This window comes from Cryptomeria japonica, chromosome 5, assembly GCF_030272615.1.
Source record: "Cryptomeria japonica chromosome 5, Sugi_1.0, whole genome shotgun sequence".
Lineage (NCBI taxonomy): Eukaryota > Viridiplantae > Streptophyta > Pinopsida > Cupressales > Cupressaceae > Cryptomeria > Cryptomeria japonica.
The window spans coordinates 867243719-867387897 of NC_081409.1; the positions used below are offsets into that span (position 1 = coordinate 867243719).

The 144179-nt window shown below is 36.1% G+C and overlaps 1 protein-coding gene and 1 long non-coding RNA gene across 3 annotated transcripts; one reads left to right on the forward strand and one right to left on the reverse strand.

The window, feature by feature from the left end:
* The first annotated feature begins 23594 nt into the window (after positions 1-23594).
* LOC131043395 (uncharacterized) lies at positions 23595-90292 on the forward strand. 2 transcript variants are annotated; one of them, XR_009372783.1, is made up of 5 exons: positions 23595-23835; positions 23960-24051; positions 24550-24725; positions 24943-25062; positions 89958-90292. It is a non-coding gene; the product is annotated as an uncharacterized LOC131043395 (long non-coding RNA). The 2 variants fall into 2 exon arrangements; XR_009372784.1 differs by lacking the exon at positions 89958-90292 and adding an exon at positions 89815-89950 and having other exon boundaries at positions 24550-24888; positions 24982-25062.
* A 1613-nt stretch (positions 90293-91905) lies between these two features.
* LOC131052681 (probable LRR receptor-like serine/threonine-protein kinase At3g47570) lies at positions 91906-95386 on the reverse strand. Its single transcript, XM_059221169.1, has 3 exons — positions 93750-95386; positions 92599-93663; positions 91906-92513 (listed from the first exon to the last, which is right to left on the reverse strand). The coding sequence occupies exons 1-3, from the start codon at positions 95308-95310 to the stop codon at positions 92083-92085; spliced, it is 3057 nt and encodes a 1018-aa protein (XP_059077152.1). The 5' UTR covers positions 95311-95386; the 3' UTR covers positions 91906-92082.
* Positions 95387-144179: the final 48793 nt, after the last annotated feature.

Sequence of the window (144179 nt, forward strand, 5' to 3'; positions counted from 1 at the left end):
GATCAACTCTCCATCAATGGGGATATGCAGTATCCTGTAGACATCCTCTAGTGTCACTGTCATCTCACCCATCGGCAGGTGAAACGTGCATGTCTCTGAGTGCCATCTCTCGGCCAATGCAGTCAGCAACCCCATGTTTGCCCGAAACTCAGGCACATAGAGCATATATGTGAGACCCATCTCCTCAATGGAAATCATGTCCTGGATGGACAACTCTGGACGCAGTCTCTGAGTCGATGGGAATCTCTCCCGTGACTCCAGCATCGGCAAATACTCCTGCAGTCAAGCAAATCAATCTTGTCAGTTATCGTGGCATTCACTGTTTATCACAAAATGCTACTCGCTACCCAAATGCATATGGCTATCTACCCTAGTGACACTCACTGTTCATCACAAAGTGTTGCTATTTATCCTAGTAGTGCTCACTGTTCATCACAAAGTACTACGTGTGTGACATTCCCTGTTCATCACAAAGTGTCACTCACATTCGCACTCCCTGTTCATCACAAAGTGCTGCTTATCCTGGTGCTCCCTGTTCATCACAAAGTGCCTTGATCTATCCTAGTCTTCCTAGAGGACCTGCTTGAGTGTATCCTCTCAGCAGCTTATCCAATCGACAGCGTATGTTCATCACAGAACTGCCGATTTGACCTAAAGGACTAAAACCATGCATTTAAACACATAAACGCACTTTTTCAACACACACGCGCTTTTAACTCATAAACGCGCTTATAGACTGCACAAACGCGCCTCTGCAACACAGACGCGCTTTCTAAACACAAACGTGCCTATGCCAGACATAAACGCGACCAGGGATCACAGACGTCCCTGCATGACATAAACGCTGTTCAAAAGCACAGACGCTACTACATTTCACAAACGCGTCCGCATTCAACACAAACGCGGTTCCAGGCACAGACGCGCCTGGACCCGACACAGACGCGCCTGTTGGACACAGACGCGCCTGGCGCTGACACAGACGCGGTTGCGCGTTTTTGCACTTTTAAACTACCCTATTTCTAGCGCATTTATTGCTCCTAAACATGCATTAATGACAAAACTTGAAATGCGTGAAAGTACGAGGAGGTTTTCGGGTACTTACCGGCTCTCCTGCATCGGCTGGTCGCTGGAATCGGCGGACACGATCGAATCTATGAACGAATGCCATCGCTGCTGACTGCTGCTGCTCTTTTCTCGCTCTGCACTGTGATCTTCTATGGGTGGGGATGACAATGAGGATGTCTTTTGCCCGTGGTTTATCTTATAGCCTACCCTAGCCCTCGCCCTCATTTTTTCCCGAGTCAGTCTTCCTCATCCCGTGACCTTGTCACTTTATCCAATCAGTCCATTCTTTCCCATCTTTCTTATCGCGAGATTGTCTGCAATCTTTCCAGACTTTTTCATCCAATCTCTCGAGGGGGCATATCATTCCCATCCTGGGGCAACTCTGTATCAGTTCATCTTATCTTCTTTGAAACAACGCGACAAGCCGCATTGTCTCAAAGAGGGGCAAAATGTAGACACCTAAAATTGTCATGTCTAATTAAATAAATATTTTATTTATTTAATTACTTTAGCTTAATTCTTCTATTAATTAAATAAATCTTTATTTATTTAATTAATTCATTTATCCTCTTCTAGCCTTATTTCTCATTTAAATAAATACATTTATTTATTTAAATTATCCCTTTCCTAAATTAAATAAATATTTTATTTATTTAATTGCCCTACTTCTTCTATTAATTAAATGAATCTTTATTTATTTAATTAATTCATTAACCTTTTCTACGCATGACACATGTCATTCATCTCTTATTTCCTACACTACCTACCCCTTTCATTATTTTGGTATTTCTTATACCTACCCTCTAATCCTAGCCGACCTCTCTTTTTACACCTCTCAATCTTAACCCTCCATTTTCTATTGTGTCTTCTATTTAAGGAGATGCTTTCTTCATTACCAAACCCCTAATGACTAATTTTGGAGGACTTGGCTACACTACGATCCTACTTGCAACCACATTCCGTTCTTTGTTGAGCTCTTGTGCATACAAAAATCTGAGAGCAAGCATATCAAACAAGATCAATGGAGATAGGAAGAATGGAGATCAAAAACCCTAGTGGACATGTGATGGTATAATCTTTGTGATTTATTGAGTTATTTTGCATTGTCTTAGGTTGTCTTCATATGTTATGGTGGATCTTTGTTCATTGTTAGGCTAGGGTTTGGTGGTTGAATCCATTTTAGTCTTTCAATATTGTTGTTTATTGCTATCCATTTTCACCATACACAGTAAGATTTTTTATTTTCACAGTTCATGTTATATTTTAATTAAATATTTATAAATTAGATAATATTAAGTACTAATTTTTATTTACATGGTCTATTTAATAGTTGATGATCAAGGATGAGTTGAGACAGATTCAGGAGGGCACCTTGTCGGCCATTTCATTTGGCCTTGATAGCTTGACGGTACATATATTATTGCACCTAGTCGTTTGTATTTTATTGTACATACATGCTCATCATTTATATTGGTATTAATTAGATTATGTAGTAACTTGCATGTATATCTTATTTTACTCTTGTAGGGCACAAGCAGCACAAGTGCGGGGCAGTGTGATTTAGAATCTAGTAGTGCAGTTGGAGACAAGGGAAAGGTAATTGAATGCAAATATGATTGAATGAATAGTTTAAATAACTTATAGTGATTATACATGTCTAGACATAGATTGATAGTTTCATATACCTGTTGTGTATATATACAGAGAATTCTGGGCTTCACATCCTTGATGACTACACCCAGTATACCTGAAGAAGAAGAAGAGATGCCTCGAGTAGATGTGTGTTTATTTTATTTTTTGATTAGTAGATATAATTTGTTATTATCAGTGACAATTATATGCTAACTTGTATCAATGTCATGTTTCTGAACATATGTAGGTTGTGTATGAAAATATTCAAAACATACCTCCTCTATCGAAGACATGCATCAAGAGTCCTACAAAGCTGAAGAGAAAACGTGGAGATGAGGTAAACATGAATAGTTCAATTATAGTTCATTTTTATGTTAACTTTTCGAATGTGAATTATATAATATAACTAATATTAATCATGGTTTGTTTTTCTTGTGCAAGATCCTTCAGAGTCGAGCAGTGCAACGAAGAGGATCGATTTTGATGATCCATCAGTAGCTTAGGATGTTATAGATAGTTTTGGGATGCTTACATGTCTAGTTGGCATGTATATTTTGTATATAGACATACATTCACGTATTTAGACATACATTTTGTTTCAGTTGGCGTTTATGCCATATTTGTGTATGGACATACATTTGTAATCATTTGACATTTTTATATATACAGAAGTTGACATTCGATCATATAAATTGTTGCTCATCTGTGTGTGGTGTTATCATGGAAATCTTTAATCTTCATTCCAATAATTAACAATGATTAATAATGGCTATTTAATGAACAATACAATTCATTTCATTTCATCGTAAGTGTTGTTTTTATAATGAACAATATAATTCATTTCATGAACAATACAATACAATTCATTTAATGAGCAATACAATTCATTTAATCAACAATACAATACAATTCATTCAATGAACAATACAATTCATTTAATGAACAATACAATACAATTCATTTAATGAACAATACTTGATACAATTCATTATTACCCTATGCATGGTCCTATTTTGCCCCCCACCTCGGTCGAACGCTCGGGGTTTTATTAGGGCAGCAATTTTTCGGTTGGCGAAAAAATCGTCAGTCTCACTCAATCTAATGTTGTCGCATGGTCGATTTCTTGTTCTTCTCGTCGCGATGATGAACCATTGGCTCCGACATGTCTAGTTAGGCATTATTACCCTACAAATGCTCCTATTTTGCCCCCCCCACTCGATCCAATGCTTGGGGTCATACCCTACCGACGTCGTCCCTTGAGTGCCCTAAGTGCTCAAAATTGTCAAACGTTGATGGGCCCTAACTTGGAATCCGTGGCACCTACGAATGATCCATTTAAACCTAAGGGGCCATGAGAGGGGTCCCTACAAAAGCCTATCTCAGTTTTTCAAGTTGCCCTACGGTTTTATTACGACAGCAATTTTTCAGCTGGCAAAAAAATCATCAGTCTCACTCAATCGAATGTTGTCGCATGGCTGATTTATCGTTCTGCTCATCGCGATGATGAATCATCAGCTCTGACATGTCTAGTTAGGCATTATTACCCTACGCATGCTCCTAATTTTTCCCCCCACTCATTCCAACGCTTGAGGTCATACCCTACCGGCGTTGTCCCTTGAGCGCCCTAAGTGCTCAAAATTGTCAAACTTTGACAGGCCCTAACTCAGAATCTGTGGCACCTGTGAATGATCCATTTGAACCTACGAGGCCACGAGAGGTGTCCCTACAAAATCCTATCTCAGTTTTTCAATTTGCCCTAGGGTTTTATTAGGGCAGCAATTTTTCGGTTGGCTTAAAAATCGCCAGTCTCACTCAATCGAATGTTGTCGCGTGGCCGATTTCTCGTTCTGCTCGTCGCAATGACGAACCATCAGCTCCAACATGTCTAGTTAGGAATTATTACCCTACACATGCTCCTATTTTTCCCCCCAACTCGATCCAACACTCGGGGTCATACCCTACCGGCGTCGTCCCTTAAGTGCCCTAAGTGCTCAAAATTGTCAAACTTTGACGGGACCTAACTCGAAATTCGTGGCACCTGTGAATGATCCGTTTGAACCTATGGGGCCATGAGAGGGGTCCCTATAAAAGCCTATCTCAGTTTTTCAATTTGCCCTACAGTTTTATTAGGGCAGCAATTTTTCGGTTGGCGAAAAAATCGTCAGTCTCACTCAATGGAATGTTGTCGCGTGGCCGATTTCTCATTCTGCTCGTCCTGATGATGAACCATCGGCTCTGACATGTCTAGTTAGGCATTATTACCCTACGCATGCTCCTATTCCCCCCCCCCCCCACTCGATCCAACGCTCGGGGTCATACCCTACCGACGTCATCCCTTGAGCGCTCTAAGTGCTCAAAATTGTCAAACTTTGACGGGCCCTAACTCATAATCCGTGACACCTGCGAACAATCCGTTTGAACCTACAGGGCCATGAGAGGGGTCCCTACAAAAGCCTACCTTGGTTTTTCAAGTTTCCCTACGGTTTTATTAGGGTAATAATTTTTCGGTTGGCGAAAAAATCGTCAGTCTCACTCAATCGATATGACATAATTACCATTACAGTTGCATGTGACATCCATGAAGGGATATGAAAACATGATTTTTTTTTTCATTATCAATACAACTACACCAATGTACTCATGTACAGATACATGGACATTATCATCAATATAACTAAACCAATTTGTTCATGGACATTGTATATCATCATAACAATGTTACATCAATTCACATCCATATACAAATACAACATCCCGCTTCATCTGCATCAGACATCCTCATGTCCTAAGAGAAAAGCTTACGTACAACAAGGTCTGCATATAAACGAAGACCAAAATAAGTAACCTTTTTATGCAGAATGAATGTGCTACAAGAAACAAATTAGTTTGGAAAATTATAAATAGATCATTTCAAACATTTTTAAGATGCACAAGATTGTATAATTACAAAACTTACAAATTTCTCTGCAAAGTATACAAGTATAACTTTGAAGAAAGACACATGTTGATTAAAGCCCTTCTCACTGCATTTCTCTGCATGGTTGAAGACAATGGTAGATATGGTCATTTCTAAATAGCAATACATTCACTTGACTTAATGTTTATGCACAAAATTTTATCTCAATAATGCACAAAAGAATATGTACCATCACCAAGAGAGGTCTTGTCAACGGCGAATGATCTAGCATGAACCTGTATGTCATCAAAAATCATAATGTGATGTACTATTGTATATCATCAATAAAGACCTGCATGAGCATAAAGGTTTTGCGATAATTATATCATAAAAAATTGTAAAGCTCATCAAATGCATGATAATAAGTCGTGTTGCAAAAATACATCCCTTTTGATTATATCGTGTACCCGCTATGTGCATGCAAAAACCGTGTTGCCAAAAAAAAACGTTCATCAATAAACCTGCATTTTCAAGACATCCTTAATATACACGGAACAAACTTGATCATTAAGGTTTAATGAGCATTGTTCGAAATGAAATGCATGATAAAAAAAATAAGGCACCATTAAAGACCTACTACTCAAGTGTGCCTGAAGGGTCATCTCTTTGTTTAAGAGTATCCAGTATTGCTTCATGATCAGCAGTAGTCACTATCCATAGCTCTTTGGTCTTCGGTTTTGCTTGATGCTTCAACAAGTTGACATTTGTAGCTATAATAAGGTGTGAATACATTATAATGGTTTTGTGTCTCTCATAGTCTTCAAATGCAGGTATGCCATTCTTTCTAATCATGTATGTTTGCAACCAAGTTCCCACAACAACAACTGAACCTGTAGGATATGTGAACCCATCATCATCTGTCACTGGTTGTGTTAGCTTTTGTTTTCCCTGTACACGTCGTGCCAACCAATATTCTGATCTCTCTTCATTCCCTTGTGGTGCAACAACTACAAAAACATGTCCTGGTTGTACAAGATTTGATAGACGATCATACTCAAGTGAACTTTCCATGTCATAATTTGACAAGGATATTGTTTGAGATAAAGGAGTTAGATAGTGGGGAACCCACGTATCAACCCACTCACTTGACTCGCATCGATCCCAATCACACTGAACACAACTCTAACAAAAACAAGCCAACGCTCGTGTCCAAATGGTCCATGTACTTGCATCTGAGCTAAGAAATGAATGCATCTTTGAAGAATCTTTAATTGTTTGACAATGAATCTATCTCCCATTGTTCCCTCCTCAACCAACCAAAAGAATCTTCTCACTGCTGAATCAAGAGTACCTCCATGTGACAATGTTGAACTACACCAATCAACAATCGAACATGCATCAGAGAAATTTGCACCTGAAATCCTCAATTGCTCCTTAACTAGAGCTCTCTTCAAACATGCACCTACTCCATCATGCTCTCCCTTCCCATGCCCTGCCTCAAAAAAACACCAAATATGAGGTATATGCCTCTCCATATGCATTCTACTCAACCAATAAAACATGCAGGCATTCTTGAATTGACCCGTACAGTTATCTGACCAAATTATATGTCGGTCAATTGCAATATCTTTCTCATGCAAGAACTCAAAAAAATTCTCGAAAGAATGTTGCACATACTCGGAGGAGTGTGATCTATCATCACTCATATAAAAATGATACTCCCTGATTATCTTCCTATCCTCTTCTGTACTATCAGGAGCATGTCTATATGTAATGTGAACAAAAATAGCAATCTAGACTTAATTGTAGTACTAAGACTGTACCTCATTCTGTGGTTGCAATGTATAGTTCTCTGCAAAATCAACCACCGATACAATAGTGCCAATCGGGAAAGAGTTCTTACACATCCTGAACTTTTGATCCAACCACTGAGACCTATGGATGCGCCTTACATACTTGTAGAAAAGATTTTCCTTAAAATCCAAAATAAAACCAGCAATACTCACTTCTCTTGAGACTAATTCGCATCTAGAACCTTAACCTCCACTCTTCAAAGTATATTTCACTGTCTCGTATCTTTTTTTCTCAACATAATTATTTCCAAACTCGTGTTCGCTGCCCTCATGAAAACATGAAACAAACTTTGACAACCCACCGCATTCTGATCACTTCTCATTCAAACAATCATTTCTATAGAAATAGCAGCCATCATCTCTAGGGCATAAAAATAGATCTTGCAAGTCTCTTGATGATCTTAGAAATAGCATTGCACCACACTCCTGCAACATCTCATTAGTATGCATCATAGAACGAATATGACATAAAAGTTCATGGTACATTGAAAAATCCACATGGTACTTGCAACAACAGGTATTGCGAATCTTAAGAGGAACACAATAAAATGGTTTCAAAGATTCAAAGGCCCTTTGTGATATTTGCAAATTTGGATGTAATTCACAAAAAAAATTGTACAACATTGTTTGGCTTGATTCCAAGAAATGTTTGGGATGCAGTGTGCGGTCTCGGTTGCCGATTCTTAATTTCAAAACATCCTTTACATTGGGTGACACTCTAGAATTAGAGTGCCAAAATTGTTGAATCTCTTCCTTCACATTGTCAATCAACTTTCTATCAACATGTGGAAGCCTCCCACCAAATGCCCATGTATCTTGTTGAAGTGGATCGTCAAGTCTTTGTCTTCGTGCAAGTGCTCTATCCAAAGTTTTACGGTTTATGTTAAAATCAACACAAGTTTGTCTCATTTGATAAGCCTTCCTCAATTGATGGCTTACTAAGGAGGTTGTAATCACTCTTCGAGCGGCTCTCTTATCTCTTTCTTTGGTATTCTTTCCAATAGAATTGAGAGCATCAAATAGATTTTTTGCAATAATAGAATTTCTCTCCATCTTCTTGTTCATACGAATCTTCAATTTATTTAGCAATGGTCTCATCTTTATCATCTTTAGCAATTTAACAAAGAGTTGGCATTGCTCGGTCAATGTCTTATTGCTAAAATTTTGGTTGAAAAGTTGTGTAGCCCACAACCGAACGGTTCTTGTTGACCTCTTGCCTTCAAGATTCGCAATAATGTTCTCATCGATTTCAAATAACCATTTTGGGGTTCTTGAAGGTCTTGGATTTGGAATTTGTCTTTCATCCATCAGAGGGTCTTCATTTCTAAAGTAATTAGGTGTTACATATGGTTCACTTGGTTGAGCAATTCCACCTTCAATGTTAAAGTTTTCCATATTTTCACCTCCTATGTCAAAATTTTCCACATGTTGAGCATTTTCATTATCACTTTCAACATTTTCAAAATTTTCAATATTTTCACTTTCAAAATCTACATTTTCATTTTCAATAACTTGTGTCACATTTTCAAATTCAATTTCCTCTTCAGTTGAAGTAACATTAGCAATATTTAACATACCTTGTCTTCTCCTCCTATGGCATTCTCTATCTCTTTCTCTATACACTTCAATTTGGTCATTTGAAAGTTTTATTTTGCGTTTAGACTTCTGACGACTACTACTCCCCATTTCCCTCCACACATATGCTGCTTCGTGATTGACAATGTAAGTTTTCACTTTAAGAATCTCCCAAAAGCACAAATTTGTCTCTAGCTGTCTGAAACCCCGTGATCCTTGACAAAAAACAGAATATGCAGACTGTGGGCCGTTGGAATCTACAAAATGGCCCACAAACCCTTTTTTTCCTAGTTTTTTGTACTAAAATCGGATATCCGATTTTAGTACAAAACTTTGTGGTCCCCAAAAATTTTCCCGTTGCCGCCATTTATTTAGTAAACTGCCACATGGCAAAAATCCGATATCCAATTAAATCGAATATCGGATTTTATTAGTCATATTTTAGAGAGAGAGAGAGAGAGAGAGAGAGAGAGAGCATATGACCCCTAACAACATGATTTGGTGTCTTAAGGGGTCCTATGGTGTCATTAGGGGTCATATGGTGTCCATAGGGGTCATATGGTGTCCATAGGGGTCATATGGTGTCTTGGGACACCATAGGACCCCTTAAGACACCAAATCATGTCGTTAGGGGTCATATGGTGTCATAGGAGAGATTAGGGGAGAGAGAGAGAGAGAGAGAGAGAGAGAGAGAGAGAGAGAGAGAGAGAGAGAGAGATTAAGACATCATAGGACATCATGAACCCTTATGACATTAAGACATCATGAACCCTTATGAGATTAGGGGAGAGAGAGAGAGATTAAGACATCATGAACCTTTATGACCTCTTAGGACACCATATGACCCCTAATGACACCATATTGGGTCGCTTTGGGTCATATTGTGTCCTAAGGGGTCATATTGTGTCCTAAGGGGTCCTATGGTGTCCCAAGACACCATATGACCCCTAACGACACCATAGGACCCCTTAAGACACCAAATCATGTCGTTAGGGGTCATATTGTGTCCTACGACCCCTTAGGACACCATATGACCCCTAACGACATGATTTGGTGTCTTAAGGGGTCCTATGGTGTCCATAGGGGTCATATGGTGTCTTAGGACACCTAGGACCCGTGAAGACACCAAATTGTGTTGTTAGGGGTCATATTGTGTCCTAAGGGGTCGTAAGACACAATATGACCCCTAACGACATGATTTGGTGTCTTAAGGGGTCTTATGGTGTCATTAGGGGTCATATGGTGTCCATAGTGGTCATATGGTGTCTTGGGACACCATAGGACCCCTTATGACACAATATGACCCCTTAGGACACAATATGACCCAAAGAAACCCAATATGGTGTCATTAGGGGTCATATGGTGTCCTAAGAGGTCATAAGGGTTCATGATGTCTTAATCTCTCTCTCTCTCTCCCCTAATCTCATAAGGGTTCATGATGTCTTAATGTCATAAGGGTTCATGATGTCTTAATCTCTCTCTCTCTCTCTCTCTCTCTCTCTCTCTCTCTCTCTCTCCCCTAATCGCTCTCTCTCTCTCTCTCTCTCTCTCTCCCTTCCCCCTCCCCATCTCTCTCCCTCTGTCTCTGTCTCTATCTCTCCCCTAATCTCTCCACTAATCTCTCTCTCTCTGTTAATCTCTTTATCTCTCTCTACCTTCCCTTCCCTCCCTCCCTCTCTCTCTCTCTCTCTCTCTCTCTCTCTCTCCTCTATTCTCTCCATCTCTCTCTCTATCTCTCTCTCTCTCTCTCCCTCCCCCTACCCATCTCTCCCTTCCCCCTCCCCATCTCTCTCTCTCTCTCCCCCCACTCCCCCCTCTCCCTCTCCCTCTCCCTAATATCATATACTAATTTATTTATAAATTAATATATTAATAAACAAATCTAGTTAGAGAATTTACTGATTAAAATCGGATATTGTGTCCTAAGGGGTCATATTGTGTCTTACGACCTCTTAGGACAACATATGACCCATAACGACACAATTTGTGTGTGTGTGTGTGTGTGTGTGTGTGTGTGTGTGTGTCTCTCTCTCTCTCTCTCTCTCTCTCTCTCTCTCTCTCTCTCCCTCCCTCTCTCTCTCTCTCTCTCTCCTCTCTCTCTCTCTCTCTCTCTCTCTCTCTAAAATATGACTAATAAAATCTGATATCGGATTTTATCGGATATTGGATTTCTGCCATCGCCATTAATGTGGCAGTTCAGTAAATAAAGGCGGCAACGGGAAATTTTTTGGGGACCACAAATTTATATATTAAAATCAGATATCCGATATAATCTGATATTCGATTGTATCGAATATTCGACTTTTGTAGTCAAATTTCGACTTGGGAATGCTTTGGTATTTGGCTTGGAAGTGATAAGCCTGGAAAGTCAACTGAAAAAACGTGTTTTCAATATTCCTTGATTTTCCAGACTTTACACTGGTGGCTGACGATTTTTTTTGTAGCCAAAATTGATTAAAAAAAAGGGTTTTTTAAGGACGTTCCTAGCTTTCCAACAATATAAGGCTTGTCTTATTTTGACTTTAATAAATAATTATTATTTATTTTCTAATTGAATTCTAACAATAGTCCTGATTGATATATTGATTGAAAAACACTCATAACTTTCAAACGGTATAACAGTTTTTGAATCCAAAACATGCGTCACATCCTATGCTTCATCTACTATAGGGAAAAAATTTTAAAAAATAAATTTCATTAGGTTTTGACCAAGTTAAGGTTGTCAGACGTAGGAGTTTCTGAATTTCTGAAAAGCTGTAGTAAAAAATTCATAAATAATTATTTACTTTATAAATTTTTTTTTTAAAAATGTGTCATATCCGAACATGAGTCTAATACTTATATTATAAATATTATAAAAAAATATTATGATTTGATTGTGATTAGGGTGGTCAGACATACGTCTACTTCTTATTTTTTTCCTGAAATTTTAGTACCACTGCATTGAAATTTGAAATTTTCATCAAATAGGAACTTTTTTTTCCCAAAAAACAACTAGTAGCTTAGAAGCTAAATTCAATTTTCTATATATTCTCTTCTTACATATTTTAAAAATAATGTTCACAACTTATTCAAATTTTCATGTCAAGTTGCATAACTCTGATTTTCTGAAATTTCATTGCCACTTAAGGGCCTATTTTGGCACACCATGATCCTACACATACCCAGGATCTATGTTGTGGCTATGGTTTTCATCTTTCATTTATACTCAGCCTATTCTATAAAGGTGAATAACTCTTCTATTAAGGGGAAGAGTGGTTGGCTGGAATTTTTGAGGGTCTCTATTACCCTACTTGTTGAGGTTGTTCATTTGAATGATATCGTCTCCACATTGTTGGGCCCCTATCACTTGTCTCCTATGGAGGAGGAGACTTTGGTGGAGTCTGCTTGTTTGGAGCTTGAATGGTTTTTACCTCTTCTCATATTTAAGGTTTTGGGAGCCTTTCTAAAACCCATTAGTCCTTCTTATCGGTGTGGTCTTGTTCCTTTGCCAATAGATTTTGTGTGGTTGAACAGAGCCTGGATTTTTTAGATGGTGGTATATGTCTTTTCAGTTCCTATTGAGGTGGTTCCTTGTCCTATCGAGGTGGAGAGGAGCGATGTTGCAAGGGTGTTGAATTTTAGATGGATTATCTATGTCGATTTCAACCTAATTGTTTTGGGAGCCATTTCAAAACCCAACTTGAAGGTTTGGGGAGCCTTTCAAAACCCTCTAGTTTCGGATTATTTTGTAATGCTTCTCTTCTTTGATCTAGCTATTATGGGATTGGGATCCTTGTTTGCTAAAGTTTAGGTTATGGGTGCCTTGAAAAACCCTTGATATTTTTTAAAGGTTAAGGGAGTCTTGATAAAACCCTTGGACTATCTTGTTTAGTCTTCTTTTGGTATTACCTGGGTAGAGATTTGACCTACTTTTCTTTTTAGCCGACTATTCTATGTTTTATCTATGGTGATTAGGCTGAGGTTGGGCTACTGATTTTCTTTGTTGTATCCTTTGGCAGCGTTGTTTTGTGGGTTTCAGATCCTTGTAAAATCTGAGGGTTTCGGGTCCCTTCAAAACCCGTTGTAAGGGGTTTTGGGTCCCCTCAAAACCTATTTTTTCCTTAATAAAAAACACAAAGGTTATTCAACTCAATAACCATTTTAGGTCGCTTCTTAGTACATTTGCAATTTTTGATGAGTGGCAATGGATCAAATGAAGGGTCAAAATGTATTGAATGTGTTTATGCTATAAAATGAAGATGTTATTGGGCACTCCACGTCTTGTGAGGCTATCTGATTTTGATAAATGACTAGTACTAGGAATAATAACTTTTGTAGGTCCATTCCTATTCTTAGAAAGATCTATATTTTTTGCAATCTATGCTAGACAATAGTAATAAAATATTAAGAATATATAAATCCTAAAAATATTTGTAGGGTGTGCAAGGACTGTTCTACATACGAAAGGAATAGAGGGTTGTGTAGTATTTAGATCTTGATCTTGTTTCACAAGGGAGGAAAAAGAAGCAGAAAAAGAAATCTAGTTGACAATGTGCAATTTTTTTTTGTCTTCTAGTAAACATACTTTTCAAAAATTAGAAATTAAGATGGCAAAATGTAATGTAGTGGAAAGTTCCCGAAAGTGTAAAGTCGTTATGGTTTAAGCCTCCTATTTATATGATCGTTTTTCTTAACAAATTTTATTTACACTAAGAATTATTTTCTATATCTTATTTAGGTTTACATTCATACAAATAGTACTAAATTCAACCTCATGGAAGGTTTTTTGTCAAAACAAACTTTGTGAATTATAGTACAAATAAACATTCTTTTTAAGAAAATGGTAAATCTACACATTCAATTACAATTGTTTAAGTTAAATGTAGCATATACAATAAAGATATGCTTCACAAAAAATGTTTTGTAATTACAAAATGAATATTTTAAATAAATTAAATCTTATATTTTTTGTATTTAAATAGGTAGTATACATAATGAAAAATCTTTCACAAACTTTGACTAACATTTATATTAATAATTCTTATAATAAAAAAAAACTCAAATGTATTTTTTTCCTATATTTAAACAGTCATTCAACAAAATCACAGACAATCCCAAGATAAATTACAAATAAATATTCTTTTTAAGAAAATAATAAAATAACACATTCAACAATATTTATTTGAATTAAATGCAACATATTTTAACTTTAGAAATACTTTAATTTTATTAAATTTATTTTGATTAGTAGCAACATTCATGATTACTTTCACCAAGAAAACCTTTGTTCATGTTATAATTTATTGAACCTATCTTTTATATTATATATAGATGATTTTGTAGAAGTATTTTGACAATTTTTCTCATGTATTTAAAATTTAAGTTTAATTGTAATAAATGCTAAATTAATTTAAAAAGAAATATGAGGTAAATATGAGAAGAAGAATACTTTGAAATCCTTATCGCCAAAATTGAACAATGTCTATGTGGGCAACAAAATTTAGTCATTAGACAATTTTCCCTGTATTAATTAACTGATAGACTTCCTTTTAAGTGGACTTGACAGTCCAAGTCTTCCCATAATAGTTGTCTCACGCCGGTAAATAGGCTTATCGATCGTCTAACTGAATCCCTGAAAATAGGTTAATTGTAGAATATGTGTGGCAAGAAGATAGTGATTTGTGCTTTACACCTTTTATTTCAAAGTCCGAAGTTATGTAACTATTTCAAATAAACAGACAAGTTACACTGGTAAAGTTACACTAGTAAAAAATGATTAAATTAAATGTTAGATTTACATTTAGATTTAGGTTAATTTTTTTGGCTAGCATAAAGTTAGAATTAATACTATTGTAATTTTATAACTATGTTATAATTATGGGCACTCTCTATTATATTAATTTTCATGGAGGTGTAGGAAATTTAAATCTTTGTTTATTTATTTATTTTTGATTGGTAATAGGCCGAAGCCAATAAGATGTACATACCCTACCCCCTATAGGATTTGAACTTGTGACCTCTCTTTCAAGAGCACAAATTCTCCACCACTAGGCCAACTCAAGCTGTACGGAAATTTAATTCTTTATTATTAGTACTTATATTTATGTGTATATCTGACAAGTTAATTTAGTGAACCCTAACAATAATTTTATTTTTTATTTTTAACTTGAGTTAATTGATTTTATAAGATTTCTATAATTCAGGCATGTTGTTTTTAATTAATTTTCAATTAATTAATAATTAGATTACGTATTAGTATAAATAATTTAAATATATTTATTTAAAAATGTTAAGAGATATATCTTGGAGTTTAATATTTTTAGAATTATATATATTTAATATATCTTTTTAATTTTAAATTTAACTATTTGTTGATGTAAAGGCACACACAATCAATAATCTCAATAAATTATTTATTTTATTTTATTTTTATTAAGTGTACAGACATATTAATTTACCAAAATTTTATTAAAATGGGATTTTTAACAATTTTATATTATTTTAATTCTTGAAATACACCAACTTTTAAAAAATTATATTTTGTAATTATTTTAGTTAAAATTATATTTAATTGAAAAACTTTAGCAAAATTTTGTATTCAAACAAATAGATTGAATCACTTGGAATCTTATACAACTAAAAGAATATATACCATGTAAAAAAACAAACCTAAATAATAATTAAAAAATAACATAAGAATAAAACAAAACATAAAACATAATTAAATGACTAAAAAATAATTAATTTTATCCTATAATTAATTATATCTATATTTCATTAAATTTATTGGATACAATATACAATAATAATATTGTTTGCAATCAACATCTTTAAATTTATATTTAAAAAATTTAAAATCTCAAAACTTTTTAAAATAATTTTACTTTTCCTTAACATCTTAAAACAATTATTTTTCTTTAATTTATATCATTTTTTCTACTAAAATTTTAATTATTATGAAATAATTATGTTTAATCTTTTTATCTTAATTATTATAATTTTTAAAATATAATCATTATTAAAATTAAATCATAATTATTATTAAAACTATACTAAAAACAAGGCAAGTACTAGCCACTATGTGGCACTTGTTTGGTTTGCAAATGTTGAATTTCTTGAGTGCCATTTTTGGTAGAGCATATTTTCGAGTAAGTTGAGGAAAGTCATTGTTTCAAATCCATAAAAGACCTTCACATTGCTATTCCAAAAAGAAATAACTTTCTCAAAGTTATAAACTTTTACTATTTCCTTTTCTAATAGAGAATTAAATACTAAAACTAATCAATTAGAAAACAATTAAATAATTTTAAAAGGAAACTTATTGAAGCGATAATGAAAAAATTAGCTCTAAGCGAAAAAGAGCAAAGTTTTTACCTAAAATAGTTTCTCCGAAAAGAAAATTTATCAAATGGTCTGCGTTTGAAACTCCACGCCGATCTTCGATTTTGAGTTGGGATAAAACTCGTTTCATGCATATCTCGCTAGCAGATTTGATTTTCCAACAGTAGAGTCGCCTATTAACACGATTTTGAAAAGATAATCTTCGATTTGCTCTTCATCCGCATATGTCATCAACTTAGGGTTTCAAGGAGAAAAAAAGAACTAGATTTTTTCAAAAAATCCAACGATTTTTCAAAATTCTGTGAAGAGCCAAAAATGCGCCATTAAAATAACGTCATTCCCGACCGTGGAAAATAACTAGATACGGCAATAAGAATTTGGATAGGAAAAGCTTACAAAACTTGAATTAATTGAGTACCAATCAAAGACTTAAACAGACATCTTTTGGCGGTTGGCGGGAGCATTGCGCTGAGTTAGTTTTGCCTGTGGGAGGTGCAGAGGAGACGGAGATTCATCTGCCTAGGGGTTTGGCTCATATCTGATGCATGCGGATTTGCATGTTTTTCTCTGGTCTGCATACTCGGCGATTGCGAATATGACATCTACAAACCTCGGGGTCTGCGATCACTAAGTCTGGATGTTTGCGAGTTGTTCGAGGCAACCATGGATGTGGACACCTCGGCATCTCTATGGAGGGGTTAATTCTCCTCCACCTAGTTTGAAACTCCTATCCACTGCTCTGTTTTTCCATTTTTTCTTTCCTTCTGTTTGCAAATTTAATACTGCACTTCATTTAATTCGCAACTCCCTCCACCTACCTGGTCACTCGTGCGGCTTAACCTTTGGCTTCCTATGGAGCCAGAGTTGGATGGTGGTGCCATTAATGGCCCTAAGTCCGCAGATCAAGCTAAATCTCCGCCAAAAAAATCTTTTGTTGAAACCATCTCCCCACCTGCAAATGGAGTCAACCCTAACGTGCGATTTTCTAAGGCTCCTAGCAAAGAACGATCCGGTGAGGAAGGTAAGTGCCCTAGCACTATCTCGGGTTCCTTCTGCATTTCACCCAATTTGAAAATGTTGAATGAAATTGCCTCGGAAAAGACTAGGTTAAGTAATACGGCCATTTTCTTTGCATGTGTTGATGTAGAGAAATGTCCACCTAGGAAATTTTTAGACGATTGGTTTCATAACCTCTGGAATTTAAAATTAGGGCTTAAAATATCATTTTGCAGACAAATTCAAAAGGGTCTCTACCTTATTTTTTTTAATTCTCATGAGGCTCAAAGGGAGGCACTAAAATGTCAATACTAGACAGTGGGGAATACTTCGTTCTGTGCCCTAGCTTGGTCTCCAGAGGCGGTCGATGATGAGGTTCTCGCACTGTCCTCCCCTAGGTGAGTCATCCTCAAGGATGTCCCCCCTTTCCTCCGGCGTTTTCTTCCACAGTTAATGGAACCTTTTGGAAAAATGATCCATATTGATGAAACGACCCGCCTCGTTCCTAACGTGGATGCCAGAATGCTTGTGTCGATTAAGCCAAGGATTGATATCCCACCATCTTTAACCCTAAATGTCAATGAAGAAACCTTTGTCTGCCCTATTGAAATGCTTGGAGGATTAAATGCATGCTTTCTCTGCAAAAAAGAAGGGTATCTTCAGAAAAATTGCCCAATCATTAATTGCAGAAATCATAAACCCAACATTAACTCAACTGATGCTTCCACAAACCCTAGAACCAAGATTTTTCAACACTCATCCACTCTGCTCCCTGTTAACGAAGAAGCTGCTATTCCCATCACCAATTCTTCAGAATTAAAACCCATGCACACTTATCACATGCGCCCTTGTCTCTGATCAACTTGGTCCGGCCTCTGACCCAACAATTGGTCCTTCAGAATCGCCCTCTGACTGTTTTCAGTTGGTCACTTCTAGGAAGCGTAGGAGGAAAATTAGCAACCTGAATGCCCCAAATCAAAACCATCCTACTATCCCAACTATCAGCCAAGAAACGGGCATCTGCAATTACCCCCTCCCTACAAATAATAGCTCACTCGCTCCCACTTGAACCCTAGCGAACTCTGTTGTAAAAAAGATGGTTAAAAAACTTGAGAACCCTAGTTGAAGTGCTAATGTTGCTAGCACCAGTGATAACCCTGCATGTGTGATGATCAGATCTAAAACCCCCAAGAATTCGGACTCCTCATCACCTGCAGGGCTTACCCCTAAAGTTAACATCACCAACCCTTCGACAACCTCTATGCTCAAAGAGTTAGAAGATAATCATGTTATTGAAGTAATCTACGCCAATAAGGGTCTTGAAGAAATTAGGTCTAGCACAGTGCTCCTTGTCTTTCCAGACTCCCAGATGTCTGGGTTTGACATAGGAGGAATTGCAGTTACTAGGAATGAACCATCTGAAGTTAGTGAAGATGAGGATGACCTTATGAAAGGATCCTCCTTGACTAAAAAGAAAGGTAGGCCTATGGGCTCCAAGAATAAAAAGAAATCTGGAGATCCTTACAGTCTCCCTAGTTGAACCTCTTAACCCTCTCCTCTAATGAAATACATCTCTTGGAATATTAGAGGCCTTGAGTCGCCTGATAGGAAGTTTGTCATCAAAAGCTCTCTGAGCCACCACAAGAACATAGATTTCTTGATGCTGCAAGAACTTAAATCCATGGGTTTCCATCTTGATAGCTCACTTGACTTTATCTGGAGAGATGCAATCAAAATTTGCACCAACCACTCGAAAGGAAAGGGAGGAGTTGGCCTTCTTATCTCCCCTAAGTGGGCAAGCAACATTAGGGATAAAGGGATCTCCCCATGCAACAGAGTAGCCTGGGCTACCCTAGATATTAGGGGTTCCAGCTTTGGCGTTTGCTCTATATATGCACCTAATGACTACAAGGAAAGAGTGTCCCTTTGGATCTGGCTGACTTCCCTCCCAAGTATCCCCTGGATAGTGGCTGGAGATTTCAATATGACTGAGCATCAAGATGACAAGGCTGGGGGACTTCCTTTTGAATGGAAAAATGCAGAAAAACCTCACTAGGACAAACTTAAACAAAAACTCCAGTTATTTGACCCCCTCAAGGGCACTAAAACTCCTGCTTCTAACCTATGGTACACTTGGTGCAACTTTCAACAAGGTCTCAATCGTATTTATTCCAAACTGGACATATTTTATGTTAACAACAACTTCTTCTCCTTCTCCCCTAACCACTTGGGGAGTGTGGTTGTTGTCCTGCCAGTTACCCTTTCTGACCATTTCCCTATCCTTGCGGTCATTAACACTAGAAACGCTATCCCTATCAGCAGCCCCTGCAGCAAGAAATTTATTCTCAATACCTCCCTCCTCAAAGACCAAGATGTTCTAGGTGCCCTTAAGGTGGTCAGGCTCTTCAACCTTCAACCTCAGCCTCCCCAATCCTGCACTCTTAGGTGGACAAGGAATGTCTCCTCCTGGCAGAAAGTACTCCAAACCATTGGCCAAAAGAAAGCCAAGGACTCTAGAGCCATGGAAAAAACTCTCACCCATCGCCTCCATTCGCTAGAGCAGGATATTCAGACTAACCCCTCCTCCCCTACCTTGGCCAAGCATGTTTCTAAAGCCAGAGATATCCTCAGAAAGCACCAACGGGTCAAAATCAGGGGAGCCTTCATTAGAGCTCGCAACCATTGGCTCCAATTTGGAGATAAAGGCTCCAAAATCTTCTTTAACCTCCTTAAGCAAAAACAAAATAGAGAAAAAATTGATAGAATAACTGTAGACAACAAGGAACTCCTGGATCTCAATGATATCAAAGAGGCCTTCGAAATGTTCTATAGAACTCTCTTTACCTCAGAAGATAATGAGGCCTCGAAAGAGGCTCGACACAAATGTAGTACCATCATCCCTAAAAGAATCTTTGAAGATGATGCTCTCCTCCTCAAAGCCAGGATCTCTATACAAGAAATTGCCAATGCCATTAAAGCCCTCAAGGATAATAAGGCCCTAGGCCCCAATGGTCTCCCTGCAGAGTTCTACAAAGCCAATCTTGAATGGGTCACACATGACCTCTATGACATGTACAATGAAGCTCTTGACAATGGCACCCTGGGGGAATTCATAAATAAAGGTATTGTTAAACTCATCCCTAAAGAAGGAGACAAAGCGCTCATTAAGAACTGGAGGCCAATCACCCTCCTCAACGTCTCCTATAAAATCCTTGCCAAAGCCTTAGCTACCCACCTTGAAAAGATTCTTCCAAAATTCATTTGCTCTACCCAAACTAGATTCATTAAAGGCAGATACATATTGGAAAACCTTGTCACTAGTTGGGAATCCATGGAATGGGCCAGAACCTCTAACCAAGATGCTGCCATGTTCCTTGTGGACTTTGAAAAAGCCTATGACAGAGTCGAGTGGGATTTCATCCTCATGATGCTCTGAGCTTTTGGCTTCCCTAACGAGTTCTGTGACTACGTCCAAATTCTCCTCAAAGATGCTTCCGCCATGATTGAAGTTAATGAAACCCTATCCCAACCTATTCATCTCTCTAGATCCATAAGGCAGGGCTACCCTCTTGCCCTTGCTTTGTTTGTTATTGCCTCAGATGCCCTCTTTTATCTCCTAGAGTCCATGGCATCGTGCTGCCGGATGACTTTGAACTGCTGAATATCCAATTTGTTGATGATACCTCTCTTTTCCTGGAGCTCTCTAGGCAAAACATTGATTGCCTCAACCTAAAAATTGACACCTTTGGTAAAGCCTCTGGAGCCAGGATCTCCAGCTCCAAATCTATTTTACTTGGTTGGAAGGATGAACCTCCAGACTGGCTACAGCAAGACGGGTACTCATGGGGAGGACCCAACATGATTGTCAAGTATCTCGGTATCCCCTTCTCTATTTCTCCCTCTCTTTGAGACATGTGGACCTGGGTTAAGGGGAAAATTGATAATAAGTTCAACAAGTGGGATAATAGGATCCTCTCCCTAGCAGGTAGGGTTCAAGTATGTCAAAAAATCCTCTCCTTGTACAGTATCTACTACTCTCTGGTTTGGATGTTCAACAATTATCAAATTTATGAAATTCAAAAGGCTATCAGACACTTCCTCTGGTCTGATGGTAAGGGCAAAAGAAAGGCCCATGCGGTGAAATGGCCCTGGTGCCACTTAGACCAAAAACTTGGAGGTTTGGGCCTTAAGGATCTTAAGTTGCAAGGAATCTCCCTTGCCGCCAAATGGATATTTCATGCACTAGATGGGCAAGAACCTTGGAAGATTCTTATCAGAAACAACATTCAAAATGGATTCCCCAAGGCTGCCAAATCATGGAAAGCCCTCCCACTCAGTGATCTACTTGCTGGAAGTTTCTTAGTGTCTGTCCAAGGCACCTGGGTCCTTAAGTCCATTTGGAAAGCCTGGGAGCATGTGCATAGACTTATTTGCAACTCTAACATTGACTGTGATAACACTATAAATAGTGAAAGGTCGATATGGTGGAACCTCCACCATAATTCTAAGCCACTGGCCTTAACCCAAGGCTGTTTTGCTAGATTTTGGCATAACAAGGGGATCAAGTTTCTTATAGATATCCTGGAAAATGACAACCTCATCACTTGGGAAGAACTTAGTAGTAAATTTTAATCTCCCTGCTTCGCATAAGCGGACCTACAATATGATTAAGAATGCCTGTAACACCCTCAATCTTCCTAAGAATACTCATGTTGACACCCACAGGTACCTCTCATTCCTTTGGAAGGATGGCTCCCCCCTCCCAAAAATTAAATCCAAAGTTATCTACAACTTGCTTAACCAGGACACCTCTGTGATCAACCATGTCAACACCCTATGGAATGTCCACCATAGCCCCACTGCTTGGTATAAAACCTTTGAGAACCTTTGGAAATCCCCCATCCCCCCTAAGATCAAGTGTTTTTGATGGCAACTCTTACTGGATAGATGCCTATTAGGAATAATGTAGCTGCATATGATCTCTGTTATGTCTGCAATAAACCCGAGTCCACTCGGCACATCTTCCTTGATTCCCCTTTTGCTAGGGAGATTTGGTTAATGTTTGGAATATCCATTACTGAGCATGTCTTCACTTATGATATAGTTACTGGTTTCGTCCATAATCTTAAAAAGGATGCTAACTTAATTTGGCAAATTTTGTCTTCTTTTATCCTTTGGTTTATTTGGAAACTCAGAAATGAGGAGAAGTTCCAAGGTAATGCTAGGGAACTTACTGGTTTTTTTAAAAAACTCACACACTATAAAATTGTTGTGCAGGTTTGCTTCCTGATGAATGTTGAACGAAATAAACTACTGCGGTTCCTCAAAGAAGGCCGAGCCACCATGTTTATATACGAGATGCAAGATGGGTATGAATGGGCAAGGATCGCAGAAAATCAAACCACCTTTGGGAGTGCAGTTAAGAAACTGATTAAAGAACTTCAAGATACCAGAGCTCCCCCCTTCAATAGGGTTGACATGTGCATACAAATCATGGAAAGGAAGAAGGTGGTCTGGATGGAAGGACCACAGGGGTGGACCACATGGTTGGAAGACCAGGATGAAATCCTCCTCTAGTTCCTTATGGCAGCAAGCACAACTTTATTTTGGAGTTTTCATTTAGTGCATTGTATATGACACTCGTCTAGTTCTTTTTGGTTTCACTGTTGAGACCCTGCCTCCCCTGAACTCATCTGTATAACCATCTTTTTGGTCTCTCGATTTATAATATAAACAAAAAAAAACTAATCAATTAGAATAATGAATCTTGGACAATAGATGATCAAGAAAAATAAAAATTGAAGTTTTAATCCCTTTCTCAAAAATTTAATTTTTTAATGGTTATATAAAAAATAGTTACAAATTTTGATTTTCTCCTTGGACAACATTGTAGTTCAATGCATACAAATGCCAAGCTACAAATAGGAGCTAAAAAAATGAAAAGATTCAACAATATTATGTATTTATATTTTAATATAATTAATTTTATAATATTAAGATTTATTTATATTAAAATTTATTTATATTAAAATATAAATTGAAAATTAAAAAATAATTGTATTGTAATTTTTAATTTAATTAATAAATAAATAAAAATGTTAATTGAAAGGGTTATTTTTTTAGGGGCGATCCTCAAATTATTTGGCGGCGGCGCAACTCGTTCGTTGGGAGATCTTCATTAACCAATTTTCCCCTCAACACGTTATAAAAGGGGAAAAACTTCAATTTCTACCGCTTAAATAAAAAGCCTTACACGCACCGGCATTGCAATGTGTTACTTTTCATTTTTAAACGGATTTGTAAAATCACAATTCCTGCAAGGGTGGCCAATAACTAGGTGACCTATGTACTGTATGCCGTACCGGTATTCATACTGTTTTAACATTATTGCATTCTGCAAGGATCATTGAAATCAAAGGGTTTATAGAACTGCGGCTGGTTGGATTTTGATTTGGGGCATTGATTCGTCAGAACAAGAGCGGCATTTACTGCACAGTTACTGGCATTTTCTATGTTGTTCATGATTTCACATGTATTATATGTTTGTTGTTTTCTGAATTAGTTTTGTTGCTATGAGTGGAAGTAGGTTGTACTTCTTAACATTTAGCTAGGCGAACAGTTGCAGGCATACTCCACCGTTGAGCAGAAGATATATTCTGCAAAGGAGGTAGCAGAGGATGCTGCTATCAAGGGATTACAAACTGCAATCAGGTTGGGTTTTCTTCATTTTCTGTAATTAATCAATACCTTATGAAACCCATGAAACTGTTTTATGGTCTTCAACATGCTTTATTAAATTGTGATGTCTTACTTTTTTAAAGACACCAAAGGGGGCTTCCTATGCCAAGGCACTGGGACTAAAATTATATTGGGGTAATGGTAACATTATGACCCAAGTTGAAAATCCGGGAATTACAGTAAGGTAAAACTAGGTAGGGCATAACCCAATTCGACAAATCTTAAGATTGGTGTCCAAACTTATACCATGGTCCACACTATAATAAAAGCCCTGACTTTCCAAGGAAGAGAAAAATAATCAACCATCGTAGAAAAATAGTCAAGAAACTCGTCATTCCTGAGGGATTCTGCAAAATTTCATCTCAGTTATCCTTATATTGGATATACCATAAATCAGAACTCTTTAAGTCCGAAGTCAAACAAATAAGTTTACTAACATCAAGCTTGAATTTAAAATTTGTTGGTAAACAGATTTGTCACTGTGATATTATCTCCGAAAATGGCTCTGTTTGCTTGAAGAGCAATAACAATCGCACCAACAATTGGAGAGATCATTACAGAATAGCGGCTTTCCTCTGTTTGAGAGGGTAGCTCCATCATTTGAACAAATTTGGGGTTTCCTTGTATTTAAACCAGAAATATCAAAGGTATAAAGGGATAAACTTATTGCATTCTGCAAGGATCATTGAAATCAAATGGTTCATAAAACTGCGGCTGGTTGGATTTTGATTTGGGGCATTGATTCTTCAGAACAAGATGACATTCACTGCACAGTTACTGGCATTTTCTATGTTGATCATGATTTCACAGGTGTTATGTACTTGTTGTTTTCTGAATTATATTTGTTGATATGAGTTGAATTAGGTCATACTTTATAACAGTGAGCTGAGCAAACAATTGCAGTTACACTCCACTGTTGAGCAGAAGATAGACTCTGCAAAGGAGATAGAAGACGACTATCAAGGCATTACAAACGGCAATCAGGTTGGGTTTTCTTCATTTTCTGTAATTAATCAATATCCAATGAAACCCATGATCTTCAACATGTTTTATTAAACTGTGACGTCTTGCTTTTCTAAAGATACAAGTCATAAGACGGGGCTTCCTATGCCAAGGCACTGAAAGTAAAATTATATTGGAGGTAATGGTGACAGCATGACCCAAGTTGAAAAACCGGGGATTACAGTAAGATCAAACTATGGTAGATTCTAGCATAACCCAATTCGACAAATCTTAAGATTGTTGTCTAAACTAATACCAAGGTCAACATTATAATAAAGGCCCTGAATTTCCAAGGAAGAGAAAAATAATCAACCATCAATAGCAAAATAGTGAACAAACTGTGTCTCATTTACCTTAATGAAAAAAATTCCTGAGGGATTCAGCAAAATTTCATCTCAGTTATCCTTATATTGGATAGACCATTAATCAGAACTCATTAAGCCCAAAGCCAAACAGATAAGTTTACTAACATAAAGCTTGAATTTGAAATTTGTTGGTAAATAGATTTGTCACTGCCATTTATCTCCAAAATGGTCCTGTTTGCTCGAAGAGCAAAGACAATTGCATCAACTGGAGAGATAACTATAGAATAACGGTTTTCCTCTGTTTGAGAGAGCAGCTCCCTTGTATTATCAAATTTGTGGATTTTGTGGAAGATAACCAGAAACACCAAAGGTATAAAGGGAAAAACTGAATGAAAATAATTTACAGAAATCTTAGTTGTAGACACATGAATATCAATTAGGATTTTACAAACATGTACAAACATAAAGAGGGTTCATCACAAAATCATAATATACATTCCTAGATTCATATGATGAACAAAAATAATAATATGTATGCAACTGTAACAACACTTGAAAATGACATGCAAACTCACACACTATGAAATAAGCTATGCCAATGCGCTCAGACCAAGATATTGAGATTATGACTGCATCTATTTGCACATGCTGCACAACTTGTAAATGCTCCAGCAAATGATCAATGGTTTCCACGTTGACAGAGATTACTGATTTAACACATGAGAAATCAGTAATGATAACTCAGAAATACATTTAAAATATACAAACCAAATGCATTCTTTATTATCTTTGTGAAACTGTAAAACTTAATCTTCCTGTACAAAGTTGAATCCTAATTTTTTTTTGTTTTTCTCCCAGTTCTACTCCAAACAGAAAAAAAAACTAAAAAAATGGAATCTTATAGAAAAAGAAACCCTTTGACATCCAATAACGTGACCTTTATAGCCCTGCCAGCCCATAACCGACTCATAACCAAGTTATAACTACTTTTTCGGCTTTTACAAGATATTTAAAATGTTTTAAAGCCTTTTTACTTAGCGTACAGCTCCAACTTATTAAAGGAAATGTTTTAGAAAAGTTAATACAATTTGTTTCATAATAAAAAGTTGGGTCTTCATTATGAATTTGACTAGCATATGCCTGTCAAGGCATTCCATTGAATACTTGGCTTGCACTAACTGTAGTCATTTGTTTGCAAGTGTATTTTGTTAAACATATTTGTTTGTTTCCCTCTCTTCACTTAGCAAAATTGCAAATTTAGAAGTTTGTTCAAAACTTGCACACATTGCTTTCAAAACAGCTCGCTTGTCTCATATGCAATTGCCAGCTTCTCACTGTGGTGGCAGACATATAATTATGCTTCTTTCTCTTCCACATCATTGGGTAAATGTCTTCACCCTGGAAAATATTCAGCTGCCTTCATCTCTAAAGCCAATTTCTCCAAGTTTACATAGATAGCTTGTGCCTATGGATGTGATCTGTCTTCTGTACAAAAAGAAGGCACCATTTTATAGCACTCAATCCAACTACATCTGGGGATCGTTTTTTATTCCTCTATCTTTTATCAATCTCCCTACTTTTGAAAATCACTTCACCTGCCAACTTTAAATATTCTTATGTGTTCTATAGACAAAAGGCAAATACGGCCATATAGCCATTGCTAGTCTGAGTGTAGTTTTGGTGATAATGTTTAGAGGTTCCTCAAAGATAGCCATTCATGGCCAAAAAGGTCCATCATGCACAAATTATGCTCCATGGGAGGTTTGATATGATAATCTCGACTCATGTTGACAAAGTGTTTTCCCCTCTTCATTTTCAAATCGGAAATATGAATTGTTTGACACTGGCCTAAATATGTGGCTTGTAAAAATGGAGAATGCCAAGGTAGCCAGTTCTGTTATCAAGTCACAGACTAACATGAATCATGTTATTTAGATTATTTGAGACACGAAGTGCCTCTCCACAAATTGGACAGTTGTTAATGAGTATTTCCTTGCTGCCTCCATGATTGGTAAGAAGGTTAACAAGCTCCTCCGAATGAACTTCACCATTACCATCACTATTTGCTTTTTAAAAAATTTCTTTTCTTGTCATTTTATTTCCAAAAGCTCTAATCAAATCAAAGAATTCTTCTAATGGAAGCTTCCCATCATCATTGTGATATGCAATAGTGAGAAGGCAACGTGCAAAACTATTCTCTGTGATGTCTGGATCCTCAGCACTATAGGAAAATATGATATTGCCTACAACTTTAGTTGTTGTATTTGGATCATATAACTTGAGAGCTTCATCAGTATGATCTACGTCAATTTTATGATCATCGTAAATTTTGAAAATATCACTTAAATCAAATGCACAATAGCTGCACGGTTATTCTTGCGAAGCCTATTGGTCTCAAAGATTGAAATCCGTACAATGCTTGGGCCATTTGGTTGCATTACGTCATGCTTCCAAACAGGCTTCTCTGTGCTTGCAGCAAAGCATTCAATGAGAAGAAGACAGCTGTGATAGCAGGGCCATAAAGAATCTGCCCAAGAACCATTTTCTTAACCGTGCTTATAATATCTGTCTTGGTGAGAACTCTTGGCATTAACTTAAACCGTAAATGCAACGTGGGGCCTGACAGGAGGAGTCCATATATAGCCATCTTAGACCAGAAGACAGTCATAGCTTTTGGATGACTAACAGCACCATATATGACAGGTGGCTTCATACACCAGGATCCATAAGACTGAACCTGATCATTAGCTATAAATGCAAAGCCCTGTAGCTATTATTTTAATTGCTTAACCATGCCATTTCTCCTCAGGTTCTCTGATCATGAAGACATCAATGTCAACCTCTTCCTGTAACTTGACAACTTTGGCATTTTCATTCTTAATAAAATTAATATATTCTTCCCCAGTAATCTTATTTATCTTGTATTCAAAATGAATCCTTCAACAAATCCACCTCATGCATGCCTTGTGATCACTGCATTCTATGAGATGACATCTTGGAGGTGTTTTGCCTCGTCAATGTTTCCACATTCTGCATGTATGTCTGTTAGGGCACTTGCAACTACTACATCTGACAAAAATTCTCTTCCATTAGGTGCTAATGGATTTCCAAACCCTCTTCCAGCACTCCATTTTTGTACAGAAGGATGCTGGGAAAACTCCCATTTCAGCTCAGGCATGAGGTTTTGGCATTCATCTTTACGCCTGCTTAATGCATTTGCTTGAGGGTTTCTAAAGCCTTTTCATCAAATCCATTTTGTGCAGAGCTTGCAATCATAGCACTCCATGAGACCACAAAACTTCAAAGTTCTGTAAAACAGTTTACATTCCTTGTCGATGCCTCCACATTTTGCATATAAATCTGCCCAGGAATTCACAATTACAGCAACTAACAAAATTCCTCTATCCGTTATGCTTTGATGGATGTCCTGTTGACGGGTGTTTTGTGACCACACCAACACAAAATAAAGATTTCCAACAGTCACTTTATCCTCTCTTGATCAAAATCAGATGTATGTTAATATTGCAGGAAGATCATACATTGACTCCAAGGTTCCAACTGCGTACTAGCGACTTTATGTGGATATAAACTTGTTTGGTGATGTTGCTGGTAATCCAAGGGGACTTACGCACACTTGAAGAAGATGTTAACACATTTCTTAAACTTTCAAGGAGATTTGACAAATGGTTTGACAATAAATGGCTCTTTTTTAGGACTTTTCGATAAGATAATGTGGAAAATAAAATAGGAAAGGGTTTAAGAAAGCTATTCTAATCGAAGACCTCAGTAGATAGCAATGATTCAGATGAGATCTACCACACTTCACTTCACTTCACTTCATCCAATAATTCAGATTAAGCCCCCACATAAAATAACTCGGTCCAACCTTACATTGTTGATAAAAATCATTTATCAACAAAAAGTATGAGCAAGCGATCTTCACCTTAAAACACTGCAGTCAACTTTGTTCATCTAATGTTTGAAATAAATCTAGACTAATTGAGGAAAGTGAAGCCATGCAAGCTACAAAATAACACAATTGTATACCATCAGACAACAATATATCACTATTATTACTTCAATAGCTTATTGCAACAATTTCTTACATTATCTTCTTATTCTATTTGTTAATGGTCATCTTAGTGTAATTAGTTAGTTTCTATTTATGTCTTCTGTTATCATTTGTTTCTTTATGGAAACAGTGATCTCTTGTAATTCTATTTAATGATCTTTCGATCATTCTTTAATTAATTCAGTTTTTACCAACTTTGTAATATGGTATCAGAGCGGGTCTGAGCCTGTCTCCCTCACGGGAGGGCTCAAGATTTTGGGAAAACCATTTTTCTAGCGTTTCAGTGCAGATCTATTTTCGTGGGTCGTGGTTGCATTTTTCTGTGTTTGCGACTTTTGTTTTGCGCCCATATTTTTTATCTTCCTCTGAGCCTGCGCAACCACATCTTCGTGTTTGCAAACCCTCGTTTTTCCACGACGGCTGTCTCTTTTCTGTGCAATTTCTGGTGGTTTTCGTAATGGCTGTGATTTGTCTCTGCAACCCGCGTCGGGATTTTTGCGTCCGCGTTTGTGTTTTGCAGGCACTGTCTTCTGTGTTTTTCGCACGATCATTGCTATGCCAGCCTTTTCTCTCCCCGCGTCAGCTATGTATGGTGTCAACTCCATCTAGGCGCCGTTTTTGGTCACGAGAGGGCATTTTCTCACACGACGGCTCTGTTTTTGCCGCGTCGTCTCTGCTCTCTACAACACCCATGGGGACGTGTCTTTCAACGACGGTGGTTTTCACGACGGTAGTGTTTTTCGTTTTTTATCTGCCTGCGATTGTTGTTTGCTGCGATTTTTGTTTTGAAGATCGTCTGCTATTCCACATGACGGGTCTGGAAGATTGTGGATGTGTCTGCCAAGGTTTTTTATAAAAAAAATTGACCTTAAAAAAATTTCTGATGGGTTTATAGTTTTGTCCCTTAAAAAATTATTGGTGGGTTTTTTTATAAATTTTTTTCTTGAAATTTTTTTTGATGGTTTTAATAATTTGTTCCCTTAAAAAATTATGGGAGGGTTTTATTAATTTTTATCCTTCAAAATTTTTGTTGGGTTTTACCGTTTTTCCTCAAAAAATGAAGTTTTGTATTTTGATATGTGCCTTGGATTTCGTGTTAGGTTTTGATCAAATTTTCTCCTAAAAAATCATGTCTGGTCATCTGTAATTCGCGATGTTTGCGTGAGATTTTGGGTTTTGTGCGATTTTATCCTCAAGAATCATTGGTGTTCATGTTTTAGGATTTTTTACTGTTTTTTCCCAAAAAACGATGTTTTGTAATCTTAGTTTTTTGGTTTGGCGATTTTCTCCTCAGAAGTTGTGACTACTTGCAGTTTGTTTTGGGGTGTCATCCTCATGTGCAAAAGTTTGTGGGCGATTTGTATTCTTCAGATGCTCTCCAGATTTTGGGAGGGTCACTGGCAGGCTCATCCTAGTGACAAGGTCAATTGTAGGCTCATGTCGTAGAACGTTTTGAGAAGAAGGGGCAGCCTTCTCTGTTATTCTCTGGGTAGTTAGAACGATGACCATTAAGGGAGGGTCATGTCGTAGAACGTTCTGAGAAGAAGGGGCAACCTTCTCTGTTTTTCTCTGGGTAGTTAGAACGATGGCCGTTAAGGGAGGGTTATTAGATTAATATCTTCTTATTCTATTTGTTAATGGTCATCTTAGTGTAATTAGTTAGTTTCTAATTACGTCTTCAGCTATCATTTGTTTTTGAAGAAGTTGAGAAAATACAACTTCAGAGATCCCAAGAACACCTGCAAGCAAAATACCTGTCACAAGAGAAGAATGGAGGCAAAAAACAATAATGGCTCTGAAGAAGAAGATTATCACTCAGAGAGGGAATCTATGAAAAGGTACAATACAATCCTTATAAAAGGATATTAGCAACCCTAAAGGGATAATGTGTATTTAATAATTACCTACAATATTATTAAATGCCTAAGTTTAGCTTAAGCGTAGAGTATAATAGACGAATAATTAAATAAATAATTATTAGCCTAATACAAGATAACTCTTACAGCCCCCTTAAGATGAACTTAGGGAGTAGCTAAAAAACTAAATGCATGAAGCAAAAAATGCAACTATAGATGAAGGCAAATTTGGGTCCCGACAACAAAGCCTGATGAGGTACCCAATCACAACCAAATCTTTATGAACCGAAGAAATAGAGAAAACCACGTGGGAAAAAACTCTACTCCAAAAAGAGATGGAATACAAGTCAAGGACTGAAGAAGCCTCCAAACAAGAATGTTCCAAAAGACAGGAGCAAAAAGAAGAACAGAAGAATCATAGACACATGAAGAACCTGCAACCACTGTCGAGTAATAACTGTCAGTCTGAAGAACCTCCACTGAAATAGAAGATGATCAGGTAGAGAAAACTGTAATCTGCATGAGTGCCCTCAAATAACTGAACTCTAATCAGATGGCAAACAAAGGCAAACAACTGAACTCGAAGATACTGATGGCAAAAAACACCAAAGTCTGAAGAGCTGATCAATCGAAGATGGAAGGTTGCCTCCAAAAATAGGAATGAAAGAGTATACTCCAACGAACTAAGGAAGCATAAGAACCAACAACCAATAGGAACCCCCCCCCGCCCCCTCCAATAATGCTGACAAGGGAGAGGTGACAGGTACACTGAAACTGAATGCCAATAAAAACTGCATGACGAAGAACCAGGAACATCGAGAGTGCAACAGAAAGTACAAACACATATAAAGTTTAGTGTCATGGAAGGAACACTCACTTGACACACATCATGAGGCTAATGTCGTGGAAGGAACACTCACGTAACAAAGGTAGATGGCAAACAAAGGCAAACATCAAACCCCCCCCATGGCACTTTATAATGGAGTGCGAGTACAATAAGGCACAAGATGTGCAAGATCCTAAGCATGCAAGGCATAGTGGCATTTTATCTCAGTGCATTTGCAAAAAGGAAAATGCTTACAAAATGATATATACAATGCTCAAAAAAGACAAAAGGCTGGAAATACAGAAATAATAGCCAAAGATGAGTCATCCCACACAAAGAAAAACATCCTAGGAGCTGAAACATCCAAGATATTCACCAGAGTGCATAAATGCAAAACACTTAATAAAATGTACTTGGAGCAGAATTTGAAAAAAAGACCCATACCATTGGAAAGTGCACAAAACCAGCTTTCCAACGATATCTTGTGTGCCAAAAATGGAGTTTGGATGCTCAAGATATGCCTCTCGGAGTGCAAAAAAGAACTTCTAGCTTTGACGTCAAAAAAAGATATCAAAACAGCAAAAACAGAAGATCAAACCTCCAAATCGGAAAGAGCTTTCCAACGCCTATTCGTTTTCGAAAATCTGACTCCGTTTACCCAAGTTATGACAAAAATTACCATCTCTAGGTCAAATAGGTCTTAAGGAAAAAAAATCTCCCTTCTGGTGGTGCTTGGGTGGAGCGGAGCTGGTTGGGCGGGTGGGTGGGTGAGCAGGCGGTGGCTGTGAAAGCGGCCAGAAGCAGCAGGCGACTGCTAGGCGGCGAGGTTGGGTGGTGATTGTGTCAGCCAGGGCAAGCCGTTAAATTGCCCAAAATATTTTTTCTCTCGAAAAACGTGCCCAATAAGGGCAAAAATCAAAAAGTTTTTTGCCAGAGCCAAAGTTGTCCAAATTGGACAAATTTTATATGAAAATGGGGGGTTTTGGGTGTTCTGAGCTCAACGGTGAGGTCCGTTTGAGCCCAAAATGCCCAGAAACAAAGAAGCACTCCAGATCCAAAAATAAAAACTTTGAAAAAGCTTGAAACCACCCTCCAAAAAATCTTCTGAAAAATCAGGAACAAGCAGCAGTAGATGTAGGCTCTGATACCATGAAAAAGTTGAAAAAATACAACTTCAGAGATCCCAAGAACACTGCAAGCAAACTACCTGTCACAAGAGAAGAATGGAGGCAAAAAACAATAATGACTCTGAAGAAGAAGACTATCATTCAAAGAGGGAATCAATGAAAAAGTACAATACAATCCTTTTAAAAGGATATTAGCAACCCTAAATGTGTGTAACCCTAAAGGGATAATGTGTATTTAATAATTATTAAATACCTACAATATATTATTAAATGCCTAAGTTTAGCTTAAGCGTAGAGTATAATAGATTAATAATTAAATAAATAATTATTAGCTAATACAAGATAACTCTTATCAGTTTCTTTATGGAAACATCGATCTCTTGTAATTCTATTGAATGATCTTTCAATCATTCTTTAATTAATTCAGTTTTTACCAATTACTTTTTAATAATCTCCCCCTTTTACGAATGAAGGGGTGAACCCCTTTTATAGGCCTCCAGGAGGAAAATGGACGACCTAGATTACAAACCGATCAACGGCCAAGATTGAACATGCAAACCCTAATTGGCGTTTGACCAATAAATTCCAAATATGATGCCAAGTAGTGGGAATAAACATTAATAAGAAATCACATCCACTACCAATTAATTGCTCCATGCTCTAAAAATGGTGTCCATAAAGTATTAATTACCCATTACATTCAAAATAGCCCACTATGCAATAAATGCACCACTATCTTTGCCCAATATACAATAAATACCCCATTATCTCCTTATGACGACTACCATGCATTGAATCAGCTGCCACTTGGCCAAACATTCCTAGCAATGAATGCGCCACCATGCCTTCATGTGGTCAAAAGATTCTCATCCAAAATTGGACGACCATTATCCCATTCATTAATGGCAAATGCAATGAATTTGGCGATAACGGTGTCCAGTTCTCCTACAAAGACACTTGGCACATTCTCCAACTTGAATTCCAGCAAAGAAATATCCTCTTTGCACTTGGAGAAAAACTTCTCCCAACTTGAAGTCGCCTCTTAAGTCCTTCGCATCGTGCTGGAGAACAAGGAAACATTTTCCAGATGTCCTTTGGAAAAAGATTCCACAAAGAAGAACTCGTGCAACCTGTCCTTTAGGAAGTCAACTGTCAGCTCTTCATCAATCAACTTTCTTGCAAATAATGTTTCAACTACATTATAGATTTCTTCCTAAATTTTACTTAGTGTAGACATCAGACACCAAGAAGCTGGACATCAACAACACAGAGTATCTGCAACCAATATCTATTTGTTCTCTATATAAATAACAACTGGCAATCAATTGCCAACAATCTCGTCACATACCAACAACGATTGCAATAACTCTCTATCCAATCAATCACCATATCATCAATGACAACACAATAAAGACAACATATATTGTCAGACATCAGGTCGAGATCAATGATGACACATATCGCCAACAACATACATTCTCGTAATAGGGATAGCAAAATTTTCTTAATCTAGTTTCCTATTGAGAGTTTTATATTATGGGATTTACCACCACAAGGGAGTTGTTTCCGATTAGTTTTGAGACTGAATAAACAATACCTGAACCAACAAAGTATTGTATGATACCGGGCTCTGTTTGGAGCCATTGGTGCTGATGCTAACCTTGATGTTGCAAAAGAGAAATTTCCGAAAAGGATTGGTTGGAATGGCCCAAAAATCATTCAGAACCATCTTAAACAAGGTGGTTTCCAAATTGAAATCACTGGAAAATATTGAATAATTTTTCCATTCTAAATGATAGTTTTCTTGTGGGTCAGCGAGTGTACATAGATACTCGGTCAGCAGAGAAGTTTTCATGAGGACATTAAAGACCTTATTTCTGTTGATCTATTCAAATATTTTCTTGTGAGTGAGTAGTTGCACATCGATTAATGAGTACAAAAGTTTTCTCAAGGACATTCAACATCTAGCCTTTTGTTGATCTTTTTAATTAACTAATATGTTTGGTACTTGGAAAGTCAACAACTTCTTATGCAAATGCATTCATTTGTGGATCTAGTAGTGAGTGAGTTTGATGGAAGTTGTTTGATGAAACATGTCTTTGAAACCATTTTCTTCATATGAGGTCTTTTTCCATTCGACGGATTAGATATAAAGTATTGCTTTAAGTAGGAAAAATCATGCTGTAGAGTGTGGAGCGTACTTGGGTAAAATAGCTGATTTTCAATAGAAAGATAGGGACAAAGTAATAATTTTTCAACAAAGTTGAAATCAATAGCAAAGATCTGACAAAGTACAAAGAAAACTGACTTGTATTGCAAGTAGTACTTTCCCTGGCAAAATGAAACTTAGAAGTTTGTCTATTTCAAGGGCAACCAGATTCATAGCTTAGTCCCTAAAGAGCAGTATATCGAATGTACGTGTCTCCAGCAAAAAAGGATGAGATTTTGCAAGAAATTTTTCAGACTTTGGTGCCTATATGTTTTTGTTTTATTTCTTTTCTCTGTAACATTTATCTATAAAGTTCTTAGATTTATGCAAGGTTAAAAACCTTTTAAACCTTCCAATTTCTGATTATGTATGATTTCAACTTGCAAATCACGCATCTCAATTGAATTTAAAAAGATTTAAATGCAGTCATGCCAACAAAAGTAATCTAAGCTTTTGACAATGTGAGATAAAAGAAACTTGTTTTAGAAAATTTCACTGTTGCTGGAACACAAAAACATCAACCAAATAAAAGCTTCCCGCATACATTTTATTAATGATATAGTCTAGGGTTCCTTAAGTATGGTTGAGAAACAGGAAGACTATTCTGAATAGGAAAATCATAAATGAATAATTGAATGATGTTGAAATGTCGTACACACCCAAACTTAATATGCCAATCAAGTAAAAAATATATGGCTACGATTGCTTAAATTTAATCTTAAATTTTCATAATGAAGTCTGTGTGTTAACGTAAATTATTAGTCTGGAATAGGAATTATTATTTATATTTTAAAATAAAAAGGTAGTCCAAAAGCAGGACCAATTGCTACCCTTTTGAGGTTGTAAATATTTACATCTTGTAAATTTTTCCTCGACATTTGATCTGGTTGGGATAGAATGCTAAGTGGATAGACACACTTAGCAAAGTAAATATTCTATGGCAAAATTTTAAATATGAATGAAAGAGGTATGCATTTATATTAAAGTGCTTATGGATAGTCAAATAAGAACAACAGAAGAAGTTAGACACTTAAATAGCAATTTAATACATGAAGAGAGTGAGAGTAGTGTGTTGTTACAAGATTTGTATATATAAAGTATTGTAAACATATGATTTTTGTTTTGGTCTTTTCTTCTTTAATATTTGATTGTTTAATTTGCTTTTAAGATAGTGTGATTATTAATTTTGTTCTTTAATTTTTTAGTTGGGTTTGTCATTTTTCTGGCTTTGTTACCTGTGTCAACCTTTTCTCATCCTTCTTTAAGATACTCTGGTTTGTTACTAATCTATTATTCCGTCTTTTAAAACATTTTGTCACCTTGACGATGAATCACAGAGTGTGATCTGAAATGTGGATGAAAAACTATTACACAATTGAATCCAGAAATAGTTTCAGATTAGTTTCATGGATTTTGGAAATTCGTGGTCTTTGAAGATAAAGTATTTTCAAAATAGGTACCAATTGATGTATGAAAAAATGAGAGTTAAATTGTAGTGATACCTCTGTATGTCATGTAGGTGATGACAAGGTGGTTGATGAAATTATGGAAATCATGTGTTTACATTAATATAATTATGCATTCCCAAAGTGTTCCAATTCTTCGTCTGCTCTAAAACAGATGAAACTAATAACATTCCATCAATTTCTAGACTTGTTTGACCCCTACTATCAGCAAAAATGGACCAGATTTTACAATACCTCATATTGTGTACATATTCATTGCATCCAATTTTACATTCCATTTAACATTATAACCACATCCCAAAAATATAATATAAAAACCAGATCACTTCCTTTAAAAGTTGCTTTAATCCTTAATGCCTCTTGCCAAATCACCATAATCCACTTTGTACATGCACTTGATATTCATTACCTACATTTTTGTAAATGACATACTATAGCTAATTTTCGCTAAGAATCTATTTTTCCTTATTTAAATGGAAAGACGAGCATTCGTAAAGATAAAATGACCTAGAAAAACCCATACCACCTTCAAAAAGTAACCTAGTCATGGGGAGTCTATATTATTATTTTATCAATGGTTATAATGGCTCATTTATCAACGATTATAATGTAAAAACTTTGGAAATAAACGAGGGTTTAGAGTAGTTCCTATTTTCATAAGTTATTTCATTAGATTAGACTTGAAAATGGTATCAAACTAGGCACACATGTAATACATGATTAATTACAACGTATATTTTTAAAGATTTGTGATTGTGGCTATGGTATTGTGATTTAGCATGTTGAGTCAAGGGGCTTAAAAAACTAGACAATATAAGATCACGAGGGAAGCTCTTCTAAATAGGTTTAGTTATAAATATCGAGTTTGGCAATTTTAATTTTTTGTTTGGTAGTAAAATGAGTGTGACTCGAACATGTGGGATCTTTTTGGTCCCAAGAAAATAGTTTTTCTAATCTCCCCATCATTTTATATACATACAAAAGTAGTACATAGGTCTCCTCTATTTATAAAATCATGAGTCAAGTGATATTTAAGCCCCCTAAATTATATTCACAATGTCCTCTCTTTAATGTATGCCTAAGCAAGAATTGCAATAGATTGTGCTCTAAATTGCTTATAGAATATCTCTGTCTTTTGATCGAGTATTATGATTCATTAATAGTAATAGTTGTGTAGCTTACATTTATGCATTTGAGTAGAAGGGTATTTTCTATTTAAGTAGGCATTGAGTTATAATCAAATTAGGCTCTAATCTAATAACAAGCTACAAATTAAAAATCAATAAAGAGAACATTCACAAATAATGTTAGTATATGAAATCATAGATAACAATTAGAGAGGTTATATAAGACACATAAATAACATCAATAATTTTAGTATACGACAATACATGTTGGGTTGACATGGATTGAAAATGCTTGTCCTACATTTTTTTTTTGTTATAATTTATTTTGATGAAAGTTAAAATTATAGAGCAAGTAAAGACAAACATTCACAAGTAACATTAGTGCATGACATCACATAGATTACAATTGTAAGTTAGAGAGGGTCAACTAGACATGGTTATAACAAACAATTGCAATGGAAGACAAAATGTGGATAAGAACCATGAGAGCATTGATAAACAATGAGACACAACCAACAAGTAACACAAATATTATGAAGAGAAAGGATGAAGTATATTAATATAAAAAACATTAATCTCAAATTACACTTCCCATTTTTTTTTATACCCATATTGCTCTATAAACCATCACTTATAGGTAAGTGCAAGCTAATGATGGTGATTCATAAGTGAGTGAAAATATAAAAAAATAGACATAAGGTAACAGTTACATACCATTTAGAAATTACACTCACTTCAGTTTATTTTCCAATTGAATGTCTTAGGTTACATAGCCATTTGCCCCATTTTTTTAAGTGAGCAAAAATATTAAAAAATAGACATAACTATAAAGTTAGAAATTGCATACCATATACAAATTCCACGTTAGAAATTAAATTCACTTTATCTTATGTTCCCATTTAATGTCTTAGGTTACATGTAGCCATTTGCCTCATTCTCTATAAATGCACACTATATCATATCTAAAAATGGAAAAATGGAAAATGAAGGTTAAGCTAGGGCTAGTATCTAGGCGGTGTTTAAGTAAGGTCAACATTCATCAATTTATGTGAGAAAAATAAGCAATGTCCTACACTTTGAGATATATTATAATATAATAATCAAACAATAAATTTAACAACCAATTCTAAAGCAAATAAATTGGGAATCCAAATATGGGGATTGAAAAAAATGCATATATTTTGGAATGATAATGTGTTAATGTGATCTTTTGTTGGCTGTAAATGTGTCTTTTTTTTTGGTCGGTAAAGGCAATGTCATATTTGTATTAATTAGTGTAAATACATATGATTATCACTGAATTCAAGATATTCAAAAAACTTTTGCACTTAAAGAGCACAGATCCCTCCAAAACCAGAACCTTTTAAACTTAAGGTTTAGCCATTTTCTGGACCATTTAAAGTTTGATAGTCTAGAAAAGCAAAAACATAATTACTGATAATGTCTGAATTTAGCGACCTAGATTCAGAGTTTTTGAACTTTAAAATTTAAGTCTAATAAAAATATACAAGGAAGATTGCATATCCAGTAAACTAAAGGAGGTAACCATAGAAAGCCTAGCTTGAGGAGGGAATGTCTGGTTGAAGAGGTTGGTTCTTGGGACGACCTCGGCCTCTGCTTGCTGGAGAGCCTCGACCACGACCCCTGCTCCTGCGACCTTTGCTCGAGCCTCCTCTGCTACTCTGTTCTGGTTTAGGATCTGGGTCTACAGCAAGCATAGGCAGGAAACCATTCATCCTTGCAAAAAGGAACAAAATCTCCTCTTTCCCTTCAGCCTTCGGGTCTTCACCTAAAAAACGCCATTTGAGGTAGCTCAACCCTGCACTAGCGAACTTTCTGTGCCTATTCAATCCTTTATCCTTCAGGTCTAGAAGGAATGGGTAATATTTAATGAGAACTTCGTGTGCGTTAAAAAGGATTCGGTCGCTAGGTCTGGGTGCACTAGAGTCGTGGATGGCCTTGTTCAGAACTTCTTGGAGCTCTTGAAGAATTTCAACTGGGAAGAGTTCCCTGGTAAGGTTCCAGATTAATTAACTCAAAATAAAAAATATAGTGCAGATTAGATATTAAAATTTTGGTGAAAACTACCTCTTTCAATGAGGTAATGTTGTATGAACTAGTCTTGGACTAAATCACAACACAAGGACTTAGCCTTCTCCCATAACATGCCATAACATTGATCTAAACTTTTACAATTGGTATGCCTAAATCTTTTGACTTGTAATGGAAAATGTTATGCTAAAAATTACCATGGTGCTTGCTTTGAGATGAGGAAAAAATCTTGGCTCGTTTTAATGCAAATCAAGCCCTTAGAAGGTTGTACAATTTTTTAGACACAAGGAATGCAAGAAGATGATGCCTAATGATGTAGAGATGAGACTTTAAAGTTATCTATAATCAAATAGTATTTCTAAGTTGTGATTTCTTATTTGTAAATGATTGCCAAATGTCTTATGACCTAGGACTATCTATAAATAAATGTTAGCCACTTAGCTCAATCTTTTGGGCCTATAAATCGACAAAAATGCAACTAATTTCCATAAAAATTAGATTGAGTGAGATATATACATCATGAATAATATTCATTAGGTCATGTTATATAACTCAATCTATAGACAAATCTATGCTAACCTAAAGCTGGGAACTAATCCTCACTAACACAATGTATAAAAATATTGAAAAAATTAAAGAAAACATTTAATTGTAAATTTATAATATGTATACAAAAAATAATATAAGATAAAAAAATTATAGAAACTTTTTAAGATTTACGACTACACAAATACATTATAAAAAGTTTGTTATCAAATAATTATATAATAATATATATTTATATACCATTATTTTGACCTAAAACATATACAGACCAAAATCGATTAATAGTATCCAAAAACTGAAACATCTCGCTGCACCAAAATTCACCATAATAAAAATGTTCACCCCGACTAACCATATCATTGTAACGCTCTTCTAATGCTTGTGTTTCTGTGTTTGATAATGTTATTGTTTGCCCCTTACTTTTTGTCTTTACAATTTTTTCTTCTGCTGCCATGACATGAAGAACCTTTGAGCAACCATACACTCTTACCTTCTCTATACTCTTCAAATTCCCATAACACTGTGGTAACCTCTGCAATGCTTCACACTTCATTATTGTCAATATTTTAAGTGAAGGCAGTGCTCCCTCCTCTACTATTGGCAGCTGCTCTAATTTCTCCACCTCCACCACTGAAAATACTTCAAGCTTAGGAAATCCTCCTCCCTTTCCGAATTCTTCTGGGAACTTCTCTATGTTGGGGCACTTAACAATCTGTAAATGCTTCAGATTCTCAAGTTTCTGCAACGGAGGTAGTTGTTTCAACTTGGCGCAGTTGAACAATCTAATGTAGCCCATATTTTTAAATCCACAAAGTGAATCCTCTATTTGGATTAAGTGAGGACATGCTAGCCAGAGTGTCCTCAATATAGACATGGCAGTTATGTCATGGGGGAGCTTTTCTGTATCTGTGAGATCTAAAAATAGAGATTCCATCTGCTTCATGGTTCCAAGCAATCCTTCTCGAACTATTTCACCATTATTTGTAAGCACCAGCCTTTTGAGTTGGTTTAGGGTACCCAAATCATTAATTGAAAGCCGACCTCTTCTGCACTTATTCCATGCTACATTTCGAGAACCGCCTGCATTCAGGTACATCAGAGACCTAAGGTGTGAGATCCCATAAGGCACCCACTGCAGGTTTTGACAAGAAGCAACATTCAGAAGTTGTAAGGAAGTCAACTTAGAAATGCTGGATGGGAGTTGTGTAATATCAGATTGATAAAGATCCAATACTTGAAGGTTTCTAAGGGTACCGACAGAGTAGGGCAGTTTCTTGATTGGAACAGAGCATAATCTGAGACAAACCAAATGCTTCAAACTTCCCACATTTTTTGGCAACGACTGGAGGGCAGTCCGTGACAAATCCAAGACCCTGAGAGCGGTCATACTCCCAATCACTTCTTTAGGAATTTCCTTCAAAGATGTATTACCAGCCAGTAGCAAGGAGCGGATATAGGGAGCTCCGAATGCCTTTGGAACCTTAGTCAAACAGTTGTCCATTAATGAAATTCTGATGTGTCCCTCACATTCATCAGCGGGAAACTCTCCTAAATCTCTGCGTGCCTGAAAGAAGCATTTTTCTTCCTTTTCGGCAATTTGGTGTGCTAAAAAGTGGTGCAATACATCATGCACCCTGAAATTGATCACCTTTCCGTCGTGATCCTTATGGATTGGTTCAATAAGGCATCGGTCTGCTAACAAAATGAGGTACATCTCTCCAATTTGGATATGATCCGGCCCGGGTACCAACCCTTCTCCAATCCAGTACTTGATAGCAATTCCAGCCGGGACGACCTCGTCTTCTGAGAAAGCAGCGAGGCAGAGGAAGCACAACTGCAAGGAAATGCCATAGCCTGGTAATTTGGCCAAAGCATCGTAGCTTAATCTCAACTTGCTTGAAAGCGAGTGCTTAACATCATTCTGCAATCTCTGGAGTGCGAATTCCCATTCATTTGACTGAGCAACACCTGCCATTGCCTGCCCGACTACTTTGATTGCTAATGGAAGCCCCCCACACTCACTGCAAACGCGCCTCGCTATTTCCTGGTCAATGCTCATGGGCAAAACTCCATCACTGTGTGGAAACGCATGGGAAGAAAACAATTCCCAGCTCTCATCCTTAGTCAAGTCTTGCATTTGGATGATTGATGGAGATGGAACACCCAACTGTGAGAGCACACTCTTACTTCTGGAAGTGACAATGATGATGTTCGAGTTGTGGAGTGGAAAGTGAGGAACACACAACTCCTCTAACAAGGATGTTGCACTTGTTTCCCAAACATCGTCTAAAAACAGGGCAAACTTGTGTTTTCTCATGCTTTCATTCAGCCAAGTTTTCACATGGTCTTCATGTGTGCAGTCCGGTCTTTGATTTACTTTAAGAGCTATTTGTTTCACAAGATCACTTCTAAGGGTATTGAAAGATGGATTTTGTGAAATAGTAAGCCAAAGCATCAAGTCATTGCAAAAGACACTCTGTACCTGGTGACTGTTGAAGAATCGTTTGAGTAGTAGAGTCTTACCGGCCCCGCCTTTCCCAACAAGGCCGAAACGAGACACGTTTTTATGCTGCTGTGAATGAAACAGGTCCTTCATTCTGGTTGATGCAGAATCTTGTCCGACAATGAGTGCCTCCTCAATATACTTAGTAATTGGAGCAGCTGAACAATTAGACGGAAAGAGAGCTCCAAATGTGCCGGAAATTGCTGAAGTGTGCAGATTAATACAATCCATCCTCCCTTTAATCTGCTCAAGCACTTGCTGATTTGTCACATGCTGCTGTAGTTGATGCAGAAAAGCAACGGAAGGCGTTGAAGATAGATGCTTTTCCACATTTTCAATGAGTCGGCTAATCTTTCTGCTCGTTCTGTAACGAGGAAAGAGATGCCAGTATGATTGTACGTTGCAGTGCTGGACCAAATCAGATGCTTCATCTAGAAGAGCATTTAGTTCATTCAACCAACTATTGACCGCGAAGGGCAACGGAGGGTCAGTGGATGTACTCACTCTGCCAGAGTTCAAAGCTTTTCTACACTGTTGCATTTCCATATTCATTAATTGAATTTTGAGAAGGAGGGCTTTGAGAGCATCCAACTCTTTCCTGCATCTGATGGCAACATTGATGAATTGAATAACCTGACTCGTGGCCAAATGAATGGTGTAACCGATCATTCCAGGAATGAAGCCAGGATCACCCATTTTTGGGGCACCTTAGAAAGAAAATTGAAATTCTAATGAAAGTTTGTTTCTCATGGAAAGCAAGGGGAATACAACCAAATAGCAGCTAAAGGTCTTGCCAGAGAAGCAGAGTAATCTGCAGGTTTGTCTGAAAAGCAAACGCTGTCTTAGCATTTATAGTTTCATAGACACCTCATTAGACAAGAATCTTTTTTACATAGGAAAGAGTAGAAAAATCTACAAATAACGAGTCAATTTAATCAGGCGGATCATCACTCAGCATTTAGTCATGGTCAAAAGTTTCAAGCATAGTCGAAGTCTTTGGAAAAGAGATTTGATGTCACAGAGTTCGTCAGTAAATTTGATCCCCTCGGCGCATTAAAGATTTTGTTTTTGTTTTTTCTTCCACTAAAATGACAGGCACTTAGCTTCTTTGGTCGTTTGGACGTGAACGAACCGGCTCTCTCTGCTTGACGAGACTACTGAAAGCCATGCTTGAGGAAATATGTTGCAAAGAAGTTTCCACGCCTCTAATTTTCTGCTCTTTCGTTTGTCTTTGAATAGAAAATTTGGGAAGGAAGAAAGAATAAAGCTCGGTCAATATTACATGCACTCATTTTTTTGGAAAATTTCCATTTCTTTTGGGCCGCTTAAACATTATAGTGTGATTTGTTTGTGGTATAGAATCTAGTTATTAGTGTGATTTAAGATGAGTCATCTAAACAAGTCAAAGCTTACAATGTACTTAGCATCAAGACATTTTCATGTCATTGGAAGACTAATAAGTAAGATTGATAACATGAAAAATTCAATTTCTCACATTCAACATATTATTTCTTCCATCAAATCCAATAATTCTTTTATTTGTTTTACACATAAGATCAAAATTTTGTTGAAATTTTTTAATTTTACTTATTTTAATAAAGTCATTTAGTGTTGGATTTCATATATAATCGGCTAGAAGTTAGTTTTTCTTATAATAGTTTTGGGAAGTCATAAGGAATGCAGTTCTTTATAAGAATTTACACAATACATTATATAATATTATTGTATTTTAGTGATTCCTATGACATGGTTTAGTTTTTACAATATTTGTGTCTATATTTTCTAACAAGTACAAGGAAGACCCTTAAAAGAAGAAGTAACCGCTATGAGCAAGGAAGACATGTGCACATATGATAGCAAAGCATTTTCTTGTGAATTTCATTACCAACCATTTATTTACAATTTCATTATTAACCATGGCTTTTTTGTGTTATTTCTACTATTATGCACAAAAGGAGCACGATTCTTAAAATTAAAAAACCTTAAATAGCCATTTCCAAAATATTTCAATTTACAAGTGATGAAGAAATATGTCAAAAATATGATTTGACTAGATTCATCAATCTTTTTTAGCTTTTTAAGAAATGCTTTTCTCTTTAAATAGGTTTGAAATGTAAGGGGTATATATATATATTTATTTTTCATACATTAGAGGAGGACCATATAGATGATGAGAAATCATTTCTTTTATATGTTCATGGAATAATTCCATTGAATGTAAGAAAGGATCTACAATTTGTCTATTGTGACCCACATTGAATACAAGTATCAATACATGTAAAGGTAGAATTTATAATTTTGATTATTCATATAAATGAGTAAATGCAAATGAATTTTCTATTTGCTAAATTTGCATAAAATAGATTTGGATTTGTCATTTCAGAGTCAAGAAAGGAATTATGAATATTTATAAATATTTATAAATATTTATATTTATATTAGTTACATTATGTGGAGCTATAGAGTAGTGGTATTCGCCAATGTTAGACAATTGTCTAATCGAATTTGAAATAGATAGAACTAGCTCCAAAGTTAACACAAATAGCTTACACTAATATGGGTAATTTGAAAACACAACACCATAATTTGAGAGACTAGATAAGGGCCATATCACTTGCCTCTAGATTCTTGGCAATTGAATCTAGGCCCTAAGTCAACTTATAGTCTTTTGGATCACATTTGCAACTACCAAATAGGCTTCCATTTGTTGATCCAAGAACATATTGTTCGATGAGTTGCGTTTCACTACTTAATAGAGATTTGTCTCTCATGTATGAGAATAATTGATAATAAAGAACTTCAAGCCACCTAGACTCGTAGTTGATAAAAATCATTTAGCATAGAAGCGAGACTCATCTTTGGTAGATGAATGAATAGACTAATCATTAGATTTGGTAATCAAATGAAGAAAGGCCTTCTTTCTTTAAAAAGGGGAAGGGAATAAGAACACAATATAGTCAAGTCTCTCTCTTAGCTTAGAAGTGAGGTAGTGCATAGCTTCTTAGTGATAATAAGGAATTTAATGTAATCTCCTTTTATAGTAAAGTTGATAGTTCTTTTTGAGTAATGGATTGATCCAACAAGGGAGTTGGGCCTACTCACCAAAAGGAAATCCTTTCTTGGTATTTTCTTATTCATTATATTGTATGGTGTCACCCAATTGAGTTAGTTTATAATTTGATTGTTTAACCATCTTACATGTATTAAATTTACAAAAATACAAAAATATCTTTTTTTTCAATCTTGTATTCTATTAAAATAATACAAATAGCCTATAAAATGATTTAATTTCTATTCTAGTATTTGATGCAAGCGTATTTCTATTTTTGTAGTGTATGTGTTTGTATAAGTAGACTGATATTTTCATAGTGAATTCATAGGTTGTTTTCTATTTTTGCAATGTATATGTTTACATTCAAAACTTTTTAGATTTGAATATAATTTTATTTATACACTACTATCTAATTCTCCTTCAAATTTGAGTAATATTTCAGGTAGATCAATTTTCTCTCTTGTGCATGGTAAAAGTGAATAGTAAATTTTAAAATTTGTTAATATAGGGCCTTCTAAAGCCCTAATTTTCACTATCCCAGTCCCTTCAAGACCATTTTTTGTGCCATTTCTTCGTACAGACTCCTTTTTGCATGTCGTTTTCACCTATAGGCTTCATTTTACATTGTCTTTCATCGTGTTTGTTGGGGCAATGTTTCTTTTGAGATGCCACCTGGTCCCTTCATTCCCACCCATCCTCTTGAGGGTGCATTACTAACTCTTCCTCCATCCCGTCACCTTGCTTCTTAACAGTATGCGTCTAGGGCATCTTGTCGCCTTGTTTTCTTCGAGTTGTCTATGTTTTTTTTTTTCCTTTGCATTGGCACTATTCTAGTGTCACTTTAAAGAGGGGCAAAATGTAGAGACTTAAATGTGATTAATTATTTTAATCAAATTTAATCCCTTTGGTCGCATATGAAAATTGAATAATTAATATTATTTAATTGATTATTGTATCCCTCTAGCTAAACTAATTTAATTAATCAAGCCATGTCCAATGAATTAATAAATGTGTCACGTAGAACACTTTAATTAATTAATCCTCCTACCCTGATATTGAATAAAATAAATATCTAATAATTTTATTTAATTCATGTCACCTTTTTCTTCTTAGTTTTCTTTATATTTGAATTAAATAATTCAAATAATTTCATTTGGATCACATGGCTCCTAACCCTAACTCCCTTCTAGCCCATCTCCTAAGCCTAACCCACTAACCAACCCTATCCTTTCAACCACCCTTGTCACATGTGTGCACATTCCCTCTTTTTTTTAATATTTGGAAAATGATCAAATATTTGGGTGTTTCTCTCCCAAATGGACACATGCCTATTGTTACACTTGTCATCTTGAGCAATGACACTTGGCCTTGAGAAGGACATTTGTCACCTCTTGCATTGCCACTTGTCCTCAAGTGGGACAAGTGAAAAATTCCCAATGATCCTCATTCTCTCATCCATGCCTATTTAATCCCTCCATTTTCCTTCATTAATCATCACCTTCTTTCGCATAAGCATTGTTACCATGTCAGTCTGAAATCACAACCTACATCCATCTTGCATCCAACTTAGTTTAATTTGCATATTCAACTAGCATGGACCACTTTTGAGCATCCTTGGAAACATGAAATTGAGCTCATGAAGGACCATCAAATTGAAGGACATTTAGAGTATTTTTTCATTGATTGTTAATTTTTTAAATCTAAATTTCCCTTTAAAGCATCCTAATCATGAGTGTGATTGATTTTTGCATTTCTTAGGTTGTTAGTTTTTTATATTTTCAATCATCTTTATTAGCTCACAATTTTCTGCATACAAGAACTAGAGAGAACACATAAACAAGCAATCCACTCAACTAAGGGAAGCAATCCATCTGAGATTGGTATCGTTATATAGCTTGCTAGCTGAAGCAAATAAGAATGATCAGAAGGTGAAGGCTCCTAGCAGTATGGATGATTCAAAGGACTTATACATTCAATTTGAATGTTTGAATCACATTCATTTGTTAGCAAAAGACAACTAGGTATTAGCTCAAGGTAATCTACAAGAGTATTCTACCATTTGAGTGAGTTGTAAAGTTTTTGTAGATAAGACAATTTTGTCTTTGTATAGACTTGTGGAGGCTTACAATATCATTTTTGGTTCTTGTTCAAAACATTATGTACATAGCATTAGCTTTTGGGGCATCTCCATCTGAAGGGAAGGTTTTTGGTAAGAGATCATGCAATTGGGGGGAGTGCATGCATAACTTTGGTAGGTAATATTATACCCTTTTCCCTTGATGTCAAATGGGGAGAGAAGACTTGTAAATAAATGTGTGTTTCCATCAATGACAAAAGGGGAGATCGTTGAAAATATGTGCATGATGTTGTCATTGAGGTTAACTTGCCATTGATGTTAATGTCAACCTATCATATTGTTGGTTAACGGATTTATCACCCAACTCTAAATTCTCACGCCCACAAAGGTTACAAATGTAACCACAGTTGAACCAGTCTAAACAAACTAATTACTGATTGATTCTCTGCTTATTTTACAAGGTGGCAACTACCTTATGATGATATTTAATGAATGAAAATTAACTAAAATGCTTTTAACTAGAAAGCAAATAAAGAAAGAGATTTTAACCAAAAAGATTTGAAAAGGCACGCACAACATACAAATACTTTTTATATTTTCCAAGATTTTTGGAACAACTAGATTGCTATAAAATACCATTCAAAGACAATATTTTTGCAGCAATAGAAAAACTAAAACCATTCACCACTTCGAATATAGATGCATCCACCGATAACCATTCAAAAGAACAGAAAGCATTCACATACCATAATTCAAAGATTACGAATATCTGTTGCTACCAACAAACTTTCTATATTAGAAACAGTAAATAAAAAAACGTTTAAAGAAGTTTTTGCTCTTAAGAGAACAAAAAAGTTTGTCCAAAAGATCCTTCAAGATCTACTAATCTACTTATTTATAACTATTACCCCCTGTCTTTTCTGTTTTCAAGAAACAATTACTAAAGATAATGGTCTTGAACATGACCGTTCTCAAAATAGAAAAAGATCTACTAAGTCCAAATCACATCGCAAGACCACAAAGCTATAGTCATCGGACTCAGGCTCCGACATTGGGTGTTGTTCTGCAATTTGTATGTCAATCTCCTCTGCTATTTCCTCTTCTTCAATCAGTGTCAGAAGGAGATATGTAAACTCTTCCTCATCGAGTATAGTAGCTCGAAAAAAGTCCAAGCCCATGATGATATTTTCCTGCAATTCTTCAAAATCTGGCTGTACCAGAGGACCTTTCTTAGCTTTAAGAACCATCTTGTCGAGGATAATTATTCGGGTTCCTTCCCGCTGCGAGCTCACCCTACAAGTGTTGTTCGTGATGTTCAACTTGCTCTGCAATCTTGTCTAATATGGTGACGACCCTCCTATATTCACTGAAATCAGTTCGTGCTTTCCATGCAAAAGACCGTAACTGTCAAACTATATCCTCCTCCTCTTTCTTTGGCCAATTGAAATCTGGGTTATGAAACGACATCTCATCGTCATGAGGTAAAACCATTCTGATACGTGCAAATCATGACATTTTCCTCCTTTAGCTATCTTTAATGTTTTCTGCAAAAATGACATCATCAAATGAAGTAACGTATGCCGCCACCTTTTTCATATCCTTGGTTTTTTAATGGTCATTAACGATGGTACTTCGTAAATCTCCCCTTGATTTGCTCCCTAGAAGCGATGCATGACGTGGCAATTGATGAGGCAACAAGACTAGCAGTAGGAAGCATTTATTCTTGTTGGAATCCAATAACACTGAGAGGAGGGGGGGGGGGTGAATCAATGTTATACCAGAATCATCAATTTTAGCCTTATTAAAACATGCATACACCAACCGGTATACCGGTACATACATAATTGAAGAAGTAAAACAACCAATAAGCCAATCACATAAATGAGAACCATAACACACAAAATTATACGTGGAAAACCTCAAAGAGGAAAAACCACGGTGAGATTTGTGACCCACAATATCAATCCACTGGCCATATGAAGAGACATTACAAAATATAAGGGGCTTGCACTTGCAGGAAGGCTTACAACCCAGAGCACACTGCTCAATCACAAAATGAGCCTCATTGACTACATATAAATCCACACTACAATCCGGAGAAGTGTTGAACTGCTAAGATAACATCTTTTATGTCAGAATACAGTTCTGGTTTAAGCTATGTTTGTTCCAGTTTGAAACCCTAAACCCTTTACTGGAATAACCCTTACATGAATTTCCTCACATACATAATCTCTTTGATATATTTCGCATCATATTACATTCGCATATCCATAATCTCCTATCTCGTGTCTATTTCAAAATGATTTAATCCAACTGACCTATATACCCGATACAATTTGCATGCCTTATGTCGGCTTACAAAGATATATACAATATCAAATTACATGTCGACTAGATAACATGAATGCATAAGTATTAAAAACAATTGTTGATGTCGGATCCACGAGATGTCGGCCTCCAATACTGATAACCATACTCTAAACCATGTTGGTTTGCATTGCCGGTAACCAAAGTAATCCTTCTGTCCTGTCGGTGCCAGTGTAGCATCTATGAAGTGCCTGCCAGTACACAACTGAACTAAAACATGAAGTCGAAACACAATACCATGTTGCCATCAATGACAACATAGTGAAACCAACCAATTGAGTGTCAATTGGCAACAATCTCCCCCTTTGGCATTGATGGAAACACTCATCTGAAAAATGGTCAAAGTTTCATTTGTCGGTTTCATCACGCCTGCTCCCCCTTAGCTGAATATTCATTAGTGCAAAATACTCCATAACTCCCCCTAATGTATACAACTCTTATTATTTTTCACATCTATATCACCCCCCCTTTGACATCAATGCCATAAAAAATTCTAAAAAGAATGTCAAAGATCCAAAAAACTGTACAATGAATATCCCAAAAATATCTTACCGGAGCTTAACAAATTTCAAAATTTTTGGATAAGCTTTCTCCAATAGCTCAAGATAGGTATGCCAACCTGTTTTGAAAGTGTTGAAAATAGATACAAGTCCACTTAATATATGTGCAAATGACTCTTTCTCATTTACCTCTCCTGGTGTGGGCTTTCCCACCATATCCATGCATTCTTTCTTATGTACACTAAGTGAATCCAACTGGGGACTCACCAAGCCTCTTAGACTTCTGGCTCTTCTTATAATTTTATCTCTTTCCTTCTCAAGAACAAAAATTTGGTTTTCCAAATTCAAAATTTGACCATATATGGATGTAGTCAATGAAATCAATCCATCAAAAGAGTTAGCTATATTTGCAATTTTCTCCTGAAGTTCTTTTATCTTCTTATCCACATTAGCTGTAAGTATATTAGTGTTACAACATACCCTATAAATATATGTACATTGCTTTAAGGAATTTTCTATCAGTTTTAGCTTCTCATCAATCTTCTTCTTTTCTGATTCAATTACCTGATCAAATGGAGCTCTCTTAGCCTCATCAAACCTCTCCAATGCTTGTTGGTTTGAAATCTGCTTAAGGATTGAAAATCCTTTGAAATATGCTCAGTAATTGCCTTAAGCTTGCCAGATGGGCTTGCTTCATTGTCAATCGTGCACTCCGAGACTAGTCTTTGTAAAATAGTGATTGATTGATCAATAATCCCTTTGTTTGTAGATCCCTCCTTCATTAGTTTTTGTGCAACCATCATCATGATTTCAATAGGACTCATCTCTGTTATGTTTTTCTTTTCAACCCACGAGGTGTCGATTGACAACAATGATGGACCAACTAGCGGTTCCCTGCTGAATTCCCCTTTCTTCTCCTCCGAAGATTTATCCTTTATAGCTTCCTCACTTGCACCGGTGGCTTCGCCACTTGGTGCAGTTTGTGTAATTGTCGGTTCCTCTATAGGAACTGTAACCTCAACTTGTACATTTGTATCTAGAGAACTGTTATCCTCAAAATTAGTATCCTGTACAATATTAACTTTTTCACTCTCTGCATTAACATGTTTATCAATATTTGTCTGTACATTTGTATCAATCGGGGGCTTAATTTCCACTATCTTAATATTTTTCAAAACTGGGGTTGAAGTACCCACAATCCCCTTTCCTTTTCCTTCAACTAAGATGTCTACAGTTTTTGTCTTGGTTTCCGGTGAAGTAAAGAATCCTTTGTTCTCTACAAAGAATTTAACCCATGCTTTTTGAGTCTCTTTTATTATTTCATTTACCCTTCCTAGCATCAGACTGGTTATTCTATGTTTGCTATTAAACACTTTTCTATCTGCCACCTTAAGTGTCTTTTCCATTTCATCTGGAGCAATAGTAACACAAACAGATAATAGCTCTTGAATTTTAATATGCTTATCTTCTTGCATAGCTGACAGTCTTCTAGCATCTAACATATTATACAATTCAACCGGTATTTGATTTTCAATTTCTATTAAGGCTTTCTTATAAATATCCAAGTATAATAAGATTGCTTCCTCTACCTCTCTTTGTTCATCATCCTCTAAGTGATCATAGTAAAACTGTACATTATTTAACATGCCATCCTTAATGATTTCATCTACTAACTCTGCACAAGTTTTAGGTGGAAAGATATTCACATTACCAGATTGAATAGCTGTATCAGTGTCATTCTTCTTCTTCCTCTTTGCAGTACCAGATGCAGCTGAAGTGGTTACCTTTGGTTCTTGCTTTTGTGCCGGTATTTTGAATGTAACCTTCCTAACCGATTGCTTTTTAGCTTCAACCTTTGTTTTCTTCCTTACAACCTTCTTGAATGCCAATGGTGTGTCATCCTCAGATTCAGACTTTGCTGTAACAGACTCAATGTGTACTTCTGGATTCTTCCTCTTCCCACCTTTCTCTAGGACAACATCAATTAATGCTTTGATGTCCTGTGAGACCACCGTCACAAATTTGCTAGCCTTTCCTTCCCGCTTCTCTCTCTTCTTCCGGTTGAACTTTGTTTCAACCTCATGTGTTTTCTGTTGTGCAGTACCACAAGGCTTCTCTGCCTCATCAATAGGTGCATCAATCAATATTTTTGCATAGGCATCAAGAATCTGTGCATCCACCTCATAACCCATTTCCTCAATCCAAATCTTTCGGGGCTTAACCGCTTCCATAAGTGTTTCATCCTTCTTCACCATGAAGCATACGTCAGTTGAGTATTTTTCTACAATATGCTTAGGAACCCTTAACCTAGACATCATAGATTTTTGGAATGCTTCGAAATATCCCCATACCTTATCATCTCTCAGACTTCATAAAGCAACAATTGATTGTTTCAATTGTCTCCCTACCGGGATGTCAAATGCCCATTGCCTTTTACCAAAATCGGGTGTATCATTCATGAAAAATAACATCAAGCAGACTATCAAGTTGCCATACTGGAAGGTTCCCTTCTTTTCTCCCTTAATCTTCCCTAGGTTTATTAACAACTCATCTAGCATCCAACCGCATAGATCCAATTTCACATCCTCTCATCATTTTGTATGCAGCTAAAATGCATGAACTGGAAACAAAATTCGGTCGATTTGACTGAGTTACCTTATACCCGATGATCATGCTACTGAATCTGATGTCTATGTTGGTAATAGTGCTCTCATAGATCTCCTGTCAGATGTCGCGCCGATGATTTTGTTCATGAAATCATTCGAAACCTTCTTATCTGGATGTTGATCAACCGATGGTAAACCAGTGATTGCCAGGATGACTTCCTTGGTGATCTTGTAAGGTCTATCTAACCATATACATTCCCCATGTACTCTACTCAAAACATATCTGACTATCTCATCTTCGAATTCCAGAATGTCCAGAATGTTGGTAAACCCTAAGTCTTCAATGTGCTTGAATATCGGTTTGATCTTTCCAGATTCTCCCATCAACTCACTCATGTACAAGCCCTTAATTTCTGAAGTTCCCAAGTCCTCAATGTGGCAGTGAATATATGCCCTAACATCTTCTACATAGACAACTCCCTCTGGAACGTGAGAAAATGCTCCAATCGAATCTTCCAGGGTAGCCACATGTGGATACTGCTTGAAAATTAGCCTGGAGCGGTCCTTGACCTCTACTACAGTCGTGTTTGCAACAAAATAGGAATAGATGATGATCCCACTTCCATGTTTAAAGATAAATATCTTTTGATCGCTATCGGTGAAAACCTTCAACAAATTCCTCTAGACGCCGGTGAAATCATGTCTTGATCGCTCTTAGTCGCTCTTAATCGCTTTGGAATCGCTCTAAATACAAGGTAATCAATAAAGAAGTGAATTCGACCTTTTAACCTCCATGAAAAACCCTAATCTTCCATTGACATAAATGACTGCCAGTAGAAGATACTGGATCTCGCACAGAACATATCCATGCCGGATAATCATCTCCAATATCTGGAACATCTTCCAGAACCTCTTCTTGGGGCATATGCAACATCTTCATGAATTTTGCCTACCCTTAAGGCATTTGCCTCAATTACCGGATGAGCTACCTGCCGGTGCAGGAGCAACCTCCTCTGCCGCATAAGTAATTGGTGCATTGTCATCTGATGATTGTTCTACAGTCTTCCTAACCCATCTCTGAGTATGATCTTGCTAGATTTCACTAACCTTCTCTTTCCCTTTCTCATTTGATCCTCCATTACCAACCGATGGTTTTCTGCTTCTACAAAATTTAGCAATATGTCCAACCTCATTACATGCATAACATGTAACATTGTTCATTTGAATTGCTTTGCTAAACCGGTGAAATTGCTTGACTTGCACTGATTAGCCATATGTCCAAACTTTCCACATGCATAGCATTTAACATTCATTCTATAGTCCTCTATTTTATGACCATACTTATTGCATTTAAAACATTTACCGAGAGAAGAATCAGGGTTCTGATTTGCTTTGTTTCTACATTGTCTAGCCATGTGACCAAATCTATTGCAAACAAAACATCTACCATTAAATTTATAAGAATTAAATTGCCTTACACCCGGTGCCTTATGGTTTTGATCTTCATTAGTAGTACCAAAACTCTGTCCTTGCTCAAATCCAAGTCCACTAGAATCTCCAATCTGCCTTTGTCTCTTCAACAACTCATCTAGCTGTGCTGAGCTAATGTTGAATTTTTCTTTATACTCACTTGCAGTAGTTAGATCTTCTCTCAAAATTATCATTTGTCTCTCAAGCTCTTGTTCATTACTTTGGGATTGTACTAAATCAGTTCTCAACATATCATTCTCATGAACCAACCTACCACATTCTTCAAATTTGTTCTTCAGGGATACAACAAGATTTTCTTCCTTTTTCTTTCGGTCCTCAATCTCCTTAGACATCCTCATAGTTATAACTTGCATTTCATTTTTCATAACCATGTTCTCTTGACTCAATTTCTGATATTGTTCCTTAAGTGCATCTTTCTCTTCATCATCCTGACTTTGCAAAAGTTCCTTTCTCCTAGCCTAAACAAGATGATAGCCTCTCTTGTAGGACAAGAATGAATTCCTTAGTAGAATTCAATTCATCTTGTAGCTTTAAGAATGAATTCCTTAGTAGAATTCAATTCATCTTGTAGCTTTAAGTTCTTCAACCTTTCAACATCATAATCTTCAAGTGTCATCTCAAGCTGCTTCTCCAAAGCCATATCCATAAATTTCGGATTCAGGATCTTCCTCAAGCTGTTAAACTTCCTCTGAAGCACAAGTCTTTGATACCAATTGTTGGAATCCAATAACACTGAGAGGGGGGGTGAATCAGTTTTATACTGGAATAATCAATTTTAGCCTTATTAAAACATGCATACACCAATCGGTATACTGGTAAATACATAATTGAAAGAAGTAAAGCAACCAATATGCCAATCATATAAATAAGAATCATAACACATAGAATTATACGTGGAAAACCTCAAAGAGGAAAAACCACGGTGGGATTTGTGTCCCACAATATCAATCCATTGGCCATATGAAGAGATATTACAAAATATAAGGGGCATGCACTTGCAGGAAGACTTACAGCCTAGAGCACACTGCTCAATCACAAAAGGAGCCTCACTGACTACATATAAATTTTGACTACAATCTGGAGAAGTGTTGAACTGCTAAGATAGCATCTTTTATGCCAGAATACAGTTCCGGTTTAAGCTCTGTTTGTTCCGGTCTGAAACCCTAAACCCTTTACCGGAAAAACCCTTACATGAATTTTCTCACATATATAATCTCTCTGATATATTTCTCATCATATTACATTCACATATCCATAATCTCCCATCTCATGTCTATTTCAAAATGGTCTAATCCAACTAACCTATATACCCTATACAATTTTCATGCCTTATGTTGGCTTACAAAGATATATACAATATCAAATTACATGTCGGCTAGATAACATGAATGCATAAGTATTAAAAACAATTGCCGATGCCGGATCCAAGAGATGTCGGCCTCCAATACCGATAACCATATTCTAAACCATGTCGGCCTGCATTGCCAGTAACCAAAGTAATCCTTCTGTCCCACTGGTGTTGGTGCCGACGTAGTATCTGTGAAGTGCCTGCCGATACACAATTGAACCAAAACATGAAGCCAGAACACAATACCATGTTGCCATCAATGACAACATAGTGAAACCAACCAATTGAGTGTCAATTGCCAACAATTCTTATCGGCCTTATAGGTTTATTTAATTTCGGAGTCGCCCAGGCATGACCTATCTTTACCATCACTCAAGCTGCCACCCCAAGGTATTGAAATAACTTGAAACTACATGCCAGAATATCCTTGGAATTGAAAATATCCCTTAAAATCTTGAGGAAGCTCAACATTCATCACAATATGAGGAATATCAGAAAGTCGGTAGATCAGGCAAGTCCAAAATCATCAAACTCCTTTCAAAAGTGACCACAAGTCTGATCCCTAGAGGTGTCGACTTTATGCAGACTTCCCCAACTTGGTCGGGTGATCGGGCGGTTTGAGAAATTGGGAACCTTGCGATAGAAGTTAGGAAATTTAGAAAGGCCGTGACAAGAGCGAATGGGAAAAATAGTGAAGGGAAACGACTTATGAAAAGTTTAAAAATTTATAGGTAACACATATCTATATAGAGATTTTGTATAAAGATAGTTGGTGTAGTTGAATAAATAGACATATGGTTTGGAACCAACATATTTGATAGATATGGTTTGACATAGATAGAGACATGGTCCACGTGATTAAGGACAAGAAAGATAGTCCAAAAGACCAATAGAGGTATTCGTAACATAAAGACAAGTATGAAAGTATGGTATGTTAATGGTTAATCTATTTACACATTGTTTATGCCTTGGATAAGAAGTGCAATCACATTGATTAGTTTTTGCATGATTCAAGGTGTTAAATGCATGATAGTTGAGTCTTTGTTCATAGTTGTATTGTTCAAAGAAGTTGGCTAATGCATAAGCAATACATTTCCTAATGACAATGTCTCTATATTTCGGTTCACATTACTCCACAATACAATATTTGGCCTTGTGATTCTAGAGTTGAGTTTGTGTAATGAGGTGGAAATAGGATTCACTAGCTTATGTATGTAAACCAGTAACTAAACTATTTCCTAGTAACATTAAAGATGGATGAAATCAATAGATTAAACCTCAATTGTATGAAAATGTTTGAATTATAATTGGATTTTGCTCCTCCTTATTTGAGTTAAAATGGACTTTGCAAAGATATAAGTTCAATACTAGATCTAAAGAAAAAGGTGTGAAATTTACATGAATTAACATGAATAGGTAATTTTATATTTGATATGGAGACATGAATATAGATCTAGAATGAGGAAAGTAATTAGAACCCATGTCGAGAATCTAAGCTTGAAAATGTTGGACTATGGTGCTATAAGTGACCCTATCCTCAGATTGTCAGATGTAGACAATAGATACTATTATGGGATTATAATGCAATCTAGATGCTTCTACTAAAGTGTTCCTAGAAAAATGCTACACATAGTTGTGTGGGTCGACCTTGTTCTCCACTTTTCATCTCTACTAAAGTTAGATCTAATTGTCTCTATCTACTTTGTTAGATTTTGTAATTATAGCCTCTGAAACTTTACCCTGTAATAGAAAAAGAAAGAAAGATAGTTGTATTTTTGTTCCCTATTCAAAGTGAGTATTCACAAAGGTGTCCTATAAGATGTTGTCAATGATACTTATCTTCTTGGGGAGGGTTGTAGATCTATAATAAAGGATTAGTTTACATTGAATTCTTCTTTGAAATTGTTGGTGTAATTATTTATTCATATAGGATATAATTACACTTTACTTAAGTTGACTTAGGATAATGCATCTCATCGTAGTTTGGATATGAGACACTTAGGGAAGTGTGTACATAGGGATGATGCTTGTAGGAGAAATTCCACGTTTTGTGGTCTTACCTTGTTGTTACATTCCACCTTCGGTGGGTGATCCACCTCTTGTGGAATATTTTACTATTTCTCCTACCTACCCCTACCTACCCTTGTTTCTCATTGAGCCACGTGTCATGATTGTATGCTCACATATCCATATGGCCTTGCCTTTATAAGAAAACTCATCTTCTTTGTATTGGTTAATCCAGTTGATCATATTTGCATATTGATGAGAATACAGTTTGTTCTTGTCAAACTATTGTCTCTCTTATTTATTCTTTTCTTTGTGCCTTTGATCTTGGCAAATTCTCACATGGTATCAGAGCCATTGGGGCTTCAATTGGATTGGTTTTTGGGAGACATTTTGGAGGGCTTTATTTTCGGATCTGAGGACCTACATGTTTTAGGGGCATTTTACATCAATTTTGACCTCACCGTTGCATCCGGGAGGTTGTTTTCATAAAAATAAAGTATAAATTCGCCTATATTTGTCGAAAGTGCATTTTGGGGCTTTGAAATTTTTTTTTACCCAATTTGGGTAGTATGGTATGAATTTTTAAAAAAATTAAAAAAATAATATTTAATTTTTCTAGCAAAACTATTTTAAACTTCCATTTTCGTAGTTTTTATTTTGAAACAAAAATTTAAAAAAAGATATATATTTTTTTGTGGGGGGGTTGTTGTTTCCCCCCCCCATCGTACCCTGCGTTTTTTGTAGGGACCATACTGATCTCTGCCGACAGATCTTGACGTTTATTCATCATCCGACAGGCCACCTAGCTTCTGGCCAACACTCTCCTCCCGAAATCCACAGTCAGTCGCCGACCATGCACTTCCTCTCGCTTCCGATGTCCTCGCCACCCGTGCCACTCCCGCCTGTGTTGCTCTTGTTAGCCCTGATGTTGCCTGCGTTGCCGCCTTCTTGGTACGGTCCCCTTGGGCTCCACCTCAGTCAACAACGTGACACGACCTACATTAGAGCCACACAGGCCACTCAGTTGCCATGCGGGCGGATCGTACGCCCAGCCGTAGAACGCCACATCAGTAGAATCCGACACACAGGCACACCCACAAACATCTACGCGGCCTTCATGTGGCATCCAGTCAGCACCCAATTGGTGGCTATTCATCATCCACACAAGCATATGGTCTGCCCAATCATCAGCGACGCGTAGTTGTACGGATTTGACACGTCGGCCGCCACATCAGCTTATCCAAGGGGGTGCAACAGTCTGGTGATGACCATACAGTCGTCAAATTTAACATAGCGTTTTGCTGACATCAGCATTGCATCAACACTTTTTGAAAATTTAAGACCCCCTCTCCATTTGATTTTTTGAATTTGAAGTTCAACTTTGAAGGTTCATAACCTGGTCATTTTGAGGCCTTTTTTAATTCGATTTTCTTTTATTTGGGCTAATTTTTCGTGCTCTTCACAGTGGTGTAGTTATTTTCTGATTTTGGTGGATAATTTTTTTTCAGAATTTCTAGTTTCTCACAGTTGTACTTGTCCAATCCTCAATTTTGCAACTTCAAAGGCTTCATTTGGGCTCATACAATCTCCTGTTCAAGTGCCATTTTTTTTTAAGTGCATAATTTTTTGTCCACTTTCATGTGGTGCTATCAATTTTTCACCAAATTGGGTAGAAATTGGTCCTTTTTGGCCTACTTGGTACTTATAATTTGTTTAGATTTTACGTTAGATCTCATACATTATCAGTTTGTGTCTTTTTTGGTCTATTTGAGGCAGTTGTAAAGTTGAAATCAAAAGTCCACTTTGCCATTTTTTGCTAGTGGTCATTTGTACACACACTAAGTATAAAGTGCCAAATCATCATTTTATTTTTTATTTTTATTTTTTGGGGGGGTGGGTTCTTTGATTGAGTGAATTTTGGGGGGTGTCTTGTGTGATTGTGCCTCTCTTTTCCATGTGCTCTTTCATTTTTCTTGCTATGGGTTCTCCTAAATTTCCACTTTTAACTCCACATAATTATGCATCATGGAAAATCAAAGCATGGAGTAAGCTAATGGAAAAAGGACTCATGCATTACATAGATGGAACAATAATAACACCAACAGATTCTAAGGTTGGTCCTATTGCTCAATTAGAATGGCTCACTAAAAATTGTATGGCTCTTGGAACTTTGAGAAAGTATGTATTAGATGACCTCATTTTTCACATTGAGAAATGTACCACAATCAAAGAGGCTTGGGATATCTTTCAGAAATTGTATGGTCAAGTTGATGAAATTAGAGGTTACAAGATTGACAATGAACTTACCAATTTGGATCCCAAGAGTTATGATACAATCCAAGACTATGTCACAAAAGCAAATGAGCTAAGATCAAAGCTTAAGGATTGTGGCATTGACAAGAAGGATTCTCAATTGATTTTCAACTTGTTGGATAGTCTTCCATTAGAATATGGAGCATTTGTTTCTAGCTTCCAAACCCATTGCTTAACAGTGGGGAGTTCCTACACTGTGCCTTCATTTGATTCATTCATATAAATGTTGATGTTGGAACAATCTAAGTTGTTGAACATGGGGATTCTCAAGCCTTCCAAGTCCAAGCCTTTGGTGGCTAATCAACGGAATCAAGGCAAAGGTTCCAAAAATAAGTAGAAAGAGTCTAAGTCAAAGCCACAACAGGAAAAAGGACAATCTTCCTCTCCACCACAAGGCGATTCTTCATCCGCTTCCAAGAAGGTGAATACACCTAAGAAGAAGCAACCAACTTGTGCTTATTGCAAGAAGTATGGTCAGGATGAACATCGTTACAATGCCAAGCAGATTGATGAGTTGACAAATCTCCTTAAGAAGAACAACATCAATTTGCCATCCGCTTACAAGAAGGAATCATCTCCTTCCTCTTCGTTGTAGTCAAAGGGAAAAGGTCAAGCATTTGTGGCTAAAATAGGTTCTTCACAGCAGTGGATACTTGACTCGAGTGCCTCTTATCACATGGGTTCTACAAAGGAGTAGTTTTCTTCATTGGAGCCATCCAAGGTACCTCACATTTACATAGGTGATGATACACAAGTTGAGGTAGAAGGGAAAGGTTCGGTTGCCATGGATGATGGAACTTTTGAGAATGTTCTTTATGTTCCTAACTTGACCACCAACCTTCTCTCTATCTACCAAATCACTCACTATGGGAATGAGAAGAAATTTGAGTTTACACCTAATTCAGTTGTGGTAAAAGAACTTGGTAATAATGCCTTGGTAGCTGTGGGACAAGTCAATCACAATTCAAGGCTTTACTCATTCAAATTCAGAAAGTAAGCTATGGCATGAGCGGTTTGGTCACTTCAACTATCACTATCTTCAACAACTTAGCACTAAAGAAATGTTCATAGGTCTACCTAAAATCAGTTTTTCAGAGGGTGTATGTTCAGGGTGTTCCATGGGCAAGCATCCCGAAGAGAAGTTTGATAAGGGGAAATCTTGGAGAGATTTGGAAGTTCTTTAACTTGTTCATAGCGATGTAGCAAGTCCATTTCCATCACCTTCATTTAGTAAGGCATGCTATGCCCTCAACTTCATTAATGACTACTCCCGCTTCACTTGGGTCTACTTTTTTGTTCACAAGAGTAAAGTGTTTGACAAATTTCTAGCCTTCAAGGCTCAAGTGGAGAAGCAATCAGGGAAAGTGGTCAAGACCCTTCACACAGATAATGGAAGGGAATATGTGAACAATAGACTTGAGGAGTTTTGTACACTTAAGGGGATTGATCTTTAGCATTCATTTGCCTACACTTTGCAGCAAAATGGAGTCACAGAAAGGAAGCATAGAACTCTTAAGGAGATGACTAGCAGTATGATACATGCACGTTCTCTTGATCTTGCCTTCTGGGCCGAGGCTATCAGTTGTGCCACACACATCCAAAATCAGGTTCCTCACAAAGATTTGAAGGGTATCACTCCTTTTGAGGCTTGGGTTGGTAGGAAACCGATTGTGAGACATTTCAAAGTCTTTGAGTGTCCAGCATGGGCTCACATTCCTCCACAGAAACGCAAGGCATTGGAACCTAAGAGTAGGCCTTGCATATTTGTTGGGTATCACGAGGGTGTTAAGGCATATCGATTGATGAATCGAGAGACACATGAGGTGTTTATTGAGAGGAGTGTTCACTTTGAGGAAAGCTCTCCTAGCTTGGCCTCACTCCCTCCCCCACCTTCCTCCATTGTGGATAGTGATGAGAGTGATTCAGATGATGAGACTTCTTCAACTCCGACTTGCAGGGTTACACCTCCACAGGGTCCACTTGCAATTGAGGAGCCTTGTCCTCTATCTCCACCTAGACCTCATTGGGCTCGACCGACACTTGAGTCAGCGAGTTCTCTTGTTGGGGATCCTTCAGACACACGGAGGACTCGATCACAACATCAGGAGCTTCCACATGCATACATTGCTACCACTTTTGATCCACAAACATTTCAGGAAGCATTAGGGGTCCCCAAGTGTGACCAAGCCATGGAGGAAGAGCATGGTTCCTTGATGAGGAACAACACTTGGGAGTTAGTCCCTCTCCCTAAGGGGAGAAAGATGGTTTGATGTAAGTGGATCTATCGAAGCAAATTTGCAGTGGATGGTAGTGTGGATAAGTATAAGGCTTGATTTGTTGCGAAAGGTTTCTCACGGGTTCTAGGTGTTGACTATACTGAGATCTTTGCACCCATAGCCAAGATGAACTCCATTTGTTTGACACTTGCTATTGCTGCAACTCATGGTTTGGTTGTACATCAGATGGATGTGAAGAGTGCTTTTCTTCATGGGGATCTTGATGAGGAGATTTATTTGGAGCAGCCACAAGGTTTCATCTAGGATTTTTCATTAGTTTGTCGATTGAGGAAATCTATCTATGGCCTTAAGAAGGCCCTTAGGGCTTGGTATGCCAAGATGGATTCTTTTCTTCTCTCAATAGGGTTCACTAGGTGTCATTCTAATCCGAATGTCTACATTTTGCGACAAGATGACTCACACTTGATACTTGTGGTCTATGTTGATGACTTGATCATTACAGGAAGCACCTCATCCATCATTAGCAGTGTCAAATCTGCTTTGCATGATAGATTTTTCGTGACTAACTTGGGTCTTTTTCACTACTTTCTCGAGATAGAGATTTCACAGTCACCTTCTGGGATCACACTTTCATAGCCCAAGTATGCTCTTGATCTACTTGTACGCTTCCACATGGATGATTGTAAGCTTGCCCCGACTCCCTTTCTTTCAGGAGTCAAGCTTGAGGCTAAGTGTTCCACTCCACTTGTTGATGCCACATTGTATCGTCAACTTGTGGGTAGTCTCATCTACTTGACTCACACACGCCCTACCATTTAATTTGTGGTTGGCATGGTTTCACGCTTTATGCAGGAACCACATGAGCTTCATTGGAAAGCAGCCAAATGCATCTTGCACTACATCCAGGGTACACATCATTATGGGATTTGTTATGCTGCAGGAACATGACTTCACTTGGTTGGTTACACAAACTCCGATTGGGTTGGAAATCTTGATGATTGTAAGTCTACTTCAGATTACAACTTCCATCTTGTTTTGGGCCCCATTTGTTGGTAGAGCAAGAAGAAACATGCTATTTCTCTCTCTTCTACTAAGGCTAAGTATCGGGGGCCTATTAACGCAGCGACTAAGGCTATTTGGCTTCAGTATATTCTCACAGAGTTTGGGTTCTCCACTCCACGATCGATAGTTCTACATTGCGACAATCAAAGTGCTATTGCGATCTCGAAGAATCCGGTCCAACATCAGCAGACCAAACACATCGAGATTCATATGCACTACCTCAGGGAGTTGATTTAGGAGCCAGTCATTGATTTGCAGTATTTTCCTACAGCGGAGCAGGTTGCAAACATATTCACCAAACCCTTCACTGAGAGTAAGTATCATTAGTTGTGAGCTTTCTTGGGGGTGTGAGACATTTCATCAGGGGGGGTCATCTAACTTCTCCTTCCTCTCTTATGGGGGGGACTTTTTCCTCTTTGAGGTTTTGTCCTTCTTCTTTGAGAGTTTCTTTTGTATATAGTTTTCTTCTCTCTTTTGAGAGGGAGTTTTTTCCCACTGGGTTTTCTCCCTTTCTTCGTTTGTGAGAGATTGCATTGCATAGGTTTGCTTGCATGTGCATGGGTACCTAACATGGCCAAGTAGTCGAGACCCATCTTGCATTGTTGACTTGAGTCTTCATTCCCCCAAGTTGCACTTAAGGGGAGGTGTTGGTGTAATTATTTATACATATAGGATATAATTACACTTTACTTAAGTTGACTTAGGATAATGCATCTCATCATAGTTTGGATATGAGACACTTAGGGAAGTGTGCACATAGGGATGGTGCATGTAGGATAAATTCCACCTTTCGTGGTCTTATCTTGTTGTTACATTCCACCTTCGGTGGGTGATCCACCTCTTGTGAAGTATTTTACTATTTCTCCTACCTAAGCCTACCTACCCTTGTTTCTCATTGAGCCACATGTCATGATTGTGTGCTCACATATCCATATGGCCTTGCCTTTATAAGCAAACTCATCTTCTTTGTATTGGTTAATCCAACTGATCATATTTGCATATTGATGAGAATACAGTTTGTTCTTGTCCAACTATTCTCTCTTATTTGTGCTTTTGTTTGTACCCTTGATCTTGGCAAATTCTCACAAAAACAAAAAGTGGTGGAAAGAAAAAAGAAGGAAATTTTTCAATAAGAAGATGGGATTCAAATGATTAATTTGTAGTAACACTCTAAAATAGGTATTAGTGGTTCAAATCTAAATTGTAATATCTTTGTTTTAGTTTAGATTCTAGTAATAAATCTAAATTATTTAAAATAATTTATAAAGCAAGGATGAAAAGGTATCAAATCTAGAAATAAGATGTTAAATTTAAAAAATAAAGATTTGAAAATCCTAATAATAAGAAGTTTCCATTGGTGGAGCTAGGTCATGTAAGCTTAGAAAAAATCACCAAAGACATAACATAAAATAAACATTTCCTAAGATGAATCAATAAGCTAGTCAAATAAAATGCACACACACCTAAGAATGAATAAATCTATATTAAATAATAATAGATTTAGGGGTGATAATTGAAATGGTAATTTTGCTATGCTAGGAAACTAAAAAAGATAGATAGATGTAATTGGATCTAAACTTAGTTAAGAGGGTTGAAATGTATGTGGCATCAAAAATTGGTGTTCTTGGGACTAGAAGTAGATCCTCTATGTTTAGGTTTAACTTTAGATACAACATAAAGATCTATATTTTAGGTTGATTCCATATCTGTAGTTTATTTTCATGCTTAGAAATCAATCCATTGATACATAAATTTGATCTTTATCTTGTTACAAGTGTGATTGTCGTTGCACCAAAAGATCGACCTATTAATGCCTGATACAACCACTAGACTTATAGAATCCATAGGAGGCAGTTAAGCCATGTCACAAACCTGAGCGCTACGCTGCATAGCACAAGGAGACCAAGGGCACACACCTTGCAACAATACCCCCCCTAGTGCAAGCAAGGGGTTTGAATTTGTGACCAAGCTCTGATACAACTTGTTACAAGTGTGGTTGCTGTTGCACCAAAAGATCAACCCATTAATGTCCGATACAACCACTAGACTTATAAAATCCACATAAGACAATTAAGCCATGTCACAAACCCTAGCATTGTGCTGCACAACACAAGGAGACCAAGGGCGCACACCTTGCAACATATCTCAATATACACATTGGCTTCTATGTGCAGTGAAAATGGGATGATAAACTATTGTAAGATCCAACCACATAAAACCCTAGTTTTACAATTAAAATCCAATACACCAATGAAGAACGCAAAACATGCAAATCAACAGAAATAGAAAGATTATACCATTCACATGCTTAGTAGGGTTTGATCTCCACTTTTTCCTATCTCCATTGATCTTGCTTGATATGGTCGCTCTTAGATTTTGTATTGTGCACAAGAGCTCACTAAAGATCGAATTGTGGTTGTGTAGGCATTTGAGTGATTGATCACTTATTAGTCATTAGGGTTGTTAGATTGAAGATTAGGATTGTGAAGGATGAAGGAATCCTCTTATATAGAAGACACCTTAGAAAATGGAGAGATAAGATAAAGAGGTGAAAAGATAAATGGTCGGCTAGGATTAAAGGGTAGGTGAAGAAAATGATAAAATATTAGAGAGGTGGTTAAAGGTAAATTAAGAGATGAATGTCAAGTGTCATAGAAGGAAAAAGCTAATGAATTAATTAAATAAATAAATATTTATTTAATTAATAGAAGATGTGGGACCAATTAAATAAATAAATTTTTTATTTAATTTAGTGAAAAAATAATTTAAATAAATAAAAAAATCTATTTCAATAGGGAAAGACTAAAATAGGCTTAGTGAATTAATTAAATAAATAAATATCTATCTAATTAATACGAGGCTTAGGATAAGATAATTAAATAAATAAAAATATTTATTTAATTAGGCTAGGACAATTTTAGGTGTTTACAACTTCTTGATTTATTGGCTTTGCCAATGCTTTCTCTATTTTAGAGACAAGTAGTACTTAAAATGTACATAGAGAGCTTTTATATTATTTGCTTAACCCTTGGGAAATACGGGTTCTCTAGTGTCATAGAAAGGATTTAGCAAGATATCGTGCAAATATCCTAGATGACTATTTCAAAGTAAATGGTATTCTTTTAGTGCAATGAATTGAATTATTCTAATAAATTCTTTTTGAATTCTCAAATGATCTAGAATGAGAGGATATTCTTGGATATAAGATGATGTGAAACAAATGTAATTGAATGGATTTAAATATACATACATGGGTAAGTGCACCAAGATGGTGTGCAAAAAGGGGGGTATACGTGGACACTTTTGTTTTGAAATTAGGTAAACATGATCTTGGAGGAGAAAGTTGAGAGTCATCCACTCAAGATATGAAGATACTCAAAGAACAAAGATTGTAGTACTTTGAATCTGGTTTCCAAACTACTAATTTTTTTAAAAATTGAATAAGATTAAGGGGGTCAAATCCTTCGCACACAAAAAAAAGATCCTAATTTAAAAAAAAAAACATAATAGTGTTTGATGTGTGCATCAAAAACATCATAGTTAGATTTAGTATTTTGACAAATCCTTTGGTAGAAAGATAGTTAAGAGTGAGCACTAGAAGTTGTGTATTTTTTTTGTAATTTTTGTTGAGTATTTTTTTTTTATGATTTTTCAAATCGAGCACATCCCAAAAATCAAGTACCTGTTCGTGCGTGAAGCATAATTTGCACCAAAACTTGAAAATGTAATTTTTTTAAAAATTGTAAATAATCAAGTGCACTACAATAATATATAAAGTTTTTAAAATATGGATAAGTAGATCAAAAGTTATTAAAAAAAATGGTAAACATGTCTCTGAGAACTATCGATACACTGGTAAAAGAAATTCAAGAATAAAGTTATTGTTCAAATTTTAAAAAAATTATATGGTTAGAAAGCTCAAAAAATTGGTGAAAATATGGTGGCAATTTTAGAACTACCCAGTTGATGAAGTGTAAACCTGCTAATGACAGTCAATAAACCAAGCTGATAAAACAAAACACGTCAAAAAAGAGGGAAATTGAGGGAAATCAAACTTTTAACCCGCAACTTTGTCATCCAAGCCTATTCACAAGCCTAAATAAACTAAAGCGCGCACAAGGTTTTAATAGATAAAACCATGCATGAGGTTTTAATAAGACAAACCCTGTACGGGTTATGTCGACATAAAGATAACTTAACACAAAAAAAATAAAAATGTATGTTTAAAATGTGTTTGTGTATTCATACATATATGTATATGTATAATATGTATATATGTTTATACAATATGTATGTATATATACAATATATATATAATATGTATCTATATGTATATAATATGTGTATGCATGTATGTATACATATATGTTTATAAAATATATGCATATATATTATCTTTTGATATCTTATTACGTTGTGTTCCTACCCTCTCTCTCTCTCTCTCTTAGGACCCCATATAACACTTAATGACATCATGTAAGGTCCCTTAGCACACATATGACCGTCCCTTAGCACACATATGACCCCTTAAGACCATATGATGTCCTAAGGGGTCATATGATGTTCTAACACATGTGCGGCCCCATTACGAGCCCACATGACCCCCAATGATGCCATATGACCCCTTCAGACCATTATGATATCCTAAGGGGTCAAATGGTGTCTTAAGGGGTCATATGGTGTTGTAACACATGCGTGGCTCAATGAGGACCCCATGTGACAGCTAGTGACATCATGTGACATCTCTTCCTCTCCCCCCATCTCCCTCCCTCCCTTTTTTATTCCTCTCTCTCCCCCCCCGCTCTCTCTCTCTCTCTCTCTCTCTCTCTCTCTCTCCCTCCCCCTATATCTCCCTTCTTTTCCCATCCTCTCTCTCTCTCCTCCCCCATCTCTCTCTCTCCCCCCCTCTCGCTCCCTTAGGATCCCACATAACACCTAATGACATCATGTGACCCCTTGACACACCACATGACTCTTTAGGAGCATATGATGTCCTAATGGGTCATATGGTATTGTAATACATGTGTGGCACCACTAGAACCCCACATGACCGCTAACGACACCGTAAGACTCCTTAGCACACTGCATGACCCCTTAGGACAATACAATGTCTTAAGGTGTCGTATGGTGTCCTAAGGAATCATATGGTGGCCTAAGAGGTCATATGGTGTCCTGAGGGCCCAATGTGAACCATTATTACCATATACGACCCCTTAGGACCCCACATGACCCCTAACGACACCATATGACCCCTAACGACACCATATGACCCCTTAGCACACCATACAACTCTAAGTAAGACCATATCATATCCTAAGAGGTTGTATGGTGTCCTAAGGGGTCATATGTTGTCCTAAGGTGGCAAGATGAACCATTATTATAATATAAAAAGTAGTACCAATATTGCTTACTAAAATAACAAACCAGCATGCTCCCCCTCTCTCCCTTCCTCCATACCCCATCCCTCTCTCTTCTTCTCTCCCTCCCCACTCTTTCTCTCTCCCTCCCCCTCTATCTCCTTTCCTTTCCCATCCTCTCTCTCTCTCTCTCTCTCTCTCTCTCTCCCCCTCTTTCTCTCTCTCCCTTAGGAACCCACATAACACTAAATGACATCATGTGACCCCTTAGCACACCACATGACCCTTTAGGAGCATATGATGTCCTAAGGGGTCGTATGGTATCCTAAGGTGGCAAGATAAACCATTATTATAATATAAAAAGAAGTACCAATACTGCTTACAAAAATAACAAATCAACATGCTCCCCCTCTCTTGCTTCCTCCATAGCCCCTCTCTCTCTCTCTCCCCACTCTTTCTCTCTCCCTCCCCCTCTCTCTCTCTCCCCCTCTCTCTCCCTTAGGACCCAACATAATACCTAATGACATCATGTGACCCCTTAGCACACCACATGACCCTTTAGGAGCATATGATGTCTTAAGGGGTCATATGGTGTCTTAAGGTGGCAAGATGAACCATTATAACAATATAAAAAATAGTACCAATACTGCTTACAAAAATAACAAATCAACATGCTCCCCCTCTCTCCCTTCCTCCATACCCCATACCTCTCTCTCTCTCTTCTTATCTCCCTCTCCACTCTTTCTCTCTCTGAAGTAGTCACCGACTAGGAGGGACCTCAAAGAGATCAATCCAGACTGGTCAGCAAGAGTAAACACAATGGAAACACAAAGATATGATGGAGACAATGCAGAACAAATTGATTTTTTGCATGAAAACTGATTACAACCAACTGGTAACAACTGGGTTACAGAAACTGGCTCACAGGCCTGCTAAAACATGCTCAAAGTATATAATAGGTCACAACCGGGACCTTAAATCTTAAGATTTATCTTCTACGCCTAGTTTAGCTACTTCATTGTTTGATTGATACATTCTAATGCGCAATTACAATTATATATACGATCCAAGGGGATCCGACTGGCCCAAAAAGGGATCAAAACCCGAAGAACGAGACCTAATGTGTAAAATCAACAAGGCCGGCCTCTGCCAAGATATTCCTCCGGAAAATCTAAAGGATGAAATGTAGATCGTGGGAAAAGGTCAGCCACACGCCAAGGAACATCAGAATCAACACTCAAGGCTCCATAAGCTTCAGAAAGGGTCCTGAAAGATCACCAAAATAGGTCCAGGCAACAATAACAAGAAATTGTCAACCAGTAACATGAAACTATCAAGGAAACCGATAGCGATAACTTGCTGGAAAATGATCCAAATGCAATGTGGTTTAGAAATAAGAAAGATGATCAAGTCTTCAAGTAGAATCCAACTCCATAGGATCCGGTGAGCCAAAATCGGGACACACAGAAAGAAATGCTAAAACTACAAACAAAAAACAAACAGAAAGAAAATGTTTTTGGTTGATGCGAGATTGCTATGAATCAAGGATATGCTCCTACATCAAACATACGAGGTTATTGAAAAAGTGAGCCTCTCACATTTCTGGGGTCAGAGGGAAACCAAGGTGGTCTACCTCTGCCTGAGAAATCCAAGATGAATCTTCAACTGGTCTGTCCTTCCACTTTACAAGATACTCCTTATATTGACTGCTTTGGGTACTATGCCCAATCCTACTGTCCAAAATGTCTTCAATCTAATCTTGTTCCTTCCGGGGCAACTATTTCTCCAAGTCTGCAAAATTGTCCTCACTGAATTTTGGTTCATGATACTCATGAATATTTGCAATGTTAAACACAGGTGAATTACTTAGACTATTCAGTAACTCCACTTCATATGCATTTCCAGAATTGAGCTTCCTCAAAATCCTGGAATGTCCAAACTTTTTCATCTGTAATTTGTTATAAGTTCCAATAGGGAATCTTTCTTTTCTCAGATATACCATCACTTCATCGCCAACTTCAAATTCATTATGTCTCCTCTTCTCATCTACCTTCTCCTTATACTTGTTGTTCATGTCCTCCAAATGGTGCTTAACCTGAATATGCAAGGTTGCCATGTGATCTGCAAAGTCTTATGCTTCTGAACTTCTCCGGTCTTCACTACTAATATCTTTCAATTCTGATATACCTCTAGGATGCACTCTGATAACAATCTCAAAAGGTGTTCTTTCGGTACTCCTGTTTACTGAATTGTTGTAGGCAAACCTTTGAGTATCATTCAATTTCTCACTGAAATAGGTTATTGCTCTCCCTTCCCGACTTAAGACTGCTCCTATTGTTGTTCCACTTGCATCACAATCCACTTGAAATACTTTATTAAAATCCGGTAAAGCTAACACAGGCTGGTCAATTACTTTCTGCTTCAATAGTTCAAAACTTTTGTTTTCTCCTGTGCTCCACTTGAATTCCTTCTGATCTCCCCTCACACTCTCAGTCATAGGGTTACAAACTCAACTGAAATTTCTGATGAACTTCCGGTAAAAACTAGCCAATCCATAAAATGATCTTACCTCTCCAATGCTTTCTAGTGTAGGCCACTCAACAATTAATTTTACTTTCTCATGGTCCATCTTCAAACCATCCTCAGATGTCACAAATCCCAAATAGACTAACTCATCCTTCATGAAAGTACACTTCTTAATATTTATCAGCAACTTTTCTTCTCTCAACCTCTGCAAAACTTGTCTCAATTGCCACAAATGCTCCTCTTTTGTCTTATTGAAAATCAAAATGTCATCCAAATATACAATAACAAACTTACCCAAGAATTTTTTCAATACCTCATTCATCAGCCTCATGAAAGTAATCAGTGCATTAGTTAACCCAAAAGGCATCACCAACCATTCATATAGTCCTTCATTTGTCTTGAATGTTGTCTTCCACTCATCTCCTTCTCTGATCCTAATCTGATGATATCCACTCTTCAAATCTATCTTTGTAAAGTATTTGGCTCCACTCAAACAGTCCATTATGTTATCCATCCTAGGCAAAGGAAATCGACATTTCACTTTGATTTTGTTTATTGCTCTGGAATCAGTATACATTCTCCAATCTCCATTCTTCTTAGGTGCTAATATTGTTGGTACTGCATAAGGGCTCAAAATTTCCCTAATCAAACCTTTCTTCAACAGTTCCTACACTTGTCTATTCATCTCTTCATTCTCTGTCGGTGTCATCCGATGTGTAGCTTTGTTAGGCAAACTAGCTCCGGGAACCAAGTATATGCAATGACTAATACTTCTCACAGGTGGCAATCCATCAGGTACATTATCTGAAATGATGTCTTCATATTCTGTTAGCAAATATTTTATCACTTCCAGTTGTTCCTCCTGAGCATTTATCACTTCCAGTTGTTCCTCCTCATGCTCAGGATTCTCAGTCTTCTTAAGAATTAAGGCAAAACACACATTTTCATGTCTCAATCCATCCATGAATTTCCTTCCATCTACCAAACAGATTCTAGCATTCATACAGACTTCACTCTTCAAAGGTTCCTCCAAGGGAAACAAGGTTTGCTTCATCCCATTGGCCACAATAGTGTATCTATTCTTCCTCCCATCGTGTACTACCTGTCTATCAAACTGCCAAGGTCTACCCAACAAAAGATGACAAATATCCATAAGCATAATATCACACAAGACTTCATCATGATAATTCCCAATTTTCAATTGCACCAAACATTGCTCACTTACTAACAACTTATGTTCATCCTGAATCCATGCTATTTGATAAGGCTTAGGGTGTTTCAATATCTCCAAAATCAACTTATTCACCATCTCTTTTGAAACAAGATTACCTGAACAACCACTATCAATAACAACTTTACAACATTTACCAGATACCCTCCATCTGGTCTTGAACAAATTCTTCCTCTGCAAGGGCTCTTCATCTCTTCCGGTATGACATGAAGCTCTCCTCATCATCAACAATTCTCCATCTTTCGGTTTATTGTCTAACTCTGTGGGGTTTTCTTCCACCACTGCTTCTCTTCTGGTATTCTCTGTCTTCTTACATTTGAAAGCACGATGTCCTTCTCCTCCACACTTATAGCAAGTTCCTCTGAATGTTCTCTTGTCTTCTCTTCCAAAATTCTCATTCCGGTAGCCATCCAGTTCTCTCCTCCAGTAGAAATTTCTATCATCTTTCCAGTATGAATTACCTTCTTTGTTCACTTCCTTGTCTTTGTTCTGATTTGTATAGGTTCCTCTACCTCCGCTATATCCTCTTCCTCCTTGAAATATTCCTCTGGTAAATCTTCCACCTTTGCCTCTTTGCCTCTTCTCATGTCTTTTGTTTAGCTTCTCTTCTGCCTTTAGGGCATACTGGTAAGCCTCTTCAATACTTTCTAATTTGATCAAACTAAGTTCATATTGTATAGACATCCACAATCCATTCAAATATCTTGCAACTTGTTCAACTTCATCATCAACATGTCCGGATTTGATATTCAACTTGTAAAATGCCTCAGTATATTCTTTCACACTAGATTCCTTCTATCTCAAATTCTGCAACTTCTAGAATAGATTCACTTGATAATCAGCTAGCATAAAATTTGATTTCAACTTAGCAATCATCCGATCCCATGTCTTAATCTTCTCTTTACCTCTTCTTTGTCTATCAACATGCAAATGCTCCCACCAAAGAGATGCATGACCTTTCAACCAGGTACAGGCATTTTTCACCTTCCTTTCTTTTGCAGTGTTTTCAAAATCAAAGGATTTCTCCATCTCAGAGATCCAATCCATCAATTCATCCAAATCCAACTTCCCATCATATTCCGGTGGGGTAAACTGAGGTTTAGTATTCATCCTACTCAAAACCCTCAAAAACCTTTTCTCATCCGGATCAATCGTCGGTGGGTTTATTTGTTCTGTCGGGGCTTTCTTCTCCTTCATCTTCACTTACATCTTCGATATGTCAGCCTCTTCTCTAGCTGTCTCCATGGCTTCCAACCGGGCTGCTATACCACACAAGATTTCCCTCACAACAAGGTCTGCATTCCCACACACTCCACCATTCCTAGCTCCTCTTCGTACCATCATTTACGCCGATCCTCTGCAGCTGCAAGTCGGATCCACATTTCACCACCCTACAACAAAAATCTCAGGACACGCAACCTCCTGAACGAAACTAGCTCTAATACCACTTGAAGCAGTCACTGGTTAGGAGGGACCTCAAAGAGATCAATCTGCACTGGTCAACAAGAGTAAACACAACGAAAACACAAAGATATGATGGAGGTGATGCATAACAGATTGATTTATTTCATGAAAACTGATTACAACCAACCCTTAACAATCGGGTTATAGAAACCAGCTCACATGCCTGCTAAAACATGTTCAAAGTATAGAATAGGTCACAACTAGGACCTTTAATCTTAAGATCTATCTTCTACGCTCAGTCTAGCTACTTCATTGTTCGATTGATACATTCTAATGTGCAATTACAATTATATATGATCCAAGGGGATTCGGTCGGTCCAAAAAGGGATCAAAACCCGAAGAACAAGACCTAACGTGTAAAATCAACAAGGTCGACCTCCGCCAAGAGATTCCTCCGGAGAATCCAAAGGATGAAGTGTAGATCACAAGAAAAAGGTCAACCACACTCCAAGGAACATCGGAATCAATGCCCAAGGCTCCGCAAGCTTCAGAAGGGGTTCTAGTAGATCACCAAAATACGTCTAGGCAACCGGTAACAAGAAACTGTCAGGGAAACCGATAGCGATAACTTGCCGGAAAATGATCCAAATGCAATGCGGTCTAAAAATAAGAAAGATGATTAAGTCTTCAAGTAGAATCCAACTCCACAAGATCCGGTGAGCCAAAACTGGGACACAGAGAAATAAATTTTGAAATTGCAAACAGAAAGAAAATATTTTTGGTTGATGTGAGATTGCTATGAACCGGGGATGCTCCTGCATCACTCTCTCTCTCTCTCTCTCTCTCTCTCTCCCCCTCTCCCTCTCCCTCTCCCTCCCTCTCACTATCTCTCTCCCTCCCTCCCTTCTCATGCTTTCTCTTTCCCTCCCCCCTCTATTGCCCTTGCTTTCCCATCCTCCTCTCCCCCATCTCCCTCCCTCCCTTTTCCATCCTTGCTCCCTTTCTCTCCCTCTTCCCCTTTCTCTCCCTCTCCCTCCCTCTCTCTCTCCCTCTTCCTATTTCTCTTCCTCTCCCTCCCTCTCCCTCTCCCCCTTTCTCCATCTCTCTCTCTCTCTCCCTCTCTCTCTCTCTCTCCAACCCTCCCCTTTCCATCCTCTCTCTCTCTCTCTCTCTCTCTCTCTCTCTCCCTCTCTCTCTCTCTCTCCCTCCCTCCCTTTTCCATCCTTTATCTCTCTAATACAAGCTCCAGTAGACTTAGGAGGGCTCGCCATTGGTGAAGCAACTATGGGTATTTCCTGTATGAAAAATGATAAGATTATAATTTATCTAAAATTCACATGTACACGTGCATACAATCATCAAATAAAGAAAATTAAGTAGAGATACATACCTCTTCCTCTCTAGATCCTCTGGCATATCAGGTGCATTCAACAATCCTACAAATCCCAATTGCTGTTGTATATAAAACAGATGAAAAACAATAATCAATCTACAAGTTCCAATTAAGACAATTTCAACCTTTACAAACAATTGTGTCAATTAAAAATGTGTTCAATTACCTTTTGACGTTTAGGCATCCTCAACGATTTCTTTCACCCAGGAGTCGTCCTAGACACACATGGGGTGTTGTAAAACAAACAAAATTAACACGAGATTTTAGTAGATAATATTAAACATAATTTAACAAATGTAAAATTAAATGACTTGCATATTCAATCAAAAGAATACATAAAATAAGGTGTGCAAAATATGATACCGCATAGCTTTCTAGGCCAAAATCAATCGCCGAGAGTGTTGTTAAAGTTTTGGCAACACATAAATCTGAAACAAGATACACATAATTTATCCTAGGAAAACCCTCCACCTGAGGGTGAAAAATCCAACCACACCACAATATAATTTTATTGAAGTCTCAAAATAAGTACATATCTTTCTTACTTAGAAGGCAATCATTTTAACAATGATTGATAATGCTCAGATAGAAATCGACTATGAGAAAATCTGCATGCAAAATAATGTAGAAGAAGATGCAATAGAACAAATCTGAGCACTTCAATGTTCATAGTTGAATGTAGATGATCAACTCAGAAAATAATGGCAGATGCAAAGTCACAACAAAAAAGGACTCTTCAAAGAATGTTAATCATCTCCTAAATAGACCACGACACATGAATAAGTAACCTACTTCAATAACTGATAGACTCCTTAAGAAGAAGGTGAAAGATGAGACAATAAGGATGGTGTCAGTTACACACCGACATACACCAAGAGCTGATGAAGTCCAGCGGGAGAAAGAAAATGTATTGCCAGCTAATACGAAGTCGGTGACAACATTCAAAGACATAAATATGACATGTATGACATCTGTTGAAGTTACCATCTTTAACAAGTGTGACATTATCAATATGGGACATTTGGTCCCCTAACAATGCCTACAAAACACAAAATAAATATGCATTAAAGTGAGTTAGTATATCTTATAATTTTTTTTGACAAAGTACTATTCTATTTTAACATGTTACAAAATTTATACTTCAGGTGTCGAAGTTGCAGCTACAACAACTGCGGGAGGAATATAAGATGGTGTATTAACACCCACTGCTGCATCTTGAAATGCATATTGTTTGTATCAATTTAAATCGATCTATAAATGAAAATTCATTTACAATAACAAATTTTAAGTGATTGATAAATAAAAGGTTATCAATTCAAATCAACACACCTGTGTCTACGTCTAACCACCAAACACCATATCCATCAAATCATTGGTCGGTGCCACATCCTGTGCAGTGCTAGTGTGACATCTACTCTCGCAAATTGTACATAGATGGGACATGGAACCATCTGCATTGGCCTCAATATCCATCCTAGAGCATATACCTGAACAACTGGGACACACATGCTAAATGGATTGACCAAGGCCAAGTGGCTCAACTACTGGATCATCGTCCGGGCCAAGAGGGTGTGATAATTGTGTCCTATGTTGAATAATGACATCAATCAATGTTGTGGCCGCTTGAAGAGTTTGTAGCTCCATCGACTCTTTCAAAGCTATTGGGATTGTCACATGCACCACAGGTTTGGGTGTTAGGGGGATGCAACTCTGCGGGTCTAGTACCCTACAGGCTCCAAGTTTATCTTGGGCAGAGCCACCACCTCTACCCTAGAACTCTCTCATATCAAAATGGTTTGGCTTCTCATTGAGGATAAACTCACAATATAGTTTCCTCAAAAAATATAATGGAACCTCAAAATTATTACAAGGTGGTTGGTCAAAGACCATCCACCACCTATCCCAAAAAGCATTTTTCAACGACAAATGGCTACACCAATGTATAGGAAACCTATTTGAGTTAAGAGGTAAGGTCTCGCCCGTTTTAGGATCAACAAAAAGAGAACATATTTGTGTTTTACTTATGTTTTTCTTTTTCACTTCATTATATGATAACCCATCAGCATAAAAAGCACGACATCAATCCCTATAGCTTCCCCATTTTGTAATTTGATTGGAAAGTTGATTGGCACTACTATCAATGATTCTAGCGTTATGGCAAGGGATGCATGATGCTCATGCTTGGATGTTTTCAATCTATTCACCAATCTAGTTATTTTGACAGTGTTTTGTGCTAACGGGTTTATCAAATCCTCCTGTGTAGCTTGTGAACGGTCTATAGGAGGAGCTGGAGGTGTATCTTGACGGTTTGGTTGTGGGTTCTCCTATGGGTTTTGCCCTAAGTTTTCAGGTGTGTCTTGTTGGGGGGCAGGATTTTCATAATTTGATATTCATAACAAAAAATTAAAAAAACTAATTAAAACCAATGAATTTGAATTTAAATTGCAAATAAAATTAATCAAATGCATAAAATAAACAAATAAAATATGTTTCTTACATCTTTCCATGGCGTTTTTGTGTGATTTTCTGGAGCTTGTGCGTGTTTTTCCATTTTGCAAACAGTTATTTTCACTTGTGGTCGTGGGTTAAAATGACCTAGTCGGCCGCAGTGAAATTTTTTTTATTGACAAAGAAGTGCGTACATAGTTTAGAAACTAAAACTGCATACGGGGTTTAGTTTCTAAACCGCGTACGTGGTTAGTATACTATAAACCTCGTATGTGGTTTAGCTTCGTTTAGACTCGACAAAACGAACCTAAACACGCATAGTTTTTTTTCAAATTTGAAATACCCTGTACGCGTTTGTTATTTTTTCAAGTTTTTTTGGGGGGGTGTGTACACTTTTTTGCACACCATCTTGGTGCACACACCCACAAATCAATAGTTCATGAGTTGAATCCAGACCTAAGATCAACCCTACAACAATAAGAGTGATATAGGAGAACAAAACATTTAAATCTATGTAGGAATAAATGTCCAATCATGAAAAATAAAGTTAATTTAGTATGTATGAGAAGGTAAGCAAAAATGGATAAGTGTTAATAAATATATGTGCATGGATGTAAATGTCCAACCATAAGAGTGATATAGGCTAGAAGAGAGCCAAACTTCACATAAGATTGCATCATTTGTTAATATGCAATTACTTGAATATATTCTCCCAAAATGAACATAAAACTTAAAAAAATTAATATAATACATTTTCACGTTAGATTTGAATTGCTTTTATATAAAGCCTTAATCCTAAATTTCTCAATTATGATTTATTAAGATGTTTCCATTTTTTCTATAATATTGAAAAATTTCAAAACAAGAGTTACATATAGATGGACAACCAACATACTATCAAACTAGTATACCTATATTTAAAAAATATATGTAAAATATGTCGAGAGATATCTTATAATAGAAGAGAGTCATCTTCTAAATAAATGTTCTTCTGAAATACTAAACACCAAGAATACAAATCCATTAAAGTCCGACATGCAAAAAGTTGTGAATCTAGTTGGAGACAAGTGGCAAGGGTTCTATTTTATTTGGAGTAATAAAATAACACCTCCACAAAAGCTGAAACATGGCATATTTCATGCATTTACCTATCATTTGCATGTCAAATTATTTCAAAAATGGATTTTTGTTTATAGACATTTTGATGTCATTGCAGATGCCTCTTGGCATATTTCACGCATTTACCATCATTTGCATGTCAAATTATTTTAAAAATGGAGTTATATTTAACTCTAACCTAAACTCAAAGATTCCCCTAATGAAATCCTAACCCCAATCTAAATCATTAACTTTATAATTTATCTTAATTGTGTCAGACAATTCAAATAATCGGAAGACAACTGAGAGGGGGGGGGGGAGGGGCAGTGAATCAATTGTCATAGATTACCAGAGCATTTAGCAATTAAAACTTTAATACCGAAAACCAAAACATTAATACCAAAATGCTTAAACCAAATACTGGAATAGTAGCTAAACCAATTAAGCATAAACAATAATCACAAAATAAATACCATGCACGACACCAAGATTTGTATGTGAAAAACCCGATAAAGTGAAAAACCACAGTGGGAAGCCTACCCACAATTAGATAATACTTTTGTAGTAAGCATGTGAATTACAATTGAGGGTATTGTACTTGCAAGAAAGCCAACAGCCTAGAGCACACTGCTCATCACAAAAGGAGTCTCACTGACTACATAGAAATCCAAACTACAATCCAAAAGAAGGAATGAACTGCAAAGATAGCATCTCCTATGCCTGAGCACAATTTTAGTTAAGCTCTATACCAAAGGACTAAATCCTCTTACATAAAACCAATTCGATCTCCAATGATCAACCAAATCCTCTGCTTGAATGATATTACATTATTCGCACATTACATATCCATATCCCATTCCTTGACCTTATACCTATGATGATCTACAATGAGATCTTACATTATATATATATACAAACCCTCGACCATAAGCAATCAAGTCGGCCACTAGATAATAAGCCAATTACATAATTACAAAACATGTAGGCCTTAGACCAAACAAATAATATCCAACTCATAAGACATCCCAGAAACACATCGAGAGGTCCAATCCACACATTACATTAAGTCGATCCATAACTTAGATCAACCGGAACCCAATATAAGTCCATACGCTAAAGCAATGATCTCCATCGGCCAAGTCTCGAACATGATCACCAACAACATCCCGAATCTCCACCAGAAGCTGCACCAACACCACTTATGCATATCATCAAAGATCTTCATCAAAAGCTCTAGCGGTGAAACCCTTGCCGGAACCGCAAGCCAAGCTTCCAAGAAAACAAGATAGCATCCGATCATCAGACCAAAACCAACTGACTGAATATGAACATGAGTATCATGAATAAGCAAATTCCATAACCAAACCATACCGGAGCCTACTGGATCATGCCGGATCCAAACCAACCAAAAACTACTCAACCTACTGGGACTAGAAGGGTGTTAGTAAAGCATCCAAAATAACTAGTGTTGACATCAATGAAAAAACATCAATGCAACACATAATCAATTCCTTCAAATGTCCAACAATCTCCCCCTTTGGCATTGATGGCAACACTAGATGTGTAAAACATCTAAGTACCAAGAAATGCCAAACAAGTATCTCCCAATGGAAGACAATCAACAATCTCCCACTCAAAGATATAGCAATGAAGTTCTGAAACAGAGACCAAACTCCCTCAATGAATGATATCTTTGTAAAGCTCTAAATTACACATATATCTCTCCCCCTAATGTATACAACTCCTTAAGTTTTTCTTTTTCACATCAATATCTCTCCCCCTTTGATATCAATGCTAGAAATCTGACAAAAATATCAAAGCAAAAACATAAACCACCGAATCACAAAGCTAACTACTACCCTTGAGCAGTAGCATCCTCACATCAGTGCCGGGAAAAAATATCTTTGATAATGCACACCAGACTGATGCCAAAAAGAATCAATCAGTTTTTTGTCGGAGGGGTAGAAACCCCTAACTTGTCTCTTAGGTACTCAAATGGTTCTTTACGCAAAGGTTTAGTGAAAATATCTGCAATCTTCTCTTTAGTGTTCATGCATAAACCAATCTGACTTCATTTTCTTCCTTCTCCTTCAAAGAGTTATACTTGATAGATATGTGCTTTGTCTTAGAGTGAAACACCAGATTCTTTGATATGTCAATAGCAGCAGAGTTATCACAGTGAATAACTACCGGTCCAGTGCAATGCACTTTGATATCCTTCAACATTTGCTTCATCCATAAAACCTGTGTACAGTTAGTAGCAACAACTACATACTCAGCTTTAGTAGTAGATAAAGAAGTACATGACTATTTCTTGCTAATCCATGAAACCAACTTCTTTCCAAGAAAGAAAGCTCCATCAGAAGTATTTTTCCGGTCATCAACATCTCCAGCCCAATCAACATCTGTATATGCATATAAAGTAAATTCACCATCCTTAGGCTACCACAAACCATATTCTGATGTACCTTGCAAGTATCTAAAAATCCTTTTCACCGCACTCTCATGATTTTCTCTAGGATCACTCTGAAATCTAAATGTAATACAAACAACATTCATTATGTCAGGCCTAATCTGAGTCAAATAAAGCATACCTCCAATCAAAGATTTATATCTTGTAGGATTTACCGGTTCAGAAACACCTTTTCTTGTCAATTTCTCACTTGTAACCATAGGAGTACTTACCGGTTTAGAATCTCCCATATCAAATTTCTTCAACAATTCCCTAGCATAGTTAGTTTGACAAATGAAAATATCTTTGTCAGTCTAAGTAATCTGCAAACTTAAGAAATTTTTTATTTCCGCAATCATAGACATTTCAAATTCTTTCTCCATATTCTTAGAAAATTCCATGCATAAGTTATCTTCACCTCCAAAAATGATGTCATCAACAAATACTTCAATAATCAATATATCATCATCAATGACCTTATAATATAAATTACTATCAGCATTACCCTTAGTAAAACCAAGCTCCAAAAGATATGTATCCAACCTTGCATACCAAGCTCTAGGTGCATGTTTCAATCCATATAAAGCTTTCATTAACCTACAAACCATGTTTATATCATCTGATAGTGAAAAACCATCAGGTTGCTCAATATAAACTTCCTCATCAAGATCCCCATTAAAAAATGCACACTTAACATGCATCTAATACACCTTGTAGTTTTTATGGGCAACATAGGCAAGAAATAATCTTACAACTTCAATCCTAGCTATAGGTGCAAAAGTCTCACCATAATCAATTCCTTCCTTCTGAGAATATCCTTTACAAACCAATCTAGCCTTATTCCTTACAACTTGACCATACTCATTCAATTTATTCCTAAAAACCCATTTAGTTCCAATAACACTCTTATTTTTAGGCCGGGGAACCAAAGTCCATGTGTTATTTTTCTCAATCTGATCTAATTCTTCTTCCATAGCTTTCAACCAATATTCAGATCTTTACATGCCTCAATTACTAATACCGGTTCAACTTGAGAAATTAAACATAACTCATTAGTTGTCAGTGTTCTTGTCATCACTCCATTGTTCTTATCCCAAATGATTTGATCTTCTGAATGATTCAATCTCACATACCTAGGAGTCTTCTAACTCTTTGTTCCTCTTCCCGGTTCTTCAGTTACTGTAGAATTTTCTGATACTATCAGAGTAACTGGTTCAACACTCTGTTCCAGTAAAGGTGCTACCGGTTCAGATATAATCATTTCCACTATTGGTTCCTTCTCATAAATTTTGATTTGACCTTTATTTAGCTCATCCACCTTGACATTAGTGCTCTCCACAATTGTCTACAATCTCTTGTTATAACATATATATGTCTTGCTTTCATTAGAATAACCAAGAAATATGCCTTCATCACATCTTGGATCAAATTTGTCAATGATATCATCTCTCCTGATATAACATTTACTACCAAATATTCTGAAATACTTAACTGTAGGTGTATTGCCAAACCATAATTCATAAGGTGTCTTACCGGTTTCTCCTTTGATATGTATTGCATTGAATGTATAAACCACTGTGCTCATTGCTTCTCTCCAGTAGATATGAGGTAGACTAGCTTCCATCATCAATGTTCTAGAAGCATTCAAGATAGTTTTGTTCTTCGTTCCCATAACTCCATTCTGTTGAGGTGTTCGGAGAGCAGAAAATTGTCTCCTTATGCTATGTTTCTCACAAAAGTTATTAAACTCATCGGATGTGAATTCTCCACCATGATCTGACCTCAAACATTTAATCTTCAATCCTGTCTCAGTTTCCACTTTAGCTTCAAAGATTTTAAACTTTTCAAAAGCCTTAGATTTCTCTCTTAGAAAAGTAACCCACATCATTCTAGAATAATCATCAATGATTAGCATGCAATATCTATCACCTTGAAAACTTTTAACTCTAGAAGGGCCAAACAAATCAATATGAATAAGATCAAGAACATCATTAGATTTATCTTGTATACTCCTAAAATAGGTTCTGACCTGTTTACCCATTTGACATTCTTTATATATCAGATTATAGAGCTTCACAATCTTAGGTATATCTCCAATTGCCTTAGTTGAACCGATCTTCACAATTCAATCAAAATTCACATGACACAACCTTTTATGCCATAGCCAACTCTCATCAATTTAAGCAATCAAACATGTCTTCTCACTGGAATTTAAATGAAATATATTACCTTTTATTTGTGTACGGGTTGCAATCTCCAAACTAGATTTGTTAATGATTTTGCATTTTCCATCCTTGAACTGTAATTGAAATCCCTTATCCACCAATTGTCCTACACTCAAAAGATTATGCCTCAAACCTTCAACATAATAAACATTGTCAGTATTGTTCTTACCATCCAATGATATAGTTCCTTTTTCTTTGATCATACATGCTTTGTCATCTCCAAATCTAACCAGACCACCATCAAATTCTTGCAAAGATAGAAACTTCCCTTTATTTCCAGTCATATGATGTGAACAACCACTGTCAATTACCCATTCATCCTTGTCTTCAATTTTAGCAGCAAGTGCCCTCTCTTCAAGTACATTCTCTTCCAGTGCTGGAGCATCTTCTTTGATAGCTAGGAACACCCATTCCTTTCCATTGCCGGAACCACTAGCAGGATCTTTTGCCGGTTCATCATCAGAATTAGTAATGTCTTCCTCATCCGCTATGTAGCATGATTTGTCTCCGTTTTTCCTGTACTTATACTTGTTCTGATGTCTAGGGTTAGGCTTAAAAGATCTTCTAACTCTTTCTTCAAATCTTGAATTCCTTTCAGGACATCTAGATGCAAAACATTTAAAATGTGCTTTTTCTTCATACTTACTTCCTACTAGCCCTTTAGGCACTCTTCTAGCAAATAGTGCTTCAAGTTGCTCAAACTCATCATCTTCTCTCTTCATATCATCCAATTCCTTTGCATATAAAGCTTTCCAATCTTGCTTACCGGTTGCTGATGCAGATACATGAAAAGCAGGTTCAGACTTCACAGCTCTAGAAGGTCCAAATTCTTCAAGCTCAAAACTAGATAATTTCCCATCCAAGGTATCTCTGTTGACATATATATTAGTTATTGTTCTCAATTCATTAATAGCAATAGCCTTCATCTTGTAAGCTGATGGTAGGGCTCTCAGAACTTTAGAAACAATTTCATCTTCACTCAGAGTTCCACCACAACATTGAATTCCCATAACAATCTCATTTACCCTTTCCATGAATGCAGTAATCTTTTCATCTTCTTCCATCTTCAGGTTTTTATATCTTACCCGGTAACCATAAAGTTTAGCAATCTTCACTGTAGGGTCACCTTCATTAAGAGTCTCCAACTTATCCCATATAGCCTTTCCAGATGATTTGTTAGTTAATCCCATTATTTGCTGATCAGAAAGTGCACACAAGAGGGCTTCTCTTTCTCTACAATCATTCTCAAGCTCCTTATCCAAGTTTGTCAGAGGAGGATTGCCAGATGACAGATTATGAGGTGTAATACCATTCTGTGTGATCTCCCAAATCTTCTTGCCGAGACATCTCAGATGAGTCTCCATCTGAATCTTTCATACTGTGTAATTTGTTCCATCAAGCCTAGGAATATCTCTTCGAAAGATAGCTCCAGGTGAACTGGATGAACTTGAACTGTTAGTCGCCATAGGATCTTCCTCAAGCGGTTAAGCTTTCTGCAGAGAGGACCAAAGCTCTGATACCAATTGTTAGACAGTTCAAATAACTGGAAGATGGCTGAGAGGGGGGGTGAATCAGTTGTCACAGATTACCAAAGCATTTAGCAATTAAAAATTTAATACCAGAACCTAAAACATTAATAACGAAATGCTTAAACTAAATACCGAAATAGTAGTTAAACCAATTAAGCACAAACAATAATCACAGAATAAATACCATCCACATGACACCAAGATTTATATGTGGAAAACCCAGTAAAGGAAAAAACCACGATGGGAAGCCTACCCACAGTTAGATAATACTTTTGCAGTAAGTATGTTAATTACAATTGAGGGGCCTACACTTGCAGGAAAGCTAACAACCTAGAGCACAATGCTCATCACAAAAGGAGTCTCACTGACTACATAGAAATCTAGAGTACAATCCGGAAGAAGGAATGAATTGCAAAGATAGCATATCCTATGCCTGAGTACAGTTCTGGTTAAGCTCTATACCGGAGGACTAAATCCTCTTACATAAACCCAATTCGATCTCCAATGATCGACCAAATCCTCTGTCTGAATGATATTACATTATTCACACATTACATATCCATATCTCATTCCTTGACCTTATACCTATGATGATTTACAATGAGATCTTACATCATATATATACAAACCCTCGACCATAAACAATCAGGTTGGCCACCAGACAATAAACCAATTACATAATTACAAAACATGTTGGCCTTAGGCCAAACAAATAATATCCAACTCATAAGACATCCCAGAAACACATCGAAAGGTCCAATCCACACGTTACATTAAGCCAGTCTATAACCTAGATCAACCGGGACCCAATATAGGTCCATACGCTAAAGCAATGATCTTCATCCGCCAAGTCTTGAACATGATCACCAACAACATCCTGAATCTCCACCAGAAGATGCACCAACACCACTTATGCATATCATCAAAGATCTTCATCAAAAGCTCTGTCGGTGAAACTCTTGTCGGAACCGCAAGCCATGCTTCCAAGTAAACAGGATAGCATCCGATCACCAGACCAAAACCAACTGACTGAATATGAACGTGAGTATCATGAATAAGCCAATTCCATAACCAAACCATATTAGAGCCTACCGAATCATGTCGGATCCAAACCAACCAGAAACTACTCAACCTACCGGGAGCAGAAGGGTGTCGGTAAAGCATTCAAAACAACTAGTGTTGACATCAATGACAAAACATCAATGCAACACACAATCAATTCCTCCAAATAGCCAACAAATTGAATCCAAACCTAACCTTAGTCATAACCATAACTAAATATATAACCCTAATTGAACCCTAACCACAACCATGTTTGAACTATAATCATAATTTAATACTAACTCAAAGATTTCTCTTATAACTTTAATCATGCACCCTAATTCTTATCTAATTGAACCTACATTAAACTATAATTCTAATGCTAACTATAATTGAACCAAACCCTAACTACAATTGAGTATATAATTGAAATGAATGTATTTAACAATGTTTATATTTTTTAGGTTAGAACATTCAACCTTATGTAAAATATATGTAAATATGTATGCATGCTTCTATCTTATTTGAATGTTAAAGAATGTATTTTAATTATTAAAAAATAAAATATCATTTAATGTTGTTTGATATTTAATTGAAACCAAGTTTAAGTTCAATTTTAATTAAAGGTTAGGGTTACAATTCAATTTGGTTAAGGCTTAGTGTTCATTTTAGTTTAGTGTTACGTTTTGGGCTAAAATTGGTTTAGGATATGGATTCAATTTGATTTAGAGTTAGGTTTTAATTTATTTAGAGTCAAGAATGATCGAAATAATGTAATGTAGTTAAAAAGGTGCTTTAATACTCTCAGGCCTTTAAGTAAAGAGAAAAATTCTATATATATGAATAGAATGTTAAAATTTGAAAAAATGAACTTATAATGTCCGAATAATATTTTTTCCAAAGTTATAATCAAATAAAAGATTGTGAAATTTACTGAAATCTATTTTCTCCATATCTTACAGTCATGACTTCTCATGAGATCGCATTTCTTTAAGACATTCAATCAAAAAGTTCGCATGCCATACCACGTTTTGCATGCATGTCTATCAGTGCAATTGCAACTACAACATCAGATAAAATTCCTCTATCATTAACGCTTTGAAGGATGTCCTTACAATGTTCGAAAAGTCTCCCATTTTGTCCCAGGCAGGGAAGATCCAGCACACCTGCCAACTGCATTTGCTCAAACATAAATATACAAATGCATATATGCCCAGGAAAATATTAGTGAATTCATCAAATATTTGATATACAATTACAAATACAAATAATACAAATTATTTGTCCTTATAGATATATTGAGATAATCAATTTAACATTAACACATTTAGAAAGCAAGCTTACTTAAAACAGCAGAGAATATATGGTCTTAGGGATTAGAAATCTGTGGTTGCGGTTGCAATTGAATTCACAGCATATGCATGCTGGGCAGATCTATCTACTTACCCCAACTTTCATATCCTCTGCCATGACCTACATATTCTGCAAACTTGCACAGTCTTACTACAAAAATCAAATCCTATTTTTCTCAGGATGGGTGTACAAAGGGTTTAACAAAGATTTTCTTAAACAATCTTAACAAAGGGTTCCAAGTACCTGAAATTTAAAAAAGTTCATCGAAGACAACTCAAATGCTTCAGATTCAATGAATTTTCCTACTTCAAAAGCCTTTGTTCAAAGCACAATTTATAGCCAAAAAAGGTACTCTTGTTTTCAAGACTCTCCCATGTTATGGCCATGCAAAATACATATTGAGGCCGAATTTATTGCCCTCAATCTTCTCTGACAAATTTCAATTGGAGGCGATGAAATTTTCTGACAGTGGGAAGCACATTTCTATTCTATGAGGCTGGGTATAAGATTAGCTTTAGCTTTCCATTATGATTAAAAGAAAAAATGCTCTTCAAAATAGACATCTCTCAGCTTATTTTACATAGATTTATTTAAATATAGATATACTAGCAATACATTCTTGCATTTGACGGATAATGCAACCCTTTCCTATTCCACTACTCTACCACTACCCCGTCAGGAATATGGACGTCAAATTTATCTTGAAGTATTTTTTTGTTTACGGATAACTGTCTTGCATGTTGTTGTCAAGAAGGACATGGAGGTGAATAATGCTGCACTCTTTCACTCTCATCAAAGATGCAACAGTTACATATACTTAGAGACAAGTAATAAAATAATACTTAAAAGAAACTAAAACACATTTACATGGCATCTACACATCAAATTTATTCAAAATCAATTTTTTTATTTAAGGATGTTTTTATGTCATTGTAAAGTATTTCTAAATTTACCATATGTATGTTTGAAAATTTTTAAAAAAAAATTCCAATACTTGATAAAAATAAATTTTCATCTCATTTCTATTAATACCTTTTCATCTTCTTTCTTCTTTAAAATTCTTCAACATACCATTTAAACCAAAGATTATCAGCTTTGTTTCAAAATTCTGAATTTATTGTTTATTTATGGTTAATTTTGATTGTGCATTTCCTAATTTAAAACAAAATGAAAATATAATTTATTTTAATTGGGTGTCTGCTTAACAATGAAAAATAATTTATATTCTCAATCAATATTAATATCAACACTCTATCGCATCTAATATATTGTTTAAATTCTAAATTTCTTAATCAGAATTTCCTATCGCTTTCGTATTTTTCGTAGCATTTCCAAATTAGACCGTATGAAACAGATAACCGTATTTCATATGCACATAAAGATTGGACAATATATTGCACAGTTTGCATTGTTTGAATAAGTATTTTTTGACAACATCATACTTTCTCAAACCAGTGATGAAAACACATGAATTGGAACAATTTACAAGCTCAAAGAACTACAATATAACTCAATGTGGATTCGACAGGAAAGAAGACTAGCTTGTGATGAAAGACAAAAAAACTTGAAACTACCAAACATGAAGAACTAAAACTTCTTGAAGGAAGTTGTAAACATCTGAAATGTAGAACTGTCAGATGACGATGTTCCTGTGGGATTGTTCTTTTCCAGGATTTCTGATATGGTAGCTGTTAAATTGGAAGGAGCTGCATCTCCCATCAAAGACGTCTTCAGGCTCTCCAAGGCTTTGACTACATTTCTCATGGAAGGTCGTTCTCTTGGTGATTCACTACTACAAAGCAAACAGATATATGTTGAATTTTCGAATGGAATGGATCATTTTTTGGCTTGCTTCAATTCTATGCTATCTTGTTCATGTAAATAGATTCACAATACCTCAGGTTCTCACTCAGGTGTTGTCATCGGAATCCATAATTCAGATCAATTTCCCTTTATTTTGATTGTGTATTTCCGAATTTAAAACAATATGAAAATATGATTTCTTTTAATTGGGTGTCTGCTTAACAATGAAAAATAATTTATATTCTCAATCAATACTACTATCAACACTCTATCACATCTAATATATTGTTTAAATTCTAAATTTCTTAATCAGAATTTCCTATCGCTTTCGTATTTTTCGTAGCATTTCCAAATTAGACCGTCTGAAACAGGTAACTTGTCATATCCCTGTGTAGACAGCGAGAGGCATAACTCTATGAGATCTATACACATGTATATTTTCCAAATTTACCATTAATGAAATGTTGTTGATCAATTTAAGGTGTTTACACTTTGACTAATATTATTAATGAAAAGTATGCATCATTTCCAACTGCCTCCGAAAAGACGCCATGCTTTCAAAAAGGGGTGGCGTGATTTCAAGAAGATATAAACCACGCCACCAAGGGAAGCACAGGTAAAAAAAGAGAGGAGGGAAAAACGGAAAAGGAGAAGGGACAAACAGGTAACCATGTTACTCAACATTAATATTAATTCAGTTTTATTTGCACTGCATCCTAGTGGCCAGTGGGATAGTCTGTGAACGCATCAGGCTGAGTCGATGTGGGAGGTAGTGGTGCTGATTCTTCCCAGCGATGAAGAACCAGAGCCTAGACGTGCAAAACACCCCCCCTCCCCATTGTTGGCAGTCTGGTACGCTCCCAGGCTAAACAGTCTGGGTGGCTCAGGTCATCCATGTTGTTTATCTTCCATTGAAAGTATTTTTATAGGCAAGTTTGTTTCAATCTTAATTTTTGTAATTTACCTTAATCTTAATGGGAATAAACATAGTCCATGTAATAGCACAGACAAAAAGCTAATAATCAGATTTATTATTATTCCATACATAATGCAGATCCGTAAATAAACATTTTATGTGAATCAATCGTATTTATAATGTGTAGAACGTAAAGCAATCAAAGTTATAATAAACTTATCATTCAGACCATACATAAGATCTGCAATATCAGGTCCAATTATTAATTATTAAAATAATCTCTAACCACAAACAGCGATGAATTGAATAAATATGTATAAACCATTAATCCATAAAACACATTAATGTGAAATAAGAAAAAGAACTATAATTACTAGCAATCATGCTTCTGTAAATAAACAAGAACGTAATCCACACTACCATTAGTAGGAAAGGGTAAAACCACGTAACACATATTCTGAAATCTTTGTTCCTTGTAGACATTGTTTTCTTCTTGCTGTTTTCTGTTTGTTAGCACATTCGGAATAAGGGGGTTCCAGCCAGGGATATGTTGGGCCCATCCTCAGGTGACCCTATGAGCCCTAAGAGATGGGATGGGTTTGGATGGATAGCCTAGCCAACCCGGAGTGCCCCAACGTTCTGAGTGGGTCTGTTTATGTAACTGAATTACTATTATTGCTGATAAATATTTATTGCCATGTCTATAATGTTGCAGGGAACCCTCAATCTGATTTATTGCCCTAACTAAACCCTTGGAATAGCGAAATTGATCCTAATCTCAGGAAGGCAAGGCAGATACAGCAAAGGGTCATTACATAACCGTATTTCATATGCACATAAAGAGAGGACAATATATTGCACAGTTTGCATTGTTTGAATAAGTATTTTTTGACAACATCATACTTTCTCAAACCAGTGATGAAAACACATGAATTGGAACAATTTACAAGCTCAAAGAACTACAATATAACTCAATGTGGATTCGACAGGAAAGAAGACTAGCTTGTGATGAAAGACGAAAAACTTGAAACTACCAAACATGAAGGACTAAAACATCTTAATGGAAGTCGTAAACATCTAAAATGTAGAACTGTCAGATGACAATGTTCCTGTGGGATTGTTCTTTTCCAGGATTTCTGATATGGTAGCTGTTAAATTGGAAGGAGCTGCATCTCCCATCAAAGACGTCTTCAGGCTCTCCAAGGCTTTGGCTACATCTCTCATGGAAGGTCGTTCTCTTGGTGATTCACTACTACAAAGCAAACCAACATGAATGAAAGAAATAAGACATTTATCGTCTTCCATGTTTTCATTCACATCTCTCAATAGCTCGCTATTAACAACATCTGCCAGTCTGTTTGGAAAAGCTGATCTCACCCACTTATGCAAGCTCAAGTCTGCAACAAACATTTCATCACTTGGCTCCTTTCTTGTAACCATCTCTAATATCAGAATTCCGTAACTATAAACGTCTCCCTTTATAGAAACATTCCCACCCAATCCATATTCTGCAATCAATTTTATTCAAGAAATTGTTAAAAAGGAAATAAAGAAAATGATAGAGCGAATAGAAAGAAAATTCCAAAATTTTACCTGGAGCAATATATCCAATGGATCCTTTGACTGCAAATGTTGTTGTACTGAGTGAATCTATGGAATTTGTACTAGTTAATCGGGATATACCAAAATCAGTGACAAGGGCTGTCATGTTGGCATCCAAGAGCACATTACTAGGTTTTAAATCACAGTGCACAATTTGTAGAGGACAATCATGATGTAGATATTCCATGCCATGTGCTACATCTATAGCAATGCTCAAACACTCGCTCAATCTCAATTTACAAAAGCCTTCAACATCCCTGTCAGGATGCAAATGCTTTACCAAGCTCCCATTACATGCAAATTCAAGAACCAAACCTTTTAGCTCAGGGTAGGAAAATGCACTTACGATTCTGATGAGGTTACGGTGCCGAATCCTCCCTAATATTTTGCACTCTCTCTTAAAGCTCTTGAGGGCTTCTTCATTTACCAAATTAAGACTCTTGATGGCAATTATCTTGCCATCCCTCAAGATGCCTTTGTAGACAGATCCAAAGTTACCTACCCCAAGCAAGTTTGACTCATCAAATCCAGACGTTGCAATGACAAGATCTTGATAAGAAAATTTTGGATAGCCAAGCCCTTGAAAAAGAAAGCTTGAGGGAAGGACTAGTCGCCTTGAAAGTTTATGCCTCCATAGAATTACTATAATGAAGCAGCATGATACAAATCCAATGGTTCCAACAATTGATAAGACTATTTTTTTGAGCTGGGAATGTTTTCCCTGGGTTAGATTTGGGCATGGAGGCAATGAATAGTTTTTTGGGCCACATAGGCCAGGGTTCCCCATAAACAATGTTACAACACTTCTATTTGGAAACAACCCTGCTTCTGGAATCTGCCCCGACAAATTATTGAAAGAAAGATCCATTTCTTGGAGATTCTTTAATTTGGAGAGGGAATCTGGTATTGTACCTTCAAAGGCGTTGTGGGACAGATTTAGATACTCTATTGCTATGCAGTCTCCTAGAGAATATGGAATGACCCCAGTAAGTTGGTTTCCAGATATATCTATGGCTTGAGCCATTACAATTTTACTCATCTCCTGTGGCAACGACCCTAGCAAAGAATTCCATGAAAGATTGAGGTAGAATTGCATGTTTTTGAGACTAGAAATGACTTCACCAGGTATCCTTCCCCCTAGTTTATTGTAAGATAAGTCAAGGAGCTCCAACTTCTGACATTCCTCCAAAGTAACAGGGCAAGAAAAAGGCGTCTTAGCTGCTGGGAGCTACAGAGAGAATCTGGAATTTTTCCAGATAACTGGTTGTGACTAAGATCTAAGAGTCCGAGATGTTGCATTTGACCTATCTCACTTGGAATGCTTCCTCCTAATTTGTTCCTAGACAAATACAATCTTTCCAACACACAGAATCTCTTAATTCCAGATGGAATATTGCCGCTGAAAAGATTATCGCCTAAATTTAAGAGGGTTAAGTTCGTTAGATTGACAATCTGTTGTGGTATGCTTCCACCTATCATGTTGAATTGTAAACCCAAAGAATTGAGATTGGAGGATAGTTGGCCTATGGATGGGGGCAATATACTTGTGAATTGATTATGTGACGCATCTAATCTTTGCAGGTGGGAGCAATTTGTGAGAGCAGTGAGAAAGGCCAATGTGTTAGTGCTGTCACTAACAAGTTGATTCGTGTGTAGGTGAAGGTAGATAAGAAGGTTCAACTTACCCAGCTCCATTGGAACCCTTCCACTGAGTTGGTTTTCATTTAAATAAAGTACTTGGAGACGGGAACAATTTCCAAGGGAGTTTGGTATGGTTCCACTAAGCTGATTTCTCCATAAACTAAGGAATACCAAATTGGAGAGTTTGGTACCAATTTCCCATGGAATATGTCCCCTTAGCCGGTTTCTAGATAGAGCTATTTCATTCACTTCTGAGAGATTTGTTAAAGAGCTGGGCATGGTGCCTGATATGTTATTATTTTGAAGGTGAAGAATCTGTAGGCGAGTGAGCATGCCCAATTCAGGAGGAATTGGGCCATGGAGCTCATTTTCGCCCAAATCCAACTCAACTATGGAAGACAGATTTTTGAAAGAGGGCGTAATGATACCTGTGAGACTGTTTGCGCCCAAAACGAGGAGCTTCAAGCTTGTGAGAAGACTCAGCTCAGGTGGAATGCTGCCATGGAGTTGGTTAAAGGAGAGATCCAGAGAATACAAGCTGCGGCATGCAGAGAGAGTGGGCGGAATGGTTCCTTGTAATTGATTGTTGTTCAGCCAGAGTATCCATAAATTTGGGAGTTGACCGAGTTGGGGAGGAATGGTACCAGTGAGGTTATTGACAGAGAGATCAAGGGATCGAAGAGAGGAGAGGTTCCCCAGCACAGGAGAAATGGTGCCATCTAAACTCATTTGGGTTAAACTGATGGCACGGACAGAGTGGGTCGATGAGTGACAAATAACACCAGTCCAGTTGCAGAAGGAATGAAGTGGAGTCCAGTCGGGCAGAGCATTGCCATCTTTGGAAACGACGGCTTTGAATTGCAAGAGCAATTGTTGTTGATGATGATGATGAGGGAGATTATTGAGAGAATGAGGAAGAACGGAGATTAAAAGTGTGGAATACATTAAAAGTAACAACAAAAGAGTAGCCATGGTAGACACTAGACTACTGCGAGGAAGGGTAGACAAGAAAGCAAACAATTGAATAGAATAGGATAGGGAAGGATAAATATACACTGCCATTTTGATTCAGTACAAGCAATTGATTCTCTTATATTTTAGGTGGGTTCATAAAAAATCATTCAACTACTCTATACCTACCAAAGCAAACAATTGAATAGAATAGGATAGGGAAGGATAAATATACACTGCCATTTTGATTCAGTACAAGCAATTGATTCTCTTATATTTTAGGTGGGTTCATTAAAAATCATTCAACTACTCTACACCTACCAAAAGCTCACTGACCATTTTAAAATTATTTTGAGTTTAATTATACAAAATTGATTTCATTCATTATTTAAAAAATGTTTTTTGTTTTTTTCATTTTATTAATAAATTCTAATGAAAATTGTAGACGTATAAAAATGACCATATTCCTAAATGAATATTTTATATTCATTTCTATGTTTAATTAAATCCAATTTAATTAAATTATCCGTATTTCTCTATTTAATTAAGTAAATTACTCAATTAAATTCACTATACCATTTAATAGGATAATTCATTTTATTCAATTAAAGCTCCTATCCACTTTTTAATTAAATTTAAATTTAATTAAAATAGTTATCCTAAATTAAATAAATCTAATTTATTTAATTGCAACCAAATTGAAATAAAGCAATTTATTTTAAATAAAACCTATTTTCCCTCACCCACTTGCATTTTCCTACACCTCCCACTTGCATCCTAAATCCCATTCCTAATTCTTCTAAACCTAATCAATTAACCCAAAACCCATCCATTATCCCTTTCCCCTAAATTTGAGGAGGTCACTTCTCAAATCTAAAGTAAAGTCTTCAAAAGGCATTAAAGCCTTTATCGATTCAACAAGCTAACTTGTTGAAAGCCCCTAAATTTGGAAGGACTCTTACAAATTTGTCCCCAAAGTCTTCATAACCATTAATGGTTAACTCAAACCCTCTTACATGGTTAAAGAATTTCCATAAACTCAACCTCCATGTAACCCAAGGGTCTCATCAAACATTTATTGCTTTGACCATGGTTATCCTTAAACCTTTGCACAAAAGTTTATCTTTTGGGTAAAAGCTTTATCTAATGGGTAATCTTAACTTAACCTTAACCCTTAACCCCTAGGGTAACCATGAGGTCTTTTCAAGCATTTAATGCTTCCTACCTCTCCTCTCAACCCAGCCTTATGTTGACAATTGTCACCATTTCATTGGTGCCAATTACAAATATGGATTCCCAACTTTCAAACTTGGCCTTGATTAACTCTTTCAATCCAAGCCATCCATTGCCCTATTTTTGCTATAAATAGAGCTCTCATTCCTCCATTTTTGAGGGATCCAAGTCTTTAGCATCATACTTATACTAAAATCCATCTAAACTTTTATATTTTATATTTAGCTTCTCTTTTCAATAGGAATTAATCTAAATATGCATGTTTAGAGTATGTTTCTCATCATTTAGCTTAATCATATACTAATATAGCATGCTAGGATAGTCTTATTTGTTAATCTTGTCATCTTATAACTAGTTTATTGCATTTTTAGAATCATACATAGCTTGTGATGCATTTCATCTTAAAATCAACAAAAGCATCCCTCATTCTTGCATTTGCCATCCTTAAACCATTTTGCTTAGTGATCTGAGAGCAAAAACATTGGTTTGAGGGACCGTGCAAGATAGAGAACCATGGAACCATCTTTGGGAAGCTGAGTTATACTTCATGACTCCATAGCTTGTACCAAGAAGTCCTGTGGGTGTGTGAGCAAGGCTCCCTAGAGCTCCATTTTTCACATATTGAGTTCTATCGACCTGCTTTTCCCGCATACATTTCTGGCGTCCACCGTGGGGCCCTACCCCATATATCTAATCGGTTTTGAAATATATCCACTTTTGCAGGTCCACGAAAAACGAAAATCAGCACGTGGAAATCATTCCCTAGCGCATCCGGTTAACAGCCTAGTGCATCCAGTTCACTGTTCAGCGCGTGGAGTCCATCACCTAGCGCGTCAAGTCCGTTTATTAGCACACAAGCATATTAAATTTTTCCTGTAGGTCTCAGCGCGGGAGAAAAACAGAGCAGCGCATTCGACACACAGAGTAGCGCAACCTGAAAACAGTGTAGCACGTTGAAGACTTCTTTTAGCGCATCACGACTATTATGTAGCGCGTACAGTTTGTTTTGTAGCGCATTAAAAAACAGGCAGAAATCGAAGTTCCAAAATCTGTAACCGGGAATAAGAAAATAGACTTGTTGAAGTCCACCAACCATCTAACATTTTCAACTTGTCTTCTTGCAGGATTCTAACAAAATTTGTTGCAGATGGGAGCTTAAACTTAAAAAATTTAAGATAGTTAGGATTTTCACTAACTTAGTTAAGTTAGTTTAAATTTTTAAACTTCTTCTATTATTAAAAGAATTGAACTCACTTATTTCCTTTGGGCTATAAAAAGAATCACTAAACCGATATTTTTGGCTTTCATAGGAGAAAACCTTTTTTTTTTTGCTCTAAAAAGAACAAGACAAAATTTTCTTTTTGCAAAAATAGAGCTATAAAAAGAACCTCACCATCCTTTGGTGTATAAAAGGATTCATCTTCAAATTTTTGTGCAAAGGAAATAACCTCACCTAAAAAGTTGTTACAGTCAAAGAGGGAAGTAATTCCCCTTTTGTTTACCGATTTTTCTTTGTTGACCAAAACGAACCTTTTGCTTTGTTGACTCGGTTATTTCCTTAGATTAAATAATCACTGATTTGGGGAAGTAAAATTAACACCATGCTTTTTTGGAGCAACATCTCCAGGTAGAGGTTAGCAAATCACTGAATTGAGGGCTTAAAAGGAACCTTGTTTGCCTTGTCTCGAAAGTGGAAGGTATATGCTCTCCCCTTAACTGGGTGATCAAAAAGCCAGACCACTCTTAAAAGCTTTCTTTACTTCAAGCATTTACATCCTTTAGCAGGCTTGCCTTCCCGAGGAGTTGGAATCAACTCTTAAAGCCGTTTATGGCCGGTGTGAAGGGAACGACCTAAGACTTTGACGCCAAGTGTTCCAATCAACTATAATTAAAAGTGGAAAGTGACAAAAGTCCTTTTCAACGGTTGCGCACAGCGATTAGCCTTCCCCCAGTATCCTCGAGATACGTAAAGCCTTTGTTCTAAAGGTTGGGAAGCTTCCTGAGGGAGTTTATCACTGACGGCCGAACAGGAAGCTTGATTACGAGCCATAGAAATAGAAACTTTGAACCGAGTCAGTAACCAGACATTTATAACATCATAGTGCAAGGGTGGGGAAGAATTCGCCCCCAAGATTACTCACCATATATCTCCCAAGATAACTACTCAATTGTGAAGCAATTCACTTTGGGTTAATTTCTGGCAAAAGGCAAAAAAACGGGCGCCCTCTAGGGGGTGACACGGCTGTTTGAGCTGAAGGAGTATCGAGACTAGTGGGCTATGATGTTATTTATGACCTTTGAATAAAGAGTCTTTCTGAAGTGTATTTTTTGTATCCAAACCTATTAAAACATTGAGGATTTGAACACATCCTCGTAGAACATACAGTTTTTGTTAGATTAAGAAAAAATGGTTGTCTTCTTTGTGCTGTACTTGCATTTACTACTTCAGAAAATCATCCATCAAAGCTGAAAAACTCACAATCAAATCCAAAAATTGTAGAAAAACCAACCAAAGGAAAAATCAAGGCAGATTAGCGCGTGGGGACAACTCCTTAGCGCGTAGAGTATTTCTGTTAGCGCATCCAAGCATCAAGTTAGCGCGTCTGTTCACAATAGTAGCGTTTTATCCAGAGTCCAAAATAGTGTTAAACAATTAGCGCATTAGGAAAACAGTCTAGCGCGTTGAAGCATCAGCTTAGCGCGTGGAAACCAAACTTTAGCGCATCGGGTTTAACAGTTAGCGCGTCACAGACCCATACTAGCGCATAGCTTTTCAAAACAAAGAAAACAAAATTTTAAACAATCAAAACTTTAGCGCGTGCTTGGGGGCAGCCTAGCGCGTGAAGTAAATTTGGTAGCGCATCCTGTCTCTGTCTTAGCGCGTGACCAAAATAAAAAAGGTAGGGGGCAAACAGTGAGGAATTTAAAAAATTTTGAAAACATTTTCAGAAGCCTTTTTCCATCAGCATCATTTTTCATCAAAGCAGAGTAGCGAAAACGAAACTTTAAAAGCTATTTCTTGAGCCAAGTTTGTGTCAAAACAAACGTTGTAAAAATCTGAAACTGATCGCATGGTAAAACATATCTATCCTAACATAATCTTTACATTTTTGTAGTGTGATGTTAAACTAATTAAATAAATAAATGAGCTAATATTAATATTTTTCTCAATAAAAAATAAAATTGAACTATTTTTCACTTAAAAAATATTCTAAGTTATAATTATTTTGAATTTATTCTTAAATTAACAAGTTTTGATCATAGTTACGAAGGAATTAAATAGAAATCATTGCAATAGATTGAAATATTAAAAGATGGTTATTAGATACATAGTATTTTGCAATTCCATACAAAATATATTTGTTTATATTTCTTTCTTAATCATTTAAGTTTCGACTATCTCTAAGAAGTAGGCAAGATATGGCCACCTGTCCCTTTAGTCAATCTCATTTTAGTATCCTACCATGTGAATAATAAAGAAGTGAACATCTCAAAGAATTTAGTGTAATGCCCAAGATTTTTTCCTAAGACATTGACATATAACAACCATCTATACATAATCTTTATTTTCACATTGTATGTTTGGCATGTCGAATATGTCTTGATAGATCAAAACAACTTGCAAGATGCCATCATCAATGCATCATGCAACGTGGCACAAGAAAATAATTCACACACCGAGGATCAAGTGACCATGATGACCTAATGAGATGAAAAAGCTTCCTCTTCAATGAAGATTAAAAATTTATCAACAATTTCATTCTTAAAAACACAAGGATGGGATGAGAGTGACACTTTCTATACAACACATTACAAGGTTATACAAATTAATACCCAAACCTAGAAATTCTTACACAACTTCCTATACAACACATTACAAGGTGATACAAATTACTACCTAAACACTTAGAAATTCCAACACAAGAGGTGTCTCCTTTGGGAGTTACAAGTCCTAACTAGTCTAATTTTTAGATAGCTAGTTTCACACTAAGACACACATCCTAACATGAAACAGAGTATAAATTACAAAATACATCTTTCACTAAAGTGAGATGGTAGGAATATTAAGCAAAAAAGACAAACACATTCCTATTGGTAATTAAGTTTGATTATTAGTTGTGTTTGGATCGGGCTATTCTCAATGAGGTTGTGGATGACTAGCCCCTTCCTCTTGTTGTGACTAGGGGATCAACAGGGTTGGTGACATATTTTTGAACCCCTTTGTTGGGGTTCAAGGGAAACACCCATTAAGAGAATTTTTTAGTTAAAATACCTTGTAAAATATCATAATTTCATAGTAAACCTAGGTCATTCATCAAATGATAGTAGAGTGTAATGTCCCAAACCGAGAGATTTTGTCAAACCATTATATTTTAACTTAGTTTTATAAATTTTGATGAGCTAGAGAATTGCAAATATGAAATATACTATTTATTTTTTGTCCTATTTTAATTTAATTTTTTTGTTCCAATATGGGTCATTAATTATTATTCAATTTATTCATATTTGACATGGAATTCTTCCTAAGAACATGCAAATTCTTTCTTGACTAGATTTTGTAATGATGACTAAGTTGCATGTTCAACAATCTGAGAAATTGGGTGCCTTTCAATGACAAGTGATGGGAAAGTTTGCATTAAAATTTAAATTTTGGTTTCCTCCAAATGTGATGGATATTCTTGGGCACCAAAATTTGTGCTAACTTGATGTAAATTCTTGGCTAGAGGTTTCATCTACATCTAATTCAGTCTCTCTACTCTCAATAAATGAATGCTTGTTTTGTAATTATATTTTGTGGATTAAAATATGTGGAGAATTATAGAGCTTGTGGATGAAAACCAATGAGTTGTGAGGGATATAAGATAAATTCCTTAAGACTTTTAAGGAAATTCCTATTTTATAAGTGCATTGGGGCTTCCACAATTAGTGCAATACAACTAGTTTTAGACTAGTGTTTGTTTGTAGGTGAAGAGTTTGATGTTTAATTTCCAAATTTGTTTTAGGTGAGTTAATATTGTGTGAGAATACTTTTGGATTTCTTTTCAACAAGTTATTTCAATGATTTTATTGCAATATGTTGCTTTGACGTTCAACGAAATTAGGTAATGTATTGTGCGAATCTATGAAACAAAAATTACTTGATGTTTGTGTTACAAAAGAGTGAACTCAATATGAAAAATAATTTATGATAGACCTAATGGTGTTTTTTAAGTGTGTATTGACTAGAGAATCAAATTCCAATATTTTATTTTTTGGTTGCAATTGTTGTAGGAGAATTTTGGTGCAGATTGATAATGTTTAGGAGTATTAATTGCTAGTCGTCAGTGTGATTCTATAGCTATTTATTCTTTAGTAGTGTAATTTGGTTTTGAGCCTCTTGTAAATGTTGAAATGACAAAAATATTATTTTAGTATATTATAGTTTATAATATATGATGGAGTATTTTATTTTTCAAGCAATATAAAATGAAACTATGTATTTTTAGATCTTCTTAATTATCCTATTCTAACTTGTATTATTCAACTATTGTGAAAATTATTTGAAAATAAAATTTAAACTTGATATTATTTCTGAAAATTCATGTCTAAATTATTACAATGGCGTCAGAGAAAATATTCTTCTTTCTTGCCTGCATACTCAAGGACTACCACTCTAATACCACTTGATGAGGGTCTTGTCCACCTAACTCACATATATGAACCAAAACAATACAAGATGGAAAAATTACCAATTTCTATTACTTTCATAAAAATGAATTAGATTTTCAGAAAATTGTATGCTACAACCACATGGGCTTTCTTGTTACAAAAATCTATAGGTTGGAGCCATAATCTATACTACTAAATTATCCTAGGTAACCCTCATTCTCCTTCTTTATCCTATAAAGTGTAACCACCATCAAATGGTCAAGAAAATGTAACTCCTATTTTGGGCAACTTGCCAAATATTCAACTATTCATTTTATTGCTTAAGAAGATATTTTAAAATTTGAATTTCGGTAGAACAACTTCCTTGGGTCATAACTTTTGATCCAACTATTATACTTTCAATCATTATATATCATTCAAAAGGTTTGTAAAGAGATCTATGATGTTGAATTGTCCTAAATAAAAATTTTACCAAATTTTGAAATTGTATGAGGCTTCTAAGGGCCCCAAATTTGAATTTGAAACTTTATTGATGAAATTTATGAACACACAAATTTTAATATCTCTCAAACACCATAAGATAGTGAGATGATTTTTCCACCATTCACTTAATATTTTCATTTCGCTCCTTGGGGTAAGTTTTTGGGTTCATGCATACACAAATGCCAACTTTCTAAAAATAGTAACCCTAACATTTTTGGACCATATTGAAAAAAATTTCACCAAATTTAATATAAATCAAAATTAAATATATTTTGGAGCGATGCAATATTTCTCTTACACCCTAGGTTCTTCTACATCAATAGGAGATAAGACAAAAAGGATGAAAGTTGATTTTACCATAGTTAGAGTTTTAATACAACAATTCCCATTACAAATTGTATATATTGGAGTATAAGTTTAAGGAATATTTTTTAGTTGATAAATATTTACAAAGGATAAAAGAGGAATGTCAAGGTTAAAGATTTTGTAGAATCAAAATAAATTGCATTAAAAGATAAGAAGTCATATTAATAATATGAATTCTTGGTACACAGTTAAAGAATACTATAAGAAAAAATTTAAGAAATCCCAAGTTAGAGATGAAGTCATGGTTCACCTAAAGAAATAAATTTTCTTATCGAAATTTTTAACAAGTTAAAAACAAAGAAATTTTGACCATGCATGATCCTAAAGAAGCATGACTAAGGAAATTCTTATGAGATAGATTTCTCAAGTGGAATTAGCAAATCTTGTATGTTTAACATTGATGATTTCATATAGTACAATGACAAAGACATGGAGGATGTACTAATAAAAGAATAGAGGGATATCCTAATACCTACTTAGGAGAAGGAAGAGATAGAAGACATCTTGGAAAGAAATGTGGATAGAAGTACAAGAAACATAAAATATGAATTATATTTGGATAAGTGGTAAAGAAGGCCTATTGAAGATTCATCATGGCTAACAAAGGTAGAGGTTGACTAGCTTAGTTTTTCACATGAAACATTTGAGATGTGATAAGGTCACCTCTCAAAATACCCTAGGTGTTTGATGTAGGAGCATCTAGGGTGTAAGCATAATGTTGTATCACCCAAAACTAATAATTTAATTTAACTTTTATTTTTAGTAAGAATATGCTTATATTTTTAGTAAATTTCCATACAATGAATGCATTGGAATTCAATACTTTCTCCAAAGCTCCAAATAGGTAAATTGCATAATTTGGGTGATATTTGAGCTAGGATAAGCTCTGGAATGGTAGATACTAATTATTTAAGTTTTTGACATCCTGATAAAATTATTTAGATTGAGATATTAGGCTTTAGATGACCATTGTTTGGCTAAAACATGACAAAAAACTGAACTTACAAATTTTTGGTGTCTTAGAACACTCTGAATACTTCAATTTACAAAAATGGACCCAATTAGGTGCCCAAATCAAAAGTTACAGTTCCCAAGAGTTGTATAAACTTGAAAATATTTCTTAGGTGGGAAGAAAGGGATAGTTGGTTTCATGTGGTGCCTAAATGAGAGTCATAGTTCTATAACATATAGAAAATTCATATAAATTTTGCACAAATGGAATGAAACTCATTCAAGAAAAGGAGATTACAAAAGTTGCAACTTTCAACACAACGTTATGTGCTATTATTTTTAATGGTCATTATTATAGTTTCAAAATTGCATGTTTAATTTCATGCATATATTGTAGCCCATTGTTACAACCTTCATAGTTTGTATTGCATATTTTGTAGTTGTTTTAATAAAATTATAAAAGGTTGCATATTTATTTGTCCTTGAAGTTTTATTATTTGTTTATGAGTGTGTTTGAGGGGGAGGCCTCTTCATTGTAAATTGATTAGGAAATTCAAAATGCATAAATGCATCAATGAAGGCTTGCCAAGTGCTAATAGTAATGTCTTGTTTAGAAACATGTGTTCCATAATCATAATCTTCTTGACCATATTGGTATCAATACAAATCATTAAAGATACCATCGCTATTAAAACATGCAATTGTATTAATGTTTAATAAATCATTCCTTTTCAATGAAAAATTAGGTTCATGAGTATCTTCTATGTCATAAATTATAATATGGAAACAAAAAAATTAATCTCATTTGGAATAATTCAAATAGAAGAAGTATATCATAATTAAAAAGAAGTTATAATGTATTTATACTAAGGCCAAAACAAGGGTGGGTAGGTCAGGTAAAAGATATGATACATATATAAGAACAAAGAAACCTTAAAATACATTATTTAAAACAATCTAAACTTATTAGAGACATTTTAATAGATTGTATTTTAAAGAATTATATGAAATAAACTTGTTATTCGGTTAAAGAATTCAGAACCATCAGAAATATTGTTGACCAATTTTATTGTTTAAAAATATGAGGAATCTAGTTTATTTCAAATAGATTTTTAGATCTCTCCTAACGATGAGTAATAAAAAACAAGCAAAATTAGGGAACTATAGTCTTTAAAACCCTAATAAGGATAATAGGCTACCCTATGAGAACTAAGTCATGTAAGATCACACAAGATCATCAAAGATGTAAAGGGGGATAGAATTTTCCTATGATTAAACTATGATAATCAAATGAAATACACACACATGAGCATGAATAAACCTAGATTGAATACTAATCATTATTAGAATGATAACTGAAATTTTACTCATGTGTTATGATAGGAAACTAAATGTGATGGATAGGTGTAATTATCTCTGAACTTGATTAGTAATGATATTGACGTGGTCATAAAATTTAAGTGGGATTGGAAGTAGATCCTCTATGCTTGGGTCTCACATTAGATTCAACATAGTCATGTCCTTTTCCAAGTTGAGTCCACTTTTTTAGAACAATTTCATATCAATAAAGCTATCCTCTAACACAAATATTTCTTCCTCAACTAGACCTGCATTTTGTTGTTTTAATTCATTGGTTTTGTCGTGCTTTCTTTGTTGTAATGGCTAGTAGTATTTAAAATATATTTAGAGGGTTTCTAGATTATTCCCCTAAGTTAACCCTTGGAAAAAGTTGATATTGATATTGTATATGGTGAAAATGGATAACAATAATAACAATATTGAAAGGCTAAATGAATTCAACCACAAAACCCTAGCCTAACAATCAACAAAGATCCACCATAACATATGAAGATTACCTAAGACAATGCAAATCACATGAAATCACAAAGATTATACCATCACATGTCCAATAGGGTTTTGATCTCCATTCTTCCTATCTCCATTGATCTTGCTTGACATATATTTGCTCTCAGATTTTATGTGCACAAGAGCTCAACAAAGAACGGAATGTGGTTGCAAGTAGGATCGTAATGTAGTCAAGTCCTCCAAATTGTTGATTAGGGTTTGATAATGAAGAAGGCATCTCCTTAAATAGAAGACACAATAAGAAATGGAGGGATAAGATTGAGAGGTGTAAAGAGGAGGTCGGCTAAGATTAGAGGGTAGGTAGAAGAAATAGTAAAATAATGAAAGGGGTAGGTAGTGTAGGAATTAAGAGATGAATGACATGTGTCATGGGTAGAAAAGGTTAATGAATTAATTAAATAAATAAAGATTTATTTAATTAATAGAAGAAGTAGGATAATTAAATAAATAAAATATTTATTTAATTTAGGAAAAGGATAATTTAAATAAATAAATGTATTTATTTAAATGAGAAATAAGGCTAGAAGAGGATAAATGAATTAATTAAATAAATAAAGATTTATTTAATTAATAGAAGAATTAGGCTTAGATAATTAAATAAATAAAATATTTATTTAATTTATTTAATTAGACTGGACAATTTTGGGTGTCTACAGATATTATTTGAAAATCTCAACAACTTTAGATTCTCAAATAAGCTTTACTTATTTGACAAAGTTATAAAAGTCAAGAAAGATAAGGCAGTGATACTTGTATTGAATAGTTGTCAAATGCCTATGATTGATCCTACAACACAAATAATTACATCATGTAGTTGTACCAACTAATGTTGCAATTATTTATGTTGTATGATCAACCATAAGAATTTGACAACTATTAAATACAAGTATGGCTGCTTTAACTTTCTTGACTTTGATATTTTTGTGTGTGAAAAGTAGAGCTTATCTAACTGTAAAGCGGAAAATCGCGGTCGAACCCTAGTTGGTCTCCCCTCTTCTAACTCCGAGGAGAGAGAAGGGAGGTTCGCTAGGATTCGATGGGTTTTCACTTAGGGGGAAGACTTTACATTCAAAAGAGGGGTTGAAACTCATAAGATTCAATCCCACACAATGTAAGATTGGATGCTAAATGAATTTCAAGGGTTTGGAAAGCAAAGCTACCCTCTTTTGTAAAGAATGTTGATTAAGGAAATTAAGCTAAGGATGCATAGAAAGTCATAAAGATTCGCTTATAAACTGAGTTTAGGTTATAGGATGAAGCTGCGGACCTGGAATTAGCAGTAAAATGTCGATACGGCGCTGTCCTGCAAATTTGAGAAAAAGTTGTCGGGACGATGGCGCCCGGCGCCACGGTCCTCTGAAAAATCCGCGAAACGAAGTGGGATCGGTTCATCTCTGCACAAGGATTCCAAATCTTCAATCTCAGCCGCGTACCTGCAACCTACACACAGAAAAACGAAGATGATTGGGGGGTTAGGGATTAGGGGTTTGCCTTTAGGTCAAACCCCGGTTTTGGAATTAACCAAGAAATGAGCAAGTTCTATAAATGTAAATGACTGTAATGTAAAACAAGTACTAATACCTTGTTCTAAGGATGTTTGTATCCTTATGTGCAAAGGTTTAGATGTTGTATGTTGTAGTATGTAGCATGTAATAAGTGATCTCCTCTTTAATGGTTGAATCCTTGACTTGAATGCAACACTTAGCCTTGAATGGAGACTTGGAATGATCAATTGCTTGAATGCTTGAATGCTTGAGTATAGTTTCCACGCTTTTTCCGTCATGTATCTCTTCTCCCCCAAATGAGAGAGAAAAATGTAGTTTATATACTTGTCAATTAGGGCTGATAGACTGATTTTCCCGACCTTAGGCCGACCAGGGAAGTATATTTCCAAATTGCAATCAAAAAGACCCGATATCACTTAGGAAACCGGGCCCAAAATAGGACCTAGGGACCAGGGCGCTGGGCGCCCTGGTCCTGAGGGACCAGGGCGCTGGGCGCTCTGGTCCCACCTCCGGGACAGCGGGGTGCAAGGAGGTTCAGGCCAATGGTGCTTGAAAAATGCAGTTTTCAGTGTCGTGAGCAAGTTTTGGGGTCTCCATTCAGGTTGCGTGTTGCGTTGCCATCGTGAAGACCGAAATGCAGTCGAAATTGCAAGTGTCGCAATTTTAGGAAGCTACATTTAGCCCCCACTTTAGCGGGAGTATGTATGCTCATACTTCCGGTAAAGTACAAGGAAACATCATTGAAAGACTTTCACCACGTCAAGGAGGCAAGATACACCAAGCCCCCAGTGGACTAAGGATCTTACGACTTCGATTGACAAAGTAAAAGGGAAGATCACGAGGAAGAACCATGACTGTCAGTAGTAAGGTTCCCTCACTATGAGTCATGCAAAAGAAATACCAAAAATCTTCAAGACAAAGCTAAGTTTGCCAAGAAATTTTCAAGTATCTTTGAAAGGATAGACAGGGTGTATGCCCCCCTACGTTAAAGCAATCACACACGCCTCAACGGGGGTGATTGTTTTAACGTAGTGATACACATAAGAAATGAGAAAGGAAAAGGAGCACGTTATCGCAAAGATTTAGCCCCCAAGTGTGAGATAAACCCAAGGATAACAGACACAAAACACAAAGCACGAGGTGACTTCGCTTTCCTCGGGGTCAGTATGCTGTATGATAAGTCATGTATATATATCATATGTATGTATGCATAATTGTTCTTCATTCCCCAATCAAGGAAGGTCACCTAGAAGAAGGGAACACATGTGTCTTTTGAGTCAACATGAGAGAGACCAAAGAGATCTCAATGCTTTGCATCGTCCTCAAGTAGACAACACTAAGGACGACAAATAGAAGAATGAGAATAACATATAGAAGAAGTAACAAAAGAGAGGGGGAGAGAATCTGCCATGCTAATGTAACTAGTCTAGCACGTCATCTACCCCCCGATCTTGCTGATCAATGTTTCGGGAAGGCAGGGAACATGCTAGAGGAGGAACATCCAACACAGCAGATGGAGCTATCACAAGATCCAAACAAGGGCTATGTTCATGTTCCAAGCCACATTGTTCTTGTCTAGGAGCTAGGATAAGTGCTTTAGAAAATTCATTAGATAAATGGTTATCAACATCAACAAGTTCATATTCGCTATCAGAAGCAAGAGGAGTAACATTTTCATCATGCATAACATTTTCATCTATATCATCATCAAGATTTATAAAAATAGGATCTTTAACTCGCACAGGATCAAGACCATCATGCATCTTATGTTTAGGAGATTTAGGCTCAATGTCTGGCTGAGGAGAAAATGGAATAATGCTTGTTGAAGGTGTTTTTGGAGATTGTAAATTTTGAGAAGCGGCTGCTTGAGCCCTAAGATGACGCTTTCGTCGGCGTTCCCGTGCAGAACGATTACGTCTAGTCTTAGTAGGAAGTGTAGAAGATAAAGGAGGAGGAATGTTCTCATCCTTATCACTTGGGTGTTTAGGTTGTGGTCTCTTAGGCTGGATAATAGGAGAAGAAGAAGGTCTCTTCTCTCTATAAAAGGACGGAGGAGGAACTGCTCCATATAAAGGAAGAATTTTTGGTTTAGGAAGAAGACCAAGTCCATCATGATGAGGAGGTATAGGTCTACTTTTAGAAGATTTATTAGGCATAGACATAGTCACATCCATGGGGACGGGTTGGGAATCTTCTTGGGGAAAGACATTAGTTTTGTCTTTCAAAGGAAGAATTTCCTTCTCAAGAATGATAGGAATGTCAAGTTTAGGTGTTCTAGGTTCACTTAGAGATAGGATCATATCTATTTTCCAGTTTTGATAAGATTTAAAAAGATGATCACTTCGCGGAGGAAGAGATTGGAATTGTTTAGGCCAAAAGTAATCAATAGGAACGCTAGAAGTTCTTTCAGCTGGTTTAAAGAGACTATGATTGACAGTAACAACTTCACCATTATGGGGAAATTTCAAACACTTATGAATAGGAGAAGCAATAGCTTTCATGGAAGATAGCCAAGGATAGCCAAGCTTCACACGAAATTGTTCGGAAGAAGGAATAATAGCAAAGTTCACATCAAGAGATTTATTATGGACCTCAATAGGCAATGTAATAGAACCAATTGCAGGAGAAGAAAATGCATCAAATAGTTTCACAATCACATCTGTTTTGTCATAGATCACTTGATTCAATTGCAAAGTAAAAAGAAATTCTTCAGTAATAACATTAACCATGCACGAAGGATCAATAAGCACTCCACGTCAAGGTGTATTTTTGACTTTTGCAACTATGTATAAAGGACCATCAGGTGCCCTAATGGTTTCACTGGAATCAAATGTGATGGAAGGTTCTTTAGGGATTTCTTGCTGCTCTACAAAGTTAATCACATTCAGAGTCATAGACACAAGACCATCAGATGAAAGAGAGGAATCATTAGTCTCAATTGCATTAGAGGTATGAGAAGGTAATGGATCAGTGAAAATCTGAAGATTTTGGTTAGGAGGAGCTACAGATGTATTGCCTTTATCGTTCACTCCAGAAACAGAGATAGTATTATTATCAATCAAATCTTGAATTTTACCCTTTAAAGAAAAACATTTTTCAGTATCATGCCCAGGCTGACGATGAAAGTGACAAAAAGATTTGTGATCAAAATAAGGTGAAGTAATCTTTGCAGGATCAATTTGTCGTACAGGAGGAAGAGTAAGCACATTTTGTTCCAATAACTTATTCATAATATCATGCAATGATTCATTCAAAGGAGTATACTTTCTTTCTTTCCTGAAAAATTTAGAAATAGGAGGCACACCTGATGCTGCATTCACATTGTTGTTGATGATGTTTTCATTGAATTTGATGGAATCTCTGTTCGGTTTAAACTTCCCAAATGGTTGTTGACTGCTATCACCCTTATCACTCGGAGCCATAGGATGTGATTGTTCCATTTGACTCACAGTCAGTTGATAATTGTGAAGAGTGGCACACAACTGTTGGAAAGAAGTAAACTCAGAAAACAGAAGTTTGTCTCGAATATCTTTTTGCAAATTAGAAATAAAGATTCTTTGAATATCATTATCAGGCACTGGAAAAGAAATTTGAGCATACAAATGCTTATATCTACGAATGAAATCAGTCACTTTTTCTTTAACACCTTGTTTACAATGCATTAAATCAATCAAAGTAACTTTAGGACTTATATTGTTTTGAAATTGTTGAATGAAAGCATTTGCAAGTTGTTCGAAAGAAGTAATAGAATAAGAAGGCAACGAGTAATACCATTGTAGGGCTTTGTCTCTTAATGTTCTGGTGAATAGTTTTGCAAGCAACCTTTGGTCATAAGCAAAATCAGTACATATTGTTTGAAAAGTCTTAACATGTGTTAGAGGATCTCCTTTACCATTATAAAGCTCCAAATGCGGGATTTCAACATGTTTAGGAGGGATAGCTCGAACAATGTCAAGAGAAAGTGGGCTCGCAACATCAAATGTGGGCACACTAAACTTAGATTGATTCATAGAGGCAATTTGTTGCTGTAAAGAAGAGACAGTTTGTGCAAGATTATTAATGGTCGCTTCAGTCAAAGAATTCATATTAGGTGTGTTAGATTGAGATGGAGGTGTGATGTTATTGAAAGAAGGTAAAGAGTAAGGTGGTGGGACCCTATGATAGTCAACCATAGGGGATGATTGGATAGGAGGAACACTACAAGGAGGAATGGAATGGTTAAATGAATTGCCCCCTTGCGTCATGTTCATTTGTGAAGATGTAATAGGAACACTTATTGAAGGAATGAATGAAGAAGTCGGATTGAATGAAGGAATAGGGTTAATTGAAGAAGGAGGATTGCCCCCATGACTAGTGATCACAGGAGGAATGTCTTGTATAGAGGTAGCCATGATGTTTGATGTAAAGGTAGGTATGTTAGCAATAGAAGTCATCAAAGGAATAGAATGATTGACTTGTGTAGGAGGTTGTGTATAACCTAAAGATTCAGCACAACTCTTCATAGGCATCACATTCGAATCCACAATATGTGCGATACCACGTAAAACATCAATTCCATTCTTATCACTTTGAAGCATGCGTTTTAGACCCTCAATTAAAGGAAGAGCTTGACTATCGGGATACTCATGAGACATCCATTGGTGAAAATCGTCAAATTGGTTATCCAATTTGGAAAGTTGTTCAACAGAAACTTCATGGAGAGCTTCTTCATCATTCGGAGGATTAGAGGAATTACCCATGTCCTCATTAAAAAGGCTACTCAAATTAGCTTCCATCTCCTCAGTAGTTAAACCTCGGAAAGACTTAATTCTATGGCTTCTTCTAACGGGAATAGTGTAAGTAGGGCTTACTGTTGTAAAACTCATGCACTAGAGAGAGAGAGAAGATTTTCATTTTAGAGGTAGCAATTTTCAGTAAAAATAGCCAATCTTCCAGATTTAAGCTATTAAATGCAATCACAACAGTCTCCCGAAATTTCGGAAAAAATGTTCGGGACCGTGGCGCTCGGAGTGCAACACGGTCCTTGCAACTTTTTTCGAAATTTGCAGGGATGAAAGGTATGATGATTTTAGAGCTAATCTGAAAAAATTGAGTGATTTTACGATCTGTAGATAGGCCAAATTAAAGTTGCAATCTCAAAATTGAACCCTATCAAGATTGTCGAAAAATGCAAAATTTGAATTTTGAAAAAGAGAGGGAAACTGAAATTTTGAATTTTATGATTTTAGAGGGAATGTCAAAAGCAGTGCAAGTTTTGAAATTTAAAAATTGACTCAATTTCACGCTAAATTCAATTTTGAAAGCGGAAATCAAGGTTGTTGTAATTAAGCACTTAATTTCAAAAGTCACAAATTGCAAGAATTTGAATAAAGCACTGAAATTTCGAATGAATGCAAACACAATTTTCAGATTTAGGACAGTAAGAACACAATTTTGACACAAAATTTCAATTTCAATGATTTTTGAATGATTAGAAGCCTTAGACCAAGCAATCGCAAGACCAACTTTGACTGTAACTTTGAAAGTGTTATAATTGACAAAATCAGCCAAAATTCTGGATTTTAGCAGGAAAATACAGCAAGATCTCGCTCCCGAAATTTTGGAAAAAATGTCGGGGACGATGGCGCTCGGAGTGCAACACGGTCCTCGTAACTTTTTTCCAAATTTTCAGGGATGAAAGATATTGTGATTTTATTACAGAATCCAAAGTTATAGCTGATTTGGAGATGTTTTGATCGATCAAATTGTCAAACAAAGGTTGAATTAAGAGGGTTTCAAAAATTAGGGTTTTGCCTTTTAACCACTTAATTTTCAAAATTGAAATATGAATTGAAAATTTGTAATAGAAAAGCAAATCTGAAGCAAGCATTAATAATTAAACATTTCGCAAGTTCAATGTTCAAAAAAAGAAAATTTAGGGTTTTTATGCAATCACCTCTAAAATTTTGCAAAAGATCAAACATGGAAATGTAATCAAGGAATCAATTTTCAGATCTAATCATGAATAATCAGAAAGGATTTTCATGTCGGGTTCACCAAAATGTAAAGCGGAAAATCGCGGTCGAACCCTAGTTGGTCTCCCCTCTTCTAACTCCGGGGAGAGAGAAGGGAGGTTCGCTAGGATTCGATGGGTTTTCACTTAGGGGGAAGACTTTACATTCAAAAGAGGGGTTGAAACTCATAAGATTCAATCCCACACAATGTAAGATTGGATGCTAAATGAATTTCAAGGGTTTGGAAAGCAAAGCTACCCTCTTTTGTAAAGAATGTTGATTAAGGAAATTAAGCTAAGGATGTATAGAAAGTCATAAAGATTCGCTTATAAACTGAGTTTAGGTTATAGGATGAAGCTGCGGACCTGGAATTAGCAGTAAAATGTCGATACGGCGCTGTCCTGCAAATTTGAGAAAAAGTTGTCGGGACGATGGCGCCCGGCGCCACGGTCCTCCGAAAAATCCGCGAAACGAAGTGGGATCGGTTCGTCTCTGCACAAGGATTCCAAATCTTCAATCTCAGCCACGTACCTGCAACCTACACACAGAAAAGCGAAGACGATTGGGGGGTTAGGGATTAGGGGTTTGCCTTTAGGTCAAACCCCGGTTTTGGAATTAACCAAGAAATGAGCAAGTGCTGTAAATGTAAATGACTGTAATGTAAAACAAGTACTAATACCTTGTTCTAAGGATGTTTGTATCCTTATGTGCAAAGGTTTAGATGTTGTATGTTGTAGTATGTAGCATGTAATAAGTGATCTCCTCTTCAATGGTTGAATCCTTGACTTGAATGCAACACTTAGCCTTGAATGGAGACTTGGAATGATCAATTGCTTGAATGCTTGAATGCTTGAGTATAGTTTCCACGCTTTTTCCGTCATGTATCTCTTCTCCCCCAAATGAGAGAGAAAAATGTAGTTTATATACTTGTCAATTAGGGCTGATAGACTGATTTTCCCAACCTTAGGCCAACCAGGGAAGTATATTTCCAAATTGCAATAAAAAAGACCCGATATCACTTAGGAAACCGGGCCCAAAATAGGACCCAGGGACCAGGGCGCTGGGCGCCATGGTCCTGGAGGACCAGGGCGTTGGGCGCCCTGGTCTTGAGGGACCAGGGCGCTGGGCGCTCTGGTCCCACCTCCGGGACAGCGGGGTGCAAGGAGGTTCAGGCCAATGGTGCTTGAAAAATGCAGTTTTCAGTGTCGTGAGCAAGTTTTGGGGTCTCCATTCAGGTTGCGTGTTGCGTCGCCATCGTGAAGACCGAAATGCAGTCGAAATTGCAAGTGTCGCAATTTTAGGACGCTACACTAACAATCCAAAGTTGTTGAGAATTTTAATTAATATTAATATCAACATTTTCAATGAATATCAATATTGTGTGAATTTGACATTAATAATTAAAATTATTTATATGATTGATGAACTCTTACAAAAAATTATGTAGAAACTCCCTCGAGTAACACTTCCACCATAAATATTTGTTATTTTATGTACATAAGCTACCTTGATTAACAACCTATACATTTTGAAAACTACAAGATATAATTATCTATGTTCACAAGATCAAATTTAGACAATTGATAATTATTTAATGCATATATTGTTTTATTTTCTTTCTTGACTAATGTGAAATAAAAAATTATTTGATAGTCTAAAGTGGTTGAGATTTCAATTAATATCAATATCAATATTTCAACGAATATAAAAATGCATATTTATATTATTTATCAATGGACTTGATCAATACCTTTCACTATAGATATTTATTACAACCATGGTCATATTCCCTTATAGAGTAGGTGGAGCTCCCTTAATGATGGACAACCTTTCAAATGATCACACCCATTAACATCAAATTGCAACCAACTGAAATAGAGGCCACTAATAGAAGATCTTTGTTAATATCAAATTGCAAAAAGTGTGCTAGTGGGGTTAATTTACAACAATTGGCAAAGGGCAATGTCGATGTAGGCATCAAAAGGGCCACTGACAAGACTTTTTTTTGTATTTAATAATTAAATTAAAAAGTAAAATACAACAATAAAAAAATTAAGTATAGCTATATTTTGTTTTTTAATTTAATTATTAAATGCAAAAAATTGTCTTGTCAGGAGTCCTTTTGATGCCTACATAGACAATCCCTTGGTAAAGAAGGATGAAGGCTATATCAAAGAGTAGTTAGAATTTACCTCTTCCCTCCCCACTACTTACCTCATTAGATTTTCCACTGCCCACACATATTACATGATAATAGTAATACTTTGACTTCATTGCTTATATTTGTATATTGTTTTGGTGTTGTTTGTGTGATTGTTTCTAATCATTTTCAAATTAATATTTATTAGGAATTAATCTTTACTTGGTAAAGTCAATTTCCTTTTTATTTGTTACTTGTAGGAATATGCCTAAGGTATCCCTACAAGTTCTCTGTCTTATTTGAGTTCTCACAACTCTTTTTTTTTCTAGAAAAAGGTCGAGGCCTATAATATATTAGATATAAAATAAAAGATTACAATTGTAGACGTATAAAAATGACCATATTTCTAAATGAATATTTTATGTTCATTTCTCTATTTAATTAAATCCAATTTAATTAAATTATCCACATTCTTCTATTTTATTAAGTAAATTACTCAATTTATTTAAATAAAATTCACTATACCCATTTAATGAATAAATCATTTTATTCAATTAAATCCCCCTATCCACTTTTAATTAAATTCAAATTTAATTAAATAGTTATCCTAAATTGAATAAATCTAATTTATTTAATTTCCCCAAATTGCAACCAAATTGAATTAAATTACTTTATTTCAATTAAATCCTATTATCCCTCCATCCACTTGCAAAATCCCAAACCCCTTTCTAATCTCTTCTAGAATCTTCTAATCGCTTCTAATTAACCTAACCCCTCCTCTAAACTTTGTCACATCCCTGAGCAAAGGGAGGTCACTTCTCAAACCCTCAAAGTCTTTGATAACTATTAAAGGCTTTCAACCTTCAACCACCAAATGTCTCAAAGTCTTTGATAACCTTTGAAAGCTTCCAACCTTCAACCACTTAATCCCCAAAGTATTCAATAACCATTAATGGTTAACTCAAACCCTCCCACATGGTTAAAACATTTGTTTTGACTCAACCTCTACCCAACCCAAGGGTCTCATCAGGCCTTTAATGCTTTGACCATGATTATCTCTTAATCATTTGCACAAAGGTTTATCCTTGGATTAACTCTTAATCCAGTGGGTAATCCTAACTTAGACTTCACCCTTAGCCTCTAGATAACCATGAGGTCTTCTCAGGCATTCAATGTCTCCAACCCCTTCTTTCAACCCAACCCTATGTTGACACTTGTCACCATTTCATTGGTGCAATTTGCAAACATGGATCCCCAACTTTCAAACTCAACCCTTGATTAAACCATTCAATCTTGACCATCCATTGCCCTATTTTTGCTATAAATAGAGCTCTCACTCCTCCATTTTCATAGATCATCTTTTAAATTTGAAGCATTATACTTATGCTCAAATACTTTCAAGCTTTCATATCATTTTTATGCTCATCATTTAGCCTCTTTTAGATCAGGAATTAGACTAAATATGCATGTTAGAGTACTTCCTTTATCATTTTAGCTCAATCATAGACTAAATATAGTATGCTAGGATAGTATTCATACTAATCTTGTCATCTTATCATTTAGTTTATTGCATTTCTAGAATCATACATAGTTTAAAATCCATTTCATACTAAAATTAACAAAAGCATCTCTCGTTCTCACATTTGCCATCCCTAAACCATTTTGCTCAGTGATCTGAGAGAAAAAACGTTGGTTTGAGGGACATTGTGAGATAGAGAACCATGGGACCCTCCTTGGGAAGCTGAGTTATACTTCATAACTCCATAGCTTGCACCAAGAAGTCCTGTGTGTGTGTGTGGACTAGTAGTTTTATCAAATTTTCACATATTTAGTTCTATCAGCCCACTTTTCCCGCATACATTTCTAGCGCCCACCGTGGGGCTCAAACCCAAATATCAAATTGGTTTTTGAAACTAACCACTTTTGCAGGCACGCAGAAAAAATGAAGTAGCGCTTTCAGTTCACTGTTTAGCGCATCCAGTAAACAGAGTAGCGCATCCAGTCCATTGTTTAGCGCGTGGAGACCATCATCTAGCGCGTGCAGTTAAAACATTAGTGCGTGAACTCCACTAATCATTTCCTATAGGTATCAACGCGGGAGAAAAAACAGAGTAGCGCATCTGGTTAATAGTCTAGCGCATCCCGCTCACTGTTTAGCACGTGGGGTCTATACTCTAGCGCGTGAAGTCTTTTCTTTAGCACATGACTTCCACTAATATTTTTCTGTAGGTCTCGACGTGGGAGAACAATAGAATAGCGCATCAGGAAAACATCTTAGCGCTTTGGGGGCACATAATAGCGCGTAGGTGGTTTTTCTTAGCACATAGACATCATTTCTTAGCGCATAGAGTTGGCAGAACCAAAAAATTTATGACAGAGTAAAAAATTAGGCTTGTGGGAGGCATAATATATATGGAATATAACATTTAAGTATAAGTGACATTTCCTCTTCTCTTTTCTCTTTCTTATACTTTAAGTTATATTCCATATATATTGTCAGGATGTTTGAGAGTTATAATGCAAAATCTAGTTTTTGGAAGATCTTCCAAATTTCAGACTTAGTCAAATTTCAGGGCATTTCAGGATCAGGATTGTAAAATTTGTAACCAAGAGCAGAATTTAGGCTTGTGTAAGCCCACACTAACATTTGATCATGGACTGTGTGCAGGTTCTAATCTTTTTTGTGCAGGGGAAGGAGTTAGTTTAGAGGCTTTAAGTTTCTTTTTTTACTTTCTTTCAACAAAAGTTGGTTAAAAAGAACTCACTCTCCTTTTTGCAAAAGCTTAAAATAAACTTCATCATTTCATTTGGAAGCATAAAATGAACTTCATGCCTTCCTTTTTGGTGTTTTAAAATAAAACTTCATCTTTTCTTTATTGCAAGGTAAAAAGAACAACAATTTCATATTTGTTTTCTTGCAAGATTAGAGGAAAAACACTTCATTTTGGAAGCTGTAAAAAGAACCAACAATCTTTACTTTGGCAAAAGTTTTAAAAAGAACCTCACCATCCTTTGGTGTTTAAAATGATTCACTTCATTTTGCAAAGTAAAAGAACATCATCTTCATTTTGTACAAAGCAAAGAGGGAAAGTTTTCCCCTATCGACTTTAATTTTGTTGACCAAACATCACGATTTACTTTGTTGACTAGGCTTATTTTACAAAAGTTTTGGAAATACAAACTTTGCTATGAAGGGTTAAAAAGAACACCATGCTTTTTCTTGGAGCAACATCTCCAAATAGAAGTTAGCAAATCATTGTCTTGAAGGCTAAAAAGAACAACTTGATTGCCTTGTCTCGAAAGTGGAAGGTCTATGCTCTCCCCATAACTGGGTGACCAAAAAGCCAAACCACTCTTAAGCTTTCTGTACTTCAAGCATTTACATCCTTTAGCAGGCCTACCTTCCCGAGGGGTTGAAAAACTCTTAAAGCCATTCTTTGGCCGGTGTGAAGGGAACGATCTAAGTGGGGAACAACATTGAAGCCAAGTATTCCAACCCACTATAATCAAAAGTGGAAGGTGACGAAAGTCCCTTTCAACGGTTGCGCACAGTGATTAGCCTTCCCCCAGTATCTTTACGATACGTAAAGCCTTTGTTCTAAAGGTTGGGAAGCCTCCTGAGGGAGTTTATCATTGACGACCGAACAGGAAGCCTGATTAAGAACCTTAGCATTAGAAACTTTGAAATGAGTCAGTCGCCAAACATTGGCAATATCATAGTGCAAGGGTGGGGAAGAATCCGCCCCCAAGATTACTCACCATATATCTCCCAAGATAACTACTCAACTGTGAAGTGATTCACTTTGGGTTAATTTCTGGCAAAAGGCAAAAAAATGGGCGCCCTCTAGGGGGTGACAAGGCTATTTGAGCTGATGGAGTATCGAGACTAGTGGGCTATGATATTGTCAATAACCTTTGAATAAAGAGTCTATCTGATGTGTCTTTTGTTGTAGATCAAACCAGTGACAACATCGGGGATTTGAACACATCCTCAAAAGAATATACACTCAATGTTTAGCATTAGGATGATCATTGTCTTCATGTGTGCTATGTATTCTTGTCACAAATGTTAAAATATCTTGCAAAGTATCCAACAATCAAACTCAAAAGTCAGTTCAAACAAGGAAAAATCATAAAGTGGAGAAGATTTCCAAATCCAACAAAACATCTTTTAAGATGGTTATCAACATTTCAACTATCTTTAGGAAAGACTTTCATCCAACAAGATTAGGGGAATATCAAAACAAATGATCAAGATTTTATCTATTCGACTTAGTAAGCTTGAGTATCCAAAAAGAAATCATCCATCAAAATCACAAGTGTTAAAAATTCCAAACAACACAGAAATTCAACCAAGTCAAAATATATCAGGGCAGCTTAGCGCATAAGAGCAACTTCTTAGGGCGTGGAGTACTTCTGTTAGCGCATCCAAACCGCTAGTTAGCGCGTTGGTTCAAAATAGTAGCATTTTATCCAAGGACAAATCAGTGTTGAAACATTTTAGCGCATCCAAAAAATAGTCTAGCACGTGGAAGCAACAACTTAGCGTGTGGGAACCAAGCATTAGTGCATAACGTCAAACAGTTAGCGCGTCACAGGCCCAGGATAGCGCATAACTTTTTCAAACAGTTAGACAACAATTTTTAAACAGTCAAACCTTTAGCGCGTGTCTGGGGGCAACCTAGCGCGTGTGCTTATTCTTTTAGCGCATCGAGTAATTTAAGTAGCGCATGTAGACTCTATTCTAGCGCGTGATCCAAAGCCACAAAACAGAGGGTAAAATTGGGAAATTTTTTGAAAATTTCAAAAACATTTTTAGAAGCCTTTTTCATCAAACTTCATCTTTCATCAAAACAGAGTGACAAACAAACCACTAAAACTATTTCTTGAGCTAAATTTGTGTCAAAACGAAGTTGTCAGAATCCTAAACAAATCGCGCAATAGAGGATGTCTCTCCTATCATAATCCAAAAAATTTCATCATCAGTATCAACAGAATCCTTTACCATCTTACGGATTTTTATCTCAAAACACTTGTTTAAAATTTTCAAATTGTCAAATCCAGTTTCCAGATCGGGAGACTTTTATCCATATCATTTGACACACTTTGTCGTGAAGGGGCAGCCTTCACTTTGATAGAGTAAGATTTGAAATTTTCAAAAACAAGAATCAACTAAATCCAAACAAATCAAAGGAAACCATTGATCACTCATGCATGACTAATCCCCTTATTCTGAGAAGAAAGAACCTCTATCGTAACATCACGTTGAAGAAACAACAACCTAGTTTTTCCAAATTCATCAAGAGACATAAGTTTTTATACATCAATCGTCAACTCTTCAAATCTCATTGGATATTCCTTCATCATGTCAAAAAGTATATCCAAAACAAATCCAGTGCATTTGAAAAAGGAAACTTAGTCAAAGGAAATGAGTCCTAGCATAAATCAAGATCACGATATCATGGCTCTCCAATCTAATCCCATTTTCGATCAAGATCCCACCTGTCAAGAATCTTATGATGATCCCCTAAAATTTTGGTATTCCATCCACGATGACCCTCTTTCATCTCAAGAGCAGAGTCCCATTCAACATCCATCTCTTAAGCAAAATCATGATATTCCTTCCATATCCTCCACTATTCTAATTCAAAATCAAGAGAAAAGCACAAACTCAAATGATCCTACTCCAAGTCAAGATCACGATCAAGGAATCTCTTCATCCTCCAAATCTATCTTAGGTCCTTTCATTCCAAAGTCAATCTCTTCATCCTCCAAATCTATCTTAGGTCCTTTCAATCCAAAGTCAAACTCTTCTTCTTCTAAATCTATCTTAGGTCCTTTCATTCCACAATCAAACTCTCCATCCCTTTCATCCATCTTGGGTCCTTACCTCCCTCCATCCACCAATCCATCACCTCAAATGATCCATAAGAAAGATCAACGAGGAGCACATCTTTGAAATTATTTCAACCCTCTATCTAAACATCTTTCCAAAACTATTCTTCTATCATTTCCTCTATCTATTTTGGGTCCTTCTGTCCCAAAATTCCATTTTCCTCCATCTCTTCATCACTTCTCAAGTACCAACACTCATCCTGAAAACATTTCTATCTATCCTTGCACAAATCTTCAAACATTCTATCTATTATGCAACACCTCTTTTCTATCCTTCCATCCCTTTCATTCAATCCTTTGCATAAAATCCTTCATCTGTGAGATAGTTGTTTGTGTCATTTTGTCACATACTTTCCCATGCTCGAATCTAATGTTCAGTCCTTTTCCTAGATATCTATTCATGAAATGCTTCAGAATCCGAGGTTGTTCCTCTTTAACATTTTCTTTTGGTTGGGATACACACTCAATCCAGAAAAGAACCACTTATCATATCTTGGTACCAACATCTTTTGATTACTATATCTCATACACTTAATCGATTGCTCTAAATCATTGTGATCTCTTAAATTGAAGACATGGCTAGTGAAAAATCTTAAATCTTGCTTCAGTGCCACTGTAATTATCAGACCCATGTAAGTTTCATCACTTACAAGCCAATGCAAGAAAAATAAAGAAAAAAAAAGAAATATCAAAAGCATGAGCAAGAAAATGAATATCAAGAAAAGCAAAATGCAATGAAATGCAATATCAAAATGATTGGCTATGGGAACATGCAAGTAACTCCATCGGGGCTATGGACACCTGGCTGGCAATGGAGCAATATTTGTGAGATTACAGCGATAACCTCGTCGGGGCTATGGATGCTCGCTGGCAATGAGGCTCTATCCAGGATGCTTTTGAAGTCAAGGTAACTCATGTAGCTAGCCATGTTGGATTCTGAAGATTACAATGATCATATGAGCTAGAATGAACTCACTTGCACACACATGGGTAATCAAAGACTAAGTACCTTGATCCAGTTTGGGATTCTTATTCCCTTTTGAGTCTACTTCCTAGTTGCTAGAAATGTTCAGTTGAAATTTCCAAAGGTTCTAAGTGTGGGTTGGGTCTCTATCTTTGAAAAGTTCGAGAACACTTATTCAGATGATGCTAAATGTTGTGACAATCTTACATATCACCTCTTTGCAAATGGAAACCTCTATGCTTGGGGGCAAAGTTCATCCACTCTATTCTTCCTACCATATCTCCCATGTCCTCTAATCCATATCCCTTATCCTATCTATTCATATCTTCTATCATCCAATTCTTTCTACAATCTTGCTTCACTCTAATCCATATCCCTTATCCTATCTATTCATATCTTCTATCATCCAATTATTTCTACAATCTTGCTTCACTCTAATCCATATCCCTTATCCTATCTATTCATTTCTTCTATATCCAATTCTTTCTACAATCTTGCTTCACTCTAATCCATATCCCTTATCCTATCTATTCATATCTTCTATCATCCAATTATTTCTACAATCTTGCTTCACTCTAATCCATATCCCTTATCCTATCTATTCATTTCTTCTATCATCCAATTCTTTCTACAATCTTGCTTCACTCTAATTCATATCTATCTATCCTATCTATTCATTGCTTCCATCATCTAGTGCTATCTATATCCTATCTCTATCCATATCCCCTTTTTCATCCTTGATCTTGATCAAAACTATGGACAACAAATCTATTTCCACCTCAATGGTTCAATCATCCATTCATCCATTCCTTGTCTTGATATACATTGGGGCAACCAAATACATCTTTCTTCTAATCCAAAAACTCAAAAAAATCAAAATATCCGAAAAACTCAAAAAAAAATCAAAATATCCAAAAACTCAAAAGAATCAAAACATCCAAAAACTCAAAAAACAAAATATCCAAAAACTCAAAAAAATCAAAATATCCAAAAAACTCAAGAAAATCAAAAAATCAAAAAACTCAAAATCCAAAAAAAAAATAAAAAAAATAAAAAAATAATAAATAATAAAAAAAATAAAAAATCAAAGCATGAACACATGGACCATCCATCAAATCAGATCAACAACAGGAAAACTCTCAAATTTTGCAATCAAACTTATCACATGTCTTGTTAATCAATTCATTACTTGAAATCAACATCAACATCAAACATGTCTTATACAAGGATAGGTACACTCAAAACCAGACAGATCGGTCTTATACGGGGTACTCACTCTTTGAAACCAGACATTTCTATCAATCATCAAGTCTTGATAATCAATCCATCTATCAATATCACCATCAAACATGTCTTATACAAGGATAGGTACACTCGAAACCAGACAGATCGATCTTATACGGGGTACTCACTCTTTGAAACCAGACATTCTTATCAATCATCAACCAAATCATAACAATGACATCAATCAGTATGACTGCTGGATTTTATTATAGTTAGCCTTACCTTTATCAATTGATGGAAATACATGTTTCACAAATCATATTGTACATATCATATCCACCCATCTGAGACATCACCAGAAATTCACAAATGCTTATCAATCTTGGACATACTTAGTGTAGTCACTGTCCTTGGTTTATCTGAAACAATTATCCAAATAATATCCCACCATGGCTTGGTGATCAGTGTACATATCCATATCAAAGTAGTATCAACAACAAGGGGCAAAATCCTGACCTCGCTATGGGCATTTCACCTTCAAGATTTTCAACATCAGACCAAAAACATAGCATGACAACACGGATCAAAACAACCAACAAATGCCAAATGACAATGCGAGAAGGCTAAACATCACAGACTTGAACTGATTTCAACTAAACCAAGATCTATTTGCAAGATGTTTTAATTGACAAGAATACATTCCAATAGCATGCATGATTACTTATGGTTGTTAATTTTTGCTTATCATATCTCCTAAGTGACTCAAGGATGTCTTACGACTAGAGAAGCAAGGAAGGAATGTGATGTTTTATTTGTCTTCTATTTGTGAGTGAAATCTTTTATCATACAAATTTGTCCTACGAAGCAATCAGGTGACATATTGTTGAGGACATTTCGGATTTGTATTGGACAAAGGTTAACTCTTGTCTGTTTACGCAATACGCACTCAGGTCATCTTGGTTCAATTATACCTTGACGCTTGTGCTATCTTGCAAAATCAAAAATCATGTAAATTTTTCTCAGGTCATTATGGTTCAATTATGCCATTATGCTTGTATAAATTTTCAACATATCCTAAACAAATCAATGCTCAATGATGATATCTACAAAGAAAGCAAACAAATATGGCTATATCGGATGGCAAATGTAGAATGAGGATGCTACCAAAAACATAGTTACATATCATTTTACAAATAGTTACATATCATTTTACAATTAGTTGCATATCATTTTACAATTAGTTGCATATCATATCATACATCTCATTTTCAAAATATCATTCATCATTCATCATTGCATCCCTCGCATGCATATCTATCACATCATCATGGAATCTTTCTTCACTTTCATATCTCTATCATTCTTCTAAACTATCTCTGTCATTCTTCTAAACTATCTCTATCATTCTTCTAAACTATCTCTATCATTCTTCCAAACCATCTTCTATCATTCTTCCAAACTATCTTCTATCATGTCTTCTACAGGATGTATCTTTCCTGAAACTAGATGTTTTGATCAGCTCTTATACAGGCAATATCATTCTTGAAACCAGACACTCGATCATCCATGTCTTATACAGACATTATCATTCTTGAAACCAGATGCTCGATCATCCATGTCTTATACAGGCGATATCATTCCTAAAACTAGACGCTCAATCATCCATGTCTTATACAGGTAGTATCATTCTTGAAACTAGATGCTCAATCATCCATGTCTTATACAAGAGGTGTCATACTTGAAACCATACTTACTCTCATTCCAATCAATCTAATCAATCTTATCAAACCCATGCATGCCATCACTATCTACTCTTTTATCTTTCAAACAACATTCTTCTTCTTTCGAGAGATCATTCATGCTTTGTGTGCATGAATGATCTCCCGAGGGAGCATTATCATATCAAATCTCAACATCAAATCCAATATCAGTTTCCACATCAAAACAAAGCTATCAAAATCAAACTTACATCAACAACATGAAACAATTTGCTCATTTACATCAAGTTCAAAATCCTCTCATTTCATATCAACTTGTAAAACAATTCAAGTTATCAAAAACCATATCAAAACTTGTAACACAACTCAAGTCTCCACAATCACATAAACTTGTAAAACAACTCAAGTTTCCCACCCATATCAGCTTGTAACACAACTCAAGTTTCCAACCCATATTAGCTTGTAACACAACTCAAGTTTCCAACCCATATCAGCTTGTAACACAACTCAAGTTTCCAACCCATATCAGCTTGTAACACAACTCAGGCTTCACACACATTGAACTTGAAATAGAACACGCAAATAAATCATATTCTGATCAATACAACACATTGATATCTATACATAACTTGAAACATCGCAACTCAAAACAAGTTATACCAACACTCCTATTGGATAAATCCATCAAATCACGATAGGGCATCATACATACACATCATACACAACTCATCAAATTAAATAAAAAATTTTCAGAAAAATTGATTCATCTCCCGAGGGGGCATCACCATCAAATATCGAATTTGGGGCATCACCATCAAATCTCGAATCTGGGGCATCACCATCAAATCTCGAATCTGGAGCATCACATCAAATCAAATCTGAGGCACGACTGGCAAATCATAAGAGCGACACAAAAATTGCATTAGATCATAAATCAGGATAAAGCATCATTTTCTTTGAAATAACATGTGCACACACGTCACTTCAAAGAGGGGCAAAATGTAGACGTATAAAAATGACCATATTCCTAAATGAATATTTTATGTTCATTTCTCTATTTAATTAAATTATCCACATTCTTCTATTTTATTAAGTAAATTACTCAATTTATTTAAATAAAATTCACTATACCCATTTAATGAATAAATCATTTTATTCAATTAAATCCACCTATCCACTTTTAATTAAATTCAAATTTAATTAAATAGTTATCCTAAATTGAATAAATCTAATTTATTTAATTTCCCCAAATTGCAACCAAATTGAATTAAATTACTTTATTTCAATTAAATCCTATTATCCCTCCATCCACTTGCAAAATCCCAAACCCCTTTCTAATCCCTTCTAGAATCTTCTAATCGCTTTTAATTAACCTAACCCCTCCTCTAAACTTTGTCACATCCCTAAGCAAAGGGAGGTCACTTCTCAAACCCTCAAAGTCTTTGATAACTATTAAAGGCTTTCAACCTTCAACCACCAAATGTCTCAAAGTCTTTGATAACCTTTGAAAGCTTCCAACCTTCAACCACTTAATCCCCAAAGTATTCAATAACCATTAATGGTTAACTCAAACCCTCCTACATGGTTAAAACATTTGTTTTGACTCAACCTCTACCCAACCCAAGGGTCTCATCAGGCCTTTAATGCTTTGACCATGATTATCTCTTAATCATTTGCACAAAGGTTTATCCTTGGATTAACTCTTAATCCAGTGGGTAATCCTAACTTAGACTTCACCCTTAGCCTCTAGATAACCATGAGGTCTTCTCAGGCATTCAATGTCTCCAACCCCTTCTTTCAACCCAACCCTATGTTGACACTTGTCACCATTTCATTGGTGCAATTTGCAAACATGGATCCCCAACTTTCAAACTCAACCCTTGATTAAACCATTCAATCTTGACCATCCATTGCCCTATTTTTGCTATAAATAGAGCTCTCACTCCTCCATTTTCATAGATCATCTTTCAAATTTGAAGCATTATACTTATGCTCAAATACTTTCAAGCTTTTATATCATTTTTATGCTCATCATTTAGCCTCTTTTAGATCAGGAATTAGACTAAATATGCATGTTAGAGTACTTCCTTTATCATTTTAGCTCAATCATAGACTAAATATAGTATGCTAGGATAGTATTCATACTAATCTTGTCATCTTATCATTTAGTTTATTGCATTTCTAGAATCATACATAGTTTAAAATCCATTTCATACTAAAATTAACAAAAGCATCTCTCGTTCTCACATTTGCCATCCCTAAACCATTTTGCTCAGTGATCTGAGAGCAAAAACATTGGTTTGAGGGACATTGTGAGATAGAGAACCATGGGACCCTCCTTGGGAAGCTGAGTTATACTTCATAACTCCATAGCTTGCACCAAGAAGTCCTGTGTGTGTGTGTGGACTAGTAGTTTTATCAAATTTTCACATATTTAGTTCTATCAGCCCACTTTTCCCGCATACAACAATATATAAGGGAAAATATATATTCTTCCATTAAAACTACAAGCATATACACCCTATTCATACTTGTCATCCTTAATGTAAATGAGGAGACATATATATCCATTAATTATAACCGAATATCTCAAAGTATTCTTTATCAGAGTACACAATATTAACCAAAATATCAAAATTTTGATCCCATTTGTTCATTGGCACATTACACCCGCACTCCTTAGAATCCTCAAACTGCTACTAACTTGATTATCGATAAAGATTAGACAAGAACCATTTGATATCCTACTTCTATAGCTGAGTTGATTGACAAAGAGAACCACCAAATGCAAATTCAAAAAGATGCAATGGGCCCTGTAGGCTTGAATGACACACCAAGCATCGCGAATACTTGAAACAAAAACTATCACCATCTGGCATAAAATTTGATCAAAATGGACAGTCACTCCTAAAAAATTTAGGCTCCAATCTCACAACTCATTTTATTTATTCCAAATATGTGGAATATTAGATTTCCTCCTTAAGAGAATGTTGACACTTTGCATCCACATATTGTGAATGGTGGCGTTCATAGAAATGGGAGTTACTTTGGAACTCCTCTCCTCATCTCTACTTAAGAGATACTTCTCCTCTCATTCTTCACTTCATGATATCAATAACTTACTTGGACTTCATTTTACTTCTTACTCTTGTTATTTCTTTCAATATTAATACTTGCATTTCTAGAAGGTTCAAGTGTATGTGTGTGTGTGTGTGTCATTTTGGTAACTATCTCTAACACAAAATATGTATAAAGATGCCTGTGTACTTATATGCATGTGTACACATGTATGTATATATATATATATATATATATATATATATATATATATATATATATATATATATATATATATATATATATATATATATATAAACATATATAATTGTATAAACATGTATGCATATACATACATACATACATACACACATACACATAAATATATATATTAATATTTAAGAATATTTTTATGCTCACTCAAAGTAGTTCAACCACAAAAAGGAAGTTATACAATTAGTTGCCAAGTATTCAATTTTTGTAGAAGTCATGACCACTCAAATTTTGTATGTTGTCTCAACTTCAATACCTACCAGTAAAGTGGCGGGGTCAAGGAATATGTTACTGTCAGCCATGCAAAACTTCAAAAGTTTGACCCCTTGTAGCATTGTCCTTAGTTGTAGGGGATTCTTGTAAGCCTGAGTCTTTTTTCATCAATCTGTCACTATGTCTAGCCCTGGAAATCCGATAGTGGTGTTAGAAGAAATCTACCAACTTTAAACTTTAAATTATTATTAGCTTTACTTCATTTCCATCTTAGGCCTAGTTTGACTTGTTCAATGTCATTTTATTTTTTGTAGTAGCACATACTAAAATTTCAAACACAATTAATTAATAGAAATTAGTTTTAGATGATGTAATATTGTCCATACATCTTGTATGTTCTTATGTCTAGAATATATTATGGAAGCAACCCTAATATATTGTTTGTGTTTTCTTCAAATGACAGGGTAATAATGATAGGAATTTTAGAACATTTAACCAATGTTTGAGTAAACAACAATTATATTTCAGTTGTAATAGGGAATAGGTTTCATTACACACAAACTTCAAATAACTAAAACAATGGAATTATGCTCCAAAATTTAGTCACAATGTATTAACTAGACAATACAATGGGATTCCATTGCTACAGGAATCAAACTATCTAACAGTTTCAAGCATGACACATTCCAACATCTTTTTGGACCTTCTTCCTTACAAGTCTGATCAACCAACTATGATTGGCTTCATTGTTGGCCTTCTCTTATCGATTCCTTTGTTCTTCTTTCATGGAGACTAACCAACCCTCGATTCACCAACAACTTTCCCTCAAATAGATTGAAGTTTGGTTGGTTAACTATTGTTGACGTGGCCTTAGCAACTGACTGCCCACGTGTGCAATTAGAACTATTGGTTGCTAGCTTCAATTGCTATCACATCTTCATGTCATGGTTAAGATAGGAAGTATGAACACAAAAAAACTCAACCAAACTTGTGATAGGAATAGGAAGAACTGCAACAAGAACAAGCACATAAATAAAACTCAACCAATACCAAAACTAAAAGAAATAAAACACCAAAAAATTAGGAAAGGAAGGGGACAGCCCCGCATCAGACTCTGCAGAGAAAGAATCATGAGCTCCTAATCATGAGATCTGCAATAGTATGACCCATCTTAGTGATCTTTGGTTCGGTGAGCCAAGAAGAATCCTCCACGGGTCGACGCTGCCACTTAACTAGATTTTTGAAATATTATTTTGCCTCGGGTCTTCTTCAACAATTGTTTTTCAAGAATGCATTCTATTTTTGATGGAGTGGAAGTAGTCCTTGTTGTTCCAAATTGAATGGTATCTTAGTTTCAAATACATCTTGTTGTCCATTGCCTCTATATGGATAAAGATCTACCACATTAAAAATAGGAGAGATGCCCAAATCTAAAGGCAGAGCTATTTCATATGCATTGGTAGAGAATTTTTTGTCTGAGAACTTTACAAGGACCCACTTTCTTCATCTAAAGTTTGTTGTAAACACTAGTAGGAAACCTCTCCTTTTGAAGACAAGCCAATACAAGGTCTCCAACTTGAAAATGAATTTCCCTCAACTTCTTGTCAGCATGTTGTTTATACCATTGATTACTAGATTCAATGTTCATCTTAAACTCTTCATGGAGATCATGTATGAGTTTAGCAAAATCTTCATCTGCGACACTACACTTGTCCATATTACCAAGATATCTCAACTCCAACACCCCCCTTGGATGCATACCATACACAACATAGAAGGGACTAAGTCCAATACTCTGATTAGGAGAATCGTTAAATGCAAACTGAGCTTGAGCCAAACCTAGATCCCAAGCACCTGGTGTTCTGTCAACAATATATCTCAACATGTTACTAAGACTTTGATTAACAACCACTATTTGACCATCCATTTGGGGGTGGTAGGCATAACTAAGACTCAGATTTGTGCCCAATTTCTTCCATAAGGTCCTCCAAAAATGACCCACAAATTTAGAATCCATATAAAAAATGATAGTTTTTGGAATCCCATGCAATCTCACTACTTCTTTAAAGAACAAGTTTGCAATGTTAGTGGCATCACTAGTTTTTTTGTAGGGTATGAAATGCACCATTTTAGAAAATTTATCTACCACAAAAAATATAGAATCATTGCCCCTTTGTGTGTGAGAAAAACCCAACACAAAGTCCATAGTCACTGAGTCCCAAGACCGAGTTGGAACCGAAAGTGGCTGATATAGCCCAACATTTCAAGGCTTTTCCCTTTGGCATGTTGACAAATGTTGCACCTTTTTACATATCTTCTCACATTTGCTTGCATCTTGGGCTAATAATAATGAGTGATCGATTGCAAATAAGTCTTATCCTATCCAAAGTAACCAACAAGACTACAACAATGCTTTTCCTTGAGAAAATTGTCTCTCATGGATCCTTTAGGAATGCATAACTTATTCCCCTTGAACAACAGACCCTCTTGAATCATATAATCCACCTGTGACTCTCTATTCTTGGAAATAGGATCACTACAAGCTTCAAATGCCTCTTTAAAATCTAGATACTATGTATACAATTATTTGAAACTTCCAAAACCCACATTCTTAGCTTGTATTTAACATAACAACAAATTATTTCTACTCATAATATCAACAACTTTATTCATCTGCCCACTTTTATGCTTTAAAATAAAGTTAAAACTTTGGAGATGCTTGATGATATGATGAATCAATAAGGATCTAGACAACTACTGAGAGGGGGGGTGGGGGGGGGGGGGTGAATATATAGATAGAAAACAGACTAATCTTTCACCAAACTTAAAACCCAACTCATAAATCAATTACTGAACTAATCGGTTCAAACACTGAACTACAAACTGCAACTGCACTATCAAGTTTACCGGTTGACTAAAATACGAAAATAACAGTGTAACAAATCTGAGACTATCAAACCATTTAACCAAAACATGAAAGCACTTTACCAACATATGTAATAGCACATTTTAGCTTACTTCCTTTCATCTTAACATATCTAAGTTGCTTTACCAGTTAAATAAATTAACCATATCAAAACATAAACACAAAAACCATTCACCACTTGACACAATGATTTTTGATGTGGAAACTCAAATGGGAAAAACCATGGTGGGGATGAATACCCACAAGTATTTTGAACTCTTTTGAAGTTCGCCCTGTTAGGAGCCAATCCTGTTAAAGCTTTACAAAAATTTCCTATTAGGAACATATCTAGTTAAGGACCACCCGATTAAGGGATTGACTACAATACCCTGTTAAAGGAAATACCCTATTAGGAGTAACCTCGATAGAGGATTTGAAATCTAAGATAATTGATCAAGCTGACCCATTAAAACTCCTTACCTCCATTACACATTTTGGTGTGGGCCAGTCAAGTATGGCTTGAAATTTTTCCTTGTCCATCCTTGGACACCACAAAGCCCAAGTAGATCAATTCAATTTGCAAAAAGAAACACTTCTTGAGATTTATCTCCAACTTATCCTCATGTAATCTCCTCAATACCCATTTCAAATGCTCCAGGTGCTCCTCCTTAGACCTACTAAATACCAAAATGTCATCCAAGTATACAATCACAAATTTCCCTAGAAAGCTTTCCAAAACTACATTCATGAGCCTCATAAAAGTGTTGGGTGCATTAGACAATCCAAAAGACATAACCAACCATTCATACAAACCATCACTAGTCTTAAAGGTTGTGTTTGATTCTTATTTGGTGGTAGCCACTTTTCAAGAATATCTTAGAAAAATACATAGAACCACTTAAACAATCCATTAAGTCTTCAATTCTTGGAGTGGGAAACCTATATCTTTTGGTAATTTTATAAATAACACTTTAATTAGCATACATATGCTACTCCCTCATTTGTTTGGTAGTATTGTTGGATCATCGTAAGGGTTGATGCATCCCCTTATCCAACTCTTCTTCAAAAGATCCTCCACCCTCTTCCTTATCTCTTCATTTTCCATAAGCGTCAACTTTGAATGTCCTCCTTGAGATGACTCAGAGAATTCCCAACTTTTATGTCCATATTGGTTGCATTTAAAATATTTTCCAGCAAACCCTCAGCCTCTACCTTGAGAACCACCTCTACCATAGGATCTTCCGCTTTTGTTTTGGTAACCTCCTCTATCATTATTTATTTTTCCACTAGAACTTTCAGCCTCTTCTCTTTGATGATTTTGTTGTCCTCTACCAGTTTGTTGTCCCCTTCCTCTAAAGCCTCTCTCCCTCTTCTTCTCTTGATGACTTTGTATCCTCTATAACTTTTCTTCTGCCCCTCTTCCAGACTTCTAGGGCTCACAAGACTTTATTCATCTTGTAGACTATACTTTAGCCCATTCATGTATCTTGCCACTTTCTCTAAGTCTTCCTCACTATGTCCTAATCTAATCACCAATTTATATAATTCTTCCGTATACTCCTCCATAGACATCTCCTTTTCTTTTAAGTTTTCCAATATCTTGAAGAGATTAGTTTGATAATCAACTGGAAGGAGCTTAGCCTTCAAATTTGTAACCATCTGAACCCAAGAATTTATCTTGTCTTTATTTTTCCTTAACCTCTCTGGTTGGAAAAAGTCCCACCACATAGCAGTGTGGCCTTTTAATCTAGTGCAAGAAAATTTAACTCTTCTTTCCTCTACTACTTCCTCATACTTGAAATATTTGTCTACGTCATTGATCCAGTCGATTAGATCTTCACCATTGAGGCTTCACAAATATGTAGGAACCTCTATTTTAGGTTTGGAACATACATTCAACACTGTCCTCAACAATCTCTCCTTGAAGCTTTCAAGTTCGTCATGTTCTTCCCGCTCATCATCTTGGGGTCGTTATTCCTCTTCATTATCACTAACATCATCATCGGGGTTACTCTTCTCTAGGCCCTTTTAAGGCATCCATCCATGCAATTAAATGTTGCAACATCTCTAGAACTCCTTTACCATGTTCCCTTCTACCTCTTCCTTGGGCTCCTCCTCTACCCATTCTCCTTGGAGGCATTTTGTCCACTCAACTAAAGCCCAATCTCTTTTAGGCTCTAATTCCACTATGGTGGCATACCTTGTTGATCACCAAAATAAATAATCACAAGAACTTTCAATCAAATGACAAGGTAATAATGATAGGAAGTTCAAGACGTTTAAACAATGTTTGAGTAACCAAAAATTCTATTTCAGTTCTAACAGGGAACAGGTTTCATTACACACAAACTTCAAAGAACTATAAAAATGGAATTTTTCCCCAAACTTTATTCACAATGTATTCACTAGACAATACAATGGGATTCCACTTCTACAATAATCTATGGCCTTCTTCCTTACAGGCCTGATTGACCAACTATGATCAGCTTCATTGTCAGCCTTCTCTTGTCGATTCCTCTGTTCTTCTTTTGTGGATACTAATTGTAAATTAGAAAATTGAATCCTAGTGGTTCCCCACCTAGTAGAGAGAAAGGAAACCACTAGGATGATTTTCACTTGGGAGATACTTTACATTCAAAAGAGGGACTTGAATCTGCTAGATCCAAATCCAAGGGAAATAAGGATGTGAATATCAAGTGGATTACAATGATTGAAAAGTAATTTGCCCTCTTTTGTAAATGGATATGTTGACTTGTTGACTATGCAGAAAAGCGAGACAAAATGGATGAAATGAGGAGCTAATGGTTTAGGAACGCGTTGTAACTTTGAATCTGATATATTTAGATTGATACGAATTTGCCTTGCAAATTTGGAGAAAAGTCATCTGGACTAGGTTGAAAGTGTACTTGGTCCTCCAAATAATCTATGCACCGAAAAGGGTTTTTATGTCTTTAAAAATGAATCCCAAACCTATAATTATAGTTGTGCACCTACAACCTACACATAGAAAAGAAGGGAAGAAGGGTTGTGGATAGGGGTTTGCCTTAGTCAAACCTCGGTTGAGGAATCAACCTTGAAGGAAAATAATTGCAAATGCTTAAATGTGAATAATGGAAATGTATACCTTATAGATCTACAATTTGTTGATGATGGTTTCTTTGCTTCTTGAATGTAATCACAAGTGTTTCATGAAATGACATGTAACATGACAAAACCGTCACACACACATGCTTGCAAATGATTGTTGTAATGTTTCTCCAATGGATGAATGAAGAAGACACATGAAGAAGAGAACTTGATGGATGCTTGAAGGATTGAATTCTTGATGACGATAATGGAGACCTTCCACTTGAATTTTTCTTATTTTCTATATATTGTATATGAGAGAACTAACTCCCTTTTATACTATCCTAGGAGAATTAATTCATCTCACCAAAGGCTGACATTGAGGAGATTAAATCTTGAAAAGAAAACCAACTTCAAGGGTCAGATGGACCTATCTTAGGGCCACCCAAAGAGGGGGGATAGGGGTGCCATGACCCTGTCCAACCCTATTTTGGGGCCTAGATAGGGTCTTGAGATGATATTAGGGCTGAGACGAGATGAAGTTCAAAATGAAGGTGCAGAGAGGGGTCTCAATCAAGTAAGGAGATGCGGTTGCATAGGTGAGGGCCTAAGATGTGGTCAAAATTGCAAGGGTTGCAATTTTACGATGCTACATTTATCCCCCACTTTAGTGGGAGGATGGCTTATGCTAATACTGTTGGTAAAGTAGAAGAAAAAAAAGGATAAAGATGAGAGATACAAAGCAGTACCACAAGGAGTATTAGACATCACTAATCTTGAGGAACAAAGCCCCCAATATTAGGATATTAACTCACTCAAACACATGCAAGAGCACACAAAATAAAAGGAACAAGACAAAGAACAAAAAGACTCATGACAAAGACAAAACACAAGAGCATAAATCAACTAGTTGAAGAGACCTTGATACTCAAATGTCTCAACAACTAACTAAAACACACATACAAATGCCATCACATAAACACCGATAATCACATAAAAGAGCAAAGTTGACATTATCCATTAACCATCAATAGTAGAACTATAAGCTAATGAGAGGAAGAAGAGAGAGAACATGAATGCACACTTTGGTGATCTATGAGAAGAAAGGTGAACAAAAGGAACCATGGACATCTCGCCCCTAGAATCAGGTGATCCATGGAGAAAAAAGGACATTGAAAACTAGCCCCCATATTTTGTTTTGGTGATCAATGTAAGAGAGGAGGGTGAGAACGTCATTAGTTCCACTCAACCCCATGTGCGTGTGTGCAAGTGAGGTTTGAAGCACCTCATAGGAGTCTATGCCTGATTATGCTACAACCTGTATAAAATGTATAGGTCAAATGTCAAGAAAGGCGTGACATCCCACTCTAAGAGACTATGTTTTGATTTTGAGAATAATCACCTTGTAGAAGAGAAAAAGTGGTGGCATCCCGCTCTAAGAGGCTGCCCTCTGGTTCTGAGAATGATCCATTGTACAAGACAAAAGTAATGACATCTCTCTCTAAGAGGTTTCCCTCTGGTTCCAAGAATGACCCACTATACAAGAGAAAATTTGCACCATCTCACTCGAAGAGGTTTCCCTCTGGTTTCAAGAATGACCCATTGTACAAGGAAAAATGGCAACATATCTCTCTAAGAGGTTGCCCTTTGGTTCTAAGTATGACCCACTGTATAAGGAAAAAGTGGTGACATCTCGCTCTAAGAGGCTTCCCTTTGGTTATGAGAATGACCCACTATATAAGAGATACAATGCGCGAAATAAATATAGTACAAAAGGAGCAGTGTGGGTGCCCCCCTCGCTTAAGAGTCAACATAGTTTAATGTTGATATCTTAAGAAAAGTAGAACAAGGATACCTTATTATGACACCAAGAAGATATCCATCATGCAAAAATGTCATAAATCTAAGCAAGAGAGGGAATACTCTTCAAGAAAGGATAAGATACTTGAAAAGAGATATCTTGCTATAAGCATAAAGGAGATCCTTGGAGGAGAAGAGATCTTTTCTCAAAAGACATCTACCTCCAAGGGGACTTATCTTAGACAAATATAACATCTTTTGTAACAAAGCACAGAAGAGAACAAGAATTCAATCCTTCCTCCTATTTCGAGGTGAAAGGGCTTCTTGATGAAGGATGACTCACTTTTATCACAATGGGGATGGGTTAATTTATTATAGATGTACATTACCAAGTGTGAAAGAGGTTGTAGTCAAGGACTTGAACTTCTTGTATAAGAGAGAGCCCCTAAGTGAACAAGAATAATTCCACCTAATGAATGACATCAAGTAATGAAACTCGCACCATCCACAACATAGGAAAGAGTGGATCCTTAGAGAGAGAGAGAGAGAGAGAGAGAGAGAGAGAGAGAGAGAGAGAGAGAGAGAGAGAGAGAGAGAGAGAGAGAGATCAGTGCCCCCCAAGTGTAGGGACAATGAGAAGGACTTACACAATCTTCTAGAGAGATATTAAACATAAGAAAATACACAATGAACTTACATGAACATATGCAAGAAAAGACATTAGTATATGAAAACATACACATCTCAAGAAGTGGTAATCTTCTAAGAGAAGAGAGAAAGAGCATCACATATTTCCTAAGAGGGATTAGTCATAAGAACATACCATTGTAAGAAATGATAATCATATATGATAAATGAAACCCCGAAAGAAAATAATGATAAATGAGATAGAAAGAAAGAGAAAGGTGTGGAATCCTTGCCCCCCAAGGGAAAAGAACAAGGAGAAATTCTACACATCTTCTAATGGTGATCATTTTCAAGTTATATTCATTCCCAATGGAATAAATCCTCTCAAGGGACATGTACCTCATAGGAGACCATTCCATGATAGGGGCATATCATACTTGTAAATAATTGAAACCATAGAAGAGGTAAGTTTTCCAAGAGAATGAGGAAGTGGATTACTCATGAAAGATGCTCCTCTCCAAACAAAGAGGAAAACCAAGGAACAATTATATGCTCACATAAGAATAGCGCTATGCAAGAAAAGAGATCTAATAATGAATAATGCACAAAGATAAAGAAGAAGGAAAGTGAGCTTCATGTTGCTACCCCAAGGCTTTCAAAATTAAAATAACACCACCACAAATGATAAAGTCCCCAATTAAGTTGGATACTTATGTCATAGGGTGAAGAGCAACATGAAAAGAGAAGAAGTGCTAAGGCACTATGTTTTTGTCGAGAAAGACATCTAGATCTATTGTAAAACAAATTCGTGCACAATCATATTGCTTTTGAACAAATTTTATTAAATGCACAACATTTCCCAAGAGAATGTGAATATGAATCATGAAAAATGCAATATTCATCACATTTCACTTGCTTAAGATTGTTGTTTTGATTTTTAGGAGGAAAGGAAATGCTCTTATCATATTTCAATCTCCAATAGATTCTTGTAGCTAGTCTTTGAGGATGATAAATATGTTTTAATTCATTTTCTTGGCATGGAAGAGAATAATTATTATAAGAGGAAGGATTATTATCCATGATTCTAATTTTAGCACTGTCTATGCCATCTTGAATAGATTTTTGAAAATTAGGCCAATCATCTACATTATGATCATGGGTTTGATGAAATGGACAAAAAGGATGTTTTGAAGAAGAAGCATTCTTGCGGGCTCTTTTGAGTTGTTACCTTTGGAGATAATTTTTAAAATTTTGAAGCCTAAGAAGTTCATCCATAGGGAGAGAAGTCTCATTTCCTAGGCCTTTTGTAGTATCTTGTGTAGGAGGGTTATAGGGACATGAATTCCTTGTTAAAATTTACCAAGTCCTTGTCCTCTAAAACCTTGTGTTGTTATTATATGAAAGCCACGACTATACGAATGTTGCAAATGAATAGGTAGGGGAATAGGATCATGAATTTGTTTGAAATCTGATGTGTAAGGGGGAATAAAAGGGTTTATAAATGATGAGGGAATATCATGTGAAAGAATAGTTTGTTTTCCTTTATCAAGTTATCCTTTCTGGGAGATTGGGGATGAACATCTTCATCATCTAAAGGCTTATCTTTAACTATTTTTATGTGAGGGGAAAGATCATGAATAAAGTGCATAAAATCATCCTCTCTACATATATTTTGATGTTCAAGATAGGCCCTAGGAGAATAAGGAGGGTCTAAAGATGTAAGAATATTAATATTTTGATTTTGCCCCCCTTTCTCAAGGGTATGTGTATGAGAATAAGATGGGCCTATATTGCTTTCCAATGCTTTCTCTTTTTTAAAAACATGATTGGTTGAAGTATTAGTTCTTATCTCATTCACACAAGATACCCTAGGAGAGGTACAAGGATTAGGATCTCTAAGATTGGGATCTACAAAAGCCTTAAGGTGATCAACACATGAAATGCATTTTTTTAATAACTGTTAGATAACCCTAATAATCGATGGACAACTAAGAGGGGGGATGAATCAGTTGTCAATAGATTATAAATCTTTAAGCACTTAAAAAACTTATTACCAGATTACATAAACCAAACACCGGAATAGAAGATATAGTAGTTAAACACAAACATAAATCATATATCATTTACAAATCATCCACAATAGATAGCACCAAGATTTTTACGTGGAAAACTCGGTAAAGGAAAAAACCATGGTGGTAATCCTACCCACTATCAAATGATACTTCTACAGTAAGTATGTGAATACAATAAGAGGGGCCTACACATGCAAGAAGGCCAACAACCAAGAGAACACTTCTCATCACAAAGGAACCTCACTGACTACAAAAGAAATACATACTACAATCTGGAAAGATGAATGAACTGCAAGAATAGAATCTCCTATGCCTGAGTACAATTCTAATTAAGCTCAATACCAGAGGTCTTAGACCTCTTACACAAACCCAATTCGATCACCTATGATCAACCAAAGCCTCTGCATATGATTACAACTTTATTCACACACAGATCATCCCATAAATATAACCCATTTATCTACAAAGAGATATGACATCATATATATACCAACTTGAGACCTAAACAATTAGGTCGGCCACGTAAAAGGTAATACAGTAAATTCATAACATAATCCCACAAACCAATGATAATCCAATTCAGCCTAGGACCGAAGCAACATAAACTAATCAATAAATCCAACAGGTAATGCATCGGGATCATCCACCAGCACGTTACATAAACCCGTCCATAACCTAGATAGAACAAGACCCAAAACAGGTCGCCAGAAAACCAAATGCAATGCCACCAATGAACTGGAACAAAAACATGATAACCAACAAAATCTCAAGAACCATCTAGAATCCACACCAACACTACTTATCAAATCCATCAAAAGATCTTCAATAAAGCTCTGCCAGTAAAACCCTTACCGATAGCCAAAAGGCTTACTAGAAAAAATGATAGCTTCTAATTCATTAAACCCCGAACCAACTGAACATGAAACACATCTAAATAACATGAATGATCGAACCAAATCAATTCCACAAACCAGAGCATACCAGAGATGCTCTTCGGATCAACATCATAATCCAACCATCTATCAGAACTCAGTAGACAACCAAAATAGCTAGTGTTGACATCAATGACAAAACATCAATGCAATACATAATCAATTCCTCCAAATTTCCAACAATATCCCCCTTTGGCATTGATGGCAACACTAGATGTGAAAAACATCCAAGTGCCAAGAAATGCCAAACAAGTCTTCCCCAATGGAAGACAACCAACAGTCTGCCACAAAATGATACATCAATGAAGCTCTGAACCAAAATCCCCCTGACACTTATATCTATGTTAAGCTCTATTTTTCACATGTATATCTGTCCCCCTTTGATATTAATGCCAGAAATCTGATATTAATATTAAAAAATAAACCATAAATCCTCTAAACCTCATAGTTGACTACTACCCCTTAATAGTAACACCATCACATCAATTCGGGATGCATAATATTTTTGAGAATTCATACCGAACTAATGCCAATCCGCATCACTCAAGTCTCTACTAGAGGGGTAGAAACTCCCAATCTGTCTCTGAAGTACTCAAATGATTCCTTGGGCAAAGGCTTAGTGAAAATGTTTGCAATGTTCTCTTTAATATTCACATAAACCAATCTAACTTCATTTTCTTCCACCTTCTCCTTCAAAAAGTTATACTTGATAGATATGTGCTTTGTCTTTGAAAGAAATACTAGATTCTTTGATATGTCAATAGTAGCAGAGTTATCATAGTGAATAACTACCGATTCATTACAATCTATCCTTATATCCTTCAACATTTTCTTCATCCATAAGACTTGTGTATAGTTAGTAGCAACAACAACATACTCAGCTTTAACAGTAGATAAAGAAGTACATGATCATTTATTGTTGATCCATGACATGAGTTTCTTTCCAAGAAAGAAAGCTCCACCAGATGCACTTTTTCGGTCATCTATTCCTCCAACCCAATCTACATTTGTATATGCACATAGTGTAAAGTCATCATTTTTAGGAAACCACAAACCATATTTAGTTGTTCCTTGTAAATATCTAAAAATCCTCTTTACTGCACTCTCATGATTCTCTCTAGGATCACTCTGATATCTTGATACAGTATAAACTGCATTCATTATATCTGGTCTAGTTTGAGTCAAGTATAACAAACCTCTAATCATATATTTATACCTTGTAGGATTTACTGGAGCTGATACATCTTTCTTTGTTAATTTCTCAGTTGTAACCATAGGAGTACCAACCGGTTTGGAATTTGCCATAGGAAATTTCTTTAACAACTCTCTAGCATGCTTAGTTTGACAGATGAAAATAACTTTATCAATCTGAGTAATTTGTAAACCTATGAAAAATTTCATCTCCCCAATCATAGACATCTCAAATTCATTCTTCATATTGTTAGAGAATTCCATACATAACTTGTCCTCACCTCCAAAATTGGTATCATCAACAAATACTTCAATACTCAATATGTTATCATTAGTGATCTTATAATATAAGTTACTATTAGCATTACCTTTAGTGAAAGCAAGCTTCAAAAGACATTTATCCAATCTTGCATACCAATCTCTAGGGGCTTGTTTCAATCCATATAAAGCTTTCCTTAACTTGCAAACCATGTTTTCATCATCTGAAAGTAAAAATCCATTAGGTTGCCTAATGTAGACTTCCTCTTCAAGATCTCCATTCATAAATGCACACTTAACATCCATCTGATAAACCTTGTAGTTCTTATGTGCAACATAAGCAAGAAATAATCTCATAGCTTCAATCCTAGCTATCGAAGCAAAAGTTTCATCATAATCAATTCGTTCCTTCTATGAATATCCTTTGCAAACCAGTCTAGCCTTATTTCTCACAAGTTGTCCATATTTATTCAATTTATTCCTAAAAACCCATTTAGTTCCATAACATTTTTATTTTTTAGGCTAGGGAACTAAAGTCCATGTGTTATTATTTTCTACCTGATCTAATTCCTCTTCCATAGCTTTCATCCAACATTCATCGTTACATGCTTCAACTATTGATGTTGGTTCAATTTGATTAATTAGGCATACCTCATCAGCTACCAACCTTCTTCTTGTCATCACTCATTTGTTCTTGTCTCCAATGATCTGATCTTCTAAATGATTCAACCTTACATACTTAGGAGTCTTCTAACTTTTTGTTCCTCTGCTATGAGCTTCAATTATTGTTGAATTTTCTGATGTTGCTAGAGTAATTGGTTCAACATTATCTTCCGGTGTAGGTGCTACTAGACCAGTTAAGATCATTTCCACTACCAGTTCTCTCTCATAAGTTCTGATTTGGCCTTTGTTCTTCTCATCCACCTTGACATTAGCACTCTCCACAATTCTCTACAATATTTTTTTATAACATCTATATGTTTTTCTTTCATTAGAATAACCAAGAAATATTCCTTCATCACATCTAGGATCAAGCTTTCCAATGGAATCATCTCTTTTGATATAACATTTACTACCAAAGATTATGAAATACTCAATTGTAGGTGTATGACCAAACCATAACTCATAAGGTATCTTACCGACATTCCCTTTGACATAAACTCTATTGAATGTGTATATCGCCATGCTCATAGCTTCTCTCCAATAGATATGAGGCAAATTAGCTTCCATAATCATAGTTCTAGCCAAATCCAAGATAGTTTTGTTCTTCCTTTCCATAACTCCATTCTGTTGAGGTGTCTGAGGTGCAGACAATTGTCTCCTTATGCCATGCTTCTCAAAATAAATGTTAAATTCATAAGATGTGAATTCACCAACCCGATCTGACTTTAATTAGTAAATCTTCAATCCTGTCTCTATCTCAACTTTAGCTTTAAAGATTTTAAACTTTTCAAAAGCTTCATATTTCTCCCTTAGAAAAGTAACCCACATCATTCTAGAATAGTCATCAATGATTAGCATTAAATATCTCACACTAAAAACTTTTAGTTCTAGAAGGACCACACAAATCAGTATGAATAAGATCAAGAACATCATTAGATTTGTCTTGTATACTCTTAAAAGAAGCTTTGACTTGCTTGCGCATTTGACATTCCTTACATACCAGATTATAAGGCTTTATAATATTAGGTATGTCTCTAACAACCTTAGTTGAACTGATCTTTATAATGCAATCAAAATTAACATGACACACCCTCTTATGCCATATCCAACTCTCATCAATATGTGCAATCAAACATGTCTTCTCACCAGAGTTCAAATGAAAGATGTCACCTTTAGTCTGAGTACTGGTTGCAATCTCCAATCCCGATCTGTTAATGATTTTGCATTTTCCATCCTTGAACTATAGTTGAAATCCCTTATCCACCAACTGTCCTACACTCAAAATATTATGCCTTAAACCTTCAACATAATAAATATTATCAATGTTATGCTTACCATCCAATGATATGTTTCCTCTTCCTCTCATCATGCATGCTTTGTCATCTCCAAATCTAACTAGACCACCATCAAATTATTGCAAAGATAGAAACTTTGTTTTATCTCCATTCATATGATGTGAACATCCACTGTCTATCAACCATTCATCCTTGTCTTCAACCTTATTAGCAAGGGCCTTCTCTTCAGGTACCCAAGTATCTTCCTTGATAGCTAAAAATACACATTCCTTTCCATTGCCAGATCCACTAGTAGATTCTTGTGTTGGTTCATCATCAAGATCAGTCACACCTTCCTCACCAGCATAGTAGTATGATTTTTCTTTGTTCCTCCTGTACTTATGCTTATTCTGATATTCATGTTTAGGCTTAAAATATCTTCTAGCTCTTTCTTCAAAACTTGAATTCCTCTCATGACATCTAGATGCAAAATGATCTATCTTATTACATGCAAAACATTTAAAAGGTGATTTTCCTTCATACTTATGTTGGCAATTGACACTCATTTGGTTTATTTGTGTTGTCATTGATGGAAACACACATAATTTTGGGTTGGACAGGTAATTGGTACTCACCAACATTCAAGTCATCTGATAGACAAG

Coding starts and splice junctions, on each gene's coding strand:
- LOC131052681 (XM_059221169.1), bottom strand. CDS start 95,310: ATGGCAGTGTATATTTATCCTTCCCTATCCTATTCTATTCAATTGTTT. Junction 93,664..93,749: donor CTTGACTTATCTTACAATAA/ACTAGGGGGAAG, acceptor ATTCTTTGCTAG/GGTCGTTGCCACAGGAGATG. Junction 92,514..92,598: donor CATTGGATATATTGCTCCAG/GTAAAATTTTGG, acceptor AATTGATTGCAG/AATATGGATTGGGTGGGAAT.